The sequence below is a fragment of the Zonotrichia leucophrys genome, chromosome 10 (genome assembly GCF_028769735.1).
Source record: "Zonotrichia leucophrys gambelii isolate GWCS_2022_RI chromosome 10, RI_Zleu_2.0, whole genome shotgun sequence".
NCBI lineage: Eukaryota > Metazoa > Chordata > Aves > Passeriformes > Passerellidae > Zonotrichia > Zonotrichia leucophrys.
In genome coordinates this window covers 1,171,257-1,293,152 of record NC_088180.1, presented here as the reverse complement: position 1 = coordinate 1,293,152, position 121,896 = coordinate 1,171,257, and the positions used below count along the sequence as shown (strand labels likewise).

The following is a 121,896-nucleotide window of genomic DNA, read 5'->3' as shown; positions in this document are numbered from 1 at the left end:
AAATGAAAATTCATTACCTAATAGAACGGCAGCAGGAGGTTTATTCACAATTTCCTGACATGTTTATTTTCCATTGTCTCTTCCCAATGATGGGAAAAGCCAAGGCTGTACAAAATAATTAAATAAATAAATTGAACATAGAGGTAGGCATAAATATATGTGTATATATATACATATAAGTGTTCCTAGAAAAGCTGTCTGGATTTTCCTTAACTGCAGCAAGAGGGAGCTTGCAAGCCTGAAACACAGGCTGTAACAGAACCTGAATGGTAACAATTGCTGATGGACCTTTCCTTTGTCAAACTTAAATATTTTCCTTCAGCTTTGTGGTTTTGTAAATTCTGCTTGCACTAAGCTCCACAATACATTTGAAGGCTATTTAAAGCAATATTTGTCTCACCGTGTCATATTTATGCACTGTTGATGTATTTTCACATACTTATGAGGGCGAATCCTATTGCTAATATTGTTTTCTGCTCTCTGGAATACATTTTTAGACTGAATGTGCCATTTCGAGCTACCAAGTGCTGTGCTTCCATGAATAATTGAGCTCCTATGAGCTCAGAATGACTTTACAAAACCAGTTTGAGATTAGCACTCCAGAGATTTAAAAATTTGTTCCAGGGTTGACACTGCTACCTGCAGGCTCACCACATGGAGCAGCATGTTCCTATGCACATTCTCTGCAGTGCTATTACCTCTAAAACATCTGGGCTTTGAGATTTTTTCCTCATTTGTGTTTACTTCCTCTGTGACCTTCCTGAACTGCTAGATTAACCGTTTAAACAGTTTAATCAGCAATTTTTAAAGCAGAAATAGAGATTAACCGTTTAAACAGTTTAACTAGCAGTTTTTAAAGCAGAAATAGTGTGAGAACACCCAGGTTCCGTCAATCCCAGGCGAACTGACGTGAACAATTCGCCCTGGGGGGGCACCAGCACCGCCAGGGCCCCACACGCCGCGGCCCCACAGAGGCGAACGGGCGGGTCCCGCCTGAGGGGGACCTGAGGGCCGCCGGGCCGGCCGCCTTCCCCGCACCCCCGCCAGCCTCCAGCCTAACCCGCACGGCTCTCCGGGGCTGCTGAGGAGCCGGGCCGCGATGCCGGTGCCGGGACGGTGCCCGCAGCCGCTCCTCCCTCACGCGGTCTCCTGGCGCCGCGAAGCGCCGGGGGAGCCGCGGATCCGCGCCGCAAGGGGGCGCCGTGTGCCGCCCATCGACTCCGCCCCGCTCCGCGCGCTCCTTCGGCCCCGCGGCTTCGAGCGCCGGCGGCGGGCTCGGGATCCCCCACGGCCGCCCGGGGTCTGTCCATGCCCGGCACTGCAGCCGCTCCGCCGCTCCGAGTTCCCCCACGCCCCCCACCTCCGCACCCCGGCAGGCGCCGGGCTGCGCCCCGCCCCGTCAGCTGACTGCCGGGGGCGCGCCCGCGCTGGGTCACGCCGCGCTCGCCGCCCCCTCCCCTGCGCTCCGCTCCCCTCCCAGCCGGCGGCCGCCGCTGAGGGGCCGCCTACGCCATGGTGCTGGAATCCGTGGTGGCGGATCTGCTAAACCGCTTCCTGGGCGACTATGTGGAGAACCTGAACAAGTCTCAGCTCAAGCTGGGCATATGGGGGGGTAAGGAGCCCCTTCCCTCTGCTGCTCCCGGGCCGCCGGAGTCACCGGGGATAGGGTCTCGCTGGTCGCGGTTACCCTGTGAGGGGTGCGCAGGCCGTGCGGGAACCGACCCCTCTGAGGGGCGGGCGCTGGGTTGGCGGCCCCCTGTGAGCAGAAGGCGAGTTCCGGGGCCGCGGCCCTCCGAGACGGACGGACGGACGGACGGTCGGTGTGTGGCCGCACAGCCCCCGCTCCCTTGGAGCACCGTCGCTCCTTGTGTGCCCTGGTCCCTGGCGCCCCCTCCCTGGCGTCGGTCTGTGGGGCGGGGGCAGGGGCGCACGGCGCTGGCCTCGGAGCGCTTCGAGGGAGGAAACCAGCGATAAACCCCCCGTTTTTTCTCCTATCCCTTCTCTCGGGTGCTGGGTGGAAGCACGATGGTGCTGTTGTGTCTGTGGGCGGGCTCATGGCGCAGTGCCCCGGGTGGCGGGAGCGCGGGGTGCCGGGGCAGCTGATGGGGTGCTTGGGCAGCCGTGTATATCAGTTATCGGTGTAAACAATGCGTGTTAAACAGGGGTGCTTGGGCAGCCGTGTATTCCAGTTATCGGTGTAAATTAAACAGGGGTGCTTGGGCAGCCGTGTATTCCAGTTATCGATGTAAATAACGCGTGTTAAATAGCCGGGATAGTGCAGGTGCGTGGAGTAGCTGTTCTCGGTGAATGCATCACAACATTTCCGTTCGCTGCGCTGTAGTCATGTAGAAAACCAGCTGAAGTGCTGCCTAGGGAAGCTGGCTGGTTTAGGTGCCTTCCCTAGGTAGGTCATCACCTTATTTTTGCTCGTCATGGTTGTACGTATTTTAGCATTTGTGCAATGTTAATACCCGTACTTCAAATGGAATATAGCTGTAAGGAATCTGACATGAAAGCACTAAGAGGTATATTATATGGGTTTCTTCGGGTGTAATTCTGTGCCAGTATTTCATTTAGAAATCCTATTACGTTGTTTGCGTCAGGAAAAGTTAATGTGTTTGTGAAAGTAGGCATGTGTTTTTGTGGCTCTGTGATTCATGATTTTTCTTTGATGTGAAATCATGAAAAACAAGATACCATTTTTCAAGTCTACCCTACATTGACAAAACTGCAGTTGTAATTCACACTAAGTGAGTAATAAGAAAGACTTTCTATGCTTGTGGGTGTATTTAATAGAGTAGAAACATGTAGACGTCTAAGTTGGTGATGTTTTTATCATCTCTTCCAACTGAAATTTTTTCTATAATCCATGTTTAGTGGCTCTTACAAATTACATGTTTATTGTGCTATTCTGTAATGGAATAAGGTTTTCAAGTTTTATTCATAAGTACTTGGTAGGATTGTGGTTGTGTTCTTTTTTCCAACATAAGTAATACTTGAAGTAATTTTTTCTGTACTTCTCCCTTTCTTCTAAACAGGTAATGTGGCACTTGACAATTTACAGATAAAGGAGAATGCATTGGTAAGTATCCTAAAAACTTCAAATTGCTTTTATGGGTCTGATGACTGAGGCTTAGGATAAAATGTTGCTCACTGTAGTCTCACAAACAGATGCACTGAGTTCTTTTTGACTGGTATAGGAAGTAAGTTCTTGGTTAACTCCTTCTAATTTTACTCCTTTTACTGGAAGAGAGAAAGAAAAGCTGTGGTTGAAAAACAAGAAGTAACTTGCATTAAGTTCTCATAATCTTGTCTGGAAAAAAAAAAATGCCTTGGCTAATTTTCATGTTCTTTAATTTGGCTAATGAATATCTGTACTACTGAGAGACTCTTACTCCAAAATTTAATGTGTTTCAACTTCACTAAAGAGAACTGTTACTCTTCTGTGCATTGAAAACACGTTGGGTCTTTATATGACCTGATCACTGGCTTCTCTTTGTTATTTGAAAGTTTCATGTTTTGCTTGTCCATTTCATCCATTCCTCATGGCTTTGTGGTACTTCAGATCTCTTGCTACAAATATCTTCATGTCTAGGAGATAAGAAAGGAAAGAAGTGTTACTTTGTACACACCTTTCCTTCTTGTGGGGATTGATTCAGATTCCAGCAGTGCTGATGTAGAAAAATGCAAAGTCATGTATGTGAGTGACCAGAGCTGAGAGTGAGCTGAGACCAAATCAAGAACATCAAGTAAGGGATGGTTCTGACAGCCTTACAATGGCAATGTGTTAGATTTCCATGCAAAAGTTATTATAAGAAGGTCAGTGTTGAACACCACTTTTAGAGAAGTAGCCTACACTTGAAAAAGAAGGGATCAAAGGAATATGATATGGTCCAGTTCTTCTTTTTTCCTCTAGTTTGCCTGTCTGCTGCTGTCTTGTTTTCCTTCTAAGATTTTCCAGTAGAAAAGAAGTAGCTTTTAATTTATGTATGTAAATAAAGTACTTTGCAAATATAATTTAAATATATTTGATTTTTACTACTTCTGTTTAATACTTTATTTTTGTCATTTACAGAGTGAACTGGATGTACCTTTTAGAATAAAAGTTGGTCAGATAGGTAAGTTTTGGTTCCAACACAACTATTGCAATGGAAATTTTAATATAGGCTGTAAGGTCAGTCTTGCCCCTGAATTTCTTTTATCAAGCTTTCTTAAGTGTAATTATACTCACTGTTGAAACTGGCATAGAAATTCAACTTGACTGCCATTGATGGTATCTGGCAAACCCTGTTTGTGTAACTTTACAGATTGATATGAAAAACACATCTGAGAGGTTCTTCCTGGAGACAGGAATGATCAAGGAGCTGTTCAGTGTAGACAGAGGAAGTGACAAATATGCCAAAGGTTTTGGAACTCTTAGATTTTTTTTTTTCATAAATTTCTTTCCCTAGTAGTCAGCATTGCTTTTTCACATGAGCCATTTGTAGGAAATATATGTATGTGTAGTATTTTTTCTTCTCCTTCCTGGGAAAATCATATTCATCCCAGTGAATTGAACTTCAGTCATGATCTCAGGTTTTGATTTGAAGTATTCTGACTCAGACTGCGACTTTTTGCTTAAAATCGTGGCTTATGTTTCCTGTGTATGTATTTTATCACTTCAAGGGCTTTATAAAATGTTCATTTCCATATGGTTTCTCCTAACCTTCTAAGGTGTTTAAGACATCAAGATAAAGGAGCAGTGCTCTTTAATGCTGAAGGTGTTCTTTGGACCACAGTGGAGATGTTTGTTTTGATGTAACTGTGTCTGCTTTGTTTAGATAAACTTACTCTGAAGATTCCTTGGAAGAATCTCTATGGGGAGGCAGTTGTTGCAACTCTAGAAGGCTTGTATCTTCTGATAGTTCCTGGAGCAAGTATGTCAACTTCTCAGCAACACTTAAATCATGGAAGTGAAAAATATCCAAGGGTACCATGTCAATGAGTCTAGAATAGCAAGTAGTTCATGCCAGCCACCATTTTTACATTCTGCTCCCTCAGGGAAGTTTCTACACATATGCTGGCAAGTTAGTAGAAGGGTGGGAGAAAACAGCACTTGTTGCTTTTATGGAGATCCTTGGTTGTATCCATTCCAAGTTCAATTCAACAGCCAAGTTTCCTCTAAAATGTGCTTATCCTGAATCCAGCTTTGTGGCATGGTTTAGATCTTTAGCTGTTTATCTGCTGCTAAATGATAGCAGTCAAAGTAGTAATTCCATTTGTCCTGTTTGGAGGGGGAGGGAAGAGGGTCAAAGAACTTTATTAGTTTTCTCTGAAATCAGAACCTCTGGTGTGATGAGAAAACTTGCAAGTTCCTGGAGCATGAAATATACGTATAGAAGAACATGAAAAATCTGTCTTATATTGCACAGACCACTCTTAGGAGCCTGAATTTCCGTGGAAAATTTCTTCCTGTGAAATAGTGCAGAATTGTGTAAAACCAGCAGTTTTGGAGGCTGCCTGCAGTGTTCAGCAATGGAAAAAGAATAGCCTTTCCCTCAAACAAGGTGTTTTGCAACATGATGTTGTATGTGGTGTACATTGCTTGATAATGCATTTATATAACTTGAGATTTAGGATGAATGCTCTCCCAACTTGGCTTACAGGTGTTAAATATGATGCAGAGAAGGAAGAAAAGTACTTGCAGGATAATAAACAAAAGGAACTGGCAAGAATTGAGGAAGCCTTGCAGAAAGCAGCAGAAAAAGGTACTGAGTTAATAATGCAAATCTCCACTGGAATTTGAGGACTTAAGCTGTGCTGTGAAAGAAAACTCCTGGTTTCTAATTGACTTAACAAATTTTGTTTTTTCAAGCATCTAGCTAATCTTACTACAGTACTTTGAGAAGTCTTTTTACTCTAAAGCTTGAAATAAATGCTGTTTGTTTGTTTACCATTCATTTATCCAGTCAGCTTCCATGGGAAATGGGAATTTATTCATCTGGTCTGTCTTTTATTTTTTTTTCCTTGGTGCTTTAGGGGAACAGGACCATACAGAGCAATAGAAAGTACATTGTGTGAGGGTAATGTTACCTTGCTTTAGCACCATAATTAGATAGATGTTTAACTGTGTGTTTTAGAGGTGCAGGTAGGGTGTTCTTTGATGAAAGGAACCTTTATGGGGAAAGCTAAGGCTTTTAAACTTTTACTGCAATGCTTTTGTTCCAGTTTCTGCTGTGCTTTTATCATGTACTGAGTTTGGACTGGTTTGGGAAATGAGAGTCTTGTGAGCAGGAAATAATTTATGACACAACAGAACAACTGAGTATGAACAGGAACCTTTAGGAACCTTAAACTTTTGCTCTAGATCATAAAAAGTGTTAAGCTCTCAATTAAGTCCTGTTAACTTGTTTTGTAGTGGTGATTTTTTTTTCTGTTTGCTTATATTGTCATAACCCATACCTTTAATAGAATTATGGTATCAGTTGGGCTTGCTTGGACAGAAACCAAGCTCAGAGCCAGTGACAGGTAACTACATGTGTTGGAGGAAAAAGTTATCACTGAAGGTTTGTCTGAATTGAGACCTATTTGTTTGTTTGTGTAATGCTTCTAAAGATGCATTTCTATGATACTTGTAATGCTGCAACTCATGGAAAAGTTACTGGGAAAGAGATGATGCTTTCAACACTTGGAAAAAAGATATTTGGGTGTCATCTCTTTGCTCATTTATTTCTCCAGTTGTGGGAGAGTCTGTGGCCTTTCTCCTGCTCTGCTGGTTTGAGAGGGACATGTGCAGTTTCCTTCAAATGGCAATCTGACAATCTGGCTGCAGTGAAGAAAGGAGCTTTGCTTTATTTCTTGTCTTTAACATGCCAGAAAATATATGAGGGCTAAGTGAATGAATTTTGCAGCCAATCAATTCACTCCATACTGGGGGGAAGGAAGTTGGTGGAGGTTTAAGCTCAGTTCTGTAGCACGTGGAGCCTGTACAGCAGCAGTGCTTCAGCCAATGCTCTTTGCACCAGTAGCAATAGCATGAAAGGAAAGAGAGATGAAAGTTTAAGATGAACTTAACCTAATGAGTACTGCTTGAGGAATTCCAGTTCTGTAGCTTTATGTATTTAAGAAGGAGTCTGTGTGCCTCTGGCTGTTTCCTTTCTCAAGAAAAACTTACTGCATCCAGTGTTTGTAATGCTTTTGAAAAAAATCATCATAGAAAAATGATGCTTTAGTAGCTAAGCTGGTTATATAAAGAATGGGAGTTAGATTTAGTCATGTTTTCCAGTTTTAAACTTTAAGCCTTGACAAGAAAAAGCAAGAGGATCATTTAAATTGGATTATTTTCTACTCTAACTTGAGAAGTTCTGTTATCCTGTGATCATATTTCAGTGGTAGCCATTTGTGTTTGTGGTGCTTTACTAGAATATTGTACTCAAGAGGACTTTAGTAAGTCCTGCATGAGCAGATCCTTTGCTTTTGCTAAATATAGAAATCTTGGAGCCCATGTAGCCCTACTGAACCATTAAATTCTAAGAAATTCAGCTCTCTAGGCTTTTAAGAGCACACAATAGCTGCTGGAAAGCTAGGAAATATCTTGAACAGAAAGTTGTCAGGGTTCATGAATTTTTTTCTCATTAATACTTGATTTATAGTAACATGTTTAGAATCTTGATTCAGTCCTTAGATTTAAGAGTATAAATAGGCCTAGAGATAATTTTTTTTGAGATGCTATTCAAATACTGAGCCAAATGGTCATGGCACTGTTGGTAAGGATGTGTGAGGGGGAAGTGGAAACTGCTGACACAAGCTGAGGAAGCTATTTTCTTTTTCTAAGCTGTTACAATCTGTCTCTATCAGACCTCATACATGGATGCCAGAGGCTGCAGGTCTTGTGCTGGTTACAAGAAAAAATGTCAACTGCATGATTTCCCTGTGTAGGTAATCACTGGAAGTAGATATTCTGAAGTGAATTGTACTGTCAGATACTGTAATGGAAATACTGCTGTGTCACACAGATTGGGTGAACTTAATATTAAACCACGAGTTGATTTCCTTCTTTTAAACCAAATGCATTTCTTTGGTTATTTGCTGCCGTTGGAGCAAGGCACCCATTCACAAGATTCCTTGTATGGGTTGGAGAGCCTGGTTTACAAGGACACCAAGCCTGGTGGGTATGCATGGTTAGATGCATTTTATACATGCATGATGAACAGGCAGTTGAGGTTTTTAAAAGTCCCTCCTCTCCAAAGCAGCCAAAGGTAGAAGTGAGAAAACAATACTTGTTTGGTGAACATCCACACATTGGTGGTTCTAGAAATAAGATATTAATGAATGTGGATTCAAGTGGAATCTTGACATGACTTAGGCCCCTTTTTAATTGAGTGGCTGTTTCAGAAGATTAGGAGACCACTTAGATTTCCATCAGTTATGTTGAGCTCAAGAATGTTATAAAATGCTGACAATATTCTACTATGATTTTACAACACCATCTTTAGCTGTTTGGAGAGTAATTACCCTTAATTAATGTGTCTGGGCTTAAGATAAAGGAAGTCCAGGCTGTCTTGACCAAAATGGACTCTAGCAGGTTGAAGGCATTAGCATACTTTGCCCTGCTTCTCTTTATTTGCATTGCTCTCAAGTTAGGCAAGGAAGCAGCTTCCCTTGATGTTCAGGGGAATTGTTGGTTTTTTGTACATGCTTTATTTTTAACTTCTGAAACTTGATTTTCAGAAATTTACACTTGGCCAAAGTTTCTTGCTTGAGCTGTTGTCTGAGCACAGGTTTAAAGTGAGCTTAAAAACCTACATTTAGTGTAGGAATGTGCCCAGTTTCTCCATAGTAATGAATGTGGGTGAAGAAGTGGAATATCCTATTTCCTTAGTTTTATCATACATGGGACTGAAAGCCTGAGACCTGCAAATTCAATAGTAAGTGAAGGAAACTGTCCTTTTAAAGTAACCTTGATAAAGGATTACTTGTAGTGTTAAAAGGAACTATGCAAAATAAAATGTTTCTATTTGTCTAGTTTTTCCTTTTTATTATTTATGTCGTGACCACCTTACCTGCAAGACAAGTTGGAATCTTGGCAGGCAATTTCCCTCCTTTGTTTGAACTTGCAAATGACATCAAGGTGTTAGGTTAGGTACACTGTTAAACTTGCTTCCTTCTTGCTTTGTGGGATACACCCTTCCCATGCTGCAGCCCCATAAAGATAAGCTCTAGCAGCACTATTGCTGAATTATTTTTGCTGGGATGGCCAGAGGAGGAAAAGAAACAGTGCAACTCACCAAACTGGTTTTCTTCAGAATTGTGGAAAAGTACGAGCATCATTTAAATAATGAAATGGTTGTGTTTGTGTGGGTTGTGAAATGTGTGTAAATAATGGAATTTCATTTCGTGTACAGCTTTTAGAATCATCATTTTTGTATGTCTTTTTTGTGGTTACTGGATTTGTTCTTTCAGAACAAATGAGAATCCTATTGAAAAGTGCTCTTTGGGTTTCCACATACATCTATATCTTAACTTGAAAATTATGTCCTTGTGTGGTGGAAGCCTCTTCTAGATGTATATTTAATGCTATGGGAAGTAGCTGATTGTTTGCTTACCACAGCTGCAATTCTTGAAAAGCTTTTAATGTCACCTTCTAAACCATTATGCTTTAAGACAGGCTAAACCTTCTTCCACATTTTCTCATGCTTTCTTACATTTCTGCTTTACTAACTTGAATTTTATCCTTTTTCCAAACAATTGCTTGCATTACAAAAGGACGTAAGCGTAAAAAGTACAAAAAGCATTTTAAGAGACCCTTTAGAGGTCGTGATCACTCAAAAGGTGGGTAACAGTTATGACTTTTAACTTTTAAGGCTTCTTTTTGCTTTCTGTTTGGATTAATTTTTAACAGCCTTGGCTGTCCATCCAGTGAGAGCTTTTTCCTCCTGTTTGAAAGAGAGGTTATAAATTGGAGAGAGCTCTTTCTGCTGTTCATGTTCTCTGGATGCAGTGAGGCTGAAGAGAGTCCTTGTTTCTCTTTACCTGGATAGTTGTGCTTGTTCCTTTAATTTGAGCTCTCTGTAGTATTTGCAGCAGAACTGTAAACTAGTGGCACTTCACAGTGACTGTTGGAAAAACTGCTTGTGCAAGTTCCATCTGTTTGTCTGATTTTTGTAAGGTTCCACTAATAGGTAAAGAAAACCTAAAACTGGTGCTATAGCAGTAAACAGTATTTTTTATCACCTTTCAGCTGTGTTCTAAATAACTGATTTAGTGCTATGACATATTTAAACAGGAATGAAATTGATGTTGTTCCCCAAGAGGATAATCACTGTCTACAAACACCAAACCATGCAGGATTGAGCATTGGCATGTGTCTAAGAACTGCCATGTCCCACGTGGTTGTGTTGTGTATTTGGTCTTGGAGGAGGCTGCAGCTGTGCACAGACCTGCAGTTGGAGAGAAAACCTTGTGGGGACCCAAGCTAAGCCCTGCAAGTGTCACACACATTGCTGCTGGCTGCTGCATGTGGCTGCAAAAATGTTCATGGCTTCCTTGCACTTGGAGTTCATGAAGATTAGATAAGGGCTTCTGCCTTTTTTTTTTAGTCAGTTAATTGGAGGAAATGTGTGTGGCATATAAAAGTGATACAATGTTTCTGTTTTTTCTGATTTCCTGACTATTTTTTTTGATTGAAATCTAATGCTCTCTTGACTGAAACTGTTATATCATGCTCAATAGTGAAGTCTTCATTTTTAAGCAGATTTCCTGAACCTCTGAAAGCTTTTAAAAAAAATTCTCATTTTTTAAGCAGGATGTACAAAGTTAGATACCTGCTTTGCTCACCATGCATTGCATAGGTAAAAAGTTAGAAACAGTTCAAGTAAGCTGAGTGAAAACCTCTAGTCCTTATTTTTCTTTATAGCCATGACTATTTCTTCAACTTGAGCCATCTGTAGCATTTCCAGCGAAAATGTATGAGCTTGGTAGGCTGATCAGGGGCATTTGCTGGAATTGCCATGTTGTAGGGAGGGTGCTGAGCACAGCAGTGCAGGCTGTGAAGGCAGCTGGAGGAAAAGCAGCTCACTGATCCAGCCACACTTCAGGTAAAATGCTGAAACACAGCCTGAGATGGCAGAGCCATATCACTAGAGTGAAATCATGAGGGATTGTAAATATTACTCCTTGCATGTGTTATTCAAGGGTATTTTATGTTAAATTACTCTGTCTTAGTCATTTGCTTCTTGAAACCCCTCACTGAGGTACTTTTAAGAGAGAACCTTTTACCTTAGAAGGAGTATATGAATCCAGAACTTGCTGTGTGCCAGACTGTTTTGGCTGAAATTTAGACATGTATTTTCTTGTGGTTAAGTTGTGCATGGGCAGCTAATATCACATCTTCAGAATACAGATGTGCAGAAAAGGAAAAAATAAAAATATGCAATCTAAATAAGTGAAAACTGCAATGTTAATTTAGAGAAAATGCTACATTTACATTGATGTAGTTGTTGGTGTAATGAAATTCAAGATGCAATTATTACACTAAATAATGACTTTTTAAAAATTCTTGTTCTAGACAAACCAAAGGAAGAGAAGAAGGATACTTTCTTAGAAAAGCTTGCAACTCAAGTTATAAAAAATGTACAAGTCAAAATCACAGGCATTCATGTTAAATACGAAGATGATGTAAGTAACTGGGACATATTTTAAATTGGACTTCAATGCAGTTCTGATTCTCTTGTCCATAGAGCAGCTGTATTTGCCACCTTGAAAAAGTTGCTGTTGTCTCTTCTACACCTCTTCAAATAAGTTGCCCCAGATATGAGTGAATGCCAGAAATATGGATATGGGGAACAGATGTTCTCTTTGCCTTTGTCCAGTGCTGCCCTGCTCACTGAACATGGGCAGTGTCTGTTCTCACACATTGCTGCATGCAGGGGGTGCACAGAGCTCCTCAGTGTCCTGGGCAGAAGCTGAAGGGTTTACAGATGGATCTCAAGACAAACTGTTAAAAACACTTAACTGAGAAACAAGAATGTTTGTTTATATGAACCAAACTGGAATTACTAGTTTTACCTTCCTGTAGTAAAATGATTAAGTGGTTTGTTATGAAACAATTGACTTTAAAAGAAAAGCACTGGATAAGAGGGTATTTCTCAAACCTTTCTTTGGCACTGTTTTCTGAGACACCAAAGTTAAAGAAGTGCATATCATAAAGTGATATGTCTGACTGAGATGTGGTACTCTAATTTTAATTTTTTTTTTCCTGTATGATGATGTTAGAATCCAAAAGAAAATTTTCAGTTTGAATTGAAGTCCTAAGTCTTTACACTACAGCCATATTAATTTGGCCTATCTTAGTGGGTTCCAGTAATGTTTCAGTTAGATTTACTAAGCAAATTAAGTGGCTCAGAACAGTTCAGGATTTCAGTCAACTTTAAAGGCTACATCTGTCTGCAGCAAGAGGAATAAATACCTGTTATTTTTCTGTTTTTGTAGATCACAGACCCACAGTGCCCGATTTCCTTGGGAATGACGTTGGGGGAGCTGAGTTTACTGGTAATGTGTGTGTGACTGCCTGTTCTTGTGTGTTTGCTTGTTTTGGAGCAGCAGAAAGGAAAAGAAACATAGTAAGGAGATACAGGGACAGTGTGCATACAGCTGGAACTGAAAAGACAATCTTTAATTCATGCAGATAGACTGGCAGTTTGAGCAAGCAGAAGGGAAGAGGGTTGAGGAACATAGCACTTTCTGAGACTTGGTGATTTGTTCCAGTGATCTGAGTGACCTTTGAGACTGGGCAGGTTATATCCAGGCATAGTAAATGAGGGCAAACATTGCATCATGGTGATCAAGAGTTTGGTGTTTTGCCAGGAATTTTGAGAAATGGGAAGTGAAAATTTCAGCTAACCTCTCTTTGCCTTAGCTGTTAAACATTTTATGGGTAGGACGAGGAGTTGAATATCAAAGTATGAAAGTAAACTGACAGATTTTTGTATGTTATCTTGATGTGTGTGTATGCAGAAAAACTGGATGCATTTGTTGCTTGGAAGCATAGGATAAACCCACAAATATGTTAGCTAAGATGCACAAAATTGCTTTTATCACTTTGAACTTTTAGACAACAAACGAGAACTGGACACCTTCCATTCTGAATGAAGCTGCAAAAATAATATACAAGGTAATGTATTGTGGTTTTTTTTTCCTACACAAGTGAAGAAAGCAGCTGATCTTGAAGACTAGTAAACCTGGGGCTCTAAATGAAGTTGGAAAATAGTTTACTTTTTGAATTCTCCTGTTTTTCTTTATTTTTGATGTAGTTTAAGCACAAGTAGAACACAAATGACTGTTTTTTATGCAAGGCATAAAGTTAAACAAACTCCATTGTTTAAATAATTTCTCTTCAATGTGAATGCTGATCCCCTTGTTCAATGCACTATACAGCAAGCCTGGGTGGAAACCAATTTCAAACAGGTTGTCTAATTACCATTTCCTAATCTAATTTGTATTCCTGGTGTAATTGGGATTCTGGGAGCTGAGCAGTTTCTCTGTTCTCCCTGCCCACCCCTGAACCACCCCCAAGGCTGTGCAGAAAGGAGTACACAGAGATCTAAGGAATTATAGGAACAATCTAAGAAGGGTTTAATAGTCTTGGCATCTTCAATAGGCCAAGTACCAGTTTTGTGCACCCTTGCCCTTGTAATCCAGGGTCATGTTTAACAGATGTGCATGAATGTGTGCTTAAAGAACTTGCAATTCAATTATCATTTCAAAATAGTAGTGTCAGATTAAATACATCTCAATCCTAATGGTTCATTTGCTGTCTCATCTGCTTTTATGTTTTCTGTTTTCACAAATGGAAAGCTGTGTTTGTAGGATGGGTTGAATACAGAGAATGCAGTTTGTTGCATGTTTTCTTTCCTGTGCAGCTTTTGTGCCTGGACAGCCTCAGTGCTTATTGGAACATAAACAGCAAAATGTATTATCATGGCTCCCGTGAACAAATACTGGTAATGTAGAAGAAAATGCATTAATTACTGTATTGTCTGGATCTTGTAGTATTCAAAACTACACCACACTGATTTTTACCCCACTCCTCACACTTATGATCACTGTATTCAGGGTCATTTGTTAATCCATTGTACTATTGTTAGTAATTTTGTGAACCTCATTTGTTATCAACCCCTATAGGGTGATATATTTTTCACCATTGTGTTTATAAAGGTGCTCTATATGTCCTTGTACAGTACTACTACTTACCCTTTTTCTTTTGTGCTCATCTTTATGGATATCTTTATTTTTGTTTTATTTTGTCCTTAACAAATAATGTACTTAACCCAAGTTAATGTATTAACTTGGTTCTAATATCAAAGATGGAATCAAAACTGTGCAGTGCTTAAAACCATCCAGCTGTCTAAGAACAGCCAAGTTCATTTGGCATTGCCTGTCTGTGGATGTTTCCTTTTTTTTCTCTGAATCTCAGTCTGAAGTGAAAACACAAATTCATACACAGCTGCAAAAATCTGCAAAATCCATGTGAACTTAAGTTGGTCTGCTCAAAGTTTTGAGAACTCTAAACAAGTAATGCTCTTCAGCAATTGTTAGACAGAATCGTATCCCTTTACAGGACCAGCTGAAAAAAGGAATTCCCTGTCATGGTCACCAGCCTGAAGACTACCAGTACAGTAAGTGAGCTAGGAATGAGTGAATCCAAACTGTTCTGAGCATGTTGGTGTACAACAGCCTGATCTGATCTGCAGGAATGGCCATACTATCTTCCTTTTAGAAAAACCATAATGTGATAGAACATATTAGGGCTTGTAGGCTTTTTGACTATTGCAGGATTATCTTAATTGTCATTGGTAAGAATTGCATCCTGATTCTGTGGGGCTTGAGCATGTTATCTGTTGATGTGCTTGATCTGTTCCTTGTTATATTTAAGTAAAAAATCCATCTCATTTTTTTTTAATCTTCAAGTTTTCAGACCAGTGTCAGCCTCTGCAAGACTCTATATCAACCCATATGCAGAAGTAGAACTGAAAACTCCTAAGATTGATTGCAATGTAGAAGTACAGAGAATTGTCATTGAATTCACTAAGCCACAGGCAAGTTGGTTTGGTATTTATCACCCATTTCAGTTTGTGATGAACTGTAGTGTTTTTTTCCTGAAAAACAATCTCATTAGGGATTTGTGTGCTTATATGCCTGTGGGATTTCTAAACTGTTTAGCAGTACCTGTGGGAGAAGTGTAGGATCTTTTCCCCTCTGTGTAACCATCACTTCTTGGTGATTCTTGTACTCTGACACTCTTACCTGTGGACCCACCTGATCTATATTCAGCCCTTCCAGCAGCATTCTTTTCACCTAGAGAATGCAATCATGAGTAGCTCTTATCTTATTAAATTATTATCCAGTGTTAGAACTGCAGAGAAGCCAAAGTACAAGCAAAGGTGGGAATGAATGGAGTGTGCTGGCTTTGGCAACAAAGCCTGCTGAAGTATCAAGGAAGTAATTTAGATGGCTCCCAGAAATTTTGTGTTCTCATTTATTGAGAGATAACTTGGAGTTTGTTGGCTAAAGAGCTTTTTAGCTCTTACTGATGTCTAAATGTGTGTGTGTATATATATATATATATAGTTCAGAACTGTACCAGTAAGGTGCACCAATGTAAATGCAGCTCTAAAATGAGGGCAGCTGCATTGACAAACAGAAAAGTTGGTTTGAGAAAGCCTGGGAGGTTGTGCTGAGCAGGCTGGTAAAACTACAAACTGTAGTTTTTGGAGGGAAGCAGGGCCTCAAAGTGGTGTTCTTTGAGAAGAGTGGGTGCAGTCAGTCCACATTCAGGTACTAATGAAAATGAATCAAATTTCTGTGTAGTTTGAGGAATGTGAAGGCCATGCAGTGCCTGCAAACAAAACCTGAGCCTTGCTAAGAAAGTTTTTCCTGTGTTTAGTACCTCAGCATGATAGACCTGCTGGAGTCCATAGATTACATGGTTCGCAATGCACCCTACAGAAGATTTAGGCCAAATGTGCCTCTCCATAAAAATGCCAAGGAATGGTAAGCTGTGTACATTCATGCATTCTCTGGGAGTCTTCTCCAGTCTCTTCATTCTCCTTTGTGATTAAAAGTACTTTTAAAACGACTCACATGCTGATATAACTTCCACAGAAAATCTCACTTGCTAAGCTGAAGTCCCCAAAATTTGAACAAAATGCCAATGCTCTCACTAGAGGTTAAAATGTAATTTTAGAAAGGCTAAAGAAAAACTTGGCAAGGGTTATACAAGGGAAGTGTGTGTTAGCTGTAGATTTGAACTGATATGCTTTTTGTTGGCTTTTTTCAAAGTACTAACTGATGCTGATTATCAAAGTGCTTAAGTGCACTTAGTGCTGTAACAGCCCGAATTTGCAAATGTGCAGAAGTCAATAATGAAGGTTTGTAGCTCTTCACTCATTAAATGTAAGCCCTCTGTCCCTTTATCAAAAGTGATGTTGAGAACACTGAAATTTTTATAAGCCAAATTACTCAAATCACAAATGGTCAGCAAAGTGTTTGCATACTAATAAACTGCCTCTGCAACCTGTGAGTTGTGATGCACAAATGAAATGGGAAGTTGTTCACAAAGATGGAATTATTCTAGGTGGAAATATGCAGGTAACAGTGTTCTGGAAGTTCACATCAGAAGGCGTACTCGAATGTGGTCGTGGAGTAACATCAAACAGCACAGGCAGCTTCTGAAGAGTTACAAAAATGTGTACAAGAACAAGCTCACACAGAGCAAACTGTCAGAAGAAACACAGAAGCAAATCCAGGTATGAGTCTGCTCTCTTTGGAGGAATTATAGTTTAGTCCCTCTGTGAAATAATTCTTTAGATATAACTGAGAGTAATCCAGGTTGATGGTTTTACAAGAACAAAAGATGTCTGTGAAAATACCTTCTTAATCTGAACTTCTGTGTAACCTATTGTGGAAAACAAAATAAAATACTAGTAAAGTGTCACTAAAAACAATCTGTCTTTGGTTGAGGATTAGTGAGCATGGATACTTTTAATGAAGAGCAAGAGAAGTCTAGTTAAGAAAAAAACCAGACTGCCTAACATTGATTTTAACTTCTAGTGAACTTTGCAGCTGGGGGTGGGATATACCTGTGGTAGAAATGAGCAGAGCTAGAAATCAATTGGAATGTAAATATGAAGGAGCTGATAGAAAATTTATAGTGGAGAGCCTTTCCTAAGTGTGCTTTATCAGCAAATAATTTGATAATGCATTTTTGTAGGACCTGGAAAGAAAACTTGATGTCTTCAATACAATCTTAGCAAGACAACAAGCACAAGTTGAGGTAAGGAGTCATTTCTGTTCAGTAATATTGTAGCACTTCAGACAGGATGGTTTTGTCATGATAGTATTTTTAAAAACATTGTGCTGATGTGTATGATAGCATAGGTAGGTTGGAAGACAAGTTTCCTATCTTTCCAGGACATGAGTAAAGTGATTTCTAAGCTGGAAACCAGTTCAAAAACAAGTTCAAAAGTTTTAAATGGTACAGGATTGGTCCTCAGGTTTGTTACTACTAGGTTAAGAAATCTTCTATATTTAGGAATGTAAATGCTTTTTGTACTCTCTTAAATACTGTCTTTTTGTATGGTTCCTACCTTTCTGTAGTCTACATGCTGGTGAAATGTGTAGAAAAACTGTCCAAAGTAAAAATAAGGCATGCTTGTGTCTGTGCATGCACAAATACACAGAGACATGTCCCTCACCCTGGTCCTCTTTTTGGCTCTGTCTGGTGAGTCTAAGGGCTCTTAATTCCTTGTGGTCTGGCATTGCTGTCCCTCAGTTAAATGCATGTTCAACATGCACACCTACATGGATTATTTACAGAAAAATAGTAATACAATAATTTATGTATTTTGTCCAATTTGTTTTAATTTTTGGTTTGTAGACAATAAGATCAGGACAAAAGCTACTGAAGAAGAAGAGCGCTGAAGCAGAAAAGAAAAGTGGAGGATGGTTTAGTGGTTTTTGGGGTAAAAGAGAATCTAAGATTAAAGAAGATGAAGAACCACTCGTGCCTGAAAGTAAGTGTAGATTGTAGTGCACTAGAGAGATTTTACATCTTATACATTAAAAAGAATACAGTATTTTTGCTTCCTACTATGCAGGAGAGAGTATGGCATAAGCAGTGCATTTCTTGGCACCTCTTATTGAATATTGAGCTGGCAATTAAGGCATTCTTCTAAATTTGCCATAAGCTTTTCAGAACCTTGGTGAGGAGAAAAATGTCTCACAGCTTTAGTGATAATTGGCAACAATTGGAATACTCTGTTTGTGGTGATTTGCTGTCTGGATCCAAAGTTTGATCTACTAAATTTCCTGAAATCTATTTTCATCATGAGGGGCTATGGATCCTTTTGTAATAAAAATTAAATTGATTTCTGTGCTCCATCTGTACCACCATACATGAAGACTGTTTGAATTATTTTGCAATCTGGAATTTAGTTCAGTGTGAAGAATCAATGGAATGCATCACCACAGCTGAAGTAGTGGGAGGCAAATGTGAACACAAGGGGTAATTGTTATTTACTAAGGTGCAAATTGTGTGGGTTTTTGGTTTTTAGCTCTTGATGAACTAATGACACCAGAGGAGAAAGCTAAACTTTATACTGCTATTGGATATAGTGACAGCTCCCATCACCTTTCATTACCAAAGCAGGTAAGCAACCTAAGGGATGATTTAAAAAAAAAACCACACAACAAATTCAAGATGCCTTTAGCTCTCTCATTACCCTGAAGAAATGTGAAGGCTTCAAATTCAGGTAGGAAATATTATTTAATCCTTCTGAAGCTGCTGATTTATGTAGTATTAAAATGGTACATATGTTGAGAAGTCAGAACCCTCTCTTGGGAAGGCCAAGACTTGACATTTAGCTGTGAGAACAATAAAGGCATACGAGCTGTGCCTTCTGAAATGTAGTTATTTAATGGAATTACAATGATTTTGGTTGATGTACTGAGTCCTCTACTGAGTGTAGTTTAGCTATGCTTGCTTCAGGGTTTAAAAAAATTTCCTTAATGCTGAAAAGAGTGAAACTATATTTGCTCTGCCTTAGTTGAACTACACTGTTTTATGTTAAAGAAATGACTGGGAAACATTGAATAAAGTAAAGAATCTGTACTTTGCTTTCTGCATAGAGATGAGTTTCTAATCTTAGTTGACTGGAAAAACTTAGACACATTTTAGTTTGTTAAAATGAGGAGTTCTGATTTTTTTTCTTATTGAGATTAATTTCAGTTTTCTCCATTTTTCTCACTAGTATGTTGCCCATGTTGTGACACTGAAGCTGTTAAGCACTTCTCTTACAATTAAAGAAGACAAGAATGTGGCAGAAACTCTAAAAGTGCAGATGATTGATCTGAGCACCAAAATATCCCAGCGCCCAGGAGCACAAGCCATTAAGTAATTGGATTGGTATTTTCTTTTTGTGGAACCATCTCTGCCCCTCCTCACCCCACTCCCCAGCTTCTTAACTTTTCTTGGGTAGTACATTGCCTTGTACATTTGTTGGCTCTGTTGTAAATAATATAATTTGGTGAATAACATAGAATGGCAGGAAGAAGGGAATGCTGTCTGCTGGTTTTCATGAACAATGGCAACCTTGTTCTTCAGTATAAGTGTTGAAGTGCTGAATATGACTTTTGGGAAGTGATAGCTAAGCCATGGGAAATGGTGTGGCCAACACACTCCAGCCAAGCTAGTGAATGTGTTACTCACTGCCTAAGAAATGAAAAATTGTGTGTTTGTGCTGTAGGTGGAAAATCAGCCTGAGCATAAGATACTGAGACCTTCCTGTGTTTTAGGAGAGGGCACAACAGAAATATTGGATTATTGGATTACACAGTCAGTGAATAAGATTGCCATGTCTGGAAAATGAATCTGTGCACTTTTTGCTTTCATTTGCAGTTCCTTCAGTTCAGGCTTCATACATAAGATCACCAGCTCAGCCACTGGCACTTGAAATATTTTTGCTGAAAACCATTCTGGGGAATTTTCAAGGTGCAGCTTGAATGCTGCACAGAAACAAAGAGCTTTGACATTATTTTACATAAATACATGCCATAAAATTTAGTTGTCAAGACTGAAGCAGTAGAACAGATAGTCTTGTAAGTTTTATGTTTCTGAAAAAAATGTAGTTCAGTTATCTCAACAGAGCCAGGCAGATGACACTGATTATGGCCAAATGTGTTGCCTCCCAAAGTCAGGGATTTTAATGGTGGAGGTGCAGGACCTGAAAATCAGTTTTTGGTGTAAAAAGTACTTCTAAGGATGAGTGAAGTTGGTGTAGTTTGGTGGTGTTCAATGGCTTTCTTCAAAAGTGTTTTCCTACAGGCTCCACTTAACACTGCTGTCAGGGCATTCTCAGTGCAGAATTCCCATTTGCACCAAAAGAGGTCTGTGACTGCTTTTTACATCCATACACACTAGTAAACATTCCTACACTTTTTATTGATGTAACAAATATTCTGCCTTTCTTTTCTCTTGCAACTGATTCTAACCCTTGCCCAATTAAATATTTTTAACTATTCATTTTCTTTAGGGTTGAAGCAAAGCTTGAAAACTGGTATGTGACGGGCCTGAGACAAGAAAACATTGTGCCATCTCTTGTGGCTTCCATAGGGGATAGCAAATCTTCTCTGCTTAAAATTGAGTTTGATATTAACCCAGAGGACAGCACAGCTGACCAGAGCCTTACTATTGAATCACAGCCTGTGGAAGTAAAATATGATGCAGTGAGTAGTAACCAAAACTCTCAGGTGTTCCTGGGTCCTCTATCTCTGCTTTTACTCTCTTTGCTTTGTCCAGATCTGATTTGGAGTTTTTGTTGTGTAATGCTATATAATGCTAATTCTTGTCTTTTTTTTTTTTTTTTAAGAGAACAATAAATGCAATGGTAGAATTCTTTCAGACAAGTAAGGGAATGGATCTTGAAAGATTAACAACAGCCACCTTAATGAAACTGGAGGAAATCAAGGAGAGAACTGCTACAGGTAAGATAGTAACAAATCTCAGTGAAGGCAGACCCTTACATTGTTTCCATTGATTACCCAAACACTTGGCTTATGTTCTGATTGGTGACCAAATGGTAGGATTGGGATTTTTCCTTGAGTTGCTGCCCACATTTCAGCAGGGATGCAGTTAATTACTTCTCACTTCATTGCTTGGAGATTTAGGGAATGTTTTGTGGGAAGGAGCATGGAGTTTAGTAAGAAATCAGTAGAATGCTATGCAAGTCTTGATTCAAGAGGCTTTATCTTTCAGATAAGATATTTTTCTATGCTGACTGTCACAGTTGTTTCACTTGTGAATAGCATTGACATTTCCATGGCCTTTCCTTTTCCTTTAAGGATTAGCTCACATTATTGAAATGAGGAAAGTCCTTGACTTGAGGATTAATCTGAAACCTTCCTACCTGGTGGTTCCACGGACTGGTTTCTACCATGAAAATTCAGATTTGCTGATTCTGGACTTTGGTACATTTCAGGTATAGAAATGATGTCTCTTATAACCTCAGGGGAAGCAAATATTCTCTTTTAACATAGCTGTCATCTGGAAGCATCTTCCTTTCAGAAGGCAGGGTGATCATCTGTGTCAACATATTTTAAACTTATATTTCTGACCAAATAGATTGGGGTCAGCAGTTTGCTCAGAGCTGTTAGGGTATCTTTGATGTACTTGTACCAGTTAACCCTCCCCAGGAAACATGATCATGTTACAATCATAATTGTAATACCTTATCATTTAGTGTCATTCATTTCTTCAGCAGAATACATGAACTTTTCTTTCCTTTTTTGTAAAATTACAGCCTTTTATTAATAAAAGAGAAGATAATTTTTCTCTTGAAGTTTGAAAATTAATTGTTTCTCTAAAATGGAAAGATTGCAGTCATTTAACTTGATTTAATGACTGATTTATTTTAGTTGTATTCTATAAATAAAATTATAGTGAAAAAAAGATTTTGAAGGCTTGAATTAAGTGGATTGATAGAAGTAACAACAAAAAAAATCTACTTAGCAAGAATAAGTGAAGTGATTTAATCTTTCTCTGTAAGAGTCCAAATGTCAATTATTAACCCCTATAAATCATCTTTTCATCTTCACTAGAATGAATAGCACATGTCTGTTTTAAAGACTTTACTTTTATTTTGTTTTTTGTGTGTTTAGCTGAACAGCATAAATCAAGGCAGTAGTGAAGCTTCTAACTTTTCATCTTTAGAGGAGATTATGGACAAAGCTTATGACAAATTTGATGTGAAAATTAAAAATGTGCAACTTCTTTTTGGGAGAACAGGTAACAAAACCACATAGCTGCTGTTTATGCAAAAGATTGTCAAAAGCTACCTACCTGTAATAAATAAATATGTTTTTTAAAGAAAAAAAGACAAACTAAAATCAGTAGTTAATGAAAAGATGGGTTATAATACATGTTGGGTGCCAAACTTTGAAAACATTGGAAGGTTTCTGCTCATTTTTTCTTTGGACCTGTGCATCACTTCAATGGTAGCAATGAATGTAAATAAAAAGAACTATTATGTTTTCCATCATACACAGGAAAACACAGCTAAAATTTGCCTTAGTTCTTCACTTAAATTTATGTAATCAACAGACTGCTAGGTTGCTCTTCTATCTTTTATCTGTCTGTCCATTTGTTTTCTAGGGGTCAATGTAGATACATTTTTAGTGTAGAATTGGGTTTAATGCTGCTAAGGCAGTAGTGTTCACAAATGGGATTAAAAGCTCTTAAAATACTTCACCTAAGTTGTTTTAGGTTTCTTAAGTTGGCTTTTTTACCCTCCTAGTGATACCACTTGATTACTTTATGATGCCTTAATTAAAGCAATTGGCAAGTGATTTTTTTTTTTTAATCTAAATTTCCCGGACATTTTCAGGTGAAGACTGGAAGAAGGCTCGTTTTCAACACCCATCAACTTTGCACATTTTGCAGCCTATGGATATCCATGTACAGTTGGCAAAATCAATGGTGGAAAGAGATTCCAGGATGGCAAAGTAATGTATTAATGCTGAAAAGACTCATTTAGAATTACTTTGTACTTAGAAAATTGTTTTCCCTAAAGGTTCATTTGCACTTTCTAATTTGAAGACATTAACTAAGAAACTGAAATAAGTTACTACAGTTGGCAAAATCTTTTTTGGGTAGTGGTTCCCTGATGCCTTTGCTGGTTGCTAACTACTGCTTATGTCCAAGCTCTGTTTTAATGCAGAATCCCTGGCTTTACTGTGATCTCTATAGAGGAGTATCCATATTGTTAAGATTTAAATGAAGAATTGGTACCTTTTGTGTAGGAGTTTAATCAGTTGGTTTTTTTAAAAAAGGTTTAAAGTGTCAGGAGGACTTCCTTTGGTGCATGTCAGACTCTCTGACCAGAAAATCAAGGCAATCTCTGATCTGATTGATAGCATTCCACTGCCTCAGAAGTCATCTGTGTCAGTTCCAAGCACAAAGGTAAGCTGACTACAATTAAAAAACTTAAAAAAAAACCCAAACAAGTGAAAAAACATCATTAGTGTCTTTATTCACTTACCATCAGAACATTCTGGGCTTCCTCAAGCAATACTGAAGCCTTTGTTATTGTTCTGCTGGTTTCAATATAAGTATTGGCAGAGCTGACCTTGCCAAAGAATGTGGGGAAAACCCTGTGGAACATTCATCATCACTAGAAAATATGATCATACCAAGTTATATAAACTTGAAAATACTGTGTTGGTTATTTTGCTCTTTTCTTTCCCTCCAGGTACCAGCTATTCCCACAATTCCTGTTGTTGGCAAAGGGCTGCTTAGTACACCCCAGCTGTTAGCAGAAATGGTGTCAGGTAAGAAGCTACAGATGGGTCTTTGTAAAGGTAGCAGCCATAACTTAGGGGACAGCTGATATTTTAGCTATTAATATAATAATGATATTATAGCTGTTATTATTATAGCTGTTATTGATGTTAAAACATGTCAGGACAACAGAGATGAGCAGGGTGGGTAACATCTACCCTCAAACACATAAGGAGATTTGATTAAGGTGCTGGTGTTGGCTCAGATGAATAAACTTGCTTTTTCTAAAAAGCAAACCCACTTCTTAAAAAAAATCAATATTATACATAAGCAACCTCTTCAAATGAGTGAACTGTAATTACTGTCTGTATTAGGCTGTTCTGACTGTTTTGCATTAGCAAAGCTCTCCTTTTTCTGTAAAGGAACTAGAACAACACATTACTGAGAAATTACTGTTTTGATTCTGGATTTGAGCATTTATTTTCATGGCTGTTCTAGAGAAAAATTTCCTATGGTGGAACCTGGACACTTATTTCCTGGAGTTTCTCCTATTATTAAGTGTTCTTGAAAGTCCAGTGATGCCTTCAGACTCTAGTGCTGTCTTTAATAGGGCTTTCATTTTGTTCATGTCTCATTCAGTGGGAAAGACAGCAGTATAGGTCTAAAGTTTATTTTATCAAGCTACATTTAAAGTGATCATGCTGTTAAAAATGCAATTGGAATGGGAAAGAGAGAGTGGGATATTTAGCCCTGTTTCTGGAAAAAGTTTCACTGACGAAGTAATTTTGCTTCTGTAGACTCTGAAGAAGAATATTTTGATTTTGAGGAAAGCTCTGAACCAATTGACAGTTCAGTAATTAAAGGAGAAGAAATAAGAAAAGAGGAGCCTGCTCAGGAGGAACTGACAGATCTTCACCTCAAGTTTGAAATTAAAGAAGTATGTCTCTAATTCTGTTTTCCCCTGCCTAAAGAATACTTAAAATATTCCAATATTCTTTTACCAGTATTCTCCAGATTAGTGGATGCAGAAACATAATCACCAAACAAAAAACCCTTCATGTATACACACATATTTCTATGCATATGAGATATTTCTTGTCTGTATGGGATGCATGTAAATAAAACATGATGCATACACACAGATGTATTAAAAAAAAAAAAGAAAAAAGTTCCTTATTGGAGTATTTTTACTAGAAAAAATTAATACCAACTCATAATTAGGGGGTCAGAAATGGGAATTTTGCACTGGAGAAACAAATTCAGTCCCAGGCAGGTCTCTTGCAAAGAGAAAATCCCCAAACATATTTTGTATTTATATCTTTCACCATCAATCACTTCCCCTTTCTATTATATACTCTAAAATCTGTAATAAAAACTGCTTCTGCCAAACAGGGAGGGCAGTAATCTTGCAGTTTTGTTGTTGGTTTGAATGGTGAGAATGCTGCATGTGAGAAGATGGCATAACTGCATTTCTTGTTCCTCCAGGTTTTAGTAGAGCTCACCAGACAAAAGACAATTGAGGAAACAGTGCTTGTATTTGATGTAATGCATCTTGGGACAGAAGCTACTGTCAAAACCTACAATTTAGCAGCTGTATCTTATTTGAAGCAGATAAGCTTGGATTACTATGGAACTGGAGGTAATAAGCAGGGACAGAGAATGGACTTGTGTGTGTGTAGCAATTAGCTGGGGCTCTCCTGTGCCTTGTGCTCTCTGAAATGCAAATGTTGTTCCAGTTTCCCTGCTCATGTGCAGCTGTCCATGGCAGTGCTTGTGCCACTGATAGAGTTGGTGAGCTCTGGAATCTCACCATAATGCTTATGGGATAAATAAATGGCTCAGAGCTCAGTCTTTGGGTGGAGAAGGGATTTGCCATTTTGGATTTAGCAAAGAGAAACCAGTGACTCATATTTGGTGGTGCAATGTATTTTAGCAAATGGTACTGAAAGTTAATCCCTACCTTCAAGGCACCAATTTTTTGGTTCTCTGAAAGAACAGAAATGATCCTTATTTCTAATTTATCTTATTTATCTCATGTGGTGTTTCACAGGTAAAAAAGGACCCATTCATCTAATTAGTTCCTCAGACAAGCCTGGCTTAGACCTGCTGAAAGTGGAATATGTCAAGGTATACACAAAGCTTTGTAAATTATTTTCAAAGCATTTCTACATGTTCTTAATAGATAGTCTATATATAGTCCTATAGCTACTATTCAGAGCTACTTGGATTATTTTGTACCTTCTGAAGAGAACAGTGACTGGTTGAAATTAATATTAAACATCATGCAAATCATTATTTTCAGGCTGACAGAAATGGGCCACAGTTTCAGACAGTTTTTAACAACACTGAACAGATGATTCAGGTGAGTATTTACAGATTTTATTGCTTATTTTCTTTTGGTTTGCTTGCTCAGAATGGAGGAATTAATAAGAGTTGTTTTGCTTTCCTGTTTTCCTGCATTCCAGCAAGAAATTGAAAATTTTGATACCACTTTAGAGCAGAAAGTTTGTCTGTTGAAGTGCTGAAAAAGTGTCTGTGTAGCTCATGTGGATACAATTCAAACTACTGTAAGATTGCAGCTCCTCATGCATCAGGGATCATGGCATTCAGGGGCCCAGTGTGGGAAACCACAGTGGAGTCACAGAGCCTTTCACTTTCATGTCAAATAATCTGTGTTGTGAGTGCCAGGTACTCAGCACTCTGTGTTTTATAAGGAGTCTAAATCCATGTCTGACTGTGATTTTTTTATTTTACTGATGGCGTCTTTCTGAGTCAGATTTTAGTCTAAAGAAAAAGAATGACTTGAGACATTCTTGAAATAGATGATCTTGAAAGGATAGTGTTTTTTGGATAGGTTATTTCTCCTCTTTATACCTTTATGGCATTATTTTACCTGCCTTATTTTAGTATGAAGACTGAAATATTTCACTTGTTATGTAATAGTTTTAAAGTGTCTATAGATTTCATCTGAGATCTTGAATTATTGAAATCTTTTTGCCAAAAAGCAGCTCCTGAAGCTGCAGCAGGAGATGAGAGTTCTAATACTCCAGTGCTGCTGAGTTACTGCTGAGTTCATACTATGGGCTAGTGCTAACATCAAGATAACTGAATTTTCTGTACATCACCTGGAGTTGCTGCTGCCTTGCAGCTCTTCAGGGGCACTTGTGTGCCTGGGAGAATTGCATTTGGGCTCTGTTTTCAGTTTCAAACCCATTCAAGTGGACAACCTTTATTACACTACACAGCAGGCACTTACTTACCTTTTAGACTTCTTAGTGGATTTTTTGAGGAAGACCCATATTCTAAATATCTCCATGTCAGCCACCTGCTGTAGTACTGTTATTGCAGGAGCATTCAAGCCCAAGGCTGTGTTTGACAAAATTAATTTTGCATCACTTTTTTTTGTATGTAGAGGTTGTAGATTAGCAGTTACAGCTGTAAGAGCTGGGTTCCCTTATTTTCTGAGCTTATCCCCATTCTGCTTTACAGAAAGCTTTTTCCTTTATGATCTGTTGCTGGCCACACAAGGAGCTTCTCTGTTTTTAAGGGAGGTTCTGTTGCACTGGGTGCTTTTGCACCTCAGTCTGACTCTGACACTTTTAAATAACTGTTACTGTAATGTTTTCTACAGGTGACTTTTTCATCACTGAACCTCCTGCTGCACACAGAGGCCCTTATGTCTGCTGTCAGTTTTCTAACAGCTGTTAGTCCATCAGGCACTGAAAGAACTGGAGAGACACCATCCAAAGAAAAAAAGCAAGAAGATGACTCTAGATTGATGAAAGGTACAGTTGTGATTATCCAAATGATGGTTCTGGAAGGATGTGTTGCATACTGGCAAAGCAAATCCAGAGAAACATGATTGGCTTTGTAGAAATAATGCTGAAAGTGAAAATTTGAGTTCTAGGTGCCTTGAAAATCCCACCTTCTTTTATTTCTAGTGTCTAAACCTTCCAAGGATAAGGATGTGTTTGACTTCAAGCTTTTTGCCAAGCTGGATGCCTTCTGTTTAAATATTTGTGATGAAAAAAAGAACATTGCAGAGATCAAGATACAAGGTATTAAATTCTTTATTAGAAGTTAACTGTTGTGGTAATTTAGTTTCAAAGCAATTGCTAGTCATTGGGCTAAAAAATAAGGTGTAAATATGAAGCATCTGTTTTGATTTATTTGTTTATTTATTGTTTATATATTGTTATTTTATGTGCAAGGATGGCTTGTTGTCCTGTTTTTAAAGTCAGCCTTCAAGTCTGTCGTTATGTTTTGGCCTCCAGCTAGAAAGATGTGCTGTGTTATTACTTAAATTATTAGGATAATTCTTTGAAGGAGTTTGATTATGGATGGCTTTTCATGTTGCACTAAGTGTTTTTCATGTAGTAATAAGATTTTTTGTGGTATACTTTAAGGTATACCCCAAAATATCTTAGTACTACATGAAAACCATTTATTTTTATTTATTTATATTCCTATTTATTTAGGATAAATAATTATGTAGGATAAGAAAACCCCTTCAAAATGTTTTCTTTAGTTTTTAACCCTAGGGGTTTGTTTGGGTTCCTTGTTTTGGTTTTGTTTTCTTGATTGGTTTTACCCCTTGGAAGGGCTGGCAATAATTCTTTGGCAGTTTCACTTTTGTCTGACTTTAACTGCCATCCTCATAGTTGCTAACACTCTCATGAATATTTAGGAATGTGTGATATGCAAGATTAGTGCTACAGTTCATAAAGTCTTTTGCTTGTGCCCATCTCTAAATCATATAATGTATTCACACGAAATTATGTATGCAAAATTATTGGATTAAAATAATTCAGTTTAGTAACATCTTTCCTGATAGAAATCTCAGTGCACTCACTCAATAGCTTGAAATGCACTCACTCAATAATTTGCTTATCAAGAAGTGGAGGATTGATTATTTTTCTATGAATTGTAGCTCAGTTATTTCCAGAGATGATTGATATTGAGACAGTATTTGTATTACAAGTATTTCTATTTTGTTCTGGTTGAAGCTGCAGTGCAGTCATTTTTAAAGTAACTTAGTAACTTTTGCTCACTTCCTCTGCTGGTGTCCCCAGCCTGAAAAGAGCTGTTACTCCTGCTGTGCAAGACTCTGTTTCTGTTTTTGTACTTTGCAGGTCTTGACTCATCTCTTTGCCTTCAGCCAAGCCAAACTGTATTCTTTGCCCGACTTAAGGACATAGTTGTCACAGATGTTGATTCAAGGACCCTTCATAAAAAAGTACTCAACTACAAGATTTTAACTTTTACTTGATTCTTGGTTAGTTTGATGTGTATAAAAGTGAAATGTAATACACGTTCCACTCTTCTAAAAGTATTTGATTTGTCATGAATAAGTATTTTCAAGTAAGATACATCATAAAAAAAAATTAATTTTACAAGAATGGATTTCTGAAAGGATTAGAAAAACTAGAAATCTAACTTGTGATCTGATAGGCTGATGGTATCTTTAGTTCTTTGTGTCATTACCTCTGCAGAAGCTGCTGATGCCTGGTGGGTGCTGTTTCTCTTTCTAGGCTGTGTCTATAGTGGGAGATGAAGTTTTCAGTTTCAATCTGACATTAAATCCTCATGCTACTGAGGGAGAAGCCTACACTGACATGTCAAAAGTGGATGGTTCTGTATGTTTGAAAGTGGGCTGCATCCAGCTGGTGTACCTTCACAAATTTCTCATGTCTCTCCTGGTAAGGCTTATTTCCCTTTCTGTGTTTCTGCAGCATTCTCACATTAGTCTTCTGGGCTGTGCTCTCAGTACAAGTGTTAGGTTTCATTTCCTGAAAGACAAGGGATGGGTTTAATTTTTCCTGTGTACTATTAAAAACTTTGGTTAGTAACTGGTTTAAATTTCAGTTGGGTCACTTCCCACCCTCAGTTTTGGAAATAGAGAAAAACTTGGTGCTATTGAGGTAGTATGGAGGTTTTATGTTTGCTGCCCTTTCCACCCCTAGCAAAATTCTGAGTTCATTGCAGACATGTCAGAGCTAACACTAGAGGAAAATCTTCCTGCAGGGTGGGTGTCATGATGCCTGCAAATTAACCAGTGTAAATTCAGTGTGTTTGAGCATTCTAATGATGACTTTTTCAGTAAAGCACCAGTGGGCTTTCTCTCATTCAATAGGTTCTTCAATAGGAATTCAATACTATTCAGTGAGGGCAAGAGGAGCTTTCAAAATTGTGTCTCTAAAAGCTAATGAGCTATAGAAAGAAGGAAAAATAGAGATGAATTTAGAATAAGTGGATTGCACTGGTTAGAACTTCTTGACCCTCCATTAGAGGTCATGCAGAAGGCACTCAGTTGTCTTTTCTGTGGAAAATTCATCTCCCATTGATGCAGGCAGCAATAATTGGTGGATGATGGTGGAAAATGAACAAGTAACCTAGAGTAAAAACTATGTACAGACATTTCTCCATTCTCTTCAACTGCTTTTCTAGACCTTCTTGAACAACTTCCAGACAGCCAAGGAGACCCTGAGTGCTGCCACAGCCCAGGCTGCAGAGAAGGCTGCCACCAGTGTGAAGGACCTGGCCCAGAGGAGTTTCCGCCTCGCCATGGACATTCACCTGAAAGCACCAGTCATTGTTATCCCCCAGTCCTCCATCTCCCCCAATGCCATAGCAATAGATCTGGGCTTGATTAAGGTTCAGAACCAGTTTGTCTTGGTGTCCTCAGAGGGCAGTTCACTCCCTCCAGTCATTGACAAAATGGATGTGCAGCTGACAAAGCTGAAACTGTCAAGGTACAGTGACTAATGCTCTGCAGAACTGAATGTTCTGCCTAGAAACCATGATTGGTGCTAGTGTCAAATATTTGGTATTAAAATACCTTTTATCTTAGAGCAGTTAGATCAGTAACAAAATCAGAAACTGGTTCTGCTTAGGAAAGTGTTTGGTGCTGCATTTGAGATTTTAAGATTTTCAAAAAAATCTAAGTTGTGACTTCCATCTTTCCAACTGTTTTCTTTTTTTCCTTTCTGTGTTTCCAGGATCACTTTGGAGACAGATTTGACACATCCAGATATTCAGATACTTCACCCTATTAATTTAAGCTTGTCTGTGAAAAGAAATCTCTCTGCAGCTTGGTTTCACAAGTTACCAGTGTTGGAGGTCACAGGGTATTTGGATACAATGAATGTAAGTCTTGTGAGAAGGTGGTGATAATACTGTGAGAGCAACCCTTAATGTTGTTTCTGGGCACAAAGGGGCAAAAAGCTGCTAATTTTTAGTAGGTGTGGGGTGGATTTCAGCAAAGAAATAGGATTTATCCCCACCTAGGTGAATGCAGTGGTTTGAGAGGATCACATAAATGGTTTTGTGACCAGTTCTCTGAGCAAGAATTCTTTGAAGTGAAGCAAGAATTCTTTTCTTCTTTAGAAACAGAATCTTCTTGAGAGGAGTTTAAATTCATGCAAACATTTGCTTTAGTAACTCCACCTTCCTACCTTCCCATCACCCTTGAGTTTGTTGTGGCATTTTATGTACTGTGAAAGAAAGTACCAGGGACATCTCAGGTGAAACTGAAATGAAAACATCATGGAGGGGCATGTCACTGACAGGACTGTATTAAAAGGATAGGTACATTAAATGCTGCAATGTATATTGATACAGCACTGGAGGTCACAACTTTAATCTCCTCAGACTTTTACAATAAGTCGTTGAAGAATTTAATTTTCTTATTGAAGGGATGATTCTGCTGGCAAAATAGCTGTAAATAAGCATTCTTCTTGCCAGGAAACATTGTTCTGCTTTGTTAGCAGGTGATAAGTTCAAGGAACAATGTGTTTTTTCCTGACAGTTGTGATCTGCAACTTTTTAGGTTGTGTTAAGTCAAGAGGATTTGAATGTCTGTCTCAAAGTGTTGACAGAAAACCTGGGTGAAGCAGAAGAGACTCAAAAGGATGCAAAATCAGTGCTGCAGAAGGAAGGTCAGAGATGGAATTTGTTGTGAATGCTAAGTGGGTTTGCTTTCAGGAGTAAGGAAAAGCATTTATTATCTGGAAAGGAAGTTTAGATCTGAGAGTGTGGTAATAAGCTGAGTCTAATCGATAAACTCTTTAATTTTGCAAGGACAATGTTCATACTTTGATACTTAAAAAAATTGGAAACATTACAAGACAAAATTTGGTAATTTTATTAGCTAAGTTGTCAAGGAACTAGCAAGGTATTGAGATGTCAGAGTCATCTTATTGCCAGAACATGTTTCTATTTCCCTTTCATGCTCTGAAGTTAAAGTCTCTGCTTATGGAAATATTACTAGTTTATCTAAGGTGAATGTAATCCATCCAAATGAATTAAAGAATTGGATGTGTTTCTTGAGCTAAACAAATGATGGTAGTTTCTAAAGTTAACCAATATATTGAATGTTCCAGGTAAAATGAAAGAAGTGGAGAGATCAATTTTGATACAGGATAAGAGTGTTTCAGAAGGATTGCTGTCTGAAAAGAGAAAAATAACAATAAATGAAGATGTAATCAATATGCTACTTAATTTTGAAATCAAAGAGGTATGTATCCATCTGTACAACTTAATCTGAGTCCTGTACTCATCTGTTTCTCAGAAGTAGTGGGCTATAAAGTCCTTTTTAACAGTTTGACTTGACACCTAAAAGAAAAACAAGAGAAAGAGAGCAGGGGGCAGGGGGAATCTTTAGCAAATTGATCTTATGTGGTCTATTTATAAAAATGCAAAATGTCTAGGTTAATATTGAAGTGTGTGTTTATAACTGCCTGCTGGGTCTGAACAGCTTCACTGAAATACTGAACTTACTTTCCTTTCTGTATTCAAGGTTGTAATAACCCTGATGAAGCAGGTTCAGAAGGAGAGATATCCATTACATATTCTAACTGTGCTACAGCTTGGCACCAAAACCAAAATTAGAAATCATGAATTGGCTGCAGCAGCATATCTGAAGAAAATTACAATGAGATGCACTGAAATACATGGTAAGACTTCTAGGGAACTGATGCAATCAGTAGAGTGTGTGCAACTGGATTTATAGCCAGAGGATAACATAGAGCAACCAATAATGAGGGGAGGGGAAAGGGTAATTTAGATAGAATGAATCTGTTTTACCTGATACCAAGTTTTACTGCCATTGCTGGAGTTCATGTGTTTGAGTGAGTTGAGTACTCTGAGCAGGAGTGTTCCTGAGCAGTATTCCAGCTGTTCAGTGGGTTTTGATGAGATGATTTTGTGCTTTATGACCAGTTCTGGCAGCACTGGAAATGCTGCTTTGGTTGGTCAGGTAACAATTCAAAGTGACAGTGAAGTGATAACTGAAATAGCCAGTTATCCAAAGTAGAAAAGTAAGGTTTCGAGTATGAAAACATGAAGGTAGGAATGCAAAGAACTTTCTGTTTTAAGTCTTGCTTCAAGAGCAAGATAAGTTAATTTTTACTAGTTTAATTTAAAATGAAGTGAATATAGCATTTCACAAAATAATGCTTCATGTGTAGCTTCTCAGTGAAAACAGCTGTTTACTTTCACTATTTCAGCAAGAATAGTATTTAGTTAGTATGTAATAGAGAATTAGCATGGAGTCATTGCACATAGGTGGAGTAAAGCTTGAGTGGAAACACTTGACATTTTTATTTCTTTGTTTGCAGACTCAAAAGGAGATCCTCTTTGCATTCTTAATTCCTCAAGTGAGACAGATGAACATCTTTTGAAAATGGAGTATATTAAGGTTTCAATACATTTTCAGTAAAATTACATGGGGAGGAAAGTAAGGCTTCCATACTTAGCCTGTAGATTTGTATCTAAAACTTACCCAGGCCTTCTCCCAAATACCTGCTTTTCAGTTTAACATTTCATTTAATTCTCCACTGCTTCCATGTAGCTCTTGCTTCATAAGTCAGTGCTATTACTGAAATCACTGGCAAGACAAATATTTGTTTGTGTTCTGTGTGTACAGCACAAATGAGCCCTGTGTGAAACTTGAAAGGTGTTTGGTCTTTGTGCAAGTGAAGAGTGACCCTACAGGTGATGAAACTGCTTCTGAAGAGTGAGATGTTGGTAGCTTAAAAAAGCCTTTAAAAATTGCATGAACACTTGGGAATATGATAGGTTGTAGAGCCAGTGAGCTCCTCAATACTCTTATCTGGACTGGCATCATTTACATAGTGAAAAGTAATTAATTTGTACTGGCAAAGGATTAAGCATAAATGGATCCAGTTTAACTAGATTCTAGATGAGACAAAGTTTTGTAACTGGCTAGTTGAATTTTGACAAAATAGGTGCTATGAGATTGCTTTGAGCAGAGCATTGTGAGTAAATTATTCTGGTTATCTTGCTTGTGCATTAATTGAAGAACTTGTTTGTTCAGGCTTCATCACTTTCCTTTGTTTTCTTTTCCAATTGGAATAATCCTAAATATTTTCCAATTGTATGTGGCTTAAATTCAAATAATTCAGTTAATAAAATTATTCATAATTAATTATTGGCTAATTCAATAGAGACTGACTGTGTCCCTTTTCTTTTGTTTTTTCCCTTTAGGCTGATCCTGATGGACCAGACTTTGTTACTACTTACCAAAGCACCAAGCAAAACATGAATGTAAGTACTGGATGTACTTAATTTGTTGTTTTAAGCTTTTTGAATCATAGCAGCTGTGTTAGTCCCTTTTTTCTTCTTATTGAAGAGAGAAAAAAAGGGAACAAACCCAACCCAAAACCAAAGCCCTGACTCTCATCATTAAAACCTACTGCTTTATATTTAACTACTTCAAAGACAAATGCAGGTAGAAAAAAAAAAGATTATTTTTACTGAAGTATTTATTGTAATAATTTTTTTAAACTAAAAACTATACAGTTTTTGCTAGTTAGAAAAATGTCCTTATGAATTTTAACTGAGGCCTTTAGCATGTGCTTTGTTTCTGGAGTGGTGCACTTGGCACAGGGATAAACCAGGGCCTTGTGTTTCTGGGCTTGTAACAGTAACAGTGAAACTGAGATGTGAGCTGGAATATCCAAGGAGCATTCTCAGTCCTTTTACTTCTCTGAAAGCAGCTATTCATGAGTAGTTTTTCAAGTGACTTCTGGAGTAAGCATGTCATTGTGCTTTTGAAATATTTCCTTTAAAACAGTAGTGGTGGGTCAAGCAGCTTCTCCAGGGCCTTGTGTGTAATGAGTGGCTGGTGCTGGGTTTCACTCAGCAGCACTGGCAGGAGTAGTTGCTGCTCACATACTCCCTGCTCTGATTGCAAGTTTTGGATCTTAGTGGGTTTTTTTGTTGTTGTTGTTGTGCCATATCTCCTAAAACATCTTCACACGTGGTTCTGAAGTTGTCAGTCAAAATGCTGAATGCAATGCAATCAATGAAATGCAGCAGAACTCCAGAGAATGTCCTGAGAAGGCACAACCACGTGAGGCCTCCGTTTTTAGATTGGCACAGTTCCTCTGTAGCTGCTGTCAGCTTCCCTTCCACAGCTCCCTCATCTGTTCTGGAGCTTGTGAGGTTGAAGAGGATGGAGATAGAAGACTCAAATACTTGTGAAATTGAGCAAGAGGCTTTTTTCCTTGGTTCTATGACAGCACCTCTGAGTTGTTAGGGTATAAACTGCTACTAAATGACAATATGACTTTGTCTCCTTGCTTTCTTTTCAGGTCATCTTTTCCTGTTTGGATATAGTGCTTCACACTGAGGCTTTGCTTTCCATCATGAGTTTCCTCACCTTCAGTGTTCCATCAGGTGGTCTTCCCAGTGCTGAGAAATCTTCAGAGCACAAGCCTCCAATGAAAGAGCAGGAAAAAGGAAGCACTCTTAGACCAGGTAGTGTCTTGTTACACAGGCTGTACTTGTGCTGTTTAACAGCATCTCACCTTCAGCTTCACAGGATATTATTTCCAATGACAGCATTGCAGTCTATTTGGTAGAAAACAAAGCATGCACAACTGTAAAATGGGAGCAAATCTTATTAAAAAAACCCCAGCAGACATTTTTCCTGTTGCTTAATTTTACAAATTCTCCTTACTCAATATAACTTTTCCCTGGGTGGTGGTCTGATTTTCATAATGAAAGTTGAATAAATGATGTTGCAGTGTGCAGCCTTTCCAAAGGTTTAGTGTCACAACCATGTAGCTTTGCAATCTGAGAGCTCTAAAGAGTGCTTACATGGCTGAAAATAAATACTGCTCTGGGGAAGCAAAGAGAAGTTCTGAACTGAAGGGGTGGTGTGTTTATTTTAGGTATGTATGGGTCTTGTAACCTTGAAATAGGAAGAGTTTTTACATGGAAGCTCCTGAATATTTTGTCAGGTCCTGTGTTGTTGATTCTTGTGCTTGTAGTTTTTGTGAAATTCAAGGTTTTCTAATCCTAAAACTATTGGGATTGAGTCCAGTGGCTGTTCCATTTTCTGTTTGTGCAGTGTTGCTGCAGCTAAAATGCCTAAATTGGCTTTGCTACTTGACACAGAGAGGAGCACTTCTCATGTGATGAGACAGTGTTTCAATAATGTGGGGTATACTGCACTCAGCAACTGATGCATGAAAAGTAGGTATTAATGAGGAGAAAAGACATCTTGATGGCTTTGTTGATTGGTGACAGTTTGTGTGCCTGAAGGAAACTCTTAATAAATGACTTTTTTCACATTTTGACTAAGGATTATCATATCTTTTAAGGAATGACTGCAGGCTGCTTTTGAATAGTTCATATATTTACAGAACTACTAGTCTAATGTTTGTTTAAACAGTGGGCTTGTAATATTTGAACTCTTGTATGTCTCTTGTGTTTCCTGCCCAGTGTCTGGTGATGCAGCCCATGATGATGTCTCTGAATTAAAGCTCACTGCAAAGCTGAATGCATTCAGTATTACAGTGTGTGATCAGACCTGCACAATTGCAGACATTAGAGTACAAGGTAAGGTGGGTTTTATTTAAATACTAAATGAAACTGGCTGTAGCCAGAAATGGGCTGTTTCCCTCCCTTCACTTCTAAAGGGCCAGTGTCTGCACTGCAGGTGTCTCTAACATTTGCTGAAATATATTTTGATTGTATGAAATGATCTGCAAGGAAAAAAATGTTTGATTCAGAAAACAGAGACGATTTCTAAGTGTAGTAAAATTAAAAGAAGTGAAGGCACTATGTTTTAGATAACACAGATTTCCATTTTTTAATAGCTAGATCCTAGATAGTGTTGGGGAATTGTACTCTGCTCTTACAATCAGGTTATGTTGGCAACTTTGTCATGTGCAGTAAGGCCCTGACTTCTCTCTCAGGTTAGCAATCATTGTTACATAGCAGAGGGCTGGATTTAAAGCTGTTATTATTCTTTATATTCAGTAGTAAATAATTCTGGGGGTTTGATTGTTTGTTTGTTTTTTAGCAGAAGTGTTTACTTAGAAATTTGTTGAACTGCATTTATTTCCTTCCTTCTTTTGTTTCATTCAGGAATGGATGCATCTGTGGCTATGAAGCCTAAAGAGATTAAAGTGTTCTCCAGACTTAAGGACATTGTAATTACAAATGTTGATCCAAAAACAATCCATAAAAAGGTAATGTGTTGAGCAGATTGTAAACAACTGATGAGACCCAGTTTTTCAAGTGATTTAGAGACAGCACTGTAGTTTAATTTGCTGTGTAACAGAATGCAATGTACAATGTAATATTAAGCAAAATGTATTGGTAAAGGTTAATTTCCTTCCCCTCAGAGAAGCAAAACATTCTTCCAATTAATGTTTAGTTCTTTTAAATTACATTTGTGCTGGTATGTTTAATTCTGAGGAGCAGGGATTAAATATAAAATGGGCTATGGATAAGCAAGTGAGAAGAGGCATGTTCTATAAAATAGGAGATTCTGTTTCCTTTTGTGCCTACCATGTGTCCAAGTACTGCTTCTAAGTTGCTGTGGATCTTTTTGGGGAAATATTTTTTGTTTCAGAAATACCTGGTAGTATTAACTGTGTGAACTTAATCTTCTAGGCTGTCTCCATAATGGGAGATGAAGTGTTTAGATTTCACATGTCACTTTATCCAGATGCCACTGCAGGGGAGGCCTATGCTGATATGTCAAGAGTGGATGGTAAAATGTCTCTGAAAGTGGGCTGCATCCAAATAATTTACCTGCACAAGTTCTTCATGTCTCTCTTGGTAAGACATTAGTTTAAGTTCTTTTCTTGACATTCAAAGTTCTTTTTAATGAGATAAAATGCAGTCAGCTCGTTTTGCCCTGTGCCTGGTGGTGAGCTGATGTGCAAGCTCATAGAAGTATTTTGCATTAGAGTTACCATTTAAGTTGCACTGCTTTGCAGAAGATTGCCAAGGAGAATGGTGACAGAAGTAATGAATGGAGCTGATAGCTTTCATAATATCTTAAAAATTACACAGTTAAATAATGTTTAAGCTTATTCATGATTTTAACATTTTTCTCTTTTGAAACAAGTGTGGTTGAATTAGCAATTTCATAAACCAGAGGTGTAAATTTTTTTAAATTTCCATTTTGCCTGGACGTTGCCTTTGAGAAGCTTACTTGTTTTCATGGAACTTTTACTTTTTTCCCCTACCTGTGAATAGAACTTCCTGAACAATTTCCAAGCAGCACAAGAAGCCCTGACTGCAGTCACTGCACAGGCAGCAGAAATGGCTGCTTCCAGCATGAAGGACTTTGCTAAAAAGAGCTTCCGCCTCCTGATGGATGTCAACTTGAAAGCTCCAGTCATAGTTGTCCCTGAATCTTCAGCTTCATCTAATGCTTTGGTAGCTGATCTTGGCTTAATCAGAGTTCAGAATGAATTCAAGCTGGTGTCCTCAGATGAATCTCCTCTCCCTCCAGTCATTGACAACATGGATGTGCAGCTGACTCACTTGAAATTATCAAGGTAAATATGGAGCTGTTTCCTGAGTTGGTGTCTTTGTAGAGGAAAAGTGTCCATGTTCTGTATGCAGCATTCTTCTCTTATTTGAACATGGTAGGCAATGAGAACATGCTGAAACCAAGCAAAAAACCATGCCAAGCTAAGTTTAGGAGTGCTCTTAGATAGAGTCACAGGTCAGCAATCTCTAAACCTTCTTGGAAAGAAAGCAATGACAGCACAGTAACTTGAGTTCATCTGGAGTGCATATAAGGGTGTAAGTGCCTATGAGCTTATTCTTGAATGAATTATGCCTGTAATTTTGCTAGATTAATGTGATATTATTTTGCCTTCTGCAACCAGTCAACATTTTCCCTCTGTTACTTCCATTGTCTTTTTTTAGGTGCATTATATCCACAGATTCACAACCAGATTCTGAAATTCTGCGTCCTGTGAGTTTGACTTTACTGGTCCAGAGAAATTTAGCAGCAGCATGGTATCATAAATGCCCAACAATTGGTATCAAAGGAGACCTAAAACCAATGCAGGTAATATCATGAGTAATTAAACCTATATCAAAAGTTAGACAGATTCTCAGAATAGTCCTCAGTCTAGTTAAGGATCTTTTAAACTGATTTCAGTTAGTGCCCTTTACAGTTTGTTGAAAGACTTCCAGCTGGATCATCCAGTTTATAGATTTGTTAGAGTTTTGATAGTGTATAATGAACAGTTTTGGTATAGCTGCATGCAAGTGGAATAAAATGTGGTTTTATTTTTCTGGAGGTCCTTTGGAGCTATCCATGGACTCAACAGGCAGTAAAATCGTTGAGGTTATTTGTTATCATCTAAAAACAAAACTTGACAATTCAAATTGTTTAATCTGTAACATTCAGGTTATTTGAATGCTTAATAGATGTATTAGGAATGAAAAGGTTATCTCCAATACACAACAATTAAAATTATTTTTGCAGAGGGAGTATTATCTTTGTATTTTTCTTTTCCTGCATTAACCACGTGGATTTTAATGGGTAAAACTGGGGCACCTTTTCCTTGTTCCTGAGCCCTTTTACTTGTTCATTCCTGTATCTCTGCTGTGGCCAAATGTCACGCTGGTGAAGCACAGAGAAATAAGACATTTAAAGGAGTACCAGCAAAATTAATCAAATGTAGGAAAAATATTCTTACACTGTGTGCTATGGGCTAAGTGACTGCATCTTGTCACTTAGCACTGCTTGCTTTTCTGTGATTCTGTAATGTTGTGACTGGATACTTATTCATGAAATCTTTGAAGGGCTACTGAATGGCAATTGCTTTACTGTGTACAATGCAAATCTTGGCTTTAATGTTTTCTGGTCATGTTTTTGGGTTGCTGAATTGTTGAGAAGTGCTTATGTTTCTCAATTACCCATATTTTTAATAGGCAAGGATCCTTTACGAATCTACAAAGTGTGTGTTCATCATATGGAGTGTTATTTCTTGTTGAAACTCCTGTTTATAACAGTTAAAAAAAGATACAGGAGAAATGGGCAAATAATTTTGATTCTTTTGGACAGGATAATTGTGACTGTCTCGTTTGTTTCTGCTGGAAGCAGCCCATGGTTTCTCCTCAGAGCTTGCATACTGTGTTGGAAGAAATGTTGTCACCAAAACTGAACTTGTGGCTTTATCACTTTACAGATTGCACTCAGTGAAGGTGATCTAACTGTTATCATGAAGATTTTACTTGAAAACCTTGGAGGGGCTTCTTCCCAGCCACATACTGTGCAGGAGAATATTGAGGATATGCAGATACCTAAAAAAGGGAAAGCTCCACATGAATCAGGTGGCTCTGAGGGTATGTTCAATTCAAAGGCTGAATATGTGTAGGCAGAGGGCTGTTTGCAGATTCAAATATCATATTTTTCTGAAGCATTACAAATTGTTTTAACTGTTACAAACATATTGTATAGATGAAAAGTTATACATAAGAATGTATGCACTTCCATGGAGTGCGAGCTCCTGATGGTCAGAAGTTTTTGTGGTGTGTTTTTTGTGATTAATTTCTCATATGACAGTGTTGTTCAGTTTATATCAATCACTCTTCTGTCTGCATGTGGTTAAAAAAGAAAAAAGCCAAATCATCTACCCCAGAATGTTAATGCACAATTATAACAATTGAGGAAGATACAGATATTCAAATAGTGAGTCAGTGTAAACAGTGCATGTCTCTGGATGAAATGTTGTTAACACTTTGCCACATCTATTTCTTCCCCAAACTTAACATTTTCACTGTCAAAAAATTGCTCTTTAGCCAATAGTTGAATGGCTCTGCTGTGAATAGGAACTGGAAGGAAGGGTACTGCAGACTCCTTGGGCAGACTTGGTACTTTATATTGTTCTTCATTAAAGTGAACAAAGAACTTCAGTAAACTAATGACAGCTTCTTTTAAGGTTCTCATCCACTCTGTGCTAGATAATTTTATTTTGCATTGGGTAGAACAAAATTAAAAATGTGAATTGAGTAGTTTTCTAATTTAGAGCTTTCCTTCTTTTTGTGATTTTCTGATCTTAATTTAGAAAACCCCAAACACCAAACTAACCAACAACAACAAAAAAAAACAAACAAAAAAAAACCAGCCAACAACAAAAAACCCCAAAACCAGCAAGCCCAGTGTTCAGAAGAAATGTAAAAATGTCTTCTTTTCACTGACAGGTACCCTTGTTGATTCTGGACAAAAATGTGATTCTGCAGTTCAGTCTTCTGTGGAGTGCTCTACATTGCTTAAATTTGACTTCAATTTTGAGTCCCTTTCTGTAACTCTGTACAACAGTGACACAACTCAGGTTTGTGACAAAGATTTTAACACACAGGTGGGGTGGGCAGCCAGGGCTTCTCACATGGACAGAACTCAGGTCAGAAAAATGAAGTTATATCAGCTGCACTGGCTTTGTAATGCTTTCCTAGTGGAGCCTTGAGCTTTCCTGGGCAGGCAGTGTCCTTAAGAGGAAGAAGGTGTGTGCATTTCTGAAAGTCACACTAAAAATAGTGCTAAACCACCAAAACCACCCAGCATTTGATTTGGCCATTCAAACTTTGATTCCAGTTAGCCAGAATAAAAATAAATATTTCAAAAGTAGAAATTGTTAGTTCAGGCAGTGCTAGTTCTATGCATGCTGCCTCTAGAGTTAGCAAGCAGATCCAAGCTATATATTACCCATAATTTCCTCTTGCATATCCCTGGGTATGAGCAATCATGGGCATCCTCTCTCTGCTGAAAACAGAAGAGAAAAATGTGAAATATTGTCTTGTTTTTATGACTTAATCAAGTCTGCTTTGTGTAGATGTGAAGGTGCTTGCTTTATACATCTTTGTGTATAGTGAATGTTATTGTGTGTAACTTTTAAGATGTTCTTGTGCAGTGAGCCTCACAGGGAAGGACACTGTAATGGGATGTTATTTTAATTTCACTGCCATATAATTCCCACTTATTGCTGAGGTGCTCTTGTAGATGAGTTAGAGTGATGGGAGTGGAGGGATAGAGTTCAAATGGATTGTCCTTCAGTGAAGCATTCTGAGCAACTGCTGCCAGTGTGGTGCAGAAACAGCTTCACTGCAGCCCAGCAGGATTTTGGTTTTCTCAGTGAATTTCTTGAACTCATTTGTATGAGTGGAGGACTGATGACAGCAACAGGCTAGTCAGATCTTTCAGTTGCTGGATGAGGATGCTCATGGTTGGGAGCAAGGCAAACGTGTCCCAGCTTTGTTCAGGGTCCCTAACCCTGCCCTGTGTCCCTGTGCAGGGGTCTCTGCTCTCAGTGCACAGTGACAGGCTGCGCCTCGGGGAGCTCCGGCTGCACCTCATGGCATCCGCAGGGCACATCTTCTCAGATGGCTCCATGGACATCACTGTCAAACTCAAGGCATGCACCTTGGATGATCTCAGGGAAGGAATTCAGAATGTCACTGCAAGGTGGGTTTGAATGCATCAGAAATGAAACAACTCCAGCTTATGAGGAAGGCTTTTTCCTTGTTCGGTATTTGCTTCACATGGGATTGATAAAACTCAGTGGTGCTGTCAGTTGTGGCCTGTAATACTCTGTGCTTAAGCAATGAACAATTTTAATAACATTCAAGAAGTTTCTACTCTTTTATGTTGATTTCTCAAGGTGTCTAAAACAAAAAGAAATCTTGGAGGCTCACATATTGCAGTAAACTGTAGAACAGCTGAATAGAGGACACCCAGCCTCAAGGAGAGAGTTGTGTGCACTGAAACTTCAGTGTGATTGTCATGTGCTGCATGCATACTTTCAAAAGTGTAGCAACTAGTCGTAAATGAAATTACTCTTCTGCTGGAAAAGCCTCTACCCTTTTATTTCTAGAAGAAACACAGCTTGTTTATATAGTAATTCTTCTTTATAAAGGGCGTGGGGATTAAAAATGGCAGTACTTCTGCATCTTTGTTTTCCTGGATCTATGTGTTATGATGTTTGAGATGTTTCTTATTGAACTTGTTTTCCAGAATGATAGACAAGAAAGATGACACAAATGACACTTCTATGATTGATATAAGATACAAGCAGGATAAAAATGGAACTGAAGTTGTTGCTGTCCTCGACAAGCTGTACATATGTGCTAGTATGGAATTTTTGTTGGCAGTAGCACATTTTTTCATTAAGTCAATGCCAGTGTCTTCAGCTGAAGGATCTGCACAATTCCAATTAAAGCAAGTTGCTGCTGGGAAATCCAAGGCAGATACAGGTCTGTAAAACCAGTTTCCACACACCTCCATTTCCCTCCTTTGCAGATTTCGTACTGAAAATTATTCATCCAAAAGTTTTCAAGATGCTGTCTTGGCATCAGACTTAAGAAATTATTTTATTCTTCAGGATGTGTAGATTGGCCACTGACAGAGTAGATGGCTTTCCTTTATCTGCTTTTTATATTCAAGGTGGTTTTTTTACCTTGTTTTCACAGAGATATCTGTACGGCCAAACATGACAGTAAAAGCTGTGATTCTGGATCCAGAAATTGTATTTGTTGCTAACTTGACCAGTGCTGATGCCCCTGCCTTAAAAGTTTCCTTCCAATGTGACTTTTCTCTGACATCAGACAAGCTTGCACAAAGGATGACTGCTCAAGTGATGGCCTTCAAAGTGTTGGCCTGTGCTTTTCTCAAAGAAAAACAAGGCAAGAATGTTACTACGGTAAGGAAACCAGTGTTTCATGGTGAAATAAACAATTAGAAGGGTGGCAGGCATGTCCCTTTGCTGGCATATCTGTAGCACTCAAAACTCTGTTTTCATATCACTGATTATTCAGGAGAGAGGAGGGGCCTGTGTCATTTAAAGGTGAATCTTTATCAGTAGGTGCAGGACTTGAGCACTTAGAGCTCTGTCTGAAACCTGTGCTGTGCATTTGTAAATGACATTAAAAGTTTCTTAGTGAAGAAACTCTGCGAGGGGTTGAGAAGCCCAGGACCTTGTGTGTGGGATCTCAGGATCTGAGTCCTGGGATGCCGGGCCACCGAGAGCACCCTTGGGGGGCTCGGGAGTCCTGGAATGTTCCAGAAGTGTCTGGTGGCTGGACTTTGATCCTACACAGGAGACGACACCTGTATGAGGACAGGAGGGTTTCACCGGGGTGAATGGTGAAGGGATTGGTTAATTAGAGGGTGAGACACAGGGTTTAGGATTTATGTACAGGGGGGTTTAGAGAAGTAAGATGGAGGAATTGGGGCGTGTCCTGTCCTTCTTCTTCTTCTTCTTCTCCTCCATCTTCTGTGGTGATGGTGGCACTTTTGGATTGGTTATTACTGAAAGTGCACCCAACAATAAGAATAAATGGTATTGGGGAAAAATGATAAATATTGTACACGTAACCATGGGTATAAAGATAGGTGACTGCCGGAGGGCACACAGTGTGCTCATGGCTGGCTGCTGAGCAGAGCTCTGTCGGGCTGAAAGAAAATCTTTTAGATAAACAATTAATAAACATAAAAACCGAAAGAAGAACTGAAGCCTCTTCTCGTCCTTCGATACGCGGGCTGCCCCAAGGCCACCTCGGGCCTTTCCAGGCCCCTCAAACAGCCGAGAAAACCCGACACTTGTGCAGTGTTTTTCAGTGCCTGTTGGTTTCCTTGGTGCAGTGGAGCCCTGAGCAGCTTTTGGTCTGGAACTTCATGGGCACATTCCTGCCAAGGGAGCCTCAAAGGTGGCCCATGTGCTTCATCTCACATGTGCTTATCTTCCCTTAAACATTTCGGTTTTTTAATGATTCAGGGGTTTTTTTACACTTTTATCACTGTGTGTTGGGCTTTTGTTTTGTCTGATTTTTAAGCATTATGTCAGAAGCTTTTATTTCCCTGGCTTTTAATCTCCCAGTACAAAGTGGTGCTTGTGCAGATTGGGATGTGGGGTTGTTGCACTACATGGATTGGTTTTGCTCTGAGACATGTTGTTGCTTCAGGGATCAATGCCCTTTTGGCCTATGGAGTGAAAAAAATACAAAACCTTATGGAAAGCTTAGATTTAAAGAGTCACCTTAATAATGAAATTGTTTTCACTCAGGTGTTACGGCCATGCTTTTTGGTCATGGAAAATATGGTGCACACTTCAGGGTTACACACTGTGGCAGTAACAATGGAGGAACTAACTATTAAGGTAAGAATATTAAAATTGTCTTTGGAAGAACAGCTACATTTCTCAAACTGTAGCTTGTTTTTTGTTGTTGTGTAGGGTTTAAAAAATGATTTAAAAATTATTATTATTATAATTTTTATTTTGTTTGCATATTGTTATTTAAATTTTTTATTTCCCCATGAGTCTAATTCCAGAAATATGCATTTAAGAACTGCTCTGTGTTGGAAAAAGCAGTTGTGTGTTTGTCATTTTGACAGTCCCTTGACTAGAAAGGAATAAGTTAAATACTTCAGATTCTAGGATTCCTCCTACCACTTCCCTCCAAAGTTACAAAATAGCTCTTTCCCCTGCTGCCACCACTATTTTTGGTGGTGCAGCAAAGGAAAGGAAAACAGGAGGAGGTCCACGAATAGATTCTTTTCTTTGGAATTTAAGTTGCATCCCTGAAAAGTCTTTTCATGTTTGCTATTTCTATTTATCATAGATTTTGTATTTTAATTGAAGACTTTTTTCTTTTTTCGAGATATCACCAATAATTTTGAATACTGTTGTGACCATTATGGCTGCCCTAAAACCCAAAACAGCAGAGGAGGATTCCAGAGGAGCAGCAGAAGTTTCTGAGAACTTGTGGCAAGTGAAGCCTGTGGATGAGTGCAATGCTTGGTTCCTTGGTGTTGACATAGCCACAGAAGCAACAGAAACTTTTAGGGACCATGAACAAATTCTGAAGCAAGAGAAATTTGATATTGTAGTGAAATCAGTTCAGATGACCTTGGAATGTGGCCTGGGCCATCGGACTGTCCCTTTATTGTTGGTGGAATCTGCATTTTCAGGTGTCCTTAAAAACTGGTCCTCACTGATGGAGGTCACTGCTGATATGTCACTGGAGGTATGTGGGGTCAAACTCCTAGTTAAAAACACTTCTGCACAGTGCCTGAGTTCACATAACTTTTTAATATACTTTATATGTGCTGAATTAATGATAGCTTTAAATTGAAATGCTCTCAGTAGTTCTTTAGTTAGGCAAGTGAGCATAATGTGCTTTGTACACAAAGTTGGAAGTCAATAGATTTTAAAGGCAGTTGTAATGTGAAATAATCTAGTCTGTGTTTCTGTATTATTTTTGCATATTCAGGTTCTGCTGTGTGAACAATGAGCTTGGCTTACTTGAATAGTCACACTTAACTCTTCTTGCCCCCCCATTTTGTTTGTTTCTCCAGCATTGTGTTTATTTCTAAGGTAGAAGTTACACTCTTTTTGCAAAATGAGATTCCATTCTGAGATGGTAAAAGCCTCTTATGGAGACAGCATGTTAGAATTTCATGCAGCCAGATGTGCAGCTGCTCTATGCAATGCCTTTACTACCCCTTGTCATTTTACCAAATTACCTCATTTTTCATTCTGTTCTTGGATATTCAAGTATCTTTCTTCCATTGCCCTGTGCACAAATCATGGTGGAGTTTGGATGCTTGGTTGTGTATCCCTGGGGGAGTTCACTGTGGTTCCAGGAGGAAGAAGCAGAATAGCTGAAAGGGAGCATCCACAACTCCTGAGTCCACAGCTTCTATTCAGATCTGCAGTGATGGAAGAAATGAAAACCTTGGTGTTGGCTATGAGTTAGAGGAATCATTCCAATGGACCAGATTCCTACTATAGTTGGCTCCAACTAATTGTTATTTCATAGTACTAAAAAGTACTTGTGGCAGTGAAGTTCCTGGCCTCAAAGTCTTTCTCTCAAACCATGTGGGGGCAGATAAGACACTTGATTATGTTAATTGAAAGTGTTAAAAAGATATGGCATTACCAGGATGCTTGGTTGCTCTCAAAGCAAGCCAGGAAATGAACTCTTGAAAAACTCTGTGAAAAATATATTATATGTTACACTTCTGTGTATTAGTGTTTAAAATCATTAGAAGTTAATGCTAGACCTCCAAAACATGAAATGAAGATTTGTTGTTTTCTTATTAATGTTTTTCATAATAATTGCTTTGTATTTAGATACCTTATTTAATTTTGATTATTTCTTTAGGTTCATTATTACAATGAAACCTATGCAGTGTGGGAGCCCCTTATTGAACGAGTTGAAGGAGGAAGGAAGCAATGGAATTTAAAGCTAGAGGTGTGTAAAGATACTTGACATTATGTGCAATGGTTTGTACAGGCTGCTATTTTCAAATTTCTTTAAAAGTTTATGGGGCATTGACCTTCTGAATGCTGTTGCTTGAAGGAGCTATGCAGTTTTACATGAAAAAAATTTAAAAAAATCTTTCTTTAGAGATCTTAAAGTTTATCTGTAATGTGAATTATCAGTGCATGGATGCAGTGAACTGTGTAACCATGCAGAGAAGAGAAACAAATTTGCCTCCTGTGTTGGTATAAAATTTCCATCTTTGCTTAAAACATCTGAGATTTACAAGCCAAACTAGATATTACTTTGCTTGCACAATTGTCAAGTCTAAGTCAAGTATTTTTTTCCTGTTTTAACATAGGAGAAAGTAACCTCTAGGTTTGTAATTGTCTAATGGAATTTTTCTTTCAGATGAAGACTAACCCTGTCCAGGAGAGGAGTCTGCTGCCTGGGGATGATTTCATTGTTATTCCTGAGCCACAAACAGCAATTAACATCTCTTCAATGGACACAATGAACATAACAATATCCAAATGTTGTCTTGCTGTTTTCAGTAACCTAGCCAAGGTAATAACAATCAGCTATGTGCTTCCATAGGAAATTCTGAATTATCTTTGTTTTAAGAGCTATATTGGCTCCCAGTCAAATGACTTCTCTGCAGCTCTGACAAAAGTTGCCTGGAAGGGCTGAGGAGTTTTACTCAGCTCCTTTAGGCTCAGCAAAAAGGTGGGGTTATCTTTTGAAAGAAGTAGCTTCTGTGTTAGACCAACAAATATGCCCATGAAGGACTTAAGAAGTGTCACATGTGCAGGTTAACTGAACATGAAATGCTTTAATAAACACAGCTGTTTCCTACCATACTCCTTCTGAAATATTAAAACAAAAATTTACTCCCTTTCCATGTTTTCTGTTTAATTGAATACTAAGAAAAGTGTGCATTTTAGGATTGGCCTTTAAACTGCAGGAGTAGAATGTCCCATGTGTTAAAAATACCTTTTACCCCTGTAGTAGGTGTGCTTATGAATGGTCAAGGATACTTTTCCCTCCTTTTTTTTCTGGGGTGGGGAAATTTTGGTCACTAAATCAATCTGTTTTTACAGAATGTGACATATGACTATTTATTTTTTAATTCTGAATGAACAGCAGTTTTGTAAGTACTTACTTACACTGTCAGTCTGTATTGGCAGTCAGTTGCTCTGGCTTCTGTGTAACCAAACAAAGTTTTGTAAGTTTGTAAGTGCAAGTTGTGATTGAATTTGGAGCTTGTACATGTTCCATCTCCTTGTGACTTCTGTGTCCCAGATCTTATGTTTCTCTCAAACCTAAGATTTGGAAAGACTCCCTGTGAGGAGCATGAAGGGTTATTGTAGCATCAGCATTTGCAGCAAATCACAGAAGGAAATTAGATTCTCTGGAAATAACTGTACTTGCCTGAAATATTACTGTACAAAACATAGGTCTGCTGTATTTAATTCCTCCCCTCATTAAAAAGATATTTGCTAGGAACTGTCTTTTAAAGCCCTTATAGATGTGTTATTGTGGCTATTTATGTATGACATATTGTAAATGTTTTTATTTACAGGCATTTTCAGAAGCAACTGCATCCACCTTTGGCTATTCCTTTAAAGAGACAGCACCTATCATAGTGAAGAATGCCCTGGGTGTTCCTCTCAAAGTGATTCCTAGCTCCAATTTTCGGATAGTGGGTTCAGTTGAAAAAGAAAATGTGAATGAAATAGAAACTGGTCAGAGCATGGAACTGGAATATTCTGTTTTTGAAGCACCCCAGCGAGGAAGGTTGTCTGCACTGCACCGACAGGAAAGCTCTGTCTTCTCTTTAAATTTAGGTATTATGCTGAGGAATGCTGTTTAATTCAATGTGGTAGAAATTCAGGTCAAGTGTGTTGTGTTGGAATTACCTGTTAATATTGATGCCAATTAAAAAACACCACAAAACATGTACTGGGCTTCTTAAAAAGATGGGAAATTCCTCTGCTCCAGAGTGATATTTTTTTCTACCCCTTGGGAGAACTGGAAGCCATTCTAGTGGAGTCATTGATAAACTATCTTAGAGGCCCCTGTGACACAGGCCTGTGTGTTCCAGCTCCTGTTAAACAGCATTTCCCTTTCTCCTATCACTACTTTTATTTGGCTTTCTGTAGTTACCCAGCTACTTGAGACCAGTTATGATGCTGTGGTTTTAGCTTTGCCAGGAAATATTCCTGAGAAAGCAGGTTACAATAGCCACTAATATGTAATCATCTGAGTTTTTCCCTTTCCATCACATTCCATATGAAGGTGATACAAGGTGTGTTCTGTGTTCCTTAACTCAGCCAACCAATACCTTTAAAAACTGCTTGCAGTATTCCCCATGCTGTGTATAAATCATAATCTAAAGTTGTGGAGTTGAGGAGTATTTGGACCCCAAAGCTTTCCTCCAGTGGTACTTCAGTACCATTTAAGGTGCTTTTGCACCTTAAGGATACTTTGGTCTTGAGACTTCTGCTGCTCACAGTGACCCTGAGATATGTCAGAAAGTCTCTTTTCCCAGCCCAGCAGCCGAAGAAGAGGTCAGGACTCTTCTATTCTAATTTCTCAAGGTTGTTGATTGTTTCTTATCTATAAAATTCTTTCTCTGGCCTGCTGAGGTTCGTTCAGCAGGTCAGACAGAGGCACTCTGGCTGCCCTCAGGGCGGTGTTATCTTTTTATACTAAAAACTGCGTGTACATTATTGACCATAACTTCCCAATACCCATCACCTGTGTTAGACAGTGAGCTTCTACCTTAAACCAATCCAAAAGTGCCAACAGCACAGCAGAAGATGGAGGCCAAGAAGGAGAAAGGCTGGACATGCCCAGATTCCTCCATCTTGCCCCCTGAACCCCCATTCTAAAAACCCCAAAAAAATCTATTTTTCACCCTGTGACAAACTAATTATTATTCTGTTTAGACTGTCGTGGCTTGCAGATCCTCATGCAAGGTTGGTAATTTTTTCCATGGGTCATAATCAAAGGCAGAGGCATCTTAGGCTCTGTGCCAAGGTCTCTGAGCCCCCTGGCAGGGGTTTGGGCAATCCAGGACAGCCAGAGGGATGTCCTGAATTCCAACACTTTGGTTCTGGTTGTTGCTGAGTTTTGAGTAGTTTAAGCACTGTTCAAATAGGAAATGGTAGTGTGATTTGTGTTGCTAATAGTGTGTTTTGTGTGTTTTTATGGATCAGAGCTGGAGGGATACCAGGAGGCGCTGAGCATTCCCGTGGCCAAGCCAGGCCGGCGCCTGTACAGCGTCAGGGCCGGCGCCGAGCGCCCCCCACACGACTCGGTGCTGGTGCAGATCGACGCCACGGAAGGGAATAAAGTCATCACTGTGCGCTCCCCTCTGCAGGTAAAACCCACCCCAGCACCAGCCCTGGCAGCACTGCTCTTCATCAGCCACCTTCCTTTGCTTCCTTTCCTCAAGATCGTACTTTTCCAAAATGTTGCTTAAAAGCACTTACTAAGTGTTTTGCTCTGTTTGTTATGTGAGTTTTCCTTTGGTTTTTCCTTTCTAATATCTTCAGCATTGGGGATGCTTTTTATGCTACGTGACATTTTAAGCATGTTTTTCATTTCTTGGGACTTAGAGTTTTCTGATACACTTGTTTATTCAGACAGCTCAAGTTTGTTTTCTAGAGTAATTTGGTTATATCTACTAATGTTGCTTTTCCTTGTTGTTACTGATACTTTTTCCTTTAGAAATTTGTACCGTAGAAATTCGTACCATAGAAATATAATGAAAACTTACTCATTCTGATTCCAGATCAAGAACCATTTCTCAATTCCATTTGTGATCTACCAGCTGGCTAAAGGCTCCAAGTTGCTGAAGCCAATTGGCATATCCAAGCCAGAAGAAGAGTTTCATGTTCCTTTGCATTCATACAGGTACATTTCCTCTGTTCTGTAGGGCCAGTCTGTGTCACACTGATGCACAAATACAGCATTAGTTTTGAAACCTTAATTTGCATGTGAAAGTCATCCTGACTGGACTAAAACTCCAAAGTGCTGTCTTTGTTAGGTAATTAGTGTGCTGCAAAAGCCATGACTTTAAAATAGATGAAGTTAGGTGTCAGTGCAAAGCCACTGTGTACAATTCCTGCTGTTTTCTTACAGGTGCCATCTGTATGTCCAACCAACAGGAATATTTGAGGGTCAGTACAAGGAGTCTACAACTTACATTGCCTGGAGGGAAGAGCTACACAGGAGTGATGAAGTCAAGTGCTTGTTACAGTGCCCAGCCACTGAGACCAATTTCCTGCCTCTAATAATCAGCTCAGCAGCTGTACCTGATGAACTGAGTTTTATTTCAAGTTCTGTAGAGGAGTTGGATCCTGCCTACATTATCCACCTTTGCCCTACACTGACTGTGAGGAATCTTCTACCATACACCTTGAGATTTTTACTTGAGGTAAGTTACTTCATGGTTTTATTTGTAAATCCCTTCTTTGGTTTTGAGTAAGAATGCATTTACTTAGAAGTGAAGGTGAATGTAGTGTGGAAGATGCTGAATGTTGGGTTTTGTATTTTCTGTTGTAAATGAATGAGGCTGATATATCATTCTGGATGTTTTGGAGATTTTTTTAAAAATTTGTGTGTACCTGACCAGCTCTGCCTTGCTCCTTTATCAGGAATCCTGTACTGGATTAGTCTTTTTCTTTTATAATACTTCTGAGATTCTATTTGTGTTTTGCAAGCTGTCTTTAGCTTCACAAGAAGAGGTGTAAGAGAAAGCACCTGTAATTTCTAGAGCTTTTTTTCTATGTAGAAAATGAAAATTCTCTCCATTCTGACACTGATTCTTTACTGGTGACTATTGTGAGGTTTTGCACAAATGGGAAGAATCCTTGAAGAATGCTACACAGACAGTTTTCCTCCTGTCTGTTCAGTATTTTCAGTATCTAGTATTTCTTCATTAATCTGAGTGATTTTAGTAAATACAAGAGGTGTGAGCATTTAGAACCACCATCTTTGTTTGTTCTGTTTTGTCCTGCTTGCATAACTGGCTGTGACATTCATTGAGATCTTCCTTTCACTCTTTCCAACATCCCAATGGCACTATTCCCAGTTTTCCTCACCTCCATTGTACTTCAGTACTTGGAGTAACAGAATGTAGAACAGAGTGGTGTTGCCTTGACTGAGGAGCTAGAAACCAGTAATTCATATCTATTTCTGAAGTCACTGTACCTGTACAGGGGTTTGTATTTATTGTCTTCACATCCCTGGGCTAATCAAGCCTGGCTACTATTCCATACAGTTAAATATAGTGTTTATCAGTAAAAATGTTTTATCAGTAAAAATTAGGAAAGCTGTTGTTGTTGGATGCCACTGCCTGAGCCAAGCTGTGCTACCAGATAGCATGGCAGAACTGGCAGGTCTGTGCCTTGGGGGTTCTTCAGTGTGAAAAATCCTGGCTGTGTATCTGCAGCATAGTCCAGTGCAGTGTTACACCCAGTATTGCAAAATTATGAATAAGAGATCACTGCCAAAATCTTTTGGAAATCATGGAGGAGAGAGGGAGGGGGTGGAAACAGGGAATATGTTAGAGCAAGTTTGCCTCCCTGAGATCCAGAATTAAGCACTCTGTACTGCTCTGCAAGTAAAGTGCTGTTCTCAAATTATTCACAGGATCAATCTCAAGTGAGAGTGATTGGAGATTAAGACATGGGTTACTGAGGTATCTGAAATGTACATCTTACAAGAGAATAAAACACTGGTTCTTGAACCAGCATATAAAATCTAATTTTTGTGTTGAAAACTTAATTTACCTTATCTAATTTTGCTACAGGGAACCGCAGAAGACCGTGAATTAACTGAAGGCAGTGCTGCAGATGTTTTTCACTCAAGAATCAGTGGAGAAATAATGGAGCTTGTGTTGTTAAAATACCAAGGCAAAGACTGGCATGGCCATCTCAAAATCTGTGATGGGATGTGTGAATTTTTCCCTGTGCGTTTCGTGTCCCACAGTGCCTCAGAGCTGGCCGTGGATGTTTACATCCATGCCAGGCGGGTCGGCGGCCACATGGTCCTGGCTGTGTTCAGCCCCTACTGGATTATCAACAAGACCTCCCGAGTTCTGCAGTACCGAGCTGAAGACACTCATGTGAAGCATCCAGCAGACTACAGAGATATTGTTTTGTTCTCTTTTAAAAAGAAAAATATTTTTAGTAAGAACAAGGTATGCTTAATTTTGGTGGCAATCTTTAGGCCATGTTCTGAGGGAGAAAACACACACACTTGTTATAAAAGGGATATTTTAATGTAGTTTTTAAGTCTAAAGGTTTTAATTTGACTGCTGCTTTCTTTGGTACTTGGACATTTAAAATGCACACTGCAAATATTCTATTTTGTGTTACATACATTCCTTTTGATTTTAGTGTGACGTTTACATGGTCAAGTGAATAACACTGCAGTAGGAGTTTTTTTAAATACTTTTGGATTTTGGAAAAAAAGTCGATTTTTTTTTTGAATTTAGAATTTTTTAAATAACTTTTTTTACCTGACAATGGTTGAAAAACTATTCATTTGATTATTTCCTTCCATCTCTTCAAGTTTATGAAGCACCACAAAGTGATGGGCTTTTTTTCCCCATCTATGTGTGCTGTCATGAGCATGAGTCAATGAGAACTACTCTGCTTTGACACCTTCTACTGTAGCATCTTTCCCAGAACTCAATCACAGATTAATAAATCACAATATGAATAGTGATACTACATTATTAGGTTATCCTAATTTATGGGAGGTGCTAAAAGCACTGAAGTGTTGTCTTTACATTGCTCTGTGTGATATAACTGCAGTCCATAATGCATGAACCACAGAATGAAAATGAGTTTGCTGAATTACTTTGCATGTTGTTGTTTTTTGTGTGTAGATCCAGCTCTGTATTTCAACCAGCACTTGGTCCAACAGCTTTTCCCTTGATACTGTGGGAAGCTATGGATGTGTCAGGTGTCCAGCTAATAACATGGACTACCTGGTAAGATCTGTTGCAGTGGTTTGTGAAGCTCTCTGTGTTCTTTTGGCTTGACTGTTTACAAAGATGCAGTACTCTGTGTTTGAATGATGAGTGTGCATGGTGGAGATAATTGTTCACAATTGTTAGCAAGTGTTTGGATCTGCACTCCTTATCCAAGACTGCATTTTCACAACTAAGCAGAGTAAAGAGATGTGGGGAGTTGTGTTTTCATGTACTCTTTAACTGTGTTCTGATGATAATGGCCATTTTAAGTTGTCAGGACTTACTCTAGAGGGATTTCTGCTGGATTTTCCCCACAAAAGCTACAGCTGCAAATGCTACTGCTAACCCTGTCAGATTACACTTGTGTTAGTTGTGTTGCATAATCTGCTGATTTTACTGCATGGTTGGTGCTTTTACTTCAGGTGGAAGGAACAGGAGTGTTGTGTGTTAGGCTTTGTAATTACACTGCTGTTGGCTTTTCTATCCTGACTTTTCTCCTTAGCTTCTTGTTGATTATTTGCTCAAATTCTCCTTGTTCAACAGGTTGGAGTCAGCATCACAATGAGCAGTTTCAACCTTACCAGGATAGTTACCTTCACTCCATTCTACACAATAGCAAACAAATCTTCTCTGGAACTTGAAGTTGGAGAAATTGGTCCTGATGGTTCTCTTCCAACTAATAAATGGAGTTATATCTCGGCTTCAGAGGTAATGCTTCATGTTTTTTCTTTTTGATATCACTGTAGACAAATGCCTGGTGTTAAGGTGTCACTTGAGGGAAGAGGAGTTCCCTTACAGAAGCTGTCTCTTCTGGTGGCATGACATGGATATTTCACATCCCAAGGGAACTTGAACAGTACAGGTTGTGTGTGCTGGTACATTAATCAAGTCCTTCAGTTTAGATGTGGATGTGTTCATCAGGAGATACTTGGCTAAGAACTAAGGCATGTGAAATAGTCTCACTCACACAACCCTGTTTGTTTTACTGCTGGGTTACCATATTGAGCATATATGAAATGTTAAAGTCATGTGTATTCCTTGTCTTACAGTGTCTTCCATTTTGGCCTGAAAACTCATCTGGTGAACTTTGTGTAAGAGTAGTTGGCTATGAAAGCTCATCCAAACCATTCCTGTTTAAAGCCCAGGATAATGGTACTCTGCTGAAACTGGAAGAATTGGTGAGACTGACTTTGTGTAGTCTGTTGTTAACTCTCCATTTTAGCTCTATGGTAGCTTGAGTCAATAAAATCATCAACATCAAAACCTTGTGCCTTAAGTTATGGGTACACTGCTCTTCATTCAGTTCTGTTGCATTAAAAAAGTTATGAATCAAGTTTGCAGTGTTGTTAATGTTTTCATAGCTGTGTAGTCAAGTTGATTTGCTTGTGACAAGCTTATAGGAAACTGAACAGCTCGATTGCTATTAAATTACAATGGTATACTGCACCTCTGACATCTGGGCTTTTTGCAGAGGATATGTCTGGGTGCCTTCAGTTTGTTTAAGTAGGTAACAAAAAATAGATTCTATTTTAGGATTTCTTGATCAGCTATAACATGTTGGAGACACGCAGTTCATGGTTAAATTAATTTGATTCTAATTAAGAATATTATAATTTCAGAACTCACCCTAGCCTAGCATTAGGGAATGTGTTTATAAAGGAACCATGTTCAGTAAAGTCTTTGGATATAATGTTTGTCATCGTTCTAACCTGAATTAATGCTGGGCTTTGTCTAACTTCCTCTCCAGAATGGGGGCTTGCTGGTAGATGTGAATGTCTCAGAGCATTCTACTGTGATCAGCTTCACAGATTACCACGAGGGAGCTGCCCCAGCTCTGATAGTGAACCACACTCCGTGGGACTCCCTCAGATATAAACAGAGGTATGGGAAAGGAACAATTCACCATTGCTTGTTTAACCAGGGGTATCCTGGTTTAACATCACCAGGATATCACATGGGTATCTCCAAGAGCTGATGAACCTGCAGCTGGAGGGGTGAAGTTGTTAGTAGTGGGATTATTTTCTCCTTTTCTTTTAACCTGCAGTGGATTACAGGAGGAAATGGAGTTGAAACCAAGGCAAGTATGCCTCTTTGCCTGGACAGATCCAACCAAACCAAGAAAACTGACTTGGGGCTACTCTCAATGTTTTGGTGAACATGACCTACTTAAGGTAAATTTTCTGAGGGGAGAAGGAAATGCTGAACCAATTTAGGACTATTCCAAAATTAAAACTGTGTGAGAAAAAGCTTCCTCAGTAACTTTGTCTCAGTCTGTAGGAGACTTATAGGCACCATCAAGAAACAAGATTTTAGATGTTTTGATAGTCCACTGTGTCTGTCTTTATTTAGCTGCCCACTTGCACCTTACACTGCAATGAATTCTTCAGAGGTGCCTTGGTTTTTCTGTTGAGTAACACAGAGTTGACAAAACTGAAAAGTTTTGCTAGCTAAAAGAAGGGATAGGAAAGCAAATTTGAGTTTCAGTTGTACTGGAAATGGGTTTAATTTCACACACCTGAACTCAGACAGAACCAGTTACAGTGTGCTTTACTGTATAAGCACTTCCTTGGGTCAAATTTTTCACATCAAAAAATGGTTTTAGTTTAAAACCCATTTCCTTACCATATAAATATGGTTACATTGATGATTCTTTGGGGCTTTTGCGTAAAAGGCTTTAATGATCTCAGTTTTGCCTTACAAATTAAAAATAAGGAGTATGTGCTTTTGAAAAGCAGAGATCATAGTAATTTACTGTTTCATGGTATATGATTTATTGCCTTCTTCTGCCATTACTGAGATTTGAAGCCTTTTGCTTTGTTCTGAAGGCTTTTGTTCCCTAATGATTTCCAATATTATTCTAAACCACAGATATTGCTGGAATGTTTAGTTTGCAAAAGTGGGAAAAAAATATCCCAACCTCAACTTCTTTCCAGTTTTAGGGTATAAGGTGCAACCAAGTCAGGACAGCGCAGTAAACTGAACAAAGAGGAAAAATACTGAGTTCTGGTTTGTGTTTGCTCTATGTTTATAAGCAAGTTTACAGACAACAGCAGGGGTTTACTCATGTAATGTGCTTTTTTTTCCCTGGATACAGGATGACTGTGGCCAGTTCCCCTACAATGCAAACACTCAGATTCACTGGGTGTCTTTCCTGGATGGACGACAGCGAGTGCTGCTTTTCACAGATGATGTGGCTCTGGTGTCCAAAGCACGACAAGCAGAGGAGCTGGAGCAACCTGACCAAGAAATAAACTTGTCAATCCATAGTCTTGGACTTTCTCTAGTTAACAATGAAAATAAAAAAGAAATCTCTTACATAGGAATTACTAGGTACTGCCCATGGAAGTGTAAATATTGCTTTGCATAATCAAAGTTTGGCAGTGTATTATAATTTTAGCAATGGAGTTGAAGGGGATATGTTTCAAGTTAAATTAAGTGAAACACTTTTAATTAAAATTAAATTTTGCATCTACTCCTATAGTGGAATTAGATCCAACAGGATTTAACTGCCCCCCTTTTTTAGCTTACATTAAAAAAGACATAATAGAGTTTTTTGAGCCTGAGAAATTAGAAAATTATGTTTTACATGGTTTGCATGCATAAGTAAAGTATAAGTACTCTAAAATTGTTAACTTTGTTATTTATTTGTCTTGCAGTTCTGATGTTGTTTGGGAACGGAAACCAAGGCAAAAGTGGAAACCATTTAATCAAAAACAAATAAACCTATTGGAACAAGCATATCAAAAGTATCTCTCCAAGACTGCTTTCCAAGGTCCTGGTTGGCATAAACTGGACAGCAATACTGAGGTAGGTGTTGAGTTTTAGTGTTTAAATGCTTGTGGAACAAGTGCAACAGTTAAAACAGATTTCTGGTTTGCTAAGTTGGGATAGATGCTGTGTGAAGAGAAACAGAAATAAGAGGCAGGATTTTTATTTAAGTAGTTACACATTTTACACAGTAGAATGTTTTTGTCTTGTGATACTGAGGCAGTACTGAGGTATCATCCAGGCTTGTATTATGAAGTAGGAATTTTAAAGGATTTTTCTTTTGTGTGGTAGAAAAGATTGCTCAGTGTCTGCACATTAGTTGTGAACCTATATTTGCAGTATATACCCTAAATTCTTTGCAAAAATTTTGGTTTTAGCTTTTTAATAAGGTGCAGTTCCCATTACTTGATATGGTAAAGGAGTCTGCAGTGTTCAAGGACTCTGGAAATGAATCCACTTACCTGAGCTTGTTCAGACATTAATTATACATCCCTGTATTCCATGCATAAACAGTGTATTCAAATGGCTAAGTCCAGTACAACCATTTTAAAGTACCATAGTCAGGCTTGTTTCCTATATCATCCTTTCATTTGAAAAACTTGTATATGCCCTCAGCTCTTTGAAAACTTGAATTTTGACCATTGCAGTAGTGCATTTACAATACATGGTATCAAATCTTTTATCTGTAGGTCATTGCATTGCACTCTCAATAAAGGAGAGCTTTATGCTTCTGCTTCTCATAACTTAAAAGTTGCAGGATCAGGGGGGAAATGTCAGTTGGGAAAGTAAATCAGCTGCATATAAATATCTTTAATTATGCCTGTGTAATATATAACTCATGAAGAAATAGCTACTTAGATGACACAGAGGTTCCTGCTTGGGACAACTAAAGCTGCCATGTAATGTCCTTGTCAGACTAACTGGTGGTTTTCACTGCTTTCCATGCAGTAATTAGATGGAGAAATTCAGCAGCCTGTGATCTGATAATGAGGAAAATCACAGGGTTTATTTGCTAGTCTGTCAACTAGTAATGTACCATTTTATTGTTGCCCAAATTAAACTGTATCTTGGCTGTGTTTCCTTGTACTTGCAGGTGAATTTTAGCAAGTCTCCAATGGAAATGCGTCTCCCCGTCAGATGCAGCATCCGCCGTAACTTCCTGTCAGGAATTCAGGTTGAATTCAAGCAGTCACCTCACCAAAGGAGCCTACGGGCTCAGCTCTACTGGCTGCAGGTACCTGCAGTTTAATATTTAAACCTTCCTCTGGTTTCAAAACTAGACAGACACATGAAGGCATTGATTTCATTCATTTATGTGAAGATGTATTGAAAAATCAGGGGTGTCCCAATGAAGGCAGGGAATGATGCATCTGACTCCCTGTTCTCAGAAGGCTAATTTATTACTTTATTATACTATATTATTATAAAGAATATTGCACTATACTAATGAATACAGAAAGAATGCTAAAGAGATAATAATGAAAACTCATGACTCATTCCAGAGTCCTGTCACAGTTTGGCCCCAGTTGGCCAATGAGTAAAAACAACTCACAGCAGAATCCAATGGAACAATCACCTGTGGGTAAACAATCTCCAAGCACATTCCACATGAGCACAACACAGGAGAACCAAATGAGATCAGAATTGTTTTCCTTTTCTCTGAGGCCTCTTGCTGCCTTTCAGCTTCCCAGGAGAAAAACCCTGGGTGAAGGAATTTTTTCAGAGAATGTGAATGCCACAAAGAAGTATCTCCAAATGCATGTGGTGCCTGTCTCTCTACATCAGGGTAGCAGGGGTGCTGTGATGGAAAAGTATTGCAGAATTGTCATCCCAGGATTTTGAAGCAGTGTGGAAAGAATTCCACAAAACTGTGTGCTAATGTAAAGCAGGGTGCTGTGGTGGAGAGATTATTTCTAAAGAGCTGTGTTTTGGTGTTCTAAAACCTCAACCTTTTTCAAAATTTTACTGTAGTTTTTACACAGAAGTGTAACGTTATTCTACAGAGTATATCTAAGAGTTTAGAGACCGTAGTACAAAAACTGCCTGTCTAATGGGAAGTAGAGAACAGGCATTTAAATATGCTCAAATAGTGTGCAGTAATGTATCTACATGTAATATTAACACTGAATTAATGTGCAACACTTGCAGCAGGTCAGCATAGTCCTGTCAGTACTAACAGTGTTGCTAAATTTGCCAGTAGAGCACTTTAGCAGGTACTGGCAAGAAGTGTTCAGTGCTGAGGGAGATGATGTTGAGTGATCATCATTGCCATCTTCATCTCCATTTGCTGCCCTTCTCTGAGGGCCCTGGTGCTTTTTCTGACCAGCTTGTGGGAAGTTTGCTCTTTCCTTTTATCTTTCATTTTGTTTTTACTTTTGCCTGAAGGTGGTTTTCACTATAGAGTCAGTGTTTGCCATCAGCTGCAGACCTTGTAAGGGAGTCTTTGTGGGTGTGAACCTCTCTAAGCATCCCTTGTGCAGCACTTGGAACCATCTGAACTTTTATAACTGAATGAGTAACAGTCCACAATGGTATCAGAGTAATCCTTTTGCTCTTTCCTCCTTCCACCCTAATAAGTAGGGCTTTCCTCTTGAACACAATTTATAAACAAGTTACTCAAACCTTCTGAAATGAGAACTGTCTGATTCTCATGTCACTAAAATATTCCTGTAATTATGCATTAATTTTTTAGGTTGATAATCAATTACCAGGATCGATGTTTCCTGTTGTATTTCACCCTGTGGCCCCTCCCAAGTCCATTGCTTTGGATTCAGGTAAGAGAAAGCCTGTAGTAATATCAGATTTATTCAGCCTTGAAAGTAGGAGCTTGGCAATTGATTTTTGAGTGTTTTTTTCTCTTTAGAACCAAAGCCCTTCATTGACATCAGCATCATCACTAGATTCAATGAATACAGCCAAGTCCTGCAATTCAAGTGAGTGTAACAGTGAATTGTAATTTCATTTTAGAGATGTGAGATATTTTAGAAGGGAACTTTGTTCTTAAGTTTGTTCTCCTTTCTAAACCACTTTTGACTTCAGATTGAGTTTTTAAATGTCTCCAATTGAAAAAAAAAAATCAAAAAGGAACTTAATTTTAGAAAATGAGGACTGACCACGTGAAGGGACTGTTATGCAAATTCTTTAGTAATCAGAATTATTTCCTTCTTGTACTACAGTATAGAGTTATGTGTCTGTTTGCTGTGCAGTGCTGGCCAGTAGGCACTTCTAACTATAAATTGAGAGTTGATATTTTGAATTGTAAATCTTAATATGTGATATATGGGTAAATCTTAATATGTGTGACCTTACACAGCAAGACTTAACTTGTATAGGCTAAGCATGTAATATTTGAGTTAAATTTATACAGGTATACACTTTCTTTCCCATTCTAGGTACTTCATGGTTCTTATCCAGGAAATGGCACTGAAAATTGATCAAGGATTTTTAGGAGCACTTAGTGAACTTTTCACTCCATCTACAGACCCAGAAGCTGAAAGACAAAGGGTAATGTATGAGAGAAACAGATTTTTGCTGGAATGGGACCTTAAGTGATTGAGGAATTTAGGTGAAAATCAATATAATAAAAAATGGGAAAATCACCCAGAAATTTTGTGTTTGTTATGGGTTGTTTGGGTTTTTTTTCTGGATTCATTAGTACATTCATATTTAAGTAGTTAACTATTTAACTATTACTATTTTTTCTACTGTTTATTTATATATATATGAAAACACATTTAGATATAATATGATTAATTGTATTACATATATGGATGTGATTAACTTCCTTTTTTTCTTTTGAATATTGAAACCAGTCTAAATTAATTCAGCAAGATTTGGATGCACTTAACACTGAGCTGATGGAGTCTTCCCTAACAGATGTGTCAATGCTCAGCTTCTTTGAACATTTCCATATTTCTCCAATTAAGGTATGCAGTAGAGAGATTATTGGTTAATAAATCATCCAATTAATTCATTACAGTAAATCCCTAGTGGGGATTTTACATTCTCTAGAATTTAATACTTTGTTGGAAAACTTTCTCTGTTGCCCATGAGTACAAACAGACCTTTAACCATAACTAAGTGGGGAGAATCAATGGGTATAATAATGCTGAAAGCCAGATAAAATATTGGATAATGTATCATAAATTGTATTAAAATACAATTTATTGGGATTATCTTAATGTGTCTCTTGAAGCAGTTATATTTTTTTGGAGCAAGGGAAGAAAAATCATCACTAGATTAAATGATGGCTTTCCTCAGTTTTCATCACTGATTTGTTTACATGTGCACCACCTGACTTGCTCTGGTTTGGCTTTTCTGTGGTCTTGATTTGTCTTCTTTTACTAATTCTGCCTTGACAGTTGCATTTGAGTTTGTCCCTGGCTGCTGGTGGAGAAGCATCAGATAAGGGGGAAGAAATGATAGCCATCCATTCTCTGAATTTGCTGTTGAAAAGTATTGGAGCTACTCTAACAGATGTGGATGATGTTGTTTTCAAGTAAGTGAATTCAATTGGTTGGAGTTGTTTGTTTGTTTGGGGTTTTTGTTTAATACTTTGACTGCTGTACACTTAATAATTGGACCCATGGTTAACCTTGCTGACTGACTAGTGTAAATTTATACAGCCTTAGGGAAAAGGAGGAATGGAGATGAGATGGGGTTTGGGATCCTTTTTAAGGCAAGTCTTCAGGATTCTCTGAAGGAAAGCAGAGAAGTATTTGAATGAGGAAGGGTGTCCTTAACTTCTGTGTCATTACTTGTCTTTCAGACTCGCTTTCTTTGAAATTAAATACCAGTTCTACAAGAGAGACCAACTGAGGATGAGAGTTATTAGGCATTACAGTGAACAAGTAAGCTTGTTTAGTCAAGTCTTTGTGTACAATTTTGAGTATGTATCTTAAAGAAAATTTTCTTTTTCTTCACCAAATACATATTTGGGCACTCTAATACCTTACTTGGGTAGTAAATTAAAAAATGAACCAGGCTGGTGTTCTGGCATGTGTAACAACAGTTCTTAACACTGCTTTTGTTGTTTGCCTTTTTTCTTCCCTCTCATCATTTAGTTCCTGAAACAGATGTATGTTCTTGTACTTGGATTAGATGTTCTTGGAAATCCATTTGGTTTGATCAGAGGGCTGTCTGAGGGAGTTGAAGCTTTCTTCTATGAGCCATTCCAGGTGGGAGTTCCTGATTCTTCAACTGTGCCTTTATAAAGGGCTGTTTGAATGTACTGGTAGGGTTATAGTTTATTGTCCCTGTACTCCACACTCGGAACAGGCAGGCAGCAGTAATTTTTTAATGTGGATTTCAAAGGAATAACCTATTCAGATGGCCTTACTTGCATCAATGTAAAGGAATTGCTAGTTTTTCTTGAAGCAGATGCATCATTGTGTGATTTTCTGCTATTCCTAATAAGTTTCATTTTTAGGGGGCTGTTCAAGGACCTGAAGAATTTGCTGAAGGCTTTGTAATTGGTGTTAGAAGTCTTCTTGGGCACACAGTGGGTATGTTCATAGTGTTCTTTTTTGGTGAATTCCCACATTATTTTTCTAATGAGTATTTAAGGTTATCATACTGTTGCCAGTGTTTGTGGTACAGATGATTCACACATAATTTACCTGAGACCATCTGAATGTCTGTTTGTAGACTGAGCAACCAATGTGAGAAACATTGCATAACATTGCATTGCATCACATTGCATATGTAACTAAATTAGTAACATGCTCTGGATAAATAAAAACCATAATTTTAATGGTTCCAAAATGTCTGGGGAAGCCTGAGAAGTGTTCTGTTACAATTACTTTAGATTTTTATTTAGCTGTGTCTTGACAGTAATTAGAGAAAACATTGTTTCATCCATTTTGCTATGTAACATGTAGTAAAGTGCTATAAATGTTCTCTGTTGCTGTATGTATGGATATCAGACCACATTCTGGAATCTTCTCATGGATAGCATGGCTCTGTGTGAATTCACCATATCTAAACTGAATAGGAAGGGAAATTGCTGTAAACTTGCTGGCTGTGTGCTGTTTGCTGTTTAGCTGTGAAAGCACAGTAACTCCTGCTTTGTGTTCCCTCAGGTGGGGCAGCAGGGATGGTGTCCAGGATCACTGGCACCGTTGGCAAGGGCTTGGCTGCCATCACTCTGGATGAGGAATTTCAGCAGAAAAGGAGAGAGGAGATGGGACGGCAGCCCAAGGACTTTGGGGAGAGCCTGGCCAAAGGAGGGAAAGGCCTGTTAAGGGTATGGTCTGGGGAGGAGTGTTTCATGTGCCAGCTTGCTTGGAAATCACCTGCAGGGAGTTTGAGATGTTTTTTGTGGGTTCATTAACTAAACAGAAGAGACAAACAGGCAGTGGGTTTATAGGAGACTCAGTGTAGTGTTTGAGGTCATGTTTCTGGTCACCTGAGGAACTGGAGTTAGGATTTGAATGGGAAATAACACCAAATTCTGCTGTGTATTGTATAAATAAATGGTTACTCATATTCAACAAATGTGTTAGATGATTAAGGTAACTGGGCCCTTGTAGGCACACAGGTTGTGGTAAGTGGGGATGGGCACAGCTGTGGGCAGCACTGGCAGCAATGAGCCAGGGAGTGCCCAGGGCACTGAGCAACCACCAAAGGGAGCAGAGGGCACACAGGGCAGTGCAGCAACATCAGGGGTGTGAAAGGCTGGGCTGGAGAACAAGAAGGGCAGATGTTTGCAGCTTTCTGAAGTGGGGAGGTGTTACTCTGTGTTTGGGGTGAAGCTTTCTGAAATTGTATGGTAATACTCTGTGCATCATGGCCATCTCAGCTGTGACATGTGGTGCACCAGGCCCTTACCTGACCTTGCAGTGAATTCTGTCATTCAAGTCTTTGCCTCAGTTATAGTTTTCTTAAAAATATTAAGAGAAAAAACAAAGCCAAAGTCCCTAGACAAACATTGTTTCTGATACTGAACTTTACATTATAAACTATTAAAATGAAGATTTGAGACAACAGATTGCCCAGCTGGACTGACAGCATTTCAGTTTCTTATTGGGAACTTAATTATCTTTGTTGTAGGGTGTTGTTGGAGGTGTGACAGGCATCATCACTAAACCAGTAGAAGGTAAGCACAAAGGCTGCATTGTGCTGCTTAAGTGGTTTCTCAATACTTGACAATTTATTTTGTAATGTTAAGAAATAGCAAACCAAGTATGGTGATGCTGAGGCATAGCAAAATTTTTATATTTCTTATTCTAATGTGAATTTACACGATGATTTCCTCAAATGTCTTTATATCTGTTGTTGGCTTTACCGCCTTTTAAACATTTGTATGGTTAAGAATAGGTTATCTCTGTGATGTATTTTGTTAGGCCTGATATAGTACCCAATTCATTGTCTGAAGCCAGAATAAAGATAGTAAAAATAACAAAGTAAAAATCACCAGCTGAAAAAGTTTTTGGGGCTCTAAAGGTCACAAATCTTAAAAAACAAATTTAGTTTTGTGCCTGAAGTCAGTATTTGTTCTTGTTACTTCATGAAAATGATAGATGATGAAAAATATCTGGGATAAAATGCCTCTTATTAACCTTCATGTGGCAGTGATTTAAATGTTGGGAGTCAGCTGTAGCTGTGTGGTGTTTCACAGCTTTGGTGTGGTACTTAGACATGTAGTCTTTGTCTCTTGGATGAGTGATCTCACTTGCTTTCTGAACACCCCTTTGGTTCTCCCACAGTTATATATCACCAGAACTATGTAATTTTGAGATACAAATAGTTAACTTCTATCACACTTCTGCATCTTAGTGTCTTCAGAACATTTTGTTATTACTGTCAACCTATAAAAAACTCGTCTATTGGCCTATAGTCCAGATGGAAAGTGTGAGAAGGAGAATCTTGGTGACATCTCAGTTCTGGGCCCTTCAGAGGCTGGTGAGGTGTTAAGTGGACAGAGATGTGTCTGAGCAGAGCATGAAGCAGTGGGTGACTTTCCACAGACAGCTCTTTGTACAGTAGGACTCTGCAATCACTGGCTGTGGGCTGTTTCCAACACAAAACAGCTCCCCTGTAGCAATAATGGTTTAATTCTGTGATTAAGTAGGTCATGACAACATTTATTTTTCTGTTTCTGTTCTTTTCAAGGGGCCAAAAAAGAAGGTGCAGCTGGATTCTTTAAAGGCATTGGGAAGGGGCTGGTAGGAGTGGTAGCCCGGCCGACAGGAGGCATTGTGGATATGGCAAGCAGCACCTTCCAGGGAATCCAAAGGTACACTGCAAGGGGAAGTTCTCCTCCTATGGTGGATACCAGCTGGTAAAGTGCTCTAGTAGTGCCACACAGCTCTTTGCTAAATACAAAAATCAGGATGATATGAGAGGTTGAGGAGTGTCCAGTAGCCTGTAATAAATCTGTTTTATGATTATGAGGAAATTGCTGCTTCAGAGAATGTGCTGCTCTGTGGTAGTTCAGGCAGACAGTAACTAATCCATTTTTTCATTTTGCTCCTTCCACTGAGGAGAAATGTCTGTTAAATTTACTGTGAAAAACAGCCCACTGAAATTTTCAGAGTAAAACTTCCCAGTCTGAAATTTGGTTAGCAGTGCCCATCAGGGCCTTCTTGTGTTTTAATGGGACCTTTGGACAGTGTGTTAATAAACTTGAGAACCCTTAGTAAGTTATCTGCATTTGGGAATCAACTTCTCCAGCTTATTCTGTAGCTGTTTAATTGACTAGTGCTACTTCTGATTTATTATTAGCAGTGTGTCTTTACTATTTCCATCTGCAGAGTACCCAGGATGTGTAAGTGGGATGTGTGGCAAGTGAAAGCTGACTTCTAAAGATGTACTGGTGAAACTCAGGCTTGTATTGAGCTTACCAGAATGCTGTTGCACTGTCTGTGGCAGGGTGGCAGAATCAACTGAGGAAGTGTCAAACCTGCGTCCCCCACGCCTCATCCGAGAGGATGGCATCATCCGGCCCTACAACAGGGTGGAAGCTGAGGGCTATGATTTATTTGAGGTATGTTCTGCCTTGTAAACACAGTTAAAATTCTCTTTAGAGAATTTTAGGGTTCCATAAAGGATTAAGTGCAATCAATCTGTAGCAGTCATTATCTGAAGTAAAATTTTGCCCCAGCCTATTTCATAATAGGATGGCAGGGAAGGCCCAGTGCTTGGAGTAAGCTGAATGCAAAATGGAAACTGCAGCATTGCTGTTCTGTTTTCTCCATTTTACATTCACTTCTCATACTCTGGAAGGAGGGAGTAGGATTAAAAATTATAAGGATTAAGATTTAAATATGTGAGAACCCCCCATTTTGATAGATCCAGATTTTTGTCTTTATAACAAAGCTAAGGTTGTTTACAGACTAAGCAACTAAGCAATAGACCTTGAATTGCTTGGTTGTATCAGCAATTTAAAAAACTGCATGAATTTTCATACCACTGCTGTTTGGTTTTTCCTTATGTTGTTCATAATAGCAATCTGTCATAGCTACAGGCACTGTGTGGACATTTAGCCTGCTTTCTCATGTGGATGTGCCTAACATATGGGAGATAACAACATGAGTTTTCAAGTTCTTGATAGTCAGAATCAGTTAATTTGTATTTTAGACTTTGTGTTCTTAATACTTACCTTTAAATGCTTATTCTGTTGCTAAAAAGTTGGATTAAAATAACTGTCTACATTAACTTGGATATTTGCTAGTTGCTTGTACATGGTCTTTTAATCCTTATTCCCTGTTCTGTTTCTAACATTTCTTTTCTTTTTCCTTCTCTCCTGGCATGCAGCAAGAACTGGAATAATGGAGTAAACATTTTCCATATTTCTTGTCTGTTTCTTTCATGGTTTTTCATCTGCCTTAAGTATTTAGATCAAGGGCATGATTGCATTTACCATGTCCTCTCCCCTTCTCAATCTTTTCTGTGTAGCAGTTCAATAAAGCGATGTTTGATGTTGTCCAGGCTCAGCAAACAAACTTGAATAACCATCTTCAGTAAGATTAGATGGGAGAGACAGGGAGGGCTTGTTTCCTGTATATTTATTTTTCTGTGGATGCTTAGCTCCTTATGAATGGCAACAACAGAAGGCACTTGGAAAAAAGGATCACAGTAGGTTAGATCCTGAATTTATTTATTTATTGGTGCTCTCCTAGAGGTAGGGCTGTGGACAGAGGGGCAGAGCAGATCTTGAGTAAAATTTAAAACAGTGATAGAGAATGGAATTTACTTCTGGGAAAATGTTTGTAATATCAAGTTTTTATAGAAGTGCTGAGAAAACCTGAACTTGTGGTTTCTGTGCTGTGCCATAACCCTGACAGCTACACACATACTGACCCACTCTGCCTTCAGGTTACTACTGCTGGTTCTTTATGAATTTGCTCGGTTAAACATACAGCTGGCTTAGTTCACTCTAGCTTTTAGTCACAGAATCTTCAGGGGCTTTATTCTTCAAAATAAAAATAAGTACAAACTGTCAGCTGTTAACAGGAATTCACACACAAACACATATATAAATAAGTATATATGTATTTCTATACTAAGCAATGCCATAAACTTCATTACTAATACATTTTAGAAATTAGCAAACTAAGCTTAAGCTGTTGTCAGAGCAAATTTTTTGCCTACTATATGGGAAAAATGTTGAACAGAAGCCTTTTTGCTTTTAGAATGTAATGGTCAATTTAAAATCATTCAAAAGAACATTTAGTGAGTTTTTTTAGAGGATTAAATGAAATTAAGTTGTGATATACTAAGCAGGCCCAATTTTTTCTTTTTGAATGTTTTGGTTTGGGTTTTTTTTCTCCCTATGTTTTTTATATCTGGCAAAAAGGAAAAGATGGCACAGTCAACACGGAAAATTTGATATTATGCAGTTCCTTCACATCTGGTATTTGTATTTTTCTTAAGAGGTGTAGATTGGAATGGGATGCAAACCAGGAATATATCCTCTGTACAGTTCACCAAGTACAGTTGGTTTCTTTCAACAAGTCACTTAATGGAATACAGGAGAGGTTTAATTAACTGTTCTTGGTTTTCGTGCTAGAGGTCAGTGTTGGGAAGGCTTTGTTTTCTAATGTAAGCTAGCAAGCAATGTAAAGCAAGACAGGACAGTGTCTTTACATGAAATTGGATATTTCATGAAAAAAAGAGTCAGTCCTATGTGCATTTACAAATTTAATCACAATAGGTACAAGTGCTGCTTATTTTTGAATCCTATATTAGAAGTAGTTCAACCAGGACCCACACCTTCTCATCTACTTTAGCTACATTCAATGCATATGTCCCTTTAAAATAAATATAAACTCACGGGGTGGAAACCTTGTAAGGTTACCTTAAGGATCAGATGCCTCAGTACCATCCAGTGATTGGATGGAAAAAATGTTTTACTTAATTACTTTTGTGTGAAATGTAGGCATTAGAGCTTGTCTTAGAGGAGCAAAATGTAGGTTTTAAAAGGAAAGTGAGGGGTTTGGTGCAAACTGAGGGTGAAGTAGATGAGTTGAGTTGTGTGAAGTTGTTTCTGCAGTTCCTTGTCCCAGAAGTGCTGGCTGTGGTGTCTGTGGGATGTGCTCAGTGAGTCCCAGAGCTGGGAGTGAGATGTGATGTGAGCAGGCTGTGCCTCAGCTCATGGGCAGCATATTGGAATATGTATCCCAATATAACCAGTTAGATGGTGCCTAGGCCAGTTCTGACCCTCGCTGCTGGGCCAAAGGCAGCACTGTGGTGTTTTACCCCAGAGATACTTTGGCTGGCGGCAGAGTGCAGCGGGGCACAAGACAGGACTCTGTTCTCCTCAGGAGAGAGAGCTTCTGGCGATAGTGGAGATAAAAGGAGTGGATTCTGCTAGAAGGTTGCCAGATGTTTATTCCATTGGTACAGAGGCGTCTGCACTGGGCCACTGCTGCTAACAGAATGCCGGCCACATGGTCTCATTAACCTTATAAGCTCGGGGACAGGGGAAGGGGAGGGGACAGGTGAGTTACCAACCAGCTGAAGGGGGCAGGGTCTCAAGGGAGGATGACACTTAGACAGGCCAATGACCCCCAGGCCTGAGGAGCATCCTTTGAAATCGACGAATCACACGACGCCTTGCTGGTATGTTAGCCTGATTGACAGGGCACACTCAGCAAGGGGGCGAGGGGGCAGGGAGAGAGGCATAGGCACACCTGGGAAGGGACTCGGAAGTTTAAAACAGGACATTGCAACACACCGCAACAGCAGCACACCCTGGCTTTGCTACTCAGAAATGCACAGCAGAGCTCAGAGGGCAAAGAGGGCAGCTCCAGGGGAATTGTTTGCCGAGGAATCACTTCTCAAGAGTTCAGTCATGGTGTGAGCAGTGTTGGAGCTGAGCTTTGCAGGAGCAGGTGCTGGAGCCCTGGTGTGGTGGGGCTGTGCCTGTGCTGGCAGGGCTGTGCTGGCCCGGCTCCCCAGGGCTGCCATGATGTCACTCATGCATTATTCAATGCCCGTGGCATTACTTTGTTTCACATCCCAGTTAAAGCAGGAGCTTTATAAAGAATGCAGAACACCTCATGAATAATTGAGGCAGGGTGGTGAGGCAGTGTTGTGTGGCAGAGCGTAGACTATGCTGGAAACTGCAGATTCTATTTCTGCTGTGTAAATCTGCATTGCTTCTTTCATTTCCATGTAAAATAAGAATGAGTTAACTTCTTCAAAGTGCTGTACTATGCTCATAAAAATAACAGCTTTTGATTAAGATGTCTAAATTTTAAGAGTGTGCAGATCATGGAGTAATTTCCATCAAGTGCAAGCTCCTTTTTACATAATGCCACCACCATTGTGCTGGCATCTATCAGGTGTATTGAGAATAGCTCACAAACACAGCATCTTTTAGGCACAGGCCTCAGTGGGAGCTCTTACTTTGGTAACATATTGCATGTAAAATCTAAAAATACTATTGGGATTGTTTCTGAAGTTAGGAGAAACAGGCTTTCTCTCCAAAGCTTTGAGTTTGACTAGAGAAATATGCTTATGAATAAATCTGTTTAAATATGTGGCATGTCTAATTTCTTCATATTCAACAAAAGGATTCAGAATATGGATTGCAGCCTTTGAATTACAGTTCTCACATGGTGGTGGGTTTTCTATTTCTTAAATTTTTTACTTGTTTTTGAAACAGCTAAGGTTCAGGTATAAAATGTGAGTTCATATTTTCATTTTAGTCATATGCTGCCATGTTTCTTCTAATGTTTTGAAGAGGCTTTGAGATAAGCAGTTGTTCTGGCATCTTTTTTTCCTTTCATATGTACACTGTACAGTTTCAGAAATTTTTAAGATGGACAGAAAGGGATATTTTTTATAGAAGATGTTGGTTGACCCTATGGTTTTGCTTACTAAAAAATGCTGGATTAAAATGTGTTTCAAAACACAACATCACTAGAGTGCAAGTCTAGGAAAACACGATGCTGTTGATTTCAGCTCTTGAATATTCATCCGCTTTTGAGATTAAAGGATTTTTTGGAGTCAGTTGTGATTTATGATGATGCTTTAAGATATTTGTTGAACTTTTGAATATATGAAAATAAAATGCAAATAAAAAAAATTCAAATGTTCTTTTAATTGATTCTTATGTAAGCTGATCTTTCAATTTTGGTTACTGAAACTGCATAGAATGAAACCTGTTAATCACAGACAGACAAGTGTGGAGTCAAGTGCAGCCTCTATTGTCATCTCATTGGTTTTTGGGTCTATCTAAGGAAATAAAAAAGAAATGGCTATTTACAAGAAGTAACTAAAAACCTACTGAATTCTTAGTTCTTCCTCTTTAGGTTGTTGTTACTGGTTTGTCAGAAACTTGAGGAATGAGACCTTGAGGAATTTACTTGAATTCCACAGTAAGAGCTGTAAAATGAACTGAAAGTTGTCCTACTTTGCTCTGAAGAATATCAAACCAATTTTGGGGCACCCATTTGCTAAAAGTTCATCTGAAATATTTGCATTCTGCATCCAGGCATTCTTGCTTATGATTCCCCATGTTTCTACACAGGAGCTGCCCATTTTCCCTTAAAACAGTTTATATCATAAAAAAGGTGCTTGTATTGACCTGGAGGGTGCTATTGACCTTGGAGGGTACTGAATAAAGTCAATGTACATTGACTTTATACTTATATAATTGTCTGGCTACTTTTTGCTAATTAAACACTATTTTTCAGTGTATTTTTTAAAAGACTTACTGCATATTAGGAAAACCAGTAGTTGATATAGATTTATTGTCATACTGACTTTGAGGCTAGGTTCCCACTGGTAGCATGTTATTAATTTCATACTTTAATCTTTTCCTGCATGATGTTTGATGTGTGTTCCTTTCCCACAGACATGCTCAGGTACCACTCTGTGAGTCTTGCTTGTCTTTAATCCAGGGTTATTGGGAGCTTGGTGTGGGGGTGACTGTGAGCCTGTATTCTGTGCTGTGTTGTTGGTGGAATATTGCAATCCTGGTGACATGCTCTAGGAAACATTTTACTTCAGTCAAAGAGTATGTACAGAATGGGAAATCTGAAAAAAACCTCAATGAATCAGTGCCAAAAAAATCCTAGGAGTATCATAGGATCCTATCCTTCAGTACTTTATTTCAAAACTTTTTCTGTGCTTGTAGGTTGTCACTTGAGTTGTGGTTGTCTAATCAAAATGTGATGAGTGATTTAATCTGCACTTTCATACACTTTTGTATTTTGGGTATTGAATGGTCATATCTGCTCAGTTCAGAACCCTGATTTTGAGGTGTATTGAGCATTTGTATCTTGAGAGTTTGTTTCTGAGGGTCAGAGTCATGTGCCTTATAAAAATGCATGACCTTTGCAGGGTTTTCACTCTTGAATGAAGCCTGCAGCATGGGCTGTGGCAGCATGAGCATTATTAAACAATTGCTAGCACAGAAAGGAAATCAAAGCTGAAGAAATAGTGTGATACAGCAGTGTCAGTGTTGTGCCTTTGAGTGGAATGGATCAGACTTCTCAGTGACTCAGCTTCAGGACTGAGAGCACTGTGAGAACCTCCCTTTAAAGAACTAACCATGAGGTAACTTTCCTGAAGGCTTTTCAATTCAAGACACCAATTTGTGGTTTTTGGTGTTTAGTGTTTTGTGTTTTGGTTTTTTTTTAATTTGATTTTTTTTTGTTTTGGTTTGGATTTTTTATGAATTTGTTTGTTTGTTTCTGTTCAGCCCCAGAATTATTTTCTGTTTCTGTTTCAGAAGTTGCACATCAGGAAGTTGGAAAAAGAGGTTTATCGATACCACTGTCCAATTCCAAGAGGCAGAAGAGCAAATCTTATTGTTACCAACAGGTATTGAATTTTGTGTGCTTTCTAAGGGCTTGAGATGATTTCAGCTGGGGGATTAGACATCTGGCTAAGTCTAAACTGATTGCTCTTTTCTGCATATATTCTGCATATATTTTCCTTCTCTATTTTCTTTTTGATTTTTTAAAATATTTAATTTTATTTTATTAATGGACACTGTGATTTAGTTGTGATGTCAGAGCTGGATTCTAATTTGAGAAGATGGTTTACTCTGAGATCTGTGACCCTTGAATCATAGTGGGGAGAAATAGTCCTTTTTTTTCCCCTTTTCATTTTTGATTTTTCAGATTAGCTTGTTATAAGTGTTTGCAGTCAAGCTAACAGTTTGGTAATACATATTCATCATATTGTTAATTAAAAAATATTCTAAATGAAGTCTTAAGTCTTTGTACCAGTATGAAAATTATTATTTAATTAATCTGACAGGTTTTAGAATTCAAGATGTTGGCAGTCTGGGGTATGAGGACTCAAAACTTTCTAAATATACTTTAATTATGAAAAGGGCTTTGATCTCCACATCCCACAGGTCACAGTTTGCACCTTGCCTGAGACCATGGAGGTTTCCCAGTGTGCTTTTTTTGATAATGACCAGCCCAGCTCAGAATTCAGGCTGCAGATGGATGAGATTTCAAGGCCATGGATGATAATTGGGCAGTTTAGTTGTTTGCAGCCTTAGCTAAATGTGCAGTTCTCTCCTTAGCCCAGTCCTTGGCCTGCTCATTCTGTGATGTCTTGGATCATCTGTGGCTTTTAAACACCAAGTGATTGTCTCAGAATGCATTAAGGAAATATTTGTACACTGTGGCTGAGTGGGGACTTGCAATCTGCACAGAAAATGCCTTCTTCAACAAATGCTTTCATTTTGTTTAGTTTTTCTAGTAAACTTCTAGTCCCAGGGAGAAACTGAGTATGAACTCCTTTTTTTCTTGAACAGGAGAGTGATATATGTGAAAGAAGTGGAAATCTTAGGCCATCTAACAACAGAGTGGGATTACTTATTTGAAGAATTCACACGTTATCCCTCCTATGAAGCAAATATTTTAAAAATTACTGTTTGGGTAAGAATAGCATGTAATTTTTTTTGTATTTAATATTCACTAGAGGTCCATACATGCGTTTAGCTTATTTATGGTTCTCACTGCTAACTAAGAGACTGTGTGACGGGATTTGCTGCAAGTTTCTTGAAAGTATTACAGTTGGGTTGGACAGAGACCATGTTGAAATTTCACCTGAAGTTGGCATTCAAACCATTTATGTATGAGATCTGCATTCTTGTTTTGTGAGTCATCTGAAGCACATTTTTTGTTCCTCTCTGCAGGAAGAACAAAACATGTTCCAAAGAAAGGACAGTGCAGGTTATGAATGTGTAAAGACTGTTCAGCTTTGGGATGAAGCTACAGCAAGGGTATATTATTTTCTTTTTAAATCTAATCTTCTTTTCTTATGATATTGTTAGCAGTTATTGAAACTCAGTGTGTAAAAAGATGGTAATGTCCAAAGACTTGTTAGAGAATAGGCTGCTGTGCCTGAGGACCATTTACCAAAATTTTGTGTTGAAAAACGTGTTTTACCAAGAGTATGATGAGACCAGATAGTCCAAAGCATTCAAGAGAGTTTATGCAACAATAATTTAATGTTGAAGCTACATAGTCTTAAGGTTTGTATGTTAAAGCTCATTAAAGGAAAATAATTCCAATATCTAAAGTACTAGGTTGTATTAAATTCCCTATAGTCTGTAGGATTCCACATAGCTCCTCATTATTTCAAGATCACCTAAGCCAGTGCAAGTGGGCCTTGTATGCACAGGCTTTTTTAGATTGCTCCCCCCTCTGTCCCCACACATGTTTTTTCTACCATTTATCTCTAAATGTTTGTTCCTGTTAGTGCCAGGGAGGCTGGAGTGTTTTGTGAGCCTTTGTTCTGTGGACGGTTGGATCTTGTAGTGAACTTACCCAAGGTGATCCAGCAATTTGGATAAATTCCAGGGTACTTCAAGAATAGAAGAATTTACCTAGGAAACCATGTGTTGTACCAGGTGATGAGAGAGGAGGTGTTCTGATTCCAAATGTGAAATCAATTAGGTCCACAGTGCCTTGGGAGCATGCTTGAAATTGTAGCTGCAGTAAATGGCAAGTCAGCAGATGGAATCAGAACCAGGGCCAAATTGCTGCTATTAAATTGATTGAGCCTCCTCAAATAATGGGTTAGACTGGGAAGGAAAAAAATTGCTATAATTTTGAGGCACTTTATATACTGGAAGAGTCTATCTTAGTTCTTCACTGTGTCTTGTCTAAAAATGTTCCTTCAGCTTTCTCTTCCAGCTTGTTGTCCAAGTCACACTTGGCATTAAGTAATTGAAATCCTTTTAGTTTCTCTGTGTCTTAGTGGCATGGCCAAAGCTGGAGAAAGCACAGCACACACAGATCACACTAGAAGGGGACATCCTTATGTTTAATTACCTTTTTTGGGATTATTTCCTAACTGCACTTTGCTTTGCTAATGTTTATGCTGGTACCTCTACATTAAAAATCGATTTTTCTGCTCTCACCTGCAACACTGCCCATTTACTTTTTGTGGATTTCTGTTCATCACTTGAATATTGTGCATATGAATGAGGAGCTAAGTACCTAAATTAGACCACCCTGTGTGTGTGTGGGTTTACATCTTTGTTGAATGATTTTTTAGTGACATCTTATGGAAGAAAAGTGCTGCCTGCTTTCATTGTTGTTTGCTCTCTCTGTGTTGTTTTGCAGAGGGTCTGTGGTGCCATTCAGGAAGCCCTGGCAACACGAAAACAGGAGAAGCTGGTGAAGAGAGCGTCCTTAAAGTGGAGGAAACCTTAAATGCTGTCTTGATAGCCAGGATTTGTCGGGTTTGGCACTTGGTATGCAATTTTCTCCCTAAAATTGATTAGAAGCAACATGGAAACATTGGGGAAAAAGTGAAAATAAAATATCTGAGGTCTTCTTTCAAAGTCAGCAGCCATTAACACTTCAGTTTTAGAAGTTATGCATCATTTGGAAGGAATTGGTTCCTAAAACATGCATTTCAGTTTAAAAATTCAATTTCTTTGATAAAATTTTTTCCCACTCTGAAATTTTATTTTCTGCCCTTTTAATGTCAGAGATTCTAAAATGAAGTGGTTACCTTATTTGCACTCTAAGGTTTTGGTTTACAGACCAGGGGTAGTGGTTGTGGTGTTTTTTCAGATGAAGCACTTCTGTTAGTGATTGAAACAAATTAAGAACTCTATTTTAGACAACATTCTCCTTAAATGACTCTACACAATTTAGCTAATATAATTTCATCTCTGAATGTTTAGTATTAGAAAATACTACATAGAAGCAATGTAATAATTTCTATATATAAAAGAAATAGGTTGTGGTTGTCTGGAAATGTTTACTTTGAAATGTCACATTGTAAATGAAAATATGCACTTTAAGAATGGAAAATATTATTCACCTGTCATGTGCCTGTTTATGGTTTTGGTTGTGTCACTGTAGCCTAAGAACTCTCCAGGAGGAACAGCACACTGGGTTTAGCATTGGATGTCAGAAACTTAAATCTGAGAAATTAGCTGTCCATATTTCAGTGTACAGTGGCTCCACTGGAAGAAAGCCATCTCACTGAGTTCAAACTCACTTCTGATGCAACCTTTTTGTGGCAGTTTCTCCTCCTGAAGGCTGTCAGCATTCAGTTTAACACAACAGTTAAGCACAAATTGTATGAATAACCCATGAACTTCCTTGAGACAAGTTCCATTCTTACCAGGAGGCCAATCCATAGGTAACTGAGTCAGGAATAGAGGAGCAAACAGATTTCAGGTTTGAATTCAGTGATCAGGGAACTGGGAGCTGTGGCTGTCAGATCAGAAAATCAGTAATAATACAACCTAGTCCTTGCAAAAACTCATGAAAATTTGACCTTCCTAATATCCTTTTCTTGGAAACAATATTTTCTATTTCTTACTTCTCTTTTGTGCCAGATAACAGCTGTAGATAGAAACTTGATGAACTAAAATGACAGTATTTTTCTACAGATCCATACAGTGCACCAGGCCTGGATTTTTAAACTCTACACTTAGGGGCTGGTGCATTGTATAAATGCACTCTTTACCTGCACCTATGAGCTCACCAAAGTTAGAAAGTTTAAGATATTTGTATGCTGCCAAACACAGAATTTGCAGAGAGCATTGCACACATGATTTGATTGTTGTTGTATGCACATGGCTATTAATCCACTTTTCTACAAGGGAAGGAATGTGGTACAGCTTTAATTCTTGCTATCACCTGTTTTCTAGAAAGCTCTGCTCAACAATAAAGAAAATAGCTGTCCAGCTTGTATGTATATCAAGTTCATGTTTTAAAAAAAAAGACAATAAATTTTTATATGCAAGTATTTGTGCTATGATTTAAAGTTTTTCTTTCTCAAGTGCTTTGGTTTGCCTCATGTCCCTGACACTAAGAAATCCATCAGAGTACAAAGGTACTGCAAAAGAGCTTTCTACAGCTCAGCAGTTTCTGCATCTTGTGTTCTGACATTTAGGGACAGCTGGATGAGCACTGCCTCTTAATTCATACTTGAGAATAGATGTCACTTCAGTCTACTTGGTGCATGCTCAGACAGCACCATGTGCCTGCTTTTAGGTGAACTGGAGCTTAAAACAGTTCTGAAGACACCTTTCTGGCTCCAGTCTTCTGCTTGATTCCCTTATATACTTCCTGATGGTTTTGATAAACATTCTGGCTTGAACTGTAAACAGGAGATGTTTCATTTGCTCACTATTTGTGATAAGGTTCAATGAAGAAAATTCTATTTAAAATAGTCTGAGGAAGCAGTAGGTTTTGTTTTGAGCTGCACATCTTTGCAGTTTGGGTTGCTGGGTGGATGTGAGCTGGTAGGTGACCTCCAGCTAGAGTGATGAATGACCTTCTTTGCCACTTGGACCAAGAGGACATGAGAGAGGAATTCCATTTCTTGCTTAAATGAAGATGGATGTTTGGGATGAGTGGGTTTCCAGTGCTTGTCCTGGGCCTGCCTCTAGTGTTCCATTCCACTTTACCATGTTCTCCTTCTGACTCTTTGTTTTTAAAGTGGCCTTTGGCTTAGCTGCATCCTCTGCAGCTGCTGGTGCCTCTACCTGAGCTTTGCTCTCTGACTTTGGGAACTTTTCCTGTTCCCTGCCACTTCTTTTCCTTAAGCTGGTGCATGTTCTTGAAGTGCTGGCTGAGGAAGTTGAGGGACAAGGAGAGGCTCTTGTCTAATCTCTGTCTGTGTGTCCAGCAGAAGAACGAGTGCAGAATTAAATTCTTTTTGTATGCTCTGTTGGGGTAAGAGGGTAACAGTGGGTTTCAGAGAGTCTTGAGAGATGAATTTCAACTAGGTGGAAGTGAAAAGATTTTTCAAAGGTTTTGGTGTTGTTGTGGGGAGTTTTTTGGTTTGTTTTGTTGTTATTTATTTTGTGTTTTGTTTTGTTTTTTTAAGTATCTGGCAACAGAATGTTTTTCCATACCTTGAGGATTTTATGCCTCTGTGAAGCTGTGGAGTTTTTCAGTATTACTGAGCACACCAGGTTGCCAAGCTGTTGACATCTTCCTACCTTTTCCTTTTAGTGAGTGCCCAGAAGCTTTTTGCTGTCTCAAAGGCAATTTTTTACTGAATTTTAAGACAGTAAAATTAGTGTTAATTAGAACTCCAAGCATTTAGGTCAGGATTGGGTCCTTTCTTTGCTTCAGTTACTCCGTTGCTTTCTGGCTCATCATAGGTTTCTCCAGCTCTTCAGGAGTGTTTTTGTCACAAGGTGTGGGTGAATGCTGGGTCCTTGTGACTGTTCCTCAGTCTGCAGCTCCAGCTGTAGCCTCCTGAAAGCCTTGTGAAGCTCACTCAGCCCTTTGTGCCATGCCCTCTGTGCCCTGGCATGCTCAGGTGTCCCCAAGGCAGAGAACAGCACAGCCTCCCTCAGTGTAGGTCTGTGACCCAGTAACCATTTAAAAAAAGAGTAGCAGGAAAATGATAATACAGTCAAGCTGTTTCATTGGAAAACACATGAATATGCTTGTGCTTACATTTTTAGAGCCACTTAATTCTTTACAAAAAGAGAGAATGATGTGAGAACCTCAGGAGTAGATAATGGCTGTGTGTGCTTCTGCCCAGGATAGTGCTATCAATTCCACCTAACCATGAGCTTTAAGGAGCATTTCACTTTGAGAATTTTCCTTGAGTTTCTGCCCAATCTGGAGACAAGTAAATATTCACCTGCTGAAATGTTGCATTATAAAAATGCAGTCAGCTTCTTTACTAATTTCTTACACGAGCTTGGTCCATTTTGCTGTTAACTGTTCAAGGGGATTTTAGGCTCTCTTTCAATGAGAATTTTTAATGGATTTTATTTAGGCTTTTTCCTTTCAACGTCACCCTGTATTCATTGAGTTCTGCCAGTCATTCTCTACATCTCTGTATTGTATTCTGCATTCTCTACAATTCTGTATTGTAATTCTAGAGAATTACAATAAACCAACCACTTACAAGTACTTCTGTGGAACTTTAAAGAAACAAAGAGCATCACATCATTCTCAAACCCCCTCAGACTGTGGGATAGCATTGCAGATGTTTGCAGCCTGAGTCCACGTGGTCCTGGGCAGCACTCTGTGCCTGACTGTGCAGTCTCAGGAGATGCCTTAAAGCTCTGCTGATCTGGGATTCTGTCACAATAGGAAATCTAAAATACCCCCTCTCCCCCCAACACCAAAGAAAATTACCCAGGAGAATTTGGAAAATTACCTAAAATTACCCATTTGTGTTTCCAGTGATAAAGTATATGCATCCAAAGAACTCATACCTCTCACTATCACATTTAACCATTTTCTCAAAGTTTGCAGAGCCTGGAAGATTGTTTGGTTTTTTTATAGGGAGAATAGGGAGTAGTTCACTAGTAAGAGAATAAATAGTTTTGAAGGGGATAAATGGTGAAGTTGAAGGAGGGGATAAGTAATTCATCTCAACAATCAAGTACCAATGTTCTTATTTCATTTCTGGCAGTTGTTGTAGTGTAATAACACAGAAATTACAGTAGGTGTATCCTAACCTTGGGCTATGCTTGGCAACAAAGATTATTTATATAAGGGTACCTTGGGTCGCTCAGGAGATTTAAAAATAAAATTAAAAAGAATGTTTTAGTTTTAAAAGTGTAAAATGACTTGTGAAACCTTTTGAAACTAGCTAACATCTGTTTGAAAAAATAATTCTTTCAACAGTTTATAAAGTTGCATTTCATCAAACCTGAGTGTGAAGACTTAATTTGGAATAGATGCCCCAGTGGACTGACCAGAGAAATTTTATCATATAAATAAATAGAGGGATTTGAGAATCAACACATACAGCTTCAAGTTTCATTGGAAAAATCAAAGCTTTATTATTCAGCTTTTTTTTACAAGCTGTTAAGCTTGTTTATTAAGATTTCCTGGACAAAGGTATGCTTTGGAGGGAGAGGGCAGTTCCCAGTTAAACCTGTGATGCCACATAGCAGGAGAAGGACAGATCAAAGTGGGGGGGAAAAGTTGTTTTAGAAATAGATGTCTTAATTAAAATTGGTTCCAGGTATGTGAATATTTGTTTAGTTTACTAATGATCCTAATGCAATTCCACCCCTTGGATTATGGATCTTATTTGCACAATCACTGATTAACAGTGAGGCAAATACACAGATCTCCAGATCTTACTGTTTATTATCTCTGTGCTGCAATTGCTTCTGTTTTGGATTTTTCTAGATATTTATCATCAGCTAAGGTGGTAGCTTAATCTGGTTACCTCATTTGTCTCAGGGAGAAAAGCTGAAACATAAAAGCAGAAGTAACTCCTGAAAGGAAGAAAACCTGACCTATTGAAAGGAACAAGTGGATTTAAACTTGATTCAGTTCACTGTAAGTCAACAAGTAAACCTCTAGGTTGACAACATTTTATATTATTTATTATAAAATGAGATGGTTAATTGTTTATCCTGATCTTTAGATGACAGAGGCCAGGGGAACAAGGAGGATGGGAGGAACCCCATAATACTGACATGGTAGGTGGGGAGTGGAGGAAGGTGGAAGCAGGATAATGATAAATCCATGGAATTGCTAAGCCTTCTGAGGTAAAACCAAATTATTAAAAACCTGATTTGGTATCCTGACACAAATTCCTTTTACATCAGCAATTGGGAAAATAGCTAGTTGTGAAGACCAACAGCAGTATTGAAAACAGTAACTTTGTTAGATTTTAACAAGGAAAAGAATTGGATTTGATTTCATTCAGAGGTAGAGCCATTCCCAGGTACTTTACTGGAGTCAGCAGATAGAGCACTGAAAATGCACTTTATTGCTAAAATGACAGCACTCAAATTCCAGTGCTGGTCTTGTGTGTGTGTCCACATTGTTTTTACACTGCTGTTTATCAGAGGCACAGTAAAGATGTCCAAGCCTGCAAAACACTTGTCCAAAACAAAAGACTTGAAAAGTAGGGAAGCAGTTTGTGCACTAAATAATGGAGTGAGTTTCCAGGGATTTGAAGCATCTCCCCACCAGGTGTGACATACATTCCTCTCACAGAGTAAAAGCTTTATAGCTAAATCACTGAGCTGTACAGTCTGGTCTCTGCACTGATAAATGTGGCCCTGAATGTGCCCTTGGTTTGGTTGATGTACGAGGGCTGGGTTGTGCTTATGAACCTTCTCTCCTGTTTGTCATCTTCACCTCTGGCTGTGCTTTCCCTTTCCCTGCTGGGAAGAAATTTGCTGTTGACTTCTCAAGATCTATGACATTACACTAAGGTGCTCATAAGGAATCCAAAAAGACTTTGGTAACTGATCCCATAGAATTGTTGCAGATTAATTGTCAGTAAAAGCAGCACAAAGGGATATAATCAAACAAAAAGAAAATGCAGGTTTAGTATAATGAGAAACTTTGAACAGTTGAACAGCTAACTCTTTAGGAACTTCTCCACACCTTAACAGAGTAACTGATACTGATAAACATCATTCTCTAAGTTGCTGTGAAATTTAAAAAATAAAACAGCATATTACTTAAAACAGCTTGGAGTTAATCACAAAGATGTTTTACATTTGGACACTGGCTGTAGCTCAGCAGAAATCCGTGTGGAGTGGCACAGATGTGTGGCAGGGCTGCAAATGAAGGGATGCTGCTGTGAATTGTTGTTCCAGCAGTTACCCACAAGGTGGGGGAATGGACCTTTGTATTTCACTGCTGTTGTCTTGCATCTTTCCTGCCCCCCTCCTCCTGCCTGGGTTTTAAAATCACCTGCTTGATGTGGTCAATGCAGAGCATGGAGCAGTAAATCAGAGCCTGTCTGGGGCTTTTCAAGCTGTACATCCAAATCTGGAGTTTTACAAGTGTTGGAAAAACACTACAAAGAGCATTCACATGTTATTTCTTATTTGTACACAGTGTAATAAATAATCTGAGTTGATGCAGATTTCCATGGGTACAGATTTCTTTAGTAGGGAATGTTTTAGTGTAAAAGCTTTTCTGTGTGGTTTTTACTTATGTGTTCAATCTGTTAATGGTATTATTGATCTGTAGGTGGCTGTGTAACTGGCAATGTCCTATTTTCCCTCTCTGTATCTGATAAATTCAGAGTTCTAAGGCAATCCAAGAAGCCATCAGAGGACTCTTTAACAGGGTTGTGTACTTTGTGCTGTTTAGCTGATTTTTCTTAATACTTTATAGTAGATACTGCACCTGTTTCAAATAGTATTTAAAAATCTAAGAGTAATGCAACCAAAACAAAAATTAAAAAATTAGAAATATTATTCTGTATTTTGCTCATGACTTCTGCTTCTTTCTTTAGAGACTGCCACAATGAGCTGCTGATAAAGAGCCCTCACTCAGCTTGTGTGGTTCAGTTTTGGGAACCATTCTCACACCCCTGAGCTCCCAGGGCTCAGAGTTATGGATGCTCCTTTGCAGCATGCAAGAACTTGAGATGTATAAGCTCCTTTGCCCTTTTTGTGTCTGTATTGTTTGTTGCAAGTCTCTTTCTTTGTCTGGTTTTAGGATCCTTTCCAGTTCCTTCTTTCTAAAGATCTCTTCCCAATTCCTTGCAAAGTAAGGCTACCTAAATGTTTCATAATTTGGCTGGATTTTTTTACAAGCAAAAAAATATTTAGTGAGAGAAAATATTCCTGGAAGGGCATATGGGAGAAAAGACAGTCTTGATTGTAGGGGAATTAGATATTGTAAACCAAGTTATATCTGGTATTATCAGGCAAAGAGTGCTCTGTGCTGGGTTCTGAGGGCTGCTCAGATCCTCCTGCCATCACTCACAGTTTCCTAACCTTGGAGCATTTAGGGCTTGCAGGCCAGGGCTGAGAGCTGAGGAGAAGGCAGGAAAAAGGGAGGTTGTCCGGTTTTCGGCTGTTTGGAGGGCCTGGAAGGGCCCGGAGTGGCCTTGGGGCAGCCCGCGTATCAAAGGACGAGAAGAGGCTTCAGTTCTTCTTTCGGTCTCTGTGTTTATTAATTGTTTATCTAAAAGATTTTCTTTCGGCCCGACAGAGCTCTGCTCAGCAGCCAGCCATGAGCACACTCCCTGCCCTCCGGGCGGTCACCTATCTTTATACCCATTGTTACGTGTACAATATTTATCATTTTTCCCCAATACCTTTTATTCTTATTGTTGGGTGCACTTTCAGTAATGACCAATCCCAAAGTGCCACCATCACCACAGAAGATGGAGGAGAAGAAGAAGAAGAAGAAGGACAGGACACGCCCCAATTCCTCCATCTTACTTCTCTAAACCCCCCTGTACATAAATCCTAAACCCTGTGTCTCACCCTCTAATTAACTGATCCCTTCACCATTCACCCCGGTGAAACCCTCCTGTCCTCATACAGGTGTCGTCTCCTGTGTAGGATCAAAGTCCAGCCACCAGACACTTCTGGCAACATTCCAGGACTCCCGAGCCCCCCAAGGGTGGTCTCGGTGACTCGGCACCTCACTCCTGAGCTGCTGAGATCCCACAGGAGATGAGGCACTGGGAATGGGAGTGCTGCCCTACTCCTTTTGTAGAGTCTGCCCAGCTGCTCTCATCCTAGCCAGGAGGAGAAAATCCCTTGGGACTCTGTGGTCCTGCTAATGTATCCAGCTTAGCCAGCAAGTAACAAAGGTTGTATTTTAGTTCCCAGTTTGGCCTTTTTATTCAAAGAATTCTGCTGGACATTGTGTCTGGGTTAATATCTGCCCGTTTTTGGGGAAAAATTAAGGTTTCCATTGGCACAAAGGCAAACTGAGCCAGCTGTGGTAGCACTGACACACTTGGGATAACCTGAGTAACAAATTCTGGGTGGCCTCTCATTTCCTTCTGATAATTTCTTTGGCTCATTCCTGACTAATCTGGTGACATTTGAAGGATTTGGGAGCTTAGAACAAAGGAAAAATGGAGAATGAAAAGTGGAGAAACCTGAACAGGCCAAGAGACTTGAGAATGGTGTTCTGACTCCAGTACTTGCTCTCTGTGATCTGTACTCACAAAGTTTAAAACCTTAACATAACCTAGGTGGCAGAAACGTTTATATTTGACTGGTAAGATATTCTTTAAGACTTTGCTTTTGATAGAGGTAAGTAACTTTGCTTTTTGATAGAGGCTTTATTTTTTGGTTATAAATGAAATTCAATGGCGGAGTTCTTCAGGTTTGCTCTGTAGATGTGTTACATGTTCTACCTGTAGCTCTTATGTTGCTGTTTCATTGCTAAAGTTAGAAATGCTAAAGAATTAGTACATGTTTTTTAACTCAAGTTGCATGCTGAAATGGGGACTTTCATTTGAATGAAGTTTTAATTGAAAAGTGACTCCTTTTAAAAGTATTTCCATTTTTGTTGACACTGAAGAATTGTGTCAACAGATTACCAGAAAAGAAATAAAAAAAAATTCATCTGGAATCTGAAATAGTCTGGTTTTGAAGTGTTCCAGTGTTGTCTGATAGGAGGTTCAGAGGCTTCATTGGTTCTGTTCTTTTCTGTGTGCTGAGGTGTCACAGTCAAATTTTCTGGAAAAATCCCTTTGCCCAGGATTCTTCTCCTGGGAAGCTGAGAAGCCTCAGAGAAAAAGAAAAACAATAATTATCTGATTTGCTTCTCCTGTCTTTTGCTGCTTTGGAATGTGGTTGGAGATTATTTATCCAACAGGTGATTGTTTCATTGGTTTTCTGTGAATTATTTTGACTTATTGGCCAATCAGTGCTATGCTGTGTCGAGGCTCTGGAAAGTTTTCATTATTATCTTTTTAGCCTGTAAGTATCTTTTCTATACTCTTTAGTAGAGTTTAGTTTAGTATTCTTTAATATAATATAGTATCATAAAATAATAAATGAGCCTTCTGAGAACATGGATCCATTATTCCTGCCTTCGTCAGGGCACCCCACAAATACAATACTGAGCTCTGTGACCACTTCTGGGGCACATCAAAAATGCTCCCACTGGCAGAGTGGACTCAACAAATTGCCCCAAAACAACAAATTGTCCCAAAAAGCAGCAAAGAGAGGAGTGTGAAGCTCTAGCAGGGAGCTGTTGGCAGGCAGGCTGTTGGTCAGTGCAGCAGCAGACACTCAGGTGTGGCGTTTCCAAAGGGCCCTGCCAGGTGAGCACCAAGCAGGCAGGTACAGCGCCAAGTCCTTGCAGTGACATCAGTCAGGCAGATGCCAGTGGGCAGTAAACAAGCCATGATTTAGCATCCAGTCACCAGTGCACCTAGTGAAGATAAATTGGTATAAAAGCTTTGCAGGATGGAGTCTGTCCAAGGTGTGAGCGTACCTGTGCGCTTGGGAGCAGGGCAGCTGTCCATGAGGGGATTTGGGAACAAAACCTCTTCACATTTTATGTTTATAAATACACAAAGGAAATGGTGGGAGAGCACAGCGTGGATCTGAACTTCTAGCAGTTCAGTTAAGAGACTAATTGTGCATTTCAGTGGAACCTGGAATAGATTCAGTTTGTGAGATACAAAGCAATACAGGACAGAAAGTGGCATTGTCCTTGCAACACAGGTGAATGCTTTTATTACCAGCTTTTCTTGCGAAAATATGCTTCTCTATAAGCATCCAGGTGGAGATCATAGCATAAGTGATTGCCTGCATAATTTATTATTCAGCTGTTCCACCAGGCCTACCCTGTTACAAGTGATAAGGGCTTGGGTAAAACCTCTTATAATTAAGACAATTATAAACCTCATTTTTAGCATTCACTCTGGACTGAAATGAGGAGGGGAAAGCACAATATAGTCTCACATTTCTTTCATAAAGTTACAGTAAATGTTGGAAGAGTGGATCATAGGGAAAATAACTTCTGTATTGAAACTTGTAAACACTAAAAGATTTGTGTGAGTGATGAAGGTGCCATGTGCTAGTGAGTACTAATTCATATGGTCTGTATTAGAATATAGTGTTGATGTTAGAATATGAAATTAAGAGAGTTTTATGCCTTTTGCAATCCTGTCAGCTTATAGAAGCTAAGTGACATACAAGATGAGGTGGCTGAGACCTCCCAAGAAGTTGTGACAAGAATAGTGTATTATGGAGCATCAAACCATTTTGAGCTTGGAACATTGGAAAGCTGTGAGAGCAGCAGACTTCAGCAACAAGACATATGGAAGGTATCTTAGCCACTTGATAAGCAATGCTGTAGCCACTGATCACAATAATTTAAGGTTTCCTTTCCCAGGTGGTTGGCTTAGGCACTTGCTTTTCACTGGGAAAGGCAGAGCTGGGGATGACAGTGCTACTTGGGGGTTGGTGTGCAGTTGCTAACATTGACTTTGAGGGTGTCTTACAGCAGGGTTTTTATGTGCTTTTTAAAGCCTCACCCTTAAACACTCTGGCTTCCCATCTGGCAAGCAGGATTGCAATGCTTTTGTAAATGACTGGTATTTGATGTTTAAAATTGTCAAGTAATCAAATGTAATTAATGTAGATACTGTTAACTCCTGTTAAATCTCTGTTCAAGTGGTTCTGTGCATTGACAGAGCACATATGTCAGTAACAAGGAATGATAGATGTTTGTTGGTCCTTTGATGTTTTATAAGCATCAGAAATATTAATCCCTTTACACATGCTCATTTTAGCTGATGCTTGTGAACTAAACATGCCAAATGTATCTATCTCCTCATACACCTTGCCCCTCCCTTCTGTAACAATTAGTTAAAATTCCTGTGGGGCACTTTAAAATACAACAATAATTGCTGTTCAATATTTTAATAAAAACATTCCCTGAAATCTTAACAGCTGAATTATGTCAAACTGGAATTATTTTTTAAGAAATAGGTTTAAAGACAAAGTGATTCTTTGCTATCAAGACCTGCTACTCACTGCTTGATCAGATCTACTTCCCTTTTAGAGCAGTGCACAAAAATTGGAATAGTTGTTTTTTGAAATGTTTTTTCTTCAATCCTAGTAAAAGCAAAACTTTTAAACTTAAGAATTTTTTGCAAAGCTGATGGGATCTCTTGAGCCAAACCTTTTAGGGATGGCACAAAAATTAAACACAGTGGGTTGTTAGCCTTCCAAATAATGTATGCAAAAACTTAGGAAAGAATGTTCTTGTTCAAGTTTCATAAATGAAATATTGTGTTCCTATTTTGTTAATGGGAGGGAAAGGGGATTAGTTAAATGGGTAAGTATGGTGACACATTGATTTGAAGAAGAGTTGCTTGGGTTGAGTTAAGAAGTGAAATCAAAACCAGAGACTTCTGTCCCTCTTCCCTCAATGGAGAGCAAACACGTGGATCAGAGCTGCAGCCTCCACATTCCAGGTCACCAAGTGCTGCTGAAACCTTGCTTTCTTTGATTGTATCATGGAACCTCCAAAACTTAGTGGCTTTGTCCTAATGGATGCTGAAGGAAAAAGTGAAAAAGGTATTACTAGAACAGGAAATTAGATTTTTTTCATAGATGGATTTTAGATTCAACCTGCTCCTCTTCCATTTTCCTATTAAGGCTTAGGAAAAAAATTGTCTGCTGAGTATATCAGTCTTTGCATGATACTGTGGAATGGAGAACATGAGGCAATGCTGAATTCTTCTCAAGACACCAGTGTTCTAGAGAGGCTGGAGCTATATTTCTCCTGTGTGGGTGTTTGAGCATTTGAATTGGCCATCTGTAGGGACAGCAAACTGCTTAAACTTTGTTTTCTTCTTTGTGAGATATTTCTGTAACAGTCTGAGAATTAAAAGAGGAAATGGAGATGGCTAGCTCTTTCTGTTTAGAAAAGATATAATGCTTATCTGGAGAATTTTCTTAAGAACTTTAGAAGCATAGTAAATAAAAGCATGGAGTGTTTTTAGGTTACATTTAACACCAGAACTCTTTATTTTGTGCATCTACATTGAGTTAGTTAAAATAATAGCTCTGTGATAATAAGTAAATTCCTCCAAAAATTTTTCACAAGGTTTAAAAAAAGCCTTAAACTTTTAAACCCCAAAAATTAGGTACATGTGTTTTACTTGTTTCTGTCTTCACTGCTAAACCAGTGAGCACTGTTTATTATACCTTCAATCACACTCAATGTGTTGAAATTCACTTTCTAAGCCATTTATTTCTCATAAGAAAGCTGGCTTCTATTCTGATTATGCATAGTTTTGCCCAGACTTATTCCTAGTTCACAGTGAAGCTCCCAGCATTTCTCCTGTGCAGAGTTTCTACAGATAAAAGTCATTAGTAAACCATCATCATGTGTAAAAGCTCCATGGCCTGCCCAGCCACTGCTTAAGTTGAAAAGTTTTCATCTAAACCCCTCAATTACAGAGCTTTCTGCTTGTGACAGTTCCTGATCTATCTCAATTGCCTTCCTTTCCAAAGAGACAATGATTTAAGATTTGCTGTAAACGTAATGCAAATGATGGATGGTACCTGACAGTTGCCATTGTTTATCCAAACAGAATATGATGAGCAGGAAGGTCTGAACAGTCAGTCTGGGTTCTGTTCTGTTCTGGGCTGAAGCTAGGTTTGTACACTGTGTGCATTTTTCCTCTTGACCACCAAGAAAGGTATTTTTCAGTGTTCCTTTTCAGTAGGAAGTCAGCATTGCCAGTTGTAAGAAAGTTCTGATACCAAATTTGAACTACCTTGCAAAAACTTTGTTGCTCAAAAGAAGCCTATGGAGGGGCTGATGCTGTTAATGAAACCTGATGATAAAATTACTTTAAAAAGAAGTTTTCCATGGTTTGGTATTAAATTCCTCCACACAAGAACCTTGTTTTCTGTGTTCTATGTTAGACCACGATTCGTTGCATTGGCTCATTTAAGGAAATCCAGAAACATTGAGAAAGAATCAAATTGTCTTTTCCTCTGGTCATATTTATTTGAAATTTAGATACTGTGGAGAGACAACTGCTGAAGTTAGTTTTGTGTACTGTGTGCATTTTCCCTCTTGACCACCAAGAAAGGTGCTTTTCAGTGTTCCTTTTCAGCAGGAACTGTCAGCACTGGCAGTTCTAAGAAAGAAGTTCTGATAGCAAATTTTAACTACCTTGCAAAAACTTTGTTGCTCAAAAGAAGCCTATGGAGGGGCTGATGCTGTTAATGAATACTGATAATAAAATTACTTTAAAAACAAATTTTCTGTGGTTTGGTATTAAATTCCTCCACACAAGAACCTTATTTTCTGTATTCTGTGTTCGACCATAATTCTTTGCATTGGCTCATTTAAGGAAGTCTAGAAACATTGAGAAATGACCAGAAGAAAAGATAACTTGGTTCTATTTATTTGAAATTTAAGTGCCATAGAGAGACAACTGCTGAGCAGTTATTTTTGTGGAGGTCCACATTTCAGTTGCACATAGGCAGCAGGAGTGGAAGCTGTCTCAGGCAGACATTGTTCCACATGGAACAATCTGGTTGTGGAAAATATCTTCCAGGCTGGATCCTGCACTAGCCTGAGGAGCAAAGCTAGCAATCAGGTGCCATTTAGAGGGATTAAGGAATTAAATTCGGGTTTGTTTGCTTTGTTTTTGTTGAGTGTTCATGTTTATTTCATGAAGTTCAATTAGCAGACTGTAGCAATTCCATCTTGGTTAGTTTTCTATCAAATCTGTGAAAACAGGAGCACATAGTGACTGGGTTTGTAGGAATATGAGCTTTGGAAAACCTCTCAAGAATTTCCTTATTTCAAGAGAATGTTACAGTGATGGCAGCTGAATTTCATATAATGGGGACAGTGCACTGGTTTGGAGATTTCATTACTCAAAATGAAGGTGAACTTTAAAACCACTTTTGTTTGTGGATAATTGCTCTGTTTCTGGTGATCAAGATACACTGACAGGTTAAAAAAAAAGGAAAGAAAAAGGCAATATCTTTTTATGAAGACAGCAAGTCCTGCATGCACACCAAGCACATCAGAGCAGTGACACTGCCACAATAAAGCAAATACACCACTTAAATTTCACAAAAGGTTTCAGCATTAGCTGGTGCTTAATCTGTTACAGAAAGAACCTTTGAATTTTGTGCTATATTTTATCTGAGAAAAGCATGGTCAGAATTTTTATTGATTTTGAATAACTCCAAACTGCTGTAGGGGAGGCACTAAAATGCCAGGTTCCACATTTGTGACATGTTGGGCTCCCACCCAGAATGTTTACAGCTGGATGTGAAAAATGTCCTTTGGTTTTGATAGGAGGAAAAAGGAGTGTTATAGCTTCAATGCAGCTTTCAGAGTGATCTCATTAATTATGAAGGGATGTGTAGCCATATGCTCAAATGGCTGACTAGGCTTGAACATCTCCCAGTCCTGCTGGAGCCCTTGAAGGTTGTTGAACTAAATGTAAACTTCTTTTTTCCTCCATATTGTTCCCCCAGCATTTGAGATGCCATAAGCTGATCCAAATCTGAGATCTGATGCTGCACTTCCAGTGTTGTGTTCACAATAAAGAGCAAGAACCCAAGTGAGGAATGATGTTTGAGTTGGAATCTGATTGCATCATTATATTGAAGCCTTCCTGAACCTGAATCTCAGAATTCACAGCAGCTTTGGTGTTATCAATGGTTCAGTAGGAGCTGGGTCAGCAGGACTTAGTGCCTTATTTGATTATAAAGAATTATCTTTCATTACAGGCTGCTTTTGCTGCACAATTCTGCTTTCTGCTCATAGTTTTTGCCTCTTCTCTCCTTCCAGCTGTCCACTTTGGACATGGCTTCCTTCTCATTGTTACAGGTAGCCAGTAGCTATTTTGCCCAGTTATCAGGAGTGTCGCAGACATCTTTTCATTAAAAATCCTTTCCTTAGGATTTTTTCCTCCTGAGAAGCTGAGAGGCCTCAAAACCAAAATGTAAACAATGATTATCTGCTGCTGTGGAATGCAACAGTGCATCTGTGATTGGCCCATCTTGGATGTTTGTAATTAATGGCCAATCACAGTCAGCTGGCTCAGACAAAGATCCTGGGACAGCTTCCTTTGTTATTCATTCCTTTCTATTCTTAGCTTAGCCAGCCTTCTGAGAACCTTTTCTTCTATTCTTTTAGTATAGTTTTAATGTAATATATATCAGAAAATAATAAATCAAGTCTTCTGAAACATGGAGTCAGATCCTCATCTCTTCCTTCAACACAGGACCCCTGCAAACAGCATCACACAGGACCACTGATATACCCAAACATCACTAAGAAAATGGCATTGCAGTTGGAATTGATAGCACATACCTGGCAATTGCCCATGTACCAGTCAGTGCCATGTGAATAAATACTGTGATTGCCTCAGGAATCATCCTGCTGCTGCTGGAGCTCAGTGTTTGCCCTGTTGTGGTGTCACCACTGTTCATGCAGCTGTGTGTAGGAATGTGTCCCCTGATGATGGACTGGCAAAACTGTCCTTTGTCTCCTTAAAAAGGAAAAAAGTCCAGAAGTTTCTTTCCTCAATTAGCAAAAAAGACAGCTCATAGGATCTGGGGGACTTCACCTCAAACCTAAGGATGGCCAATTGGACAGGAGTCCAAAGTCCTGCCTAAGCAATTCACTAGAGAAAGAAGAGAACAAAGAAACCAATGGCTTTTGTGAGGTGTTTACCAGGAGCAAGAACCTCTTGCACCTGGCTCGTTTTTTCTCTGTAAAGAGTTTTGTTATTTTGCCTTTTATTACAACTTTTTGTTTCCAACACCACCACAAAAACCATCCTGCTGATTTTATGCCTTCTAAAGTAGCTGAGCTATCTTGGGTGTGATATAAATCTCCAAGAGCTAATGAGACCAAGCTTGAGGAGACCCATATATCAGCTGTGCTTGTGGACAAAGCAAGGAAGTGTTAAATAAGTACTTCTTCACCTGGGTCAGGTTTCTTGTCCAAGGCACAGCCTGGCCCTGCAGACGGTGGGGCTGGCACAGCCACATGGCAGCCTGGGGGCAGCAGGAGGCAGCCAGGTGCAGTCTCTCCTGGGGATATTCATGCTCTTATTCAACATGCATATGAAGGTGCTAGCTGGAAGCGTGTCCTAAGCAAGACAAGTTAAAATGGTTGGATCTGAAGGCTTATCCTAAATAAGACAAGTTAAAATGCTCTGGAAACAAAGGTGCTCCCTGATATTTGATGGGGTGTTTTACTAATCAGCCATGATCAGGAATACAGGGATTGTATTTTCTCTTTATAAATGATGTCATACATCAGAGAAATACCAGATTGCCTCTTGTTTTCTCCTAGTGGAAACAGAGTACAAGAACCCCAAAATTAATTCTGGAGAACAGAACTAAAAAATGTATCTGGAAATTAGGAATCTAGCCATTGAACTAAAAGTCTTTTAGGAGATACAGACACACCAGGGTAGCCAAAACATAATGATTCTACCCACAAAAAATGCTGCATTTTGCAGTGTGAAAATTTGCAATATGCTATACCTTTTGTGGCGAAGAAATACAAATTTTGCCCCTGTAAATTGATGCATTCCTGTACAAATTGAAATGAATATGCATTAATGTAAATAATAAAATAGGCAGAACTTGCCACGAATTGGGGTTTTTTTTTTTGCATAAGCTTCAAATGTGCCATAAATATCATACTCAATAGTGTTGACAATTCCAATAAGTTCAGAGGCACTGTAAGGCAAAGCTGAAGAGCACCAAAGCTGAATGTTTCCTAACTGTTGTGTAAGGTAAGCTGAAAGATAATGTCACTGCTTCAGGGTGGGGGAACAGGAGGTGACAGTAGGATGAAGATTAATCAGCTGTGGCCATAGCACACACTGTGGCCTGTCCAGCACACCTTTTGTGGTAGGAAACTTGCCAAAGATGATTTATAGGAGTGGTTTGCATGCTCTGATGTGGGAACTGGCAAGGGACAGGTCTGATTTCTGATTTAAACAAAAGACATATTTGAAATATAACTTTGGCTGGTAGGACAATCTGGTGAATAACTTGGAATTAGTATCATTTGTACCTGTGGTAATCTATGGCATAGCTCACATTCCAGCTGCTTGAGCAGCTATTTGAGTTTCAGAGCTGCTGCAGGTAGGGAAGGTGTTAGGCAGTGTTTGATCCCAGTGACTTCCAGCCTTGCTGACTTGTACTGTGGTCATATCTGAGCCATAATTCATGTTTGGCTTTCTACTGAAAAAGCAACTCTGAAGCTTTTGTTCATGTTCAGCAGCAAATCCAGCTCAGTTGGCTCCACAGTTGCTGCCATCAGTCCTCTGCTCTGCTGTCCTCTCCTCTTGGTGTTTCTGCTTGCCAGCATGCACACCAAAAAGGGCTGCTGAAGATACAGTGCAGCCTTCTACTCTCCCTGTTTAAAAGCTATTTTATGGATAGCTATTTTATACTCATATGTCAGATGCTAAGTATCTGTTCAGCTGACAAGGGCTGTTTTCAGCTGTCCTGATGGTGCCTGTGGTGTAGATGCTGGTGGCAAAGCAGGCAAAGTGACACAAGCTGTTCTCCATGTCCAGAGGGAGGATTTTGGTAAGTGCTATTTTACTAAATGAATCTTGATTTTGTTGCTGTAGCTGCCACAGGAGCCCATTGCAGAGCTGCTCTTTCAGTCCCCCCATTTATCCCACCCCCAGTGTCAGTGATCACCCCACAGGGAGAGGGAATCAGTTTGTCCTGGTCAGTAGGGACAGTTAGAAACAAGAACAAGCAACAACCATCTCTTCACAGAAGTTGTTGAAGGGACTGACTGCTTTCACAGCCAATACCCTGCAAATTAGGTGATGCAAATCTTGCTGGAGATGATAGTTATGAGGATAACTTTGTAAAGATTACCAGGTGTTGGTGGTGTTAAAATTGTGAGACCAAGTAGATTCCTGAGCACAGAGCTGGTAGTCTGTTTATCCTCTAACTGTGAATAAATCAAGCAACACCAAGATGAAACCTCAGCTGGGCACACAGTGCTTCAGCAGCTTGGCTACATTCATGCATGCACTCTGTTACTGCAGAGAGGAATGCAGGGAAAACATCAAGGAAGGCTGAAAACAAAAATTTTCCAGGTGTTTTAGTGCTCATTCCACAAGCTCATCTTTTGCACCTGGTTTGGAGCCTCAAGTCAAATCTGTTTCTCTGCATGTGCTTGAAGGAAGCACATCTTGGCTTTAGAGAGGTCAGGGAAGGAACAGACCTGTCCTTGCATTTGTGCTCCTTGTAGCTTTAGAAAATGTTCCTTTTCCATAAGGGACATGGAGCACAAGGGGAAGCTGCTTTGTGCAGCTTTGAGGTCTCATGAGGCTTCTCCTTCTTTCTGTCCCCAAAAGGGAGAGAAAAATGCAAAATGCAGAGTCTCTCTTGGTGTTACTGGTGTGCAAGACAAATTTGCAAAATTGTCTGGCATTTCTTTGCTGATGTATGTGAACCTACTTCCTTGGGCAAAGGAATCCAGTTCAGTAAGGACTGCATGTTCTATCAACAGGTATAAAAATATATAATGAGAATTAACCAAGAAAATAATATTTAGAAGTCCTGAAATATCATTGCTTTCAGGGAAGGTCCCTAGTAGGACATTTTTTTCCAATTTTATATATAAAAATATGTATAAAAAATGGAATTACTAATTTTATGTTATTTTAAATAAAAATTCTTGGTTGATAATTTAAATAAAAATTCTACAGGGTAGCAGTGGCACAAAGAGTTTCTACTGTAAAACTTCTACAGATACTTGAAATGCATCTTTGCATTGTAGGTCAAACCTTCATGTGATGTGGTTGTGTGTATGTTGGTCACATTCATTCACCTGCAAGGTCCCTCAAATACTATGATTCTTAAAGGAATCTATTCACAGCTAAACTACCTGTAGGATATTTTATTATGAAAAGATCTCAGACTAAAATAGATCTGAAAATCACTGTAATGCATGAATATTGTTACCATCTAGCAGTGTATGCCTTGGAGTTCTGGGGTCTTGGTTAAACCAACAATTCTCTGTATAAATCTGTATTTATATTTTAAAAGTGAATGAAAATATGATCAGAGATCAAAACTGAGGAAGCTTGAGTCCTTACTTGACCAATTTTTTAAATAATCCTAGCAATACAGCTCTTAAAAGCATTGATTTGTCCTGGATTCAAACTGGATTAATATCTTAAATGTCATTCCTTAATGTGAGGGAGCAGTGGTGTAAAAATGGAGGAAAATGGGAAAAAAAAATACTACGTTACATGGCTTCAGTTATTTAACCAGCAAGTATCCTAATTTTCTAAGGAAGTGTTATCATTGGTTTGTCTCCAGAAAAAATTAACAAGTAAGAGTATACAGGATGTATGAGGAGTTTAAAAACCTTCATTTTCTTATCTCACCAGTTGTTTCTTCATGTAGGTTGTCCAGAGGCGTTTACTGTGTGATGCAGTACATTAAATTGTATGGAAAAGAGAAAAAGCTTACCTAAACTTTATGCTTCATGATTGAGAATCTTGGCTGGAAATACTCTTGGTGACTTCAGTCATTCTTTTCTGGTTTTTGTTTTGCTATTTTCTGCCATATCCATTCCAAATTTTCAGCTGCAATAAATTAAACATCTGCTAGACTCTGTTTTTAAGAAAAGCTGAAAATCTGTATTAAATAATGCCCACAGCAAATGTGTTTGCCTTTGGCTTAGCCTCCAGCTTGAAGATTGTCCAAAATTTGATGTTACTGAAGGAACATGATTTCCATGGGTTTGCCTTGTTAATGCTGAAACATTTATATACACTGTGTTTTGGGCTTCATAATAAACTCTGCTTGTGTGTGACTGTCCCAAGCAGGGAATTTTCCTGGTAGTGCTGCAATGGATTTCCCAGTCAGTGAGGCTGCACAGTTACTCTAAGAGAGGCAAGGCCTGTCTGCTGTGTCATTTGCAGATTATTTCTGACTTGGGGTACTTTATCTCTGTCTGAGCCAGCTCAGTGGCAATAGCTGATCTGAGGGGGAGTTTCCTGTCCTGTTCCTGTGGTGTTGGCCAAAAGAAGCCAAAACAAAATCCAACTCCACAAAAAGCCCAGAAGCAGCACTGATTGCCTGGCCTGGGCTGGTGTGTTGGGTTTGGATATTTTGAGCCATCTGGCATCTGCCTTTTAATCAGTGTCTGGGCTGTGCCTCCCACATTTCAGCAGTGGTTGCTAAGTGGGATACTGGGATGACATTTCATCTTAGCTTTGGTGTATTAGGATTACATCATGAATCTCTCTGCCCCAGCTACTTTCATTTATCTAAGATTTGGCTTATTTTCACAAATGGGCATAATGGTAGCCATTAGTATTGGCAAGACTTGGCAGCTGCAGGTTTCCTTAGAGCAAAGTCCCTGGCTATTTTTCCAGTATATTGTGATCTTCATTAATGCAAGGTCATTCCCACTTCCTTCTTTCATTTCTCCCCATCCCAGCAGATCAACTTGAATAAATAAATTGAATTAAATAAATGATCTTTCCTTTTCAGTTGCACTTGATATGCCACTATGCTACATAATTTTCAAAGTGTCTTTTTTAAGAGATGCCTGCAAACAGCAGGGAACCCAAATGCAAGGTCATGTCTGTCCACATTTTTTTTAAAAACTCTTATCCTGGAGTCTGTTCTCCTCCAGCCTCACACCCTAAGGCTCCTTTGCAGGGGAGCTGAGAAGGGTTGTGCCTGTTGCAGTGTGCTCTTCAGGCTGACAAATATGGTTTCCATTGAGCCAGTGCAAAGATATTTGGTGCCTGAACTACCTTGAGCACTTGTGGACCATGGTAAAATACCCTTCCAGCCCTTTTTGAGCAATACACAACCAGGCTCATTTCAGCAATGACAGCAATGTCATGAAACAGAAGCCCAGGTGGCCAGGGAGGCCAATGGCACCTGGCCTGGAGCAGCCATGGTGTGTCCAGCAGCACAGGGACAGTGACCATCCCCTGGGCTGGGCACTGCTGAGGCCACCCCTCAGTGCTGTGTCCAGTTCTGGAAGCTGAGGGGCTGGAACAATTCCAGAGAAGGGCAGCAGAGCTGGGAAGGGTCTGGAGCACAAGTCTGGTCAGGAGGAGCAGGTGAGGGAACTGGGGGTGTTTAGGCTGGAGAAAAGGAGAAAACCTTCTCCTTCTCTACAGCTACTGAAAGGATGGTGTGATGATGTGGGTGTTGGTCTCTTCTCCCTGGTAGCAAGTGACAGAATGAGAGGAAATGGCCTCAAGGCGCACCAGAGGAGGTTTGGATTGGATATTACAAACACTTTGTTCAGGGAAGGGGTTGTGGAGTGTGGGGGGATAGAGTGTAAGAAAACAGTGCAGAAGGTAATCTCACACCTGAGGAGGTGCAGCTGCACTAATCACCAAAGGTTAGGAACAGGCCTGCCCTTAACAGGCACAGCTGTGTCCAATAAGAAGATGAGTGCTACAAGAGAGTGGATCAGCGGGAGCTGGAGTTTGTGGGCTGTGCTGTGAAGAAGGAGGGGTCAGTGCTGTGAGGAGCTGCCCATGAGAAATCCCTGAGAAGGTGTGGAACTTTTGCAATAAGATGACAACAATGGAGCATTGGAGCAGACTACCCAGGGAGGTGCTGGATCACCATCCCTGCAGTCATTTAAAGCCAGGTAGATGTGCTGCTCTGGGACATGGTTTAGTGCTGGGTTGGGCAGTGCACAGTTAAAGACTGGACTCTATGACCTTAGGGGGATTTTCCAATCTGAACAATCCTGTCCTGCTGTGACTCTGAGTGCCCCTGTGATGCTGTATGCTCTTCACCTCTCCTGCTGGAACATGAGGAAAGGTGATACTGGGAGCTGTGGGTACCAGGGATGTCTGCTGGTTTGCAGCCTCCTGATGCTCCACACGCTCCTTAAGCAAGAGAGGGGACCCAAACAGACTTGGGTCACCTCCAGCCTGGGACAGGCTTTATTGCAGAGGACCAGTTGGCCAGGTTGTGACCCATCCAGGGTCTCACTGCAGCTCTGAGGTCTCACCTGTGATTTTCCTGCAGTGCAGTACAGGTTCAGCAGTCAAGTGGTCGTGAACAGTGATCTCAGAAACAGCTTGCAGAGCTTCTGGAGATGGAATGATACATTCCTTTTCTTCTTAAGATAGTAGCAAACGGTATGATTTGGATGAAAGCAAGAATTAATTCAGAAAATGTTTTTAATCTCAAAACATGGCTTTTCTACTGCTTTCTAAAGTCTGAAACCAAGTGATAAGAGGTCAAGGAAACACCTGCACCAGGGATTTCAGCTATTTAAAGTTCTTTGTTAAAATAATTGAAAAAAGTTCTGGTAAAAATGAAAAGTTCTCGTCGGTATGAGAACATATCCTTCTTAGGAAGTGACAAAATAAATGGCTGTTAATTCTTCCATCTAAGCAGGAAAGGGTAGTGTCACTTCATGTAGTGCATTTCTTCTGTGTTCACAGAGCATTTGGTTAAAATAGGAAACCTGGTTAAAAGGACACACTTTAGTTTTGACTTGAAGTCAAACTAGTTTAGCAACTTTTGCAGGAAACTCAGGTAACTTTAATGCCCTGTTCAGGCATTGTTTACTTGACAGGCTTGTAACAGCTACACTGCTTGAGCTCCTAGAAGACAAAATTTGTTTCATACCTTGAGGGTGCAAAGTCCCAGGGCAGCAGATGGCCCTATGATTATTATTTCCAACCTGTCTTACCTGACCATTCCTTCCCTGTATGAACAGCTGTTTCACTCACTTCAGTGCAGCCCAGCCTGAGTGGCTATTTTTCTTCTGCCCTTTTCTTTGCACACAACATAAATCTCTTCTTTCCTTTGACCTGGCCTGCAGTTTCATCCACCTGTGCATGCCTTCAGCAATGTCAAACTCTTGCCAGATCTACTTCCCTTTTTCTAGATAAATTCTTTTGAAACTAAACTTTGTTTTTCAGCAGTGCTGAATAGATGGAGTCTTCACTTCTTAGATCCTCACCCTGGGAGTGCTCAGTGGGTGTGAATTTAGTCCACTTAGTCTGTTATAGTGGACTCAGCCCAGTTATTGAGTGGCATCAGGCCATGAGTGTTAACCCCTGAAATGGACCCACATTCTGAAACTTGCAAGTTTTTAGCTGTGCAAAGCACTTCATATCAACCAGTGAAGTTAATTTTGTCTCTAATATCATGAAGGTAAATGTTCAAATTAGAACACGTCAGAATTAAGATGTTCCCAGACAACCTCAGGTTGGCCTCCTTATGAGAAAAGGCACTTATAAGGTGATTTTAATTCTGTAATTACATACCTTTTCTGCAAGACCTCATTTCATTAACTAGGCAGGATACTCAGAGCTCAACAAATGAGCAGTTTCTCAGTGTTTCTTTTTATCCTTATTGCATAGGCTCATGTCCTATTTACTGTGCACTACTCACACTGTACTGAATATGGAAATAATGATTTCCATGAGGAAATTCATCCTTCACAGTTAAGAATTCATTTTTGGAATACCACTTTTAGACAAGGTGGAGGCATTCCTTTCAGCTGTGGTATGGACAAAAGTCTGATACACACTTTACTGGATGATGACATTTTGAGAACCTCAGTTACCCATCTTTTGTTGTTTTTAACTGCAGGGACAACTCTTGGAGTGTTTAGCTCAGATTCTGCAGATCACATTACTCAAGATGGACCCCCATAAAATGAAAAATAAACAGAAACCACAGAGTTTCTGCCTTGTGTAATTCGCACAGCATCACAGATTCCTGGGGACAGAGCCAGCAGCAAAAGCCAGAGTAGGAAACATGACAGGAAGTTTGTTCTATTGTGTATGATCTTTTTCTCCTCAAGCCTTCCAGATTGTCTCAGAAAGGAAGACAGGACAAGGGGATGCTACAGGCACCAGCTGTCTTCCTTTTTCTTTTCTGGACACTAAAATTTTATTCCCTGAGTTATCATTTTTCTCCCTGCTCCTGTCACAAATTTAAGGACTTGCAGATAATGCACACAGGCAAAGAAAACTTGCTGAAGTTGCACAGTGGATCTGAGCCTCTTTCCATTTAGTTTTTGTAGGAAAAAGCCTAAATTTCCCATGGAAATTTCCCTGTTTTCACCTCCTTCAGTAGGTAAGAAGAGTCATGCTTGGTGGAACAGAGTAACTTGTAGCGTTGCAAATCTCTGTTGTTGTTGTTGTTGTGACTGTCTCTTTCTTTTATTATATGGATATTTCTTCCCCTCAATCAAATGTCTTGATTCACAACCCAGTGTCTGGATTTATCCACTTTGAAACGCTGATAGCAGTTTCTTTTAGGTAACTTGAAATGCAAATAAGGATATATTTGAAACAAACTAATCCCTAAAAAGACTTGATGAAGTACTTGTAAGCTTATTTTTCTGAAAGCTGAGTCAAGTCCCACTTAAACATCAAACTGTCTTCCTGCACACAAAATAATGAGTAAGTGATGCTCTGAAAAAGCATCACCAGACACACTGCTGATTATGTTCTGTGGGTTTTATTTTTACAGTAGAAACAGTGTTTTACTAGATCTAATTCTCTGTTGCAAGTAAAAATATGTATTCCCAAAATAGGAATATTGCCTGGCAATTTAAAGATCTAAAAGATAGTAGCTTTAAAAAAGGAGAAGTTGTTCCTGAAGAAGCTTTTTAAAGCTGAAATCTGGCTGGTTATAGGTATGTTCTACCTGTAGATCTGCTTCTCTTTGAATGCAGAAATATTTACCAGGAGTACTAAACAGCTGTAGAACTGAGGGGGTTTATGCAAACTTGTAATATAGATGCAGTCTTATTTATTTCTCTGGAGGAAAACCCACACTTTTTGCAGAGAAAATTGGGGAGGAACAGATGAATTTGCCTTAAGGTTCTAAACAGAAGTCCTGGAAGTCATTCAGTGTCTGTTCTGCAGGCTCTCTGGAAGTGATGAAGGTGATTCATTGCACATATATGTATGAAAGTTAGCAAGATCAAATTTGCTTATTTTTGATAAACATGGTGAATTGAACAGTCAAAGATGATGCACAAAGGCAATAGACCCATTTTAGTAATACAGTTGGGTGTTGGGTGGCATCCTGCATTCCTTTTTCTTTCTGAAGATACAAATTTATATTGATAGAAATAAAAGGTTGTTTCCTGTAACAACCTGGATTTAATTTCCTGTATAGTAATATATTTGTCTTCCATCTGCAAGCCCCTGCAAACCCTTGCAGGTTATTTAAATGTGAAAAGCATCTGGTTCAGACCTGTGAACATGAGAGAAACAACTTTCATGTTATTTGAGCTCTGCTACTGTTTCTAGGAAGACATAGTTAATTTTCCCTGTACTCTCATATTGTGAAATTATAAGTGAAAGAGCCATAAATGGTGAAGATGTATTCAAGTTAAATAACTTAAAAACTCATAACTTTTAAAAAGAACTAAGTTAGGAAAACAGAACTAAACTGTAAATGTTTCACTGCATGTACAAAGTTGTTTTTTCAGGCCTAGCTATTGAAATTCAAGTGCCTGTTGAAATTCAGTTCAACAGACATCTTTAATAAGCACATGTGAAAAAAATTACAATTAGAAATATTTTTTAAACATAAACACAGATATTTTTTTCCCCAGGAAGGCCAAAGAAGGCTGAAAAAGCCATGGTAGGTTTAATACCCTGCCTGTACTTAGTCCTTTGAGGTGATGACAGATAATACAGTTCTCACTTGTAGAAATAGCTATGGAAATGTTACAGAAACCATTAAAAGTGGGAATAAGAACTACATTTAGAATATTTCGCTTACTCAGCAAGCATTATCAATTAATTTTCACATTAAGTTTCATCCAGACCATAATTAATTTCTTTTTAGGACCGCAGATCAAAAATTGCTTTTGCTTTTCTTAGGAAGTTACAATATCAGAACAGCAAATCCTGGGGGCCTGATATCCTCCCCAACATTCTGATTCAGTCTGCTTATCTTAGCTTTTGGGGTAACTGTCCTAAAGCCACTTCAGGCACAAAACCTGAGAATTCCTTAGCATGAAGGATATTCCTTAGTATTTCTGAGGTCAGACATTTTAGCAGATTATAGGGCTATTTATTTGGTAAAATTTCATATAAATTCTTAGGTATTTCTAGGAGTCAAATGTGTATTATCAGTGTGTTTCTTCTGAAAGCAGGTGGCAAAGTGCATGGACAGGGAGCTCTTAGCGTGTGGACAATAACTAAAGTTGGGTAATAGATTCTGGCTCTGTGTGTTGTCAGAAATAGAGTTCCTCCTCAGAATCCCACGTGGAATTCTGTGGAGCAGCCCTTCCTGACTGGGGTCCCCTGTTCCACAGGAAGGTTTATTGTGAAATCTCACTTGTAACCCTCTGCAAAGAGGGTGGATAGATCCATGTGCTTTGTGAAGAGCATGTGATGAGGTTTTCATGCCTCCTTCATGCAGCAAAAGAACTAGAGTGGTTTCACAGTGTGAAAAAATTGATTATCCTAAATAAAATCAGTTCAGAATTCATTCCTAAGGTCAGGTTTATGGGCAGAACTGACAGAGAGGGGTTTTCTGCTCACCTGCTGAGCTAAACTGCCTGTCAGGTCCTGGTGGCTCCCAGAGGAATAAACTCTGTCCTTTTTGTGGGCAGAATCGTGTCCTACAGCTTTATTTCATAGCCTGTGTTGTTATGGGACAGCAGGGAGGGAAAAGAGAAATTCCTGGTTGAGGCCTACACATGGAATGTCCTCCTGAGGCGCTGCTGGAACTGAGCTCATTGGGTGCCTCTTACCTGGAATTTCATCAATTGTTCTAGGATTTTGCTCATTTGAGTTAAAGGAATCATGAGCTATGCAGACTCAACACATAATCACACCAATGTGTTTTACATGTCTGCCCTGACAAACACTGAGCCAACTTTGTCCTTTCAAGGTGCAGAAAACAGGACTGAGTTAATAGGAAAACTCCAAGTTGAAATTGAATTCAACACAGATCTTTAATAAGCACATGTGAAAAAATTAAAAATATTTTTAAACTTTTAACTTCATAAACTTCTTTAACTTATAGAAATATTTTAATTTTTTTTTGTTTAAATCCAAATGGATTTGTCTTAGTGGTTTAAAAGTGTCAATTTAAACCTCTCTTGTACTGCATCTATACTGCATCAATATGATAGCATAAGGCTGAGGTAAGAATTAAGAAGGAAAACTTTAACATTAGAAGTAATATGAAACGTAAAATGCAAATGAATATAAATAGGAATTAGGGAAAGAATAATAAAAACCAGGACACAAAACTTTTAAAGTTAGGGTTGTGAACTATTAAAAACAATTGATATTAATGGAATAATGTATATTCTCAGTTTTGTGAGGGAGAAATTCTCCTTCTGAATGGAAGGTCAGAGTGCTTGACCTTTGAAATGCCAGCTCTGCTACTGTTGTACCATTTCAATCTTTCATAAGGTGGTGAAAATGTATCTAGGAGGACTTCCAGTTCCAGAATTTAAACTTGTAGATTTCACAGCAGTGAAATTTAGAAGTTAAAGGGGAAAAATACTAGCAAAGCTACTTTTGAAACTTGGACCTGGAGCCTGTGTTGCCTTGAGCAAATCTGATTTTAGGGGTAATCAGTTATCCTGGAAGTACCTGTTACAGTCATAGCATGGAGGTTATAGAAAAGGGCAGGGGATGAAATACAAAAACTATTTAAAAACTGTCATCTTAGTAATGCCAAACCAGTATTTGGTCTTGTTGTATGCTGGTAAACTCAGAGATAAACTTATATTCTGGAGAAACCTCTCTATGAGAGACCATATGGAAACTGCTTACAACTTTTTTCCAAAGAATACCTGAAATAACAAGGCATAGCTTAATCCTCCCCTCAGTTTCCTTCTTAAAGTAGTTTTTAATTTTAAAATATTATACCAAAAGAATATAATAATTTATAATATATAATATTAATAATTATATATAATTATAATATATAATATAATAATTTATAATATATACTATTATTTATTTATAATATATAATATTATTTAATAATAATACCAAAAATTGGTATAAAATTTTTATTTAAAAAAACACGAAAATTTGCTGGACCTGAATTTAAACAAGATGCAGCCTTGCCTTCTCCTGCCTGCAGTAAAACATGTTTGTAGCTGTGTGTTGGCTGCATCTGTGGAAGGAGCTGCTGCTGCTCTGAGGAGCTGTGCTGCCTGGTGGGCAGCCCTGGCACCCTGTTACCCTGATGGACTTGAACTGATAGTGTTGACAACGAGAAATGTGTGTTACAAACACACAAAACATTTCCGACCATAGATTATTCTTCTAGATGCAGCTCTCTCCAATTAGGCTGTCTTCTTTCCTTGTCTGAAAATACAAAGGCACACAGAACATCAGAGGCTGATAAACTTTGATAACAGTTGCAGAATGACTTTCATAAAATAACTTTTGCCATAAAAATAGCTGTTCATAATTGCTTTTGGGATATTTGAGTTTCTGATTCTTCTTGGATCATTCTAATTACTTGAGGTACTTTTTGGAGAGGTTTTTTTTTTATTTCCTTTGGGCACAATGATAAACAGTTTGATACTCAAATGTGCAGATAAAACACAATTGATTACACAGTATTTTGTTGTTCAGCTGGATGCATATCACTCATGGCTGCAGGACAAGGCAGCTTTGAATCTCTTTGGAGTTACTGAACAAAATTAGTGTTTTTATTCTAATATTAAAGAAAATTACATTCCCAAAGAAATGCATGTAGCTGGGAGGGTTTAAATGCCATCCTGCTGCAGCCCTGTTAGAGGGGTGTGCAGTGAGAGATCCTGGCTGCAGGATGGTGGGATCAGGCAGCTCCAGCTGTGGGAAGGGCTTTGCAGACCCTTATCTCTTCCAGTAAACTGGTGCCATCAAACAAAAAAGATAGAATTATATCCTGATTTTCTGTTATCAGTTGTTGACATGCTGATATAGATTAGAACTTGTGTAACCCAAACTGTTGAGGGTTTCAGATGTCTCTGTGTCTGTTCATAGCAAGTCAGTTCTGGCAGTACAATCCTTTTGCTCTGCTTCTTGCCATGGGAAATGTACCATTTCCCTTTCTGAAGTTTTGGTTTATAATCCTGGCTTGGCTTTTTGTGATTACTGCTTGAATATTGCACCTCCATGCAGAAGGGAGCTGCTGAGTGCATTTGATTTATATGAGATATATGAGGATATGAGGTTTTGGCTGGAGTCTACACTTTCTTTTTATTTTTTTTTTTAGCTCATTTCTTCCTTTAAATATACAGGAAGTCAGCTTATCTACTGGTAGCCATATAGCATCTTGTATTTGGGAGATTTTAACAGTTTCTGTGGGATGTACACAAAAGTATTGCCAGCTTCTGGAAGTCTTCAGCACTGAACAATGCTGTTCTTTTACAGATTTTTCTTTTTGTTCTTTTCCTGCTTCCTTTAACAGACTTATTTCTGTGTATCAGCTTGATGCTCCAGAAACTTTCATGTTGCCAGACATCATGAAACTTACTGCACTGCCAAAATCACAGAAACCCAGAACTGATAGGGTTGGAAAGGACTTCTGGACATCATCCAGTCCAACCCCAATATAAAATATCTAATACCCGGCATAAAGTATGAATGCCTTTCTTTTGCTGGTTTCCTAAAGTACTGTGTCATATCTACAGCAAAAAGTGCTTTTTGGTTAATGAATTATTAAGCTTTCTAATTTTTTATGAGCAGCTAGCTACTGGGATTGTGCTAGTGGAGTAAGCAAATAAAGTGTGTTCACTTGTAGTTTGCACTGACAGCTGTTTTGGGAGCAATAGAACAATGTATGTTGTGCTGAAAATGGGAAATAGGAGTAGCAAAGACTGGCTGATGCTACCAGGCTTCTTGGAAGTTTAAATAAAACTGGTAAGTGTATTTGCAAAGGTAATTTCCCTTCCTTGACAGGAAGAAAGTATCCAGCATATTTACAAACCCCCTTTCTCTAACAAAATGCACCTACTTTGGAAATCTTACAATAAGTGCCAGTGCAATTGCCATCTGCTCTTATTCTGCCTGCCTTTTCCATCTGGATACAAACATACTGCTCTGGATAAACCTAACTCCTTGTGATGCCTCAGGTTTGGCTTTTATATTTTTCAGATTCTGTTCTGCTTTAGTGTGTGGGTCTGGGCTTCATGTTAGGGGATGGTGAGCTCTGTGCACAGAGCAGGGAGACAAAACAACTCCTTGTGTAGCTGGGGACCAAGGACAAATGACCCAAATCTCAGCCCCAAGAGCACAAACAACATGGACTGAAGAGAGAAAACAAGAAGGATGGGGCTTCATGGGCCAAAGCTGGAATTGGACAATTAGCTCCAATATGCTAATGGAGCAAAACCTATAAAACTGTGACACCCCATGACCTGTGGTCCATTTGGCCTTTTTGGGTTGTGCTGCCCAAGGTGCATCCATTGAGGCCTCAATAAATCCCTGCTTTATTCTTCAGCTCAGTCTAGTCTCTGTTCTGGGTCAGCCCTCACAAGGCATCACTGGTTCCCCCAGCCCCCTCAGCTGTGGTGGCGCCTGCAGGATGCTGTGAGCTCTCAGGGGCTGGGTCAGGAGGGGTGGTGGCCCTGTGCTGAGCAGGGCTGGCTGGGATTCCAGTGGAGCTGTGTCCATTTAGAAAGGATGCAGTGCGTGGTTTGGTGAAATGAGTTTCCATACCTAAAGCTGTTTGCAATGCCTGCATTGGCATATTGGCATAATCCTGAGCATCTGCTGTGGGGAGAATAAATGTACAGAGGAGCTTGTCTGGATGCCTTTATGTTTCTAATGCTGACTAATTATTAAATTGCTGAGAAATGATTAAATATGAACTGTATTTTGAGCTTTGAAAGTGTCTGTTGCCTTTTCCTCTTTCTTATTTAAGAGAAGTCAGTTTGAGCTTTCAGTTTCATATGTTGTTTTTAAGTATTAAATTGATTTACTTTATACTCTCTGCCACAGTGACTGGAAAAAGGGTTCATTTTAAAATGCAAATTGCACCAGGGTTATGAGTTCCTCACCCATGGCAGAGGGTTCACAAACTGGTGCAAATATGTGGCTTGACAGTGAGCCAGTAATTTATGTGACCTGGGAACCTGGCTGCTCGTCCCTTAATCCTTCCAGCATTCATGTTTCACCTCTGGATGGTCTTGCCATACTGCAGCACAATGGAACATCATCTGCAGGGGAGGTGTTACTGGTTTTCTGAGGAGAAGGTTGGGGAGGGGTGCAGTGGGTGTATGATGTACTCAGATCTGCTCTGACCCACTGGTGTTTTCAGTAACAGATATCCTAATATATACACATAACAGATATCTTAATACTGATGTACCTCTGGATGTGGGGCTGGAAAGTCTGACCACAGCCACGTCTCATTGGGATGGCAATTTCAGGATGGTACTTGGGCATCCATAGTGAACCAAATCCTCAGCAGAGCCCCTTGGGGACCTCTGAAATAGATTCTTCTCCTTTCTCCAGCTCACTGGGACTCCATTTCTCTGAAGGACTGAGGCTTTGCTGGTATCAAATACATGAATAAAAACTATTGCAGGAACCATTTGAAGGGCCATTGAATCATCTCTCTGTTACTCAATGAATACCTGCTTGAGTAAATCACTCTCTGACCAAACAAATTTCACCTGTATCTTTTCCTTCTGATGTAGTTTTCAAAAGCCTTCCACCATCCAGTTTAATGTGAGGGTAAGGGAATGGAATCTGCTGGTTCAAATTAATCACACCATGTTGCTTTTATACATAAAATGCTATATAAATAATTTGTATGATGATATACCCCTCCTCCACCCCTACTCTTCCACTGATTCCCTTAGTTTGCTTCTCTTTTTCTTTAGGGTAATGGTCCCAGTCTTTCCTCCAGTTCAATCTGGTCAGTTTTGTCCTGTGATTGAATAAGAGACAGGCTGGCCAAGAGACTGGGCTAGTGCATCCAGAATCATTAATTCAGTCAGTCAAACAAATGGGAGGCAGGAGAACAAGAAGCAGTGACCAATTGGTCACATGGCAGGGGATCTGCCCTGCAGCATGGAACACACTGAGCCCAGCCCCTGAGCTGCATGGTCACAAATGCCATAATGATTTCTTAGCATGGCCCTGGCTGTGGTAGCTCATGCCAGCCTGCTGAGCAAGCTTGGCCAGGCTTCTTGAGATTCACAGATAAGATTTATTCCTGAAGCCTGACCTACATGAGTGTGTATCTAAATGTGTGAAAGCTGTGATTTGATGGCAAGCAATGAAAGGTCATAGAAAAAGCAGGCAATGCATTTAAATCAAAATGATGAAGCTGGGTAATTTCATTAGCAACAGTTGTATTTACTGGAAGTCACAGATGGTGCAGTTTAGCTTATGGCCAATTTGTTAAGACAAAATAAGTATAAAGAAAGAAATATTCCAAGTGAGAGGTGGTTAAAAATTAAATAGGCACCAGATGGCTCAAGATTGTCCTTCATAGAAATTTGGTGAAAGAAGACATAAACAATCCAAAAGCATTTCTGAATGGGACACTTAGAGGCTGGCTGGTCCTTTTTCAGAACTAGGTTGAAAAGCAGAGCAATTAAACTTCCCTCATGTGTTAATGTTTGACATCCCAGCAAAATATTCAACGTGAACTTTCAAATTATTTTCTATCTGATGTGTTCTTTAAACTGAGAAACAAGATAAATGGAATAACCAATAAATGTTTCAGCCCTCAGCTACCTTTAAAATAACCTCAGCTTTTATTTAAGATGAGGAGAAATTTCACTGTGCAGTGTATGTTTATACATCTAGATGTATGATGCCAATACATGAGCCTTTATGCTCAGAGAAATGGCAATATTTTAGTTCTTGCTTGCTCTGGAGAAATGTTAGCAATTGTTACAGTTCCCTGATGATAGGTTACAGCCCTAGAGTGAATTCCAGGGGATGCAAGTTCCTTTGCTGGGTTGCAGTGCAATTATTTTCCTGGCCCTGGAAAAACTCACTTTCCACATTTATGCACTTTATTTATTCACTAGCACGTACAGTGAGTTTTGGGAGTCAAAAGCTATTAATATTTTTTACTTAGTGTCCAGACCTGCTAAAGCTGGTTGTTACCATTGATGCCTTTGAACTCCCTTGTAAAACAAATACCAATACTGATTCTCCATGTTTCTGAGTGGATAACATGATTTTATCTTATAGAGTGCCTTGATTCTGTTTCCCACTCACAGGCATGTTTTGTCCATAATAAAGTACAGCGCTGTGCAATACCAGTAAATTCAGCAGTCAAAAAAAAGAGTAAAAACATTACAAATGATTCCAAGGAAAAGGAGTCAGCATGTGCTCTCTGGTTTTATATGGAGCACCAGATATAGGTGATATCAGAGACACAGCAGAAATCCCTTTAAAGCAAGCTGCATATATGGAACTGCTTTTCCCAGGAGTGGGAGTGGGGGTGGGAAAAAAGGAAAAGCAAAGAAAAACAGCCTTGAATGAGAGAGGCAGCTGGAGACTGTGTTGACTAATTAATGAGCAACATACACTTAAGAGCTTTTACTCATCCTGCACTAGCTTTGCACATTTTCTACTGCATGTTGCAGGCTCTGGGTATGAAAGCTCAGCAAGTGGTGCCTGCTTGCAGGGAAAAGGCTGCACTTGAAAAAGATGGCTGTACTCACTGAAGGGAAATGAAAGCATTTACAAATGTCCTGGAAAAGCCTGGAACAGTCCAGATGGGGAACATGATTTGAAGAATTTCACAATTAAATGAACTTAAAAGAAAAATCAGAAAGGATCCAGGAATAATTTTCCCATGTGCCAAGGTAAAAGCAAAGGACATGCACCAACCACAGCCTTGCCAGGGAAATACATTCTTTTATAAGAAAATTTTTTTGTTTTAGTTTTTTTTTTCAGCTGCCTGAGTTGCACTTATAAACAGGATGATGATTTACAAGCATGGTTTTGTGTTGAAAAACACCATCCATGCAAAGGTAATAATGATTTTTTAAAAGTTATTCTTTAAAGACAAAAATACAAAAAAAAAAAGGGATTTTGCTAACCTTGACTAGAAATAGCACAGACTTTTTATTTTATGTATCTGCAGGGCTTTCTGTGTGGAAGGAGAAAGGGGGAAGGGTGGAAAGGCAGGCTAGGAGGAAATCAGGATCTTTAAAGTGTGCACTCTGAAAACTTTGTATTCAGCTGCTGCCTTTAAGTTATTGCTGCTCTTTGCAGAGTGGTTCAGTCTCAGTGCCCAGGCAGTGATTCTGCTGCTGTGTTTCTGAAATTCTACCCCTCTCTGCCTGAGCTAAGGCTGCTCTGATTGTACTCAGCAGTGGCGAGCCCAGCAGCCCCTGCTGGGTAAATCCTGCATCTCCCACCCCATCCAGCACACCTTCCATCACCCTTACAGGGATCCTGGTTCATAAACAGCTTCCCTTTCATGCCTACAGGCAAACCCAAATGCTCCTGACCTCACAGCTGCCTTGGTTTTGGGGCTGGAGACTCATCCCAGTCACAGAAACTGTGCTGTGGGATTTGTTGTCACCTGTTTGAAGCTGTTCCATAGTCAGGGAGCCCCTTGTTGCCAATATCCTGTGTCAGCAAAGTGGAGGGACAGCAGCACAGGGGGTGGAAAAAGAAAAAAACAAACTTATGGGTGAGCAACAAGAAGAGTTGGGCCTTTGTAGGTGGTTGAACAAATGCAGATGCTCTGAAATTTCTGTCAACTCCTTGTTAAATGTGGTAAAAACACTACAGCAGAGAAGGTTTAAAGCTGGCAAATTGCATTGCAAGAAATTTGTAAGTGGAATGAATTTTCAACTCCACATCCAATTTCCTACCATAGCTGCTTCATGATTAAGCAGATCAGATGCTTGTAAGTTTAAAAAAAAGTTGGAGGTGAATTCAAACTGGTTGAAAACTCTGATACATTCTGTGTATCAGTATAGAACAACTGAGGCTTAGCTGCAAACATCTGGTAAATGAATGTACCACAGTGTATGTAAGGAGTGTTAGAGGTGGTATTCCTGTCCTGGAGTTCATTTGTGGTTCCTTTCTGGTTTGAAATCCTTTATTATTTAGACCAGGTGTGGGTTGTTAATCCTTGGTATCCAGAATAGTTCAGGACAATTCTTGATTCTCCTGTTTTTCTTACTGCATGTTTGAGTATGCAACAAACTTCCTTAGCTGACTGGTTTTATTGTGCTGTCTTGTTAGATGAATATGGATTTTTATACCAAGCCTAGGCCTTTAAATGCTTTTATTAAGGAGATTTTGTTTTCAAATATCTGTCGTCTGTCCCAGCATGGTAACATAAGGTAGAACTCTTCTTATGAAGATAATTTCAGAACTTTGTGTATTGTATTGACCAACTTCTTCCCAGTTAGTGTTTTTGCCTGCTAATGGTGGTGTTTAGCTTGTGCAGTGAAAACTGAAGGAAAAAAAAAAAACATCTTTGTGGTTTTTATCCAGACTGTCTTGTGGGTAGTATCATAACAAGTCCCATTCTGTGCCAGCAGAATAAAACTCTATTTAAATCTGTTAAATTGGAAGCACCTGAAAGGAATTATTGGTCCAATTCATCATTCCCAGAGGTGCTTACAAGCAGCATGCTGTGGCAGGAACTCTCTGTTTATAGCCAGAAGAAGGTTCAGGAGCCTGACTGAGCAGCTCAGTTTAGGTGAGTTATATGAAAGGTTTGTTCTGATTACTTTGCTAGTGTGTGGGATATGTGCATGTAGCTGAAAACAACAGGGGATTTCATATACATCTCATTTAGCTGGTGCTAGGTGCATTCTGGTGCAAGGAAAGCCTTTCCTGGCTGATGTTTAGTCCTGCAATAATTGTTCTGCTCAAAACTCACTTTGAAGAGTTCTTAACTTTGCATTACTGACTCCATTAGTACCTATTAGAGCCAAGACTGTAAAGCTTTTCTCCTTAGGACACAGATTTACAAAAAGGTTTGTTTTCATTATTCTCAACAGGTTAGTTATGATTCTGTCCTTTTTGGTCTACAAGTATCAGCTTGATCAATAGGAAATTGTGTTTCTATAGGTTTGGGTGTCTCGAGTCTGCTCAGTTTCACTGACCTGAGACCTGTAGCTTTGTTCTGTCACTGAAGCTCTGCCTGTGTGATCTGTGAAATGAAGCAGTTATCCTAAATGTCCATTGTGTTTGGAGTTTTGCTGATATTAATATTATGCTGATATTAACTGGCTGATGTTCACAAGCTTTGTGTTCAGCTGATATGCGTAAAACCAGTCCCAGGCTTAGGGTCAGGTGAGCGTACAGGACCTGTAAACCACAGCATGGAAAGCTTGCAGTTCAACCTTTGCTCTCTCAGGGGCTCACTCAAGCTCAGTTATATCCCCCCCATTCCTCAAAATTCATCCTAGAACCAGTCCAGAACTGGCAACATTATCTAGGAACATAAATGCTTGAGATGGAAAACATTGATAAAATATAATTCACAATACATTTAATAAATAAAAGTATATAACAACATAAGTTTTCCAAAGTCCATGTCCATTCTATTCCATAGAATACAGTGTTTGAGAAATGACAGCAACTCTTGGAAGGAGTTAGATTGATCCAGGAAGAGAAAATCTGTAGCAGTTGAAACCAGGTGGGAAGCTATAGGCAGGCAGGATAGGGAGGCAGTTCAGGTTCTTAGACTGGACTGGCACATTCTGCTCCTGCCCATATCTCAGGAAGGTTGATGGGTTAAAGGAGAAGGGTTCCTGAAGAAGCACTTGGATCCAAACTCTGGTTTGCTCCAGGGGTTGTGAAGCCACACAAGCTGGAGCTCAGCATGGCCTGCCAGGTTTGGTTTGCTCCTCCTGCACAACAGAAGGGGACGTTTCTTTTTCTTCTTTGGGGGTGTGTGCATTTCAATACTGCACCATCATTTGATTTGATTATTTTTCTTCAGTTACTTCTTTTTTAAGGTGAGAAGATCAAATTCATGATGACAAACGACACAGAAGGAGTTGTGTGGAGATGTGTGAGCTGGTATAGATACAACAGCAACTAAGAGCTGTCAGCCAGCCATAAAAACTGACATGTGGTACTTAGTACTTTAAGGGCAATTTACATCTTCTAAGGACCATACTATATAAACACTAATTAATCTCTAATTAACTTATCTATATGTATTAGCCAATTAATCTCTAATTAGTTTATTTGCAGATTCTTTCACATTGGGAACTAATTTAGGTGAGGCGTAAAGCTCCTGGGACTAGTTCAGCTCTCTCCAAGAGGTGTAAGTCAGGAGGATGTATAAATCCATTCTAATGCACTCACAGGGTACAGCAGGGAAGAACTGCTCCAAGGAATGTATAAATAAGGCTCTTTGTGAGTTCAGAGAGAAATGCTGTGCAGTGCTGAGAAGCAACATCAAAATGCTCAGCATTAATTAGCCAATGTTGATGGGGTTTGATTACAGAGTTTGGTTATTTTTAAAATTTATTTCTTCATGGGGTGACAGATTACTAGAGGATTAAAGGGAGTGTACACAAGCGACTACCAAGCCTGAGCTGGCAAACTCAGGGTTAATGCACCTGTTCTATGAGTAGAACTGAAGCTGACCCTGAAGGTGACACTCAGGTCACTGTGGTGGCTGAGAGCTCAGGACTTTGGCAGTGCCCAGGGCCAGCACCTGCCCTTGGGGCTTTTTCCAGGTGTCCCAGCAGACCCAGAGGCTGTCACCTGGCTATGAAGGGAATTGATTTGCCTGGGATTTCTTCTCTCTTGCTCATAGCAGCCACTTCCCACAGCTCCTCCAGCAGCAGTGGCACCTGGCCAGGAGGAAGGGGCACAGCTCTGCTCTCCTGAGCCCCAGTGACAGGGCACACTGCCACATGGGTGTCCCAAATGTCCTTTCAACGTGCTGCAGCGCCTGGATTGAGTCCCTGCAAACACAACCAGCCGTGGGTGTCTGAATTTGAGGGGAGGGGGATTGTCCTGTTCAACAAAGTGATGGGAGGAGAGTGGGCAAGGAAAAACATCATGGCTGGAAATGCCCCTTTGGCCTGATGATCCCAGGTGTTAAACTCAGCTGTATTTTACAATTATAGAAACAGAACCATGCCTGGTTTTCAGGGCTGGCAAAGGCACTGTGTGTTTTGCAGTTATCCTGTCTCCAGACTGCTGTGTGGATGAATGTGAGGGATAAACGTGAGCAGCTCATGTCTCCAGCACCAGAAGGGGCTGTAACTGATTTGGCTCGTCCCTGGTGTGCATTTGCAGTGCTCTTGGCTGTGTACAGGGCAGGGTTACAATTCACAGCTCACACAGGGGTGGCTTTGCCCTGGATGTGTCCCCTGGAGCAGGCAGCAGCCACTCTGCAGGGAGAAGGGAGGAAAGGTGCTGAGCTCCTGAGGGTTCCCATGAATATATTGGTTTGTGTCTTTATAAATACAAAGCCTGAGCTTGGCCAGAACTGGTAAGTGCCATTTTATTCGCTATTAGGAGAGAAACAATCTGTTAGTTCCTAGAGAGTTCAAAAGGTCCTCAGTTTACAAGCTCCTCCTATCACTCTTATTGAATTAGTTAAATCAGCTGAAGCAGCTGGGCTACCCCTCACCAAGGCTGCCAAATGCTGACACTGGGCACGAAGCTGCTATTTTATTTAGATGTCCTTGCAGCACAGAGCTGTCTGACATCATGTTTATAGCCTGCATGCAGAGAAATAGAAGAACTCCTATACGTTTTTGGAGGTACTGTTCAGATTCAGTTGTAATAATTCACTGTGTTGCTTCAGGGCTTCCATATTGCTTTGGGCATAAAGCTGTATTATAAATTACAGCACACAAAGCTGAGTTTGACCTACCAGTTGATGCATAATAAACTGACTTAATTCTGAATATTAACTACATATTGTGGCCTAGAGGTTTTTTTGTCTCTAAGTGTAGTACTGAATTATACAAGAATCTTTTTCTCGTGGGTGAAACCTAAATATAAATACATTCCTAATATTAATACCACACAGAAAGGTGCCAATGGCAGAATATTTACATCCTAAATATTTCTTATGGCAGCAGAAAATAATCTGAATATTGCCAAGTACAGGACGTAATAATTGAGACTTTTCAATAAGCAAGCATCAGGACAAGCTGAAGGATTTTTGTAGTTGTCACTGAGCACAGAGAAATGCTCTGGCTGCAGTGGCTTATTGTTCCTTGGGGTGTCCAGACCTGCCTTTCCAACATGTATTTTAATGGATCCTAGCTCAGGTCTAGAATTTTGCCTTAGGCTGAAGCTTATGATAAACAATTTTGGCCCTGGTGAAGATGTCTCAAATAAAAAAGATATAAAAAACCATCTGAGAATTTAAATTCCACTCACAGAATTTTTGCAATGGATCAATAATACATGGTACTGTAATCTGTAATATACTTGCCCACCAATACAGCCAGAGATATGTCTTGAGCGACTGAACCAAAATGTGCTCATTTTATGTGAAAACATTGCTGCAGAAAACTACAGACTAGTTCTTCTGATTACTTCATAAGTATTTAACAAAACACAAATGATTGTGGAAAATCCTGGGCTCCTATATTTTCTTATTTTAAAAAAATCCTCACATTACACTAAAGATAAATGTGTGTAGATAACATACAGGATTTTCTATAAAGTCCTTAAGCATTGGGTGGATTTTTCCCAAAGAAGCACAATAACAATATGAGGTGCAGGTAGGTAATATTCTTTGTGAATTTTATCTCATACATTTTTATATATAATATATATATTTATATATATGGTTTATAGATATAAATAAATATATATAAACATATATTATATATTCATATATTATATAAATATATTATATATTCATATATTATATATTATATATTATATATTCTATATTATATATTATATATTATTATAAATATATGTATATATGATAGTTATTGCTAATTTTTTTACTTTCAACTATTCATCAATGCAGTCAGACTCCTAAGAGCTGTGGCTCCAACAGTATAATTTTGGGTTTGGATTTTGTTTTTATCATTTTTCTGGTGTTGGTTGCTGTGCCTGTGTGCCAGCAGGAGGCAGGAGCTGAGCTCTGGAGTGCAGGGGGTGTCACTAACACCACCCAGCTTTTTGGTTTGGTTTTCCTTCCTTTGAACACTTCAGGTGGAACACAGGTGATGCAAATTCCTGCTGAATGCTCAAAAGCATTTGAAAAGTTGTGGTTCAAGAGTACACCAAATAGCAAGTCATCAGAAAATTGTTTTTAAGGAAAAAAAAAAGCTAATTTCAAAATATTCTGAAAATAGTCTTGAATTAGCTTTTAGCTGCTTAAATTTCACACACATACAGTGTTTCTGTCTGTAAAATTTCTTATAATATCTTATCCTGAAATTAAACCCAGTGATGTTATCTCATTTTCAGTAGAGTCCTGGTGAGAAGCACACAACAAACAGCAGAACCTCCACACATTTCCAGATACACACTTCACCCATCATAAATATTTAAAATTCAATTATCAATCAAAACAACTGCACACTTCCTTTGAGTGATCAGCCACTTAGCTTAAGAACTCTGTTTGAAAAAAAAAAACCCAACAAATCAACAACTCAACAAGTGGTTTTTACAGACTTCCCTCTGATTGAGCCCTTCTCTGTTTTGCAGAAGGGAGAATCACAGGATAGCTCAGCTCCATCTTCTAACAATCCTCCAAGCAGCAGCCAAGTTAGATTGACATCTGGGACTGCTTTTTGGGGTTATTTCCAGTTGCAGGTATGTTTTGGAGGCAGGATCTGGGTTTTCAGCTCGGTACTTGACTGTAAGAAATGATGATATGAATGATTGTATGGTTTTTCTTGTCAAGGAACACAAATATTCTCACACACAGGAAAAATATTTTGCTATGTATATGTAACCATGAGAGCAGAAAAGCTGAAAACTGATGTAGACAAAGTTAAAAAAAAAAACCCAAACAAACTTCTTTCATTTTTAGATAGAAAATGGGAAATCTATTTAAAAAACCCTAAACTCTGCCCATTTGAGCACTTCAAACTCAGTGCAGTTACTTTGCAAGAATGAAGGGTTCTTGGCTTTGTTTGTAATTCTAGCTCACAGTCACTGTTACTTTAAACCTGAAGCTTATGCCTGGCAAATTTGGAGTGAAGCTCATCAGTGGCAGCAGGATAAAATTGTAGTGATGAGTTCTTGTCTTGGCTCCCTCCTGCCTGGCAGGGTAGAGTGTTGGTTTGTTCTTTTATTTATTACATGTTGGCAATTGCATTTATAAGAAAATAACAGCTGATATTTATGTGGTATCTGAATATATGTAGCTTGTTACAGTCAGATTTCATCTGTTTGTGCATTTATTTAAAATTGTGTGTGTGAAGCATCTGATGGTGTGGCTGTATCTGCTCTTGAGTGCATTCCAGGAGGGTTGGGATTTCTTCAAAGCCTGGATGGTGAAGAGCAGAGAGACTCTGCTAGAGTATATGAGGCCTTCTATACTCTTCTATACTCTTATATACTCTTATATACTCTTTATACTCTTCTATACTCTTATATACTCTTATATACTCTTATATACTCTTATATACTTATATACTGCTGCCCTAAAAACCAGCAGACATCTGTGTATATATATACATGTGTATATATATATGTGGCATGAAGGAATCAGAAGTTAATCCAAGTGCAACTGGATTAACAATTTCCCAAAAAGTAATAATAGGCATTAGCTCTTCATTCTTTCATGAGGTTCTGAAGTTTTTGGAACTTCTCATTTGTGAATTATCAAGAACTTGGTCTGCATTTGTTAAATCAAGCTAATCTCTGTTTCCAGTTCCAGAGCATCCAGGTAAGATATTCTGTGTACAGGTGGCCTTGAAGGCAGCCCCATTCTATCTGAATCCTTCATATAATGGAATAATAGAGGCTGTGGGGAGGGGAGGCACAGATTGAACCCTGTCAGCACACAGTGGGACTTTGGGAAGTTTGCTTTAAACCCCAGGCAGGCTCTCTGCCCCCTGGATGGCACACACCTACTCCTAAGAATGGGGCAGTTGTAAAAACAAATGTGTTGGCCCTTCAGGTAAGGGCTTTCTGTCTGTATTGGTGCAGCTGTGAGGTGAAATTTGGGTTAGATTTTATCTAAGTGACAGGTGGTGAGCCCCCAGCAGAGCTGTTGGAATGCAGGGTGGAGCCCACCAGTACTTTGCAAAGAAGCCTTAACTTCTCCTTTCCATATGAGCAGTAACTGCCTAACTGGGGAAATGACTTCCAATGGTGCTCTTAAATGGAGCTGATGATGTAGAAAGTGGGAAAAATTCATAAATAGAATTAAGGAGAGCCTGGCACTGGAGGAAAGGCAGCTGAAGTTGACTCAGATATTTCTGGGGCTAAAACATTGCTGAGGGGAGTAGCTAAGGTCAAAGGAAAATGGTCTGAAAGAGGAAAGATTCCTCCAGTTCCTTCCTGATCAACAACATCCCAATCCTTCTTTACTTGTACAAGGATCTGTATGACTCCTGTACATGCTTGACCTAAGATTTGCAAAAAGCTGTGCAATGCCCTCCACTTGGGCAGAAGAGGCTACTGAAATAAAAGCCAGGATAACAAAACTAGTGGCATTCCTTAAAAAAATCAACATTTTTTTTCCTCATGAATTGAAGCAAAATCCTGTAGCAGTCAGTTGGTAAAATATTTGCTGCCTTGTGTTGCCTATCAAGTAAAATATTTATAACATTTATAATGTATTAGATGAAAATTGTGTGTCAAGTGGCACTGCAGTTTGCACAACTGCTGACTCCAGTGCTTGTCCAATAGCTCTGATTTGCACTCTGGTGGGCTGGTGCAGGAGACAAACAAAATCCTTGTGCAGGGTAGGATTTAATGTTAGACTCTATGCTGCTCTGTTCTACACATTCATACCTTGTTTTCTTCATCATGTAGATCTTTGTAAAATGGCAGCCACTGGATGTGGCACAGAGTTTGTGGTAAGTGGGGATGGGCACAGCTGTGGGCAGCACTGGCAGCAATGAGCCAGGGAGTGCCCAGGGCACTGAGCAACCACCAAAGGGAGCAGAGGGCACACAGGGCAGTGCAGCAACATCAGGGGTGTAAGGGTTGGGCTGGAGAACAAGAGGAGCAGATGCCGGCAGCTTCTGCAGTGACATGGTGTTACTCTGTGTGGGCAGACACCTGAGGCCACCTGTAGTGACTTGGTGTTACTGTGTCTGGGGTGAAGATCTCTGGAATTGTGTGGGGATGCTCTGTGTGTGGAGGCCATCTCAACCCTGGCATGTGCTGTGACAACTGGATGGCTGGAGAGGCCTCAGTTATGTGTCCAAATATCATCTACTACAATTCTAGATAGCACCATTTGCACATTTTTCTGAAAGACAACAGGGCTTTAGATGTGCCAGAATGTGGATAACAGATTTCACGTAATTATGAATTCACCATTTCTTCATTTAAAATTTCTTCAGCAGAGATTCAAAGGTAGCTCATAATTTCTCCAGGTATAACCCTCTCAGTAGTGATAATTCCCCTCTATCCTCATCCTTCAAGATAATGCTCAAAACCAGCGTTTGGTTTTGAAATATAAACTCTTCCCAGGAACTGGAATTAACCTGTCCCTGAACCTCTTCTTGTTTGTCTTGTGGTGCTGTGACAGAAACACTCAGTGGTGAATATTGACTATTCTGCCAGCTGGAGGCTGACACTGAACTTCATCAGGGTAGAAAATCTGGGGGAGGTGGAGATGGTGAGAGTGCTCCTCATGTCCCAAACCCTGCTTAGTGTGGGTGACAGCTGAATGTGAAGCAGAGCTTGCACTACCACAATTGCTGGCTGTTTCTCAGCATGCCATCAGCAGAGAGATTCCCATGTATTTTTAATGATGTCTCTCAGCTGTTTTGCATGCAGCTGCTGACAATGCTTTGGAAAAGGCCACAGGCACAAGGAGAGATGTGCTCCTGGAAGGGACTTGGCTGGTAACAGAGTCAGGATCTCGAGCTGGGTTATGGATTTGTGCTGGGAAGTCCTCAGGCATTCTCCTGTGAGGCACCCTGCTCTTGTCAGGGGTGTCTGTGCTGTCCACAAGGCAGCAAAGCTTCACTTTGGTTCGTTCACCTCTCTGGGTTAGCCTTGGGAGAGCTACAGCAAAATCAAAAATGCATATTAAGTTGAATTTGCTTTTTAAATACTGTGTGTAAGCAGCTCAGTGAATGAGTTTGCACTGTGGTTAAACAGTGTTTGAAGAGGAAAAGATGCTGAAAACAGCAAATATCCTGTTGAATCCGATCTACTAATGGTAAAATAGTGCTGTTTTATCAATTCCTCAAGACATTAAATGTAGGTTAAAGATCTTTCTCTCTAAAGATTGTGAAATCAGAACTTGCCATATTTATTTTGCAATATTATCTGTTTATTCAGAATGAGATTCTTATATGGAATATTTGTGAATGTAAATGTTACCTTTAAAAGACACTTCATGATTTGGGTAGAGGAAGTCTGCCTACACAGAGAAAAAATGATCTCATGAATGATCTCCACAGAGATTTAAATGGTAAACTGGTATTTCTGAACTTTAAGAAAATAGATTAGGTAAGGAATTCAAGGCTATGAAATACATTAGGTGCATTACACCTGTAATTAAAAAAAAAAATAGTGACAGAATTTGTTCCCTAACAACATTGCTTGTAGAAGGGAAAGAAATACCTTTTCCTTTTAGTTGCACAGCGTGGTTCCAGACCTGTAAGCCAGACTGCTGAAATACAAATTTAGATACACAGACATTGACAGAGATGACAGATTCTCACATCTGGAAAACTGGATAACAACAATTCAGTTCATGTAGAAGGATAAAAATTATGCTTTCACTTCTGATGCATGGCATGAACTCTAGATGAGCAGATACAAATTTCAGCTTGTAGGAGTCTACTATAAAAAAATAAAGAAAAATACTGGCTCAGAGAAAGTGCCTTTTGGTGAATCCTAAAAGAATTCTTATGACATGTTTAGATTTTTTTTTCCCATGCTGCTTGCAGTGTTGATCATCTGTGGTGGAGTAAGTGATAAAGTACCATCTGAGTGAATGCTAATGTTTTTGAGCTGTCAAGCAGTAGATTATCCAGTTTGTTGTACACTGTGCACATGTGCACCTGCTAATTTGAAATGCTGATCCACCAGAGAGAATCTGGGCTGCCCGAGGAGTCAGCCCTGA

The 121,896-nt window shown here is 39.2% G+C and overlaps 1 protein-coding gene across 3 annotated transcripts; it reads left to right on the top strand.

The window, feature by feature from the left end:
- Positions 1–1,443: 1,443 nt before the first annotated feature.
- On the top strand, positions 1,444–77,801 carry VPS13C (vacuolar protein sorting 13 homolog C). Of its 3 annotated transcripts, XM_064722574.1 has the most exons (85): positions 1,444–1,612; positions 3,039–3,082; positions 4,076–4,118; positions 4,821–4,916; positions 5,646–5,747; positions 8,084–8,146; positions 9,745–9,810; positions 11,546–11,655; positions 12,469–12,528; positions 13,091–13,150; positions 13,899–13,979; positions 14,597–14,654; positions 14,947–15,074; positions 15,923–16,029; positions 16,613–16,784; positions 17,249–17,311; positions 17,915–18,050; positions 18,591–18,685; positions 19,287–19,429; positions 20,568–20,760; positions 20,904–21,018; positions 21,376–21,512; positions 22,192–22,318; positions 22,917–23,034; positions 23,362–23,491; positions 23,781–23,859; positions 24,607–24,746; positions 25,295–25,448; positions 25,860–25,936; positions 26,112–26,171; positions 27,441–27,594; positions 27,751–27,867; positions 28,942–29,045; positions 29,341–29,508; positions 30,257–30,561; positions 30,808–30,955; positions 31,638–31,746; positions 32,191–32,324; positions 32,607–32,763; positions 33,427–33,506; positions 34,316–34,375; positions 35,425–35,590; positions 36,560–36,676; positions 37,208–37,311; positions 37,739–37,906; positions 38,330–38,634; positions 39,011–39,155; positions 40,285–40,441; positions 41,300–41,430; positions 42,388–42,557; positions 43,107–43,345; positions 43,562–43,791; positions 45,154–45,246; positions 45,749–46,114; positions 47,255–47,344; positions 47,765–47,920; positions 48,936–49,200; positions 50,575–50,738; positions 51,153–51,274; positions 51,503–51,797; positions 53,175–53,564; positions 54,258–54,362; positions 54,888–55,052; positions 55,394–55,522; positions 56,092–56,225; positions 56,389–56,515; positions 57,439–57,674; positions 58,001–58,151; positions 59,206–59,346; positions 60,805–60,886; positions 60,976–61,045; positions 61,505–61,616; positions 61,925–62,038; positions 62,474–62,610; positions 62,881–62,962; positions 63,176–63,289; positions 63,541–63,616; positions 64,193–64,356; positions 65,163–65,208; positions 66,225–66,348; positions 66,984–67,098; positions 73,297–73,388; positions 74,338–74,461; positions 74,722–74,808; positions 76,157–77,801. In XM_064722574.1, the coding sequence occupies exons 1-85, from the start codon at positions 1,513–1,515 to the stop codon at positions 76,244–76,246; spliced, it is 11,283 nt and encodes a 3,760-aa protein (XP_064578644.1). In that variant the 5' UTR covers positions 1,444–1,512; the 3' UTR covers positions 76,247–77,801. The 3 variants fall into 3 exon arrangements, 2 of the variants coding, with proteins under 2 accessions (XP_064578644.1, XP_064578645.1); XR_010441623.1 differs by lacking the exons at positions 74,338–74,461; positions 74,722–74,808; positions 76,157–77,801 and adding an exon at positions 67,869–73,121 and having other exon boundaries at positions 73,297–73,389; XM_064722575.1 differs by lacking the exons at positions 8,084–8,146; positions 9,745–9,810.
- The last annotated feature ends 44,095 nt before the right edge of the window (positions 77,802–121,896 follow it).

Bases quoted from the DNA above. Each gene is read 5' to 3' on its own strand.
- VPS13C (XM_064722574.1), top strand. From the start codon at position 1,513: ATGGTGCTGGAATCCGTGGTGGCGGATCTGCTAAACCGCTTCCTGGGC. The intron at 21,019-21,375 runs GTAAGATAGTAA...TTTTCCTTTAAG, and splicing joins CAAGGAGAGAACTGCTACAG to GATTAGCTCACATTATTGAA. The intron at 27,595-27,750 runs GTACAGTTGTGA...TTTTATTTCTAG, and splicing joins TGACTCTAGATTGATGAAAG to TGTCTAAACCTTCCAAGGAT.